This window comes from Nelumbo nucifera, chromosome 1, assembly GCF_055504915.1.
Source record: "Nelumbo nucifera cultivar China Antique chromosome 1, China Antique-T2T, whole genome shotgun sequence".
NCBI classification, from domain to species: domain Eukaryota; kingdom Viridiplantae; phylum Streptophyta; class Magnoliopsida; order Proteales; family Nelumbonaceae; genus Nelumbo; species Nelumbo nucifera.
The window spans coordinates 158,323,463-158,452,683 of NC_142649.1; the positions used below are offsets into that span (position 1 = coordinate 158,323,463).

The 129,221-nt window shown below is 39.6% G+C and overlaps 4 protein-coding genes and 1 long non-coding RNA gene across 14 annotated transcripts; 1 reads left to right on the forward strand and 4 right to left on the reverse strand.

Moving 5' to 3' along the window:
• Window positions 1-11,405: 11,405 nt before the first annotated feature.
• On the reverse strand, window positions 11,406-20,791 carry PHO1 (phosphate 1). The gene is made up of 15 exons (XM_010266684.2): window positions 20,509-20,791; window positions 19,513-19,593; window positions 19,115-19,349; window positions 18,680-19,022; window positions 18,175-18,223; window positions 17,526-17,597; window positions 16,152-16,281; window positions 14,752-14,872; window positions 13,924-14,173; window positions 13,198-13,302; window positions 13,038-13,082; window positions 12,691-12,843; window positions 12,248-12,526; window positions 12,017-12,153; window positions 11,406-11,785 (listed from the first exon to the last, which is right to left on the reverse strand). The coding sequence occupies exons 1-15, from the start codon at window positions 20,746-20,748 to the stop codon at window positions 11,695-11,697; spliced, it is 2,331 nt and encodes a 776-aa protein (XP_010264986.1). The 5' UTR covers window positions 20,749-20,791; the 3' UTR covers window positions 11,406-11,694.
• Window positions 20,792-52,947: 32,156 nt separating this feature from the next.
• Window positions 52,948-78,234, reverse strand: LOC148804044 (uncharacterized). Of its 5 annotated transcripts, XR_016080489.1 has the most exons (6): window positions 78,018-78,234; window positions 77,086-77,733; window positions 76,917-76,975; window positions 53,858-53,907; window positions 53,588-53,669; window positions 52,948-53,474 (listed from the first exon to the last, which is right to left on the reverse strand). It is a non-coding gene; the product is annotated as an uncharacterized LOC148804044 (long non-coding RNA). The 5 variants fall into 5 exon arrangements; XR_016080490.1 differs by lacking the exon at window positions 53,858-53,907 and having other exon boundaries at window positions 77,091-77,733; window positions 78,018-78,233; XR_016080487.1 differs by having other exon boundaries at window positions 53,588-53,907; window positions 77,091-77,733; window positions 78,018-78,232.
• Window positions 78,235-78,581: 347 nt separating this feature from the next.
• LOC104602838 (Translation initiation factor 2, small GTP-binding protein) lies at window positions 78,582-88,438 on the forward strand. Of its 3 annotated transcripts, none has more exons than XM_010266686.3 (8): window positions 78,582-78,855; window positions 79,099-79,155; window positions 79,598-79,688; window positions 80,204-80,273; window positions 84,105-84,435; window positions 85,605-86,642; window positions 87,151-87,300; window positions 87,512-88,438. In XM_010266686.3, the coding sequence occupies exons 2-8, from the start codon at window positions 79,117-79,119 to the stop codon at window positions 87,944-87,946; spliced, it is 2,154 nt and encodes a 717-aa protein (XP_010264988.1). In that variant the 5' UTR covers window positions 78,582-78,855; window positions 79,099-79,116; the 3' UTR covers window positions 87,947-88,438. The 3 variants fall into 3 exon arrangements, with proteins under 3 accessions (XP_010264988.1, XP_010264989.1, XP_088751067.1); XM_010266687.3 differs by having other exon boundaries at window positions 78,585-78,855; window positions 79,099-79,143; XM_088894941.1 differs by lacking the exons at window positions 78,582-78,855; window positions 79,099-79,155 and adding an exon at window positions 79,379-79,442.
• Window positions 88,439-88,703: 265 nt separating this feature from the next.
• Window positions 88,704-110,797, reverse strand: LOC104602839 (uncharacterized). 4 transcript variants are annotated; one of them, XM_010266688.3, is made up of 9 exons: window positions 110,658-110,797; window positions 109,593-110,170; window positions 108,036-108,412; window positions 99,849-100,098; window positions 99,264-99,429; window positions 99,060-99,162; window positions 98,417-98,545; window positions 89,330-89,545; window positions 88,704-89,229 (listed from the first exon to the last, which is right to left on the reverse strand). In XM_010266688.3, the coding sequence occupies exons 2-9, from the start codon at window positions 109,816-109,818 to the stop codon at window positions 88,951-88,953; spliced, it is 1,746 nt and encodes a 581-aa protein (XP_010264990.1). In that variant the 5' UTR covers window positions 109,819-110,170; window positions 110,658-110,797; the 3' UTR covers window positions 88,704-88,950. The 4 variants fall into 4 exon arrangements, with proteins under 4 accessions (XP_010264990.1, XP_010264991.1, XP_019054226.1 ...); XM_010266689.3 differs by lacking the exon at window positions 110,658-110,797 and adding an exon at window positions 110,290-110,514; XM_019198681.2 differs by lacking the exon at window positions 110,658-110,797 and adding an exon at window positions 110,280-110,507.
• Window positions 110,798-126,117: 15,320 nt separating this feature from the next.
• Window positions 126,118-127,083, reverse strand: LOC104602892 (uncharacterized). Its single transcript, XM_010266749.1, has 2 exons — window positions 126,745-127,083; window positions 126,118-126,192 (listed from the first exon to the last, which is right to left on the reverse strand). Exons 1-2 carry the CDS (start codon window positions 127,081-127,083, stop codon window positions 126,118-126,120), a joined length of 414 nt encoding a protein of 137 aa, XP_010265051.1.
• Between the last annotated feature and the right edge of the window lie 2,138 nt (window positions 127,084-129,221).

A 129,221-nucleotide genomic window follows, 5' to 3' on the forward strand; every position in this document is an offset into this window, starting at 1 on the left:
CTTTGATAAATATTTTTAATAAATAAAATTTATAAAAATATTATAATTTTATGATATTTTTAAAATATACAAATAATATAAAAGCCGATGGTTCAAAGTATCGTTATGTTATTCCTAAGAAGGTGTATCTATAAATAAATTAAACCTTCAATCAAATCTTAATTCATTAGGCTCAGTTTGGAAGGAGTACAAATATAAATCTATAGAATACAAAACCTTGTATTTTGTATGTATTTGCACCGTACTGAGCCCTAAGCTTATTTAAAATGAATACAAATACAAATATGCATAGAAAATAATACAAAATACAAGGTTTTTTATTCTACATATTTGTATTTGTACTCCTTCCAAACTGAACCTAACTTAATTTGGAAGGAATACAAATACAAATATGTAAGAGTGCAAATCCTAATATTATGTATTATTTTATACATATTTGTATTATACATGTTGTGTACTCCTTCCAAACTGAGCCTAAGGAATTAATGATTTTCTCTGTCAACCTAGCCAATTTGATTATAACTTGATTTACCCATGACCCTGATGAGTTAAGCCATTGTTTCATTTTCAAACTAACCCATACTCATCATGTCCTTAATGTTGTGTTTGGTTGCAGTGCAATTTTATTTGTACTAATACAAATGCATGGGAGTGCAGATGAAAAAGAAAATGTAAAATTTGGTTTTTACTTTATTCTACTATAAGTCTTATTTTGCTTCATTTTTAGTACAACCAAACAAAGTAAGATAAATTTTGAAATAAAAATAAATCAAAACTTGCAGCCAAATCAGTTGCACTACCATAGTCTTGCATTGGTGCAAATGAATTTGCAGTGCAACCAAACATAGCCTAAACTTTGAATTCGTGTTGTAGTCTATTAAGCTGTTAAAAATAATTGAAAAAGGCTATTTTAATGTATAAATGATTCAAAGCTTCATTTGATGTTTCTCGATTTTCAATTTTTTTGATCTTTCTGCATGTTCAGCTTTTAGTCTTTCGATTTATGTGATATCAAATAGAAAAGGACCATTTTTGGTCTTTTGAACATCTTACAAACCAAATACACACTTAAAAGATGCACCAAACACCACCTTAATCAGTGCCCATTGCAAAAGTTGTTGATCGAGTTAAATGGGTCAAGCTTTTCATGGTTATCTTGCCAATGTTGTAATTTTCATTGGCATATTGTCTGGTTGTTGGTCTGTGGCAGATTCAACCACTTGCACGGTTAACAGTTGTTGACTAACTGTAGCGCCTACCTGTTCATGGGCCGGGCCCCCTAAACATGAACATTTTACATTTTACACTACTTCATGCTTTGGACTTTTGGGCTAGGCCCATTCAAATTTTGACAAAAAAAAAAAAAACCTAAACCTGAGCTCCGCCCAAGAATATGTCTATCACTATGTGTTTCCTATCAAATGCTTTATCTAAAATGTCAATAGAGGACTTTAGAGAGGTTAAAGCTTTATTTTCAAAACACGCAAGATAGGTTTAAGTAATTTACCCTTTAAAAATGACAACCTAAGATTAGCCATCATTGAAAAGGGAGAATGAAAGGTTGAAGTTCACATCTGTGCCCCATAAACGCCCCACATGCATATCTCGGTGTGCATTAGAAATATCCCCCAATGATAAGTATGGGAGATATTCCTAATACACGGTTGGGATGTGTTGTGGGGCACAAATGTGAATTCAAAGGTTGCATATACATGGGGCTTACGTGGGACCTAGACATTATATGCAGGAAACATTTGGCATTGTTCACTCTATGTTAAATTGCCCAATTGGCTATGCATGATTTTGTCTCTAGTCAATCACAATTAGAATGAAAGGTAGCTGTATGTTTGAAATTCTACAATTTACATAAAATTCACAAAGTCCAATTATCACTTTGCTTGGTGTGAGCATCGGAAAAACAGCTCACTTGAGTTGACCACCCACCAGTTAAGGAAATGGAAGTGATGGGATTTTCGAGAATTGCATCAAAACTCTTTTTTGTTTAATAGTGGCTCCAGAGCCCAATGCACCAAATAGTTAGTGATATCAAACATGCAAAAAAGTAAAGCGGATAAAATCATAGCTGAATAGCATCGTCATGTACAATGTAAATAACATGATTAACAAAACCAAACATCAAGTAAAAGAACATACTTACTAAAAACAAGTTACATAAGAGAAAATTTCACATACACTTAACTTTCAATCTAGGAGAGTATACTTATTTGGAATGTGAAATTATTAAATGCAGCCCCCTTTCTTGTTTCCTACCATAAATATTAGCATTTGTTCTTTCTTCATTTTATTTATATTTATTTATTTATTCTTTTCTTTTCTTTTTTTGGTCCTTTGTCTTGAATTTTGAACACATTTAAGCTTAGGAAACCTTTTATTCAACTTCCAACAAGGCCTTAATTATTTAATCTAAGTGAACTTCCAAGGCTTCTTCAGGGTTTGTAAGATTACTTTTCGTGAATGATTTTAAAGCCTCTCTCTATTTTCAGCATTTGATCATGTTTATCCTCAAAGAATAATGTTGTAAATTCTCCCAAACATCTCCACAATAAGAAGATCAATAATTCAATCAAGATCAAGAGAAGCAAACCTACCCAAGAAGCTAGAAACTCACTCTCATTTCAGCATTCCAAGTCAATAAAACATCAAATTAAAAGAATAATGCCGAAACCTCTTCCAATGTCTCCAAAATAGATGAGTTCAAGAATCAAGGATTTTAATGAAACCATTCTCTAAAACTAAAATTAGACTAAGTCTTTATTTTATTGCCCACAAATGAAAAAACAAGAATTAAACTATGAATCCTAAAGCTAATTTATTCTACCTCACCACACATGATACCCAATTTGCTTGCATTTTATTCATGCTTATCCTAGAAACAACCAATTACATCATTTACCCACTAACCTAGAACCAAAATATTTCAAAGCTCTCACCATACCCCTAATTTACATACTTCATTTGAGTTTCAATATTTAAATCTTGGATTTTTCCACTATGTGGCATGTTTCCTATTAGCCTAAATGATCAACATGACTTTTTTATTTCAACTCGACTTAACCTCTTTGATTGTGTTATTCTTGGACAAAACATGTATAGTTTATTTCATCTTTAAACCCCATCCCAAAGACCTATTTCATTGAAGCATTAATTCCAAAAAAGCATATGAGAATCCGCATTTCAGCATAATTGAAATTCATAAGACAAATCTTCTGTCATTTATCATCATGAACATTAATATTTCATTGCAAGCGTTTAATCAAAAGCCGTCATGCTTATCATAACATCAATCTTCTAAAGCTCCACATAAAGCATACAACATTTCAGCATCACATTTAGAACAAGTCTTTAGACCACAAAATATTTATCACAAATGAATTCAAGAAAAGCCACATAGAACTTTCCTACTCCAGCATAGATATGTTTCCAAAAACTTGTATCTTTCAAACACTAGTCAAAGAGGACCCCCAACCCAGAAATTTCAGCAATGAACATGCTTTTAAATCAAACCTCCTTCACACATTTGGATAAAAAAGAACCCAAAAACCCAGAAATTTCACTAATAAAAGGTTTTTAAAATCATCACCCTTCACACTCTTGGAACAAAAAGAAACTAAAACCCAAAATTTTTATCAATGAACATAATCACAAAACTTGCATTTTTCACACATTGGGGTTAAAGAGGACCCAAAACCTAGAAATTTCAGCAATAGCAAAGCTTTTAAAATCAACATTTTTCACATGTTGGGGACCAAAGAAGTCCCAAATTCAGCAATGAGAATGCTTCAAAAGACAACCTTTTTCACATGTTAAGGACCAAAGAAATCCCAAAACCTAAGAATTTTAGAACTAAGGCCCTGTTCGCTTTTCGGTAAGTTATTTACCCGGGTAAATGCAGTTACCTGGGTAAGTTCTTCTTGGGAAACACTTACCCAGGTAAGTGCATTTATCCATGTTCTTTTATTTCTCATATAAATAAGGCAATCACCATTTTAGTCATAAAAGTCCATTATTAAAAAGGGCATTTTTGTCCCATTCAAGTATTGACAATTTTCCCCCTAGGTGAGAAAGTTATTTACCCACCTAGGAGGTGGGGTAAGTGATACTCAGGAAAATAAACTTTCCCTGGTCCCCACATAAATCTAAAAAAAGAACATGGGATTCTTGGTCAATGGGAACCAAAATCCCATTGACCAACTTTCCCCCTCTCAAAACCCAAAAAAAGAATGCCCCCTAAGAATGTTTTTGGAATCAACATTTTTCACATGTTAAGGACTAAAGAAATCCCAAAACCTAAGAATTTCAGCAATAAGAATGTTTTTATAATCGACCTTTTTCACATGTTGAGGACCAAAGAAAATCTAAATTCAAAAATTTCAGCAATGATGTTCTTACAAAAAAGATCAAATTCATCATGTTGAGTTGACAACCACACAAAACAAGTGACATTTCAGCATGAATCATGTTATATAACCATTCAAACTCATTCAATATTAGATTCAAAAACAATAAACAACTTGAAATTTAAGCATGTAAACAAGTATCCCATTATCATTCTATCATGTCATGCGTTCAAGAATGTGAATTCACCCAAAATCTTACACCAACTCATGCCAAATCAAAATTTGGGAGAATCTCGACATGTTATCATTTTGTAGCATTCAAAGAAACGAAATGTGATGAAGAAACGTACCTCTTTGATAGTCCCAACAAGCATTACATAATGAACTCCAAGAATATCCAGCTGAAATAGAGTCCTCAAGATGTATTTTATCACTTTCTAGCACATTCACATTTCAACTTTCCATGATAACCTAAGAATATGTGCATAGAAGCCCCCTTGGATGGGTTACAAGATTTCATCCACATAACAGAAATGCTTGAATTAGAAATGTGTCAATCCTTTATTTTGCTCTTACAACTTATTCTACTAAGATCCCCTCCAAGAAACCATTATTAGAAATAAAGAGGCAAATACATCTTATTGGCAAAGGAGAAAGGAAAAAAAACTAAAATAACAACTATTGAATAAAAGAAATAAACATAAATCCATTATAGCAATACTCTTAAAAATCCACAACTCTAAACAAACCATTGGATGCAAATGAGGAAACAACATGCTCAAATTGAAAAAAAGGCAAGCAAATTTTCTAAACTAAATAGCAACCCAATAGACCTAATCAAAAGCCATGCATACTAGCAAAATAGAGAAAAAGCAATAAAAAAGCTACCTTATTCTCAACTAGACAAAAATAAAAGCAATCGGAATGCAATATCCAAACAAAGTACTAGAAAAACAAGGATAATTTTATTCAAAAAGAAATAATCAACATGGGCACCCCATGTGGGCCCCACCTATGGTCCAATAACTTTCCAATGGAGTCGCTAGTCTGTAAGCATTGGAAAAATGACTCACTCGGCCTGAAAATAGAATCGCCACACATTAGTTAAGGAAATAGAAGTGATGGGACCTCCAGGAATTGCATCAAAACTCATTTTTGTTCAATAGTGACTCCAGAGCCCAAGGCACCAACTAAACCAGCCTGGGTAAGACTGGGATAGGAGAGGGAAGGGGTTAGACACCCCTCTCTTGGGTCCTATAGGTGGGGCCTACATGGGATTCCAATGAGTGCAATACACAAATAAAATAATCTCCAACTAACTAAGAGCATACTCAATAAGCAAATCAACATGAGATAATTCCCAAAATGATTTTTATTATTAATTTTATTTTATTAATATTTTATGCATTTTTTATTTTTGTTTTTTTATGTAGTTTTATCAATTATTTCCGTTGTTTCCTCATGGTCCTATTTTCTAACTTTTTGAATCTTTTACTTTTTTATGTTTATCTTTTTGTTTTTTTATTTTGTTATATATATATATATATATATATATATATATATATATATATATATATATATATATATGTGTGTGTGTGTGTGTGTGTGTGTGTGTGTGTGTGTGTGTGTATTTCATTTTTGTTACTATTTCTTCTCAGTGGCTTATTTTCTTCCTTCATTCCCTATCTAACCAATACATCCTACTTCTTGAGCTAACCTCACAAATTTATGGACCAAACTCACTGTTATTCACATCTACTTTCCTATTTTCCTTTTTTTCAATTATCTTTATTACTATTATTTTATTTACTTATTTATTTAATCCTTTTACTTTCATCCTACCCCGCTCCCTTTGGCTAGCACTTATCCTAACTTACAGACCGATAAAACACCCTTCTTCTGCCATCTCCTCCCCTCCCCCCGATTTCTGTTGATTCCATTTTACATATAAGCATTTTGTTAATGACAGAATGAGATCTTGCAATAAGAGGCTCTCACCAACGTCTTTCTCCAGCTATATGTCATTGTTGCTAAACTGCAAACCATCTCAATTCCCGAATCAGTCCCAATAGGAGTTACAGACGGTGGTTATTAAATCCATTACCTAGAAAAATAACAATGTAATCAAAACGAACACAAACAGAGGGTATATTGTGCTCATACAGCCACTAAGTGAGACAAAAAAGTAATGCACAACCAGTTGATAATGGGTACGGAGCATTGGAACATATACCGAGATTCAAAGCCAAAAAGCAATTAACCATTTCATCTAAAATATTCTTAGACTTTAATAAAAAAGAAAGGAAAGAAAACAAAGCAGATATGGACGAGAACCAACACACTTATCATCATTATCATTTGTTTCTAGAAACAAAGCAAATCGAAAAGCCAAGAAATGATCGATTCAAGGTTCACAACGATAAGGATGTGATGAACAGAGGGGGGTAACAGAGTTGAGCTATTGCTAGTTACTCTATCGGAGCTGGTTTGACATGAGCTTCATCACCAACTTCGGTAATTTCACCCTTCCTTTTAGATCTTAGTCATTTCACAACAACAAAATGAAAATAAATCGATAAACCAAACAATAACGAAAGAAAGGAAAAGCAAATTAACAAAGAGTTGTGTGAGGGCTATACCTTCTATGTCATGGTCTAAACTCAATCGACGTGCAAAGGGAGTCCAAACTTGTTACAGTTTCAACTAACAGTATTCTTCATACAAAAATGACGAGATGAATCTTGTCTAAGAGGATTTTCTGGAATAAAACAATCTCCTTAGCTTTGGTTTCATTGAGAAGGGATGTCACACTTAAACTAGAATCAATGGTGGAGTTGCGCGTCATTGTCATTGTATCTCGGTCTCACAGGTAGGGATAAAGTAAGGAAATCGGAGAAGTAACCAGAGAGGGGAAGGAGAAGAAAACGCCGACGCCTGTATTATGTGTCTAAGGAAAACGAAGATGAATAGTAGATTCCCTTAACAATGATCTCTCGAGCTTAGGGCGAAATGAATCAACCAACCCCTTTTAAAGAGTGCCATGGGTATTTTTGTAAAGTTTTACGAAATTTAAGGACATTTTTTGGAATTTTGTAAACATTGGTCAAAACTGGTCCATGAGGTTAAACCAAGGGTTCTAGTTCAAAGGTGGGGATTTTTAGGTAAAAAAATGGAGGGTTAAGATGGGTTTAAGTGCAAAGAAAGGTTTTGTGTATGCGAGCCAATAAGATTGGTTGAAAAGGAATTTTTCCAGATGGGTGGGTAAACGGGGATATTTTTGACTGAAATTTCACAGGGCGGTTTTTCTAGACATTTTGAGTTGATCGGTAGGGTTGAATTGGCCCAACTGGGCCCGGATGGGGCAGATTTGGAAAGGGCTCGATTTGGTTAATATAGAGTCTTGAAACTGAATCTGTGTGGTTAAGGGGAAAAGAAGGGTGTTTTGAGCTGAAATTTTACAGGTGTATATTTGGAGGTGTCTGGGATCTGATGATGATGTCATATTAGTTTTGGAGGGTCAAGATCATAGGAATTTGGGTCAACAAAAAGATTCGAAATGGAATCTTGGTTTAATGAAAGGGTGAATGGGGGAATCTTGGGTTAAAACTTTATAGGCAGGTGTTTTGGTATGTCCAGAGTTTAATGGTGTGGTAAGAATGGTTTGGATGTGTTAAAATTGAGGGAATCTGGGTTGTGGGTGTTCTAGGCTTAACGAGGGGGGTCGAAATGGAATCTTCATTTGATGAGAGGGTAAGTGAAGGGATTTTGAATTCAAATTTGCTAGGTAGGTATTATAGGTCGTCTAGGGTTTAATGGTAGTGTCTAGTCTAAGGATTGAGGTGCGGATGGGGGTTGATCAGGGCCATCGGATTGGTAACGAGAAGATTTAACGATGGATTTAAGGGCTCTTAGGGTAAAATTCGGGTTTCTTGAGTTTTTAGGTATTTTGAAAGGATTGGAAGGGTCTGATTGGGAATTTAGGGTGAATTGGGGGGGGGGAGGTTCATGTGGCAGACTGAGCAAAAGTCGGGTGTTGACACTTGGCTAATCAGAGGAAACAAATGAAGCAAAGGGAAATAGAACTAGAGCAACCCAAATTTATGGAAGATCAGTTGGTAACTAGGGAGGTGTTTGGTACAGTGGCATTGTGTTGCCATTGCATTTTGGGTTGATCAATACAAATTTGTGTGAGAGAGATTTTTTTTTTGTTTTTTTTTTCTAAAACATTTTGAGTTGATCAATACAAAATGTTATTTTTACCTAAAATGTCAAATTTAATGTTTCTCAGGCACATGCATTTTCTGGTTGAAATGACACATTTGATTCGACCACACATATTTCTCACTAATTCGTGTTAATCAACCCAAAATGCAACGGCAGTGCAATGCCACTGTACCAAACAACACCTAAGGTACTACCCAAGATAAAATTCTTTGGAAGGTGTATGTGAAACTAAAAACTAATGCTAGGAAATAGACCTTCATTATTCAGGGTGTATCCTCTCTACTCCTATGTGTCCAGTCTGTGGTTTGGATAATGAATATAGTATCCACCTCTTGTTCAAGCGTAATGTGGCATGAGCAGCTTGGCTATCCAGATTGTGTGACCTAAGGTTGAAGGAGATCTTGGTTAACAAAATTTAGGAGTTGATTCTCACTTGACACCAAATAATCAATGAAAGACCCGTCTAGGAATTTCAAGATAGATTATTATCTTTGATGTTTGATTTTTAACCTTTTTATTGGGGCTTATTATTGAGTTTGATTTAGCATCTACTTTGTATTACCATTTTGATAGCTCCTGATCTTCCAATCTATGACAATATTTCTTGATTTTATGAACTTGAAGTGATAGACTATTCTTTCTAATCACATTTTGTGAGAGGGCTTTCCCCTTGTCCTAGTGCAGGTGAAGTAGTCAAAAATACAGAAGCCAATTAGTGGGGCCTGGCTGGATAACACCTACATTAACTATCTTAAGATGAATGAACTATTGGGCCTATGGACAAGAAGGAACTATTGAAGGATATGACATGATATTCTAAAGGTGTTAACTGAGCTTAAATTGCTTGTATCATGACAAAATAACCCTTCCAATTGTAGACTACCATAAATGCCATGCCTGTATGAATTTGTTGATAGCTCAGTTCATTTTCTTGTCACAACCAAGCCACCAAGAATAAGAAGTCAATGGCCATGGGAAGGGGTAAGTATGCACAATGTCCTCCTTCCTGCCTTCTTAGTTATCAGCGGGTTGAGCTACATAGATGTTGGCACAAGAGCACATAAAAGAAGATACAAACCATGCTTTGATGAATCATAATTCTGATGATCTAGGAGCATCTAATAAAAGCTACAAAATGGTGAAACATTAAACCAATACTTTAATGTGGCTAAAGGAAGCTCCAAAAGTTACATCTCTATTGCAAATAGTGTTCAGTTGTTTGGACTTGAGAGCTGCTTAACAATAAATTGCTTGTGTTTTTATGGTTCTCTATTTATTGCATGCATTAGAATTGTTGCTTTTGTTTCACCAAAAGAAAAATAAGAAATAATAATTTCCACCTCAAAGTTGGAAATGGATCTTATAGTATGACAGATGATAAAAGTATGATAATAACAATTGAATGCATTGAATGATGGGGTTGAACCATTAAGGGGGCATTCTTTTTTTAGAGTTTGAGAGGGGGGAAAGTTGGTCAATGGGATTTTGATTCCCACTGACCAAGAAACCCATGTTCTTTTTCCAGTTTTATGTGGCGACCAGGGAAAGTTTATTTTCTTGGGTATCACTTACCTTTGCAAATGATACCCATCTCCTAAGTGGATAAATAACTTTCCCACCTGGGGGAAAGTCATTAAACCTTGAATGGGACAAAAATGCCTCTTTTAATAATGAATTTGTATGGCTAAAATGGCCATTGCCTTATTTACCTAGGAAATAAAAGAACATGGGTAAATGCACTTACATGGGTGAGTAAACACTTACCCCAAGTAAGTGCAAAGTAACTTACCGAAAAGCGAACGAGGCCTCAAGGTCCGTTCAATACTATTGCACCAAAGAAACAGGTTAGCGAGGTCCATTAAATAAACTTCATGGACATATTATAACCAGGATTGGAAGAAGAGAGTAAAAAATATGAGTTTTTTTGGTCATTTTTAGCCTTTTTGTTCTTGTTGACTTGTGTGTAGAATTAGGAAGATGATGTTATATAACCTCAATGTTTTCTTCCTTATAGGAAACCCGATTATATTTACTTATGATGTTATGGGTCCTCGCTCTGCTAACATGGCAATAACTTATTCTCAGAAACTTGCGGGGCGTTCTACAATGTGAATTGTTTTTCTTGTTGCTGGATCCGAAAACAAATCAAAACCATCTTGTTTGCAAGCATATTGTTTCTTAAAACAAAAACACAAGAAACATGCTCTTGGTTGTTTATGCATTTTTTGTTTTCAAAACTGAAACCAAAAACGTGTTATTGAATCTGATTTCAAAATCATGTTTTCATTTGATTATTCAACATCATGTTCCACAAATCATATAATTTCTATACTAAAAATTTTGTTTTTGTTTTAAAAACCAATACATTGTTGGTTCTAAAAACATATGTATTTATTTTTAAAACAAAACCAACTTGTTTTTCCCTTTGAAAACAACAACAGAATTCAAGAACATGCTTTTGTTTTTGTTTGTTTGTTTGTATTTTTTGCTGATGTAGCGATTCCAAAAACAAATGAAAACAAAAACATTCATGTTGTAGAACGCCCCCCTTAATATCTAAATAGAAACACTAAAACAATATTACTGTCATAACATATTCTTAATTGAGCCTTGTATAGGACCTAACCAGCTTTCATATTTTATTTTATTTTCTTCTTACCCATGAATATTTCCTTAAGCTTTTCTACTTGTTCATCAGTAATGGCATTATTAGGTTCACTGATTCCTAATAAGGATACTTCCCATAGATTCGCTTACTTCCTTTTTTACCTTTTCCTTGAGGATATTCAGTTTTGAATTCGTACCATGGAAGTTCTGCTGTTCTTTTATGTAAAACACTTCCATCAAACTTTTCTGAACACAAAATAATACACTCACTGAATCCAATTTGGCACCAAATCCCAAATAACGAAATGTACAAAAGAGATACAACTTCATCTGGATTGTCCCTTCTTCACTGCATTAAGAAACCTTGCATTTCAGACTAAGTTAGTCTCTTGATAAAAGATGAGTCAGAACTCATGCAGTTTTGGAGCAAAACATGCACTCCGATCCACCATAGTTAATTGCTTCTTGTCCCAGATTTACTGTACAAGTTCCCCCAGAAACAATTTCAGCAATCTGTGTCCATCTCGCAAAATGGTAATGGTACTGCCTTCACCGCCCTGAATTTGCCAGCATTGTTCAAGTGCTCATTCTCCAGCCTGTTTAGTCGAAGTAAATTGATGTATTAGATAGGCTATTTTTCCTTAAAGGGTGAAATGATAACCAAACTTGTAAACCTTATGTTTTTGAATGTATTTGATTTGGTTCAATTGTCAGTCATTCAAACACAGTTTATGCTATATATTCCAAAAGAAAATGCTAACAGTGGAAAATGATGTTTCCCATATCTTCTCTTCTTATCAACAGTCAAAAGGAGTGAGTTAAAGTACCTGTAAAAATTCCAGTGTCCACGTCGAATTACTTCTAGGGAAGCCAAGAAAAAGTCTAGCAGTCGAGACTCAACTGTCTTCAAGTTGAAGCGCATTACAGTCTCCACCCAGACAAGTCTTAGCACCAAATTTATGGCCTACAGTTGAAGAGAAATTGCTCTGTTCAGAAATTATATATTTGCAATTTGGGAAGACAGAAAATAAAGCATCAATGTATGAAGAAAAACTCACAATTGAGACATAGTAGATGCACTTGTTCTTTAAGATCAGGTCATCCCTAAGCCATGGATTTTTGGATTTTGGGTTGAGAAGCCCCCAGTCCTTAACAAAATCCCAATACAGTTGATAAACAGTTGCTATGGAAGATGTGATTATGACCATGACCAGCCATAGTTGAGTAGGCTGCATTGCAAATGTTAGCCTGGCACCAGCAGCCAGCATGGCAGAAACGTACTTCCCCAAGTTAGCCAAATGGTTGACATCACCTTCATCAAACCATCTTCTTGCACACTTGTATTTACAAGTTACGACAGTGTACCAAAATGTTAGCCAACATTTCAATAATCATAAAGTTCCAATAGAATTTAGAGCCAAGATTTCTCTTTGGTGGAAGAACAAGATTGCAAATTTTCAGACATTTATTGAACCTTTCATAAAGAACTTGGATCATATACCTGCATGGCACGCCAATAGTATGGTGAAAATGAGATAACATAAGCAAGCTCCTTGTATAGCTTGCTAGAATTGCAGGTCTCATATTGGTGAGTTTTGAAGCTTCCGGCAATAATGTAGCAGGCTGTAGACTCCATGTGCCTTAGCAATGGAATCTGAGAATGAAAATTGAAGAAGCATTTACTGTTAGAGAAGCACTAGATATGGCACTGGACAGAATGGAATGGCTTAGGTGAAGGTGATGATTATAATTTCTGTTGATACTGTCCTAAATTTTTGATTTGTTAGGTTAAATAAGTGATAAATATGCTTGTTCAAATTAGCTGAGCTTATAGTAGAGGGACATTACCTGGCTAGTTAATTGGTCAGCCATGAAGAAATCTACCATCAAAACCTGAAAATTGTCACATGCCAGATCACAAGATTCTTTCAGTACCATATTTGAGCATTTATGCAGATACCAGGCCATGATAAACAATGAAATTTTTTGAAAAATAGAAGCAGCATACCTTATAAAATGGAGAAAATATAATGTTCCGCATAACTCGAAGAAAACTGTAACGAGTTGAGCGGTAGAAAATATTGAATGGGCATATAAGCAAGCCTGTATAAAGCTGAAAATGGAACACTGAAGAGTTAGCCACAAGTTCAAACACTGATTAATACACCAATGCATTACAAAAGATGTAGTTTTTAATAGGTATCTCTGTATCCAATGTGTCCCAGGTCATGAGTCCATGTCTCCTTAAATATCTTACTGCATTAATTTAACATACAATCAAAAAGTTCTGCATTAAAGCAAGTAAGAAGGGTGTCTAGAGAACTCTGTTTTCTCAGTGAAACTGGTTGTTGGGCTAGAGTATACCTGATTTCAACCGTGTCTTAATGGGGTGGCACCAAAAAGAAATGACTGGGGGAAGATGTGATTGGGTCAGTAAAGAGACAACTTTTCCAGTGTTCAGAAAAAGAATGCAACCTCAAATTTCACCTTGTGGCTTCAAAGTTTGCAACAAAAGAGAATTGAGTTTCTTGGGTCGAGACATCACATACCAAAACAAATCCTCTGGCTAGCTACAATTTAGTTGCAGACTTTTCTTCTCTACCAAATTAAGTGAAATTTCTTCTGTGATTCAAAGTCTGTCTGTAATCTATGACAATCAAAGTATCTGGAGAACTAACACTTGATGGTGAAAACTAAAGCAAGCATTAATAAAAGTGGAGTAGTAACATCTCACCAGAAGGAGAACCCCAGGGATGGTATCCACTTGGCTTGGTGAGAAACCGTTGGATCTTAAGAGGAGGTGGATGACCATGGCCCCCACCACCGTTGTCATAAAGGAGGTGCAGATCAAGAAGGCATCTCTATACTTGAGAGCTGTGCTTGGATTGAATTCAAATATGAAGTTGTAGTTGATCCGGGTGCTCTTCCACATGAAAAGGTTGCACCCATACATGAACAGGTGCAAGCTGAGCAAAGCAATCATGCTGCACAAAAAATAACTTCTCTGTATCAACAATATACAACAGGAACACTGTGAGAGTCCAAGTGGGCCCTCACACAATGGGGTGGGTCAGTTTGCTATCCCATGTTTGGCCCATTTGGGTTGGAGTGGCTTCAGGTCGGACTGAGCCCAACCATCAGTCATGGGCCTTGGGCCTAAAGCTTAAGCCCGGACTGAGCTTGATGTCAAGCCCGATTTGTGTCCAACCTAGGCCCTGCCCAGAGTAAAATTTTGTACTCTTGGGTTCGTGCGACAATAAATAAACGCCCAATGTCCTAAACCTATTTATTATTTATTAGCACAAGCAGTAATTGGGTTAAAGACGGTTTGGGCTCGGACTATCTAAGGACCAGGCCTGGGCCCAGCCTGAAAAGCAAAAAGCCCAGGGATTTAGGCCCAGGCCCGGCCCAGCAAAAATCCAAGCCCAATTTGGGCTGAGCCAGCCGGGTTTGGATTGTTCGATAAACCCCACGATCAAGTTAGGTAAAAAAAAAGGATGATATTTGTGAAATTATAATAAAACAAAAGTATAAATAGAAGATTTGGAATCAATCCCGATACCTGAAAACGGGGTAGACGGTTTCTATATATCCAACTTCCGATGTAGCAGAGAACATACCAGACAAGTGAGCCAAGATTGCATACACACCGAACAGCGTTACAAAACAACCCGTAAACAGCCCTGCAACCAACGGTGCAGATAAGAAGCTTCAGCAATCAACGTGAATTCCCTCATTCTTTTCTTACTTGATTTTCGTTGGGCCCCCACCCAGATACCCATCCATGCATCAAAACCATTTCACATGTTGACCACTGGATCATAGATTTGGATTTCTCTAATTGGTAAGGAAGGGCCCCTCAGATGAAGGGCAGCATTTAACCAGTGGATTGGTGTCAGGTAGGAATAGACCTGGCAAAAAGTTGATCCAACCCAATCCGACAAAATAGGTTAGGGTTTCATATATAACTATCTGAATTTAAGAATGACCCGATCTGACCCAGCCCGGGAAAAAACTGGGTTGAATTGGATTGGATCATGGGTCAATCTGCTAACCCGATTGTTAAGTCTAATTGAGACTTTATATATTATTAGAAAATTTCACTCTTTAATTATTACTATTTATCATTTATTCTTTATTGTTTATTTTTCGAATTGTTAAATATTCAAGTTTTATATTTTATTTTTGGTTTTTTAAGATTAATTCTTTTAATTTTAGCATTTTATTATATTTTTTTCTTTATTTTATAAAATTTCACTTTTTTTTGAATGATCCAAATTGACCCGTGGGTCAATCTTAACCCAAACATTTAGAGTTAGAGTTTAGTATTTGCCGACCCAACCCGAAATCAACCCTAAGTGTATTCAGTCTTCACCCAAACCGAACTCAACCCAATTGCGAGGTCTAGGTAGGAATCAATTCCCAAATCCCAAAGTGACGACAGAAATTCACCCTCCTATTAAGCAAATGGCAATCCTATACCCAGTGGTGGCCCACTGAAATTGAATGGCAAGGATTCAGCTAGTGCATGTACGGATAATGAATTCCCATACCGTCATAGTCAGGGGTGATTAGGCCCGCATGATCAGAGTGGATGTGAGCCCTTTTAATCAAGCTGACGCGGACTATGACCTATGGTCATAATTCCTAAAGCAGTAAGTGATTTCCCAACTGCCAACTCACCAAGCCCATTTCCACTCTGTGATGGCGATTGGTGAAAAGCAAATATGAACCCAATAACCCGCCTGGTTGTGCGCTTATTCGGGTCCGGGTATCTACCCATAGCTCGATACCTAAAAGGGGCATCATCATCGGCTTCACCGAGACAAAATGAATGGAAGAGAGTATGCGAGTGAGGGCAGTTGCTGTGAATAAGCGTTGGAAGGATCTAATTCGGAATATTGAAGTTGTTTGTTTGTTTAGTGCAGAGAGAGAGTAGCTAGTTAAAATAGTGGGAGTTACCGACAAAAAAGGTAATCATGTGAGATTCTTTCTGCTGTTGGGGCCTCAGAAACTTCATTGCTTTTTTCCTGTCGTTGTTGGCGAAGTGCTTTGTGAATATGGACTCCACTTCATCCGCCAGTCTTACCACCTTCACCCATACACATCAATATATAATTCAGTCAGAATAAGACTAATTATCCTATAAATTATTATTATTATGCACATTTATTATAATTCAAGTGTTTTTTTATGAGACTATAAAATGGACGTGGCCTACTACCCACCCCCATACCTATACCCAAGTCTCCGCTACAACCAGTGAGAGGTCTTATCAACCAACTTGGCATGAGTTGGTCATAAATTTGAGAATTGGGCTTCCAGTTGACTGCGGGTAACCCAATAGTTCAATTGATCACTTAGCAAGGCTTCTTTCATGAAAACGTGCATGGATTTAAACCCTTTAAAGTGTATGTTCTTCGTTTAGTGAGTGCCAATGGGCCTGCAGGCTGCAGGTGCAGCACATGTATCCTGATACCATTAACCCACTAATTAGGTCTAATGTAGATTTGGAATCTGCTAGCTCCTTAAATAGGTCACTTCATACTAACTTTACATTAGGAATATCTCTCATATTTGTACATTTATTCATAGAAGATATTCCCATGGTGAGATGTGCCTGTGAGATCGGTATAAAAATTTTAAAAAAAGAAAAAATAATTTTGCATGGAATAGAAGATGGGTGCTTTTATATATACAGACATGACAGGGATCATGGCTATCTTATCTAAAAGAATATAAACAGGGAAGATAAAAGAAATAGATAGATATATAAGATACTTTCAGAATATTAGAAATATTATTTACATGATAAATTTTAGCTCAAAGTATGTTTATCTTTTAATTTTTCTTTTTCTGTCAAAGACAAAAAGCTATAACATATATATATATATATATATATATATATATATATATATATATATATATATAAATAATAAAAGTTGGAAGAAGCACCCCCAGGGCATAAGATGGTTATTAAGATTGATGGGGATGATTGGATGATCCAGAATTAATTAATGGATGGTTCAGATTGATGGACATTGTCGTCGAATCTATGCCGATGACAAGGACACAGATTACGATTATAATCCGTCCTTCATTCCTTCTCCTTGCTTATGGGGATATATTTATTTTTTTATTTATGTATTTTGGTATGGTGTACAATGCGCATCTTTAATTGCTTTTTGGAAGCACTGGTCTGAGTTGGAGCTCGTGAAATGAATTCCATATTCCTGTGAAGGAAATCGGAGACATGTGGCATGTGGTGCGTGTCTACTCACCACGCGTACGTTAGAATATGCGTATGAGATGAAGGCATCTAATGCTACACCATACCTTGTCGGAGCTGATGAAATGTGATCTCTTCACTGCTCTCAAATAGCTCCCTGAAGCTTGTTGGTTGGCCACCTGTTAAAAGTAATTCCGTTACAAAATTGTCTTTCTCAATTCATCAAATAATTCATTTCTGAAAGAAACGAAACTCTTCCTTAATTACTTCTGCATCAAACTATATATAGATAGTGATGCTTGTTAGAATTTCATACTCTTCATGTGAAAGCTTATAGATGTTTTCCTTAAGGAAAATAGATTTTCCCGGCTTAATTATTCTTCTAGATGAAAAGAAAGCCAGAAAAGTAACTGACCCCAAATGGTAGTAGTCCTAATTCCTTTTTTGGTTTAACCAGTTCAACCAACCGGTTCATTTTTTCTAAAGCCGGTTTTCATCTGTGATCCTGGGTCAATCAGTCGAATTTGGTCTGGTTTAATTTTTTACAACCTATGATAATATTCAAATCATATTATTATTATTATTATTATTATTATTATTATTATTATTATTATTATTATTATTATTGTTATTGTTGCTATTATTATTGAAATTGAGCAGTATAAGTAAGATCATATCATCCTTTCAATGACCAAACTGCCCTTTGATATTCTTGGTTTAATTTGTGTTTGGTTGGGTGTTAATGGATGACCTTACCTTGTCGAACTTCTTAAGTATCTTTGTGAAAGCCACCATATTCAGTGAGCTGCCAAATACAGCAAAAGTGTAATAAGTCAGTCTCTCATTAATTTAGATGGAATATAAAAAAAAGTGCACAAGAAGTCACAAACACAACTTAATTAAAAACTTCAACTAATTCCCAAAAATTTCCGTCTTACAACTCGTTTAACCAATGTGTGATGGGAACTTATAACGAAGGCCAACTTCCCTGATATTGACCCTATTTCACGGGCAAGAAAGTCATTTACCAGATGAGAATTGCAAAATGGCAGATTTAACCTTCTAATAGACCCGTGACTCTGTGGCAGCTGGTAAACTTCCGTTCACCCATTTAGGCAATTAGTAAGAATGGAGAGCTTTACGTGGTTACGTGAAACAGTCATGATTTTTTATGACCATTTTACCCTTAACGTGAAACTTCACCAGTTCTCATGGTGCCAAATTATCAGTTATTACCCACAGAGGTCAGAGTGGTCTTCACCTGTAAGTTTTCAGTAGACCCAGCCCTCTGTAGAGCTCCACAAAAGCTCCTCTGATCATCTTTTCTGCACACTGGATCTTCTTTCTGTTAAAGAAGTCTCCTACGCCTTCTTTCTTAGGATTGTTCACTAGATCCTCCCAAATCATCGACGTAACTGCTGTGATTGCGCGTGTTGGAGTTGTTGCCGGAATATCGATCCTCATTGACATCTTCGGTTTCCCTTTCTTTGTCTTTGTTCTAGCCGGCGACCCTATAAAGTTAACGCCGTTCCTCTCCAGTGCCGCAATTATCTCGTCCGGTGCAGGGGTCTCCGGCGGCGTCTCATCGGATTCAGTATAGAACTCTGCGTAAGAAGGATTCAGTATCATTCTCTTTCCTCGGGTTAGCTCTTGAAAACTAGATTTAAAACGTGAAGAGAAAGAAAAGAAAATTGACCTGAATGGTTGGAGCTCCGAACCGATGAGGAGTTGGAGCGAGGAAGCGTTCCGCCTTCCAATCTCGACTGAAGATTCTTCCGGCGACGGTCATTAAGAATTTGCTTCAGTTCAAGGAGAATACGTAGCTGTTTGTTGAGGAGTTCTCCTCTCTCTATGAATTCACTTTCTTTGGTTCTGTAGAACTGGTTCACTTTGTTTAGTTCTTCATCCAAACAGCTAAAGAACTCCTTCACCTATTCAACCCCATAAGAGAAAACAAAAACAAACACTCAGATAGCCAGAAGATAAATCCAGATAAAACCATTTATTTCCATTGAGAACTATTTTATGGGTTTGCTTAAATTCAAATGCAAAGCTCAAGAAATCATACAAATTTCAATAAAGCAAAGAGTTTACCTCATCTTCCTCTGAGAATAACTGAACAAGTTCCGTTTGGTAGATATCCTCTTCATCTCCTCCTCTATTTTTATTTCTCACCTATAGTAAAAAAATAGAAGAATTAAAAAACTACTATGTTTTAATTAGTTTATTAGTTCCCTAATATTTGTGAAAAACTTGATTTTAAATGGGTCTCATTTCTTCTTCTCACTCACGATGATTTCGTGATTATCAACGGTTTTTCTATGCATGTCCGTTTTGACGCAAAGAGAGAGAGAGAGAGAGAGAGAGAGAACAAGGCTGAAAAGTGACAACTTTGCCGGGGCTCGACGACGTTTATGACTTTCCGGGCGACTTTTGGGCTTGAACATTTTGGGAGTAGATTCTAAACTAATGAATCTCGCCGAAAGTGACCGGAGATTCTCCTTTTCCGGCGAAAAGGACCGGAAGAATCGTTACATGTAATCGGTTAACTGACAAACGTTCTGGTCTCTAAGCATGTCCCACGCGTAAGATAAAGCGAGATAACCGAAACAGAAGAGAAAAACCAGACAGAAAGGAGAAAGCGAAAAACCTAACTCAAACGTGGAAAATATGGAAAAGAGGACGAACGAAGGGGAGCTACGATTTGTCTCTCAACATGATATATGTGGTTGCTTTTTTCTTACGGAAAAGCTGGAAAGGAAGAAGAAAACAGACAAATGAAAAATCTAATTAAGCTCGAAAGCTTCAGATATTTCTCTGTTTTCAACTTGCCGGAAAACCTGACCCCATTACAAGAAAACCAACAAAACAGTCGAAACACACTGAAATCTGATGAAACCTATCGACCCTTCAGGGAAATTACTTAAAACACGTTATTGGAAACCGAACAAAGCACTAAAAGGAATCTGACGAAATATCCGTGAGATGTAATTAAAGGAGAAAAATATCGAAAACTGAAATACGAATAGAAAAGCTCCTTGTAAAATCCAAGATCCATCTGTCTAATACTATATTCACGTAGTTTTCTACCTGAATTATCTCGGTTTGGACACCGCTGCTAGGAAATCTTGTAGAGATTTTCTTCGCAATGCTTAGAATGGGATCCAAGACGGAGAACCCATACTCATGTTTCTCTTGGATTTCCTCTGCTTTTCTGGAAAGCTTAAGCTTAATCTTCTTCACGTTTTTCTTCAGTTGCCAGTAATTCACGAAGGCATCCTTCCATTCGGGAATCAGCTGAGCTTCAAGCTCCTTGGAGAACTTCACCATTTTCTTCTTCTGAAAAAAACGAGAAGAAGGGCATTGAAGCTTGGAGGGTTTAACGAGGTTTATATATAGAACATTGAAGAGAGAAAAGACAGAGAAGAGAGAGATTTCTCTCTCAATTTTTTTTTTCTGATAAAATTATTTTTCTTTTTTCTTTTTTCTTTTTTAATTTTTATCTTTCGGTTCATGGAGAGATTACTGAGCATGAGAAGTAAGCGCGTGTAATGAACTCGCGTGACACAATGTGTGAGCATGTGGGGGGACGTGTATGCCATATATGGAGAAAAGGGAAGGATGATGTAGACGGAAACATGAAATTGCTTAGTCTTGGATTCATGGATATTTACCTAAGAAGCCAAAAAGAAAAAAACAATTGAAGAACGGTGCCTGCACTGTTTCATTGGACACGAAAGCCATCAATGATTGTGATAAATACCGGTAGATACACAATCTTTGTCGTTGTTAACGTGATAATGTGTCCAGTTTAAAACTCAAAAGGGACTAAAGAGGAAGAAGAGTTGGTTACATTGAATGAGACCATCTGATCCCATCATTTGTGGAGGCATTGTTGTGGTGCACATGATAAAGCCCACCGCGAAAGCACACTACATGGACCACTGTGGATTCTACGGTTCTACCATGAAGATGGACTCAGGTCAAACCAATCCGGGTCGGGTTCGACCCGTATAATGCATGGACACCCTAAGTTCATAACCTGAATCCATTACGGATGTACTAGGGAGTATGGTTTTGAAAACTGGACCGGTTGACTCGAGAATCGGTCAATTCGCTGATCCAAGTGGTTTAATCGTCACCCTATCGACTTGAACAATGTTTTTTTGACCGCTTTTTTTTTTATTTTAATTATTTTTACTTTTTAAATCAGAATGGACTATCTGTTTCGGACCGTTCAATCCAAGAATTGGTCCAAAGTAGTTTCATGTCTACTCCGGTTTTTAGAACCGTGCTGGGAGAGCAACTTGAACAGGATTGGGTTGGGCTTTTTTTGTCACAATTTGAATGAGCTTATCAGTGTAAATTGTAAAATGCTTATTCGGGTCAACCCGGATTGCACCCCTAGGAAATACCTATCCATGCATATTTATATTTGGATCCAACAAAGCAGGTTTCCTGACCCCAATGGCTAACAATCTGAACTACTTTATACCGAGGTTCAGAGTATTAAAAGCATTAACATTTACAGGTGATGATCACCATCTGTTCACCATTATTTCACACCTGCTACTACTATTTAAACTCGATAGAAGTTCCTAATTCTTAGAATTTAAAGAATTTGAAGGTTTTAAAACTTACGAGGAGTTCTACAATATGAATGTTTTTTTTTTCATTTGTTTTTGGAATCGTCATATCATCAAAAAAAAAAAACTATGTTCTTAAATTCTGTTATTGTTTTCAAAGTAAAAAAAAAAGTTGGTTTTGTTTTAAAAAATAATACATGTTTTTGAAACCAATAAAATAGTGGTTTTCAAAATAAAAACAAATTTTCTAATATAGAAAATTCAATGTTTTCTCAGAAAACAGTCCATTGTTGTCAGCAGTGCAATGATATGGTATCAATGTGGCATCATCTTAGATGTTGGATAATATGACCAATGCTGAAAACGATTCTTTAGCACTGGTGCCAAGCAAAACCAATGCTGTTTTCCCAGAAAACAATCTATGCGATAGCACCACTTCCAAACAAAAAATAAGCACCCTTTTACAACCCAGGCATGTCCAACATGATGTTGTGTTCCTAGCACCGATGCCAAACACCTACTTGAAAAGCACCAAAAAGGAAATGAGAATTAATTATAGCATTCTGTTTGATTAGTCACTCTTCAAATCTCAATTGTAGGAGGGGCAACTATCTCCTCTTCTTGCCTTTCCCCCTATTTCAACATACAACCTTTTTTTTTTCTTTTTGGGTCCCGTTCGCTTTTTGGTAAGTTATTTACCCCTAGGTAAATGCAATTACCTGGACATTTTGGCCAAAAGTAATTAAATAGATACCTTGGACATTTTCATGCTTCTTTTTAGAAGATTCTAAATTTTAGAAGATGTGATTGCAATTACCAAACTTTAGAAGAAGTTTCAGCAACAGGCAGAAAGCTTCAAGGGAAGTTTCAACAATTTACCCTTTAAATTATACAACAATGTTCAATGGGCCATAGGGGCCCAATTCTCTTTTTAATTTCCCATATTGAATTGGCTGATACTAAAGATTGGACTTGGGTCGAGGGCCCGCTCCCAAGTCCCAACACCCTATAAAGAAGGCTCAATTCAGCACTCCCATTGGAAGCAGAAATTGGGCAGGGGCCGAAAACCTAAAAACTGTGCATTATGCCTTTTGATATGCTTCTACTTGTTATATTTTGAAAGAATGATGGTTCAGCCCAGGTCAGAATTTTTAGGGCCAAAGTGCAGTTGGGGAAGTTGCCAAAACGGAATTGATGCCAATTCACGGGCGAACATTGATGTATAAAACGGGAGTTTTTATCATTTTTGATGAAGGGGAATTTGGCCCGACCTCGTAATCACCCGACACGTGGCAAAAACAAGCAACTCAGGACAATAGAGCGCCCAAAGCGAACACCGAAAGCAAGTTCAAGCTCACTACTGAGCCCAAACTCCAGACCGCCCTACTAGGAGCCCGAGCTCCCTACTGGGAGTCCGAGCTCCCTATTAAGAGTCTGAGCTCCCTATTAAGAGCGAGCTCCCTATTAAGAGTCCGAGCTCCCTATTAAGAACCCGAGCTCCCTATTGAGAACCCGAGCTCCCTGCAAGGAGCACAAACTATATTGGGCCCCAAGCCTCGCAAAGCTGTGACCCGAGCTGGCCCATGGCAGCTCGGAACACTCCCCAAACCGAACTCAAGACATCTCGCTCACTCCAACACTTCGCTTCCGAAACACCAGGCTGACCAAACGTACCTGACGCCAAGGACGTCCGTATCCAAGGGCGACACACCTGACCGATTTGGGATCTGACGCCTGACAGCCGCACTTCAAACGGCCTCCTGCTACCGCCACCTGCCACCGTCGTTACTAGCCGCAGAGACGGCTCCGACAAAAGGAGAAGTGGCGGTTCTGTCCGGCCAGAGGAAATGACATCCGAACAGGCAGGAGTTCAGAAGTAATCATGCCCGATCTGACGGAAGCCTGGAAGTGAGTGCACGAGGTGGTTATAAAAAGCTCCTACCCCCTAGAAACGAGGTAGGCTAACTTTTGCGCTATCTGGTCTATCTTGCCTTCGAAAGACTCTAACTTAAGCTTCGGAGCCCTTACGTCGGGTTCTCCCCGGAGCCTCTCTTCTCCCTCCGTTTCAGGTCCTTGCCACCCGGTTTAGAGGCAAGATCGTTGACAGCTAAGATCAGCCGGATTGTGCATCATCAATTGGCGCCGTCTGTGGGAACGCTTCAAAAGGCCTCCCTCCAAAACTCTCGTACCCCGTTCTTCTTCTTTGAAAAACTCAATACTCATGGCCTTTTCCAGCAACGCCGGACGCGGCACAAAGACAAACACCACCGGGGAACAGCCTCAAGTTCCCGTGGTGTGTGTTGGGCAGTTCACCATCCCCCTCTCGGTGGACAGAATTCCCAATCTGAATACGCCACAAGCAGTGGTGCCTGTAAACCTACCTGCCGCAAACATCCCCTTTCCTCTCCCCATCGAGACTACCTTCACTGAACCAACCGCCGTCCCCCTGGCAGCTAGCCAAAATCGGTTGGACGACCTAATGCAGTGCATGCGGGCAATGCAAGCCCAGATGCAACAATTCCAGCAACACCAGCTTCACCAGCACCAAGTGTTGCACAACCTCTCCCAGTACCACTATCAACAGCAGTTCCCCCAACTACCACCGAACCAACCACTACTTCCACCTCGCCACCCTGCTCCAAAGCCGGTAAAGGCCTCTCCGCAGGATGGGCGCCTCCACCAAGGAAAGGCCTCCAGGCCCCAGAACCCCCCAAACAGTCAGGCCTCGTCCCCAGGCCGGAGAGAAAGAAAAGTCATCCCCGCCTCGCAGCTCGCAGGCAGATCGGGAACCTCGCTCGCGAGATCGGCACCTCGGGGCTCCAAACCGGAGTCCCCACTGGTGGAAAACCGATTCGGCGCACTGGCAGCAGCGGACTACCAGCACTCCTAGCCCATCGAGCTCGGCAACACGGAGGCCAGCAGCGCCAGTACAAGGCCCACTCAGCAGTGAAGGCGCCGTTGAGGTCGACGAACCGCCACCCGCGTCCTGTCAGAGCTCAGAGGCAAAGGCGAGACGAGCTCGGACGAGGTAGGAGTTGCCCCGATTCTTTCAGTTCCTTCCCCCCTCGCATCAGAACTCCTGGTAGTCCCCTTGCCCAGAGATTTCAAGCTCCCGCCTCTAGACAAGTATGACGGGTCCTTCGACCCCAACGACCACGTGGACGCTTTCCAGTCCCAAATGCACCTCGCCAGAGCCAGCGAATCATGCATGTGCGTGGCTTTCACCACCACCCTTAAGGGGGTAGCCCGCACTTGGTACAGGAACCTGGCCCCCGGGTCGATAAAGTGTTGGGCTCAGTTCGTGCAGGTCTTCACTGCACACTTTGTCACCAGCAAACGGTGCCCTAGAGCAGAGGAAAGCATCTTCGGGGTAGTCCAAAGGGAAGGAGAATCCATACGGGGCTACATCAAACGATTCAATGAAGCATGCTTACAGATACCGCGGTTAGACCCCGCGGTGCAGCTCGCCGTAGCAAAAAGAGGGGTGACGCACAAGGAGTTCAAATGGCACATGGTAGCGAACCAGCCCGCGACCGTGGCCGAGTTCCTCAAGCTCGCGGACAAGTTCATGAGAACTGAGGAGGAAATCAACCAATGAACCGAGGGCGGAAACGAGAAAAGAAAGAGGGATGGCGAGCCCTCTAACTTAGCCAACCGAAAAAACCCGGCCCGGGACCCAAAACCGAACCAGTCGTTCCGAGCTCCCCTGCCAGTTTGGACGGATTACACGCCACTGAACACGAGGCGGACCGAGATCCTAATGACGATTAAGGATGCCCCGTACGTGAAATGGCCACCTCGCCTAAAGGGAAATCCGAACGAAAGAAACAAGAATTTGTATTGTAGTTTCCATAGGGACCATGGTCACAGTACTGAGCAGTGCAATAACCTCCGAGACGAAATAGAGGGGCTCATCCGTCGCGGATACTTAAGAAACTTTGTACAGCACAACAATAATAGCAATAAAGCGGATCGGCCAGGCGAGCACGAAAAAGACGCCCACGAAACTAGCAGCAGGCTTGCCGAACTGATGCAGCGATAGCCTCCGGCAGAGAGGCCAATTCGGGGAACCATCCATGTAATTGTGGGAGGTTCGGTGGTAGCGGGGTGTACATCGGCGGCAGCCCGGACTTCAGTTCGCGAAGCGGTCCTCGAGGAGCGGAACCCTCCGAAAAGGCCAAAGACCGAGGAGCCAATCCTCTTCACAGAAGACGATGCGCGAGGAGTTCGCTATCCTCACGATGACGCGATTGTCATTAAACTAAGGATCAGCGACTTCGAGGTTAGGCGCGTACTCGTAGATTCGGGCAGCTCGACGGACATCCTCTTCAAATCGGCATTTGATCGGCTACAGCTACCGAGGAGCGAACTAAGGCCCGCAAGCACTCCCCTAGTGGGCTTCAGCGGAGAGGAAGTCAGGCCCCTTGGAAAAATAACGGTGCTTGTGGAAGTCGGCACGTGGCCTTGTGCGGTCAGACTCAACCACGACTTCCTGGTGGTCGCGACCCCCTCCCCATACAATGCCATAATAGGGCGGCCAATCACGCATATCCTGCGGGCGGTGGTCTCCACCTACTATTTGGCCATGAAGTTACCTACGGACTTCGGTGTGGGGGTAGCGCGGTGCGACCAGCTCGAGTCCCGCAAGTGCTACGTTGCCACCCTAAAGGGAAAGACCAAGGCGGCCTGCGACCTCGATCTGGAGCGGCCCGCGGAACAAGGCGAAGAACGAGCCTCACCCACAGAAGAAACAGTCGCGATCCCGACCTCGCCTACGGACCCAGCTCGCGCACTCCAGATTGGTGCTTCCGTCAAAGAACCCCTACGGACCGAACTGGTAAGTTTTTTACTCCAAAATTTAGATATTTTTGCATGGTCCGCGGCCGATATGCCCGGTATTGACCCTGGTCTTATAACTCACAAACTTAACACTGACCCTTTAGTCAGACCCGTTAGACAGAAGAAACGAAACTTAGCCCCAGAGCGCTGGAAGGCGGTCGACGAGGAAGTCGAGAAGCTCCTCGCGGCAGACTTCATAAGGGAAGTCCATTACCCGAGCTGGTTGGCCAACCCTGTGCTGGTGAAAAAGGCAAACGGCAAGTGGCGCATGTGCGTCGACTACATCGACCTGAACCGGGCTTGCCCGAAAGACTGCTTTCCCCTTCCTAGGATCGACCGCTAGTGGACACGACCTCGGGACATGAATTGCTAAGCTTCTTGGATGCCTACTCAGGCTACAACCAAATCCGGATGGACCAGTCCGACGAGGAAAAAACCAGCTTCATAACCGAGTTTGGTCTATACTGTTACAAGGTCATGCCCTTCGGGTTAAAAAATGCCGGGGCGCCCTTCCAAAGACTTGTAAATAGGCTGTTTCGGCCCCTGATCGGCACAAAGATAGAGTGCTATGTAGACGACATGGTCGTCAAGACACGGTTTTCACGAGAAATAATAAAAGACTTGGACTCTATCTTCCAAATCCTGCGTCAGTTTAGCATGAAGTTGAACCCCAACAAATGTGTCTTTGGCGTCACCTCGAGCAAATTCCTAGGCTACGTTGTCAATCGGCGCGGTATCGAGGCCAACCCGGACAAGATAAAAGCCATCCTAGATATGAGACCGCCTCGGAAAGTAAAAGAAGTTCAGAGGCTAAACGGCCGCATAGCCGCTCTAAGCCACTTCATGTCCAAGTCGGCAGATCACTGCCTACCCTTCTTCAAAGCAATCAAAGGCAAAGGGTTCGAATGGACCCAAGACTGCCAGCTCGCATTTGACGAGCTAAAAGGTTACCTCGCCAGTGTGCCAACCTTAGCTCGGCCCGAGGAAGGCGAAGTCTTAGAACTGTACCTCTCGGCTAGCGACGAGGTGGTCAGTTCGGTACTAGTAAAGGAGGCAGACCGGGTCCAACGACCCATATATTATGTTAGTAAAATCTTGCAGGGAGCAGAGACAAGGTACCCGCAGATAGAAAAGCTAGCGTACGCTTTGGTGATAGCAGCACGGAAACTCCGCTCGTACTTCCAAGCTCACACCGTCATCGTCCTGACCGACAAACCTCTGAGACAAGTTTTACTCAAACCCGAGGTTTCCGGCCGACTGACGAAGTGGGCCATCGAACTCAGCGAGTACGATCTCCAGTACAAGCCAAGAACTGCCATTAAGGCCCAAGCCTTGGTAGATTTTATCGCAGAGTGCACGTTTAGCCTCGAAGCCCGTGAGTCGGTTGAGCCCGAGATCCCCAGTTCGGGCGAACTCGGAGCTCCCAAACCAAACGAGTCTGAACCCCGTGAAGTAGCAGCCAGTGTGGCATCCCTCCTGGTTAGACCAAGTGCGAACTGGGAGGAGGAGCCCTGGATCCTTCACGTAGATGGCTCCTCGAACCAACAAGGCAGCGGGGCTGGAATAGTGCTACGCGGCCCGAGCGGAACAAAACTGGAATACGCACTACGCTTTGAGTTCGCGGCATCCAACAATGAGGCGGAGTACGAGGCGCTGATAGCCGGACTAAACCTGGCGTACAAGGTTGGAGCAAAGCACATGGTTATCTGCAGTGATTCCCAGCTCGTAGTCAACCATGTTACAGGCGAATACGAAGCACGCGAGCTCACAATGATTGCATATTTGGCAAAAGTAAAGGAGACTCTGCTCAACTTCCAGTCACACTTCATCAAGCAAATCCCGAGGTCAGAGAACGCTGAGGCTGACGCCCTGTCCCGACTAGCTAGCACGAGCCACAACGCTAGGAGAACCGTGTACGTAGAGGACTTACCTCGGCCCAGCATTCTCAGTGGGGTAGAAGAGGTCGCTCCCGTCACTGAAGCAGAGCCGAGCTGGATTGACCCACTCGCGAGCTTCCTGCTAGACGGAACCCTCCCCACGGACTGCAACGCAGCCAAGAGGGTGTAGCGCCAGGCAGCCAAATACGTCATGATAGACGAACGGTTGTACCGACGATCCTACATGCTCCCCTACCTGCGATGCTTGCGCCCAGCCGAAGCCGAGTTGGTACTCCGCGACACCCATGAAGGCATGTACGGCGGACACTTGGGGGGCAGAGCCCTCGCCCAAAAAGCACTTCGACAAGGATACTACTGGCCAACGATGAAGACAGAGGCAATCGAGCTCGTCAGAAATGGCGACAAGTGTCAGAAGCATGCCAGCATCCACCATCAGCCCGCTGTCGACCTCAAATACCTCACCAGCCCATGGCCCTTCGCCCAATGGGGCATCGACCTCCTGGGGCCATTCCCACCAGCGACAGACGGGAGAAAATTCCTAGTGGTGGCAGTAGATTACTTCACAAAGTGGATAGAAGTTGAACCCCTGGCAATAGTTACAGCCCGAAACATACAGAACTTCTTTTGGAAGAACATTGTATGTCGCTTCGGGCTACCTTGGGTACTGATCTCCGACAACGGCAAACAATTCGAAGATATCAAGTTCCAAGAATGGTGCCAAAGTATGGGAATTAGTCAGAACTTCACGTCGGTCGCACACCCGCAGGCAAATGGCCAAACAGAAGTAATGAACAGAGCCATCCTCTGCGGACTGAAAGCACGATTGGACCGAGCCAAAGGTTTGTGGGCAGATGAACTACCAAGTGTTCTATGGGCTCACCGAACCACGGAAAAAACCGCCACAAGAGAGACCCCCTTTAACCTCACCTACGGCACCGAGGCGGTGATCCCGACGGAAATCGAAGTGCCTACGTTGCGACTAGAAGCGTACGACGAACAGACAAACGAGGGCGAGTTACGCACCAACCTCGACCTACTGGACGAAGTGAGAGACCTCGCGCACATCCGAACTGCGGCCTACCAACAAAAGGTAGCTCGGTATTATAATGCGCGAGTAAAGAAGAGGAACTTCCGCGTCGGCGACCTAGTTCTCCGTAAGGTCATGGTGCCCGAACCCGGCGTAGGGAAACTTGGACCAAACTGGGAAGGACCCTACAGAGTAAAGAAAGCACTCGGTGGGGGAGCATACGAGCTCGGAACCCTAGAAGGAAAACAAGTACCCCGAGCATGGAACGTCGTCAACTTAAGAAGATACTACCTATAGACCACCAAGGCAAGTACCCCGAAGCCTAGGTAGAAAATGAACTGAAGGACCGAAATGGTCAGTTCGGCAAAAAACGCAGCTCGAAGACAAGACAACCAGCACTTGAACAAAAAGCCATTTCATTTAAGATAGATGTGTACATTCAAAAAAAAAAAAATCTATTTCAGATAGATGTGTACATTTCATTTTACAAGCCAGGGGCTACTTCATCATTATCAGAAGCCACTTCGACAACACCCGAAGGACCTGCCTCCCCCTCGGAGTCCGGTTCGGCATCCGCAGCATTAGCCATCTCTTGAGTAATGCGCGAAGTGGATATGGCGCTGGTATCGAGCTCGGGGTATGTATTCCGGATCATCCACCGGCTTAGCTTGAAACCCCTCCTGTAGGAGTCCACCATCAGATCATCGAAATCCGGCGAAGCAATATAATCACTGACAGCTTTCTTCTTCGCGTCTTCGATGCCTTGAGAGAAGATCTGAGTCCTCTCCCTGATATCCTCCTGAAGATACTCGACCTGGTGCTGCAGGTCTAGCTTCAATTCTTCCATATGCTTCACTACCACTCCTATGGCCTCGGTATCTCTCTGAGACCTCGCCTGCCTAGACCGCGCGAGGTGAGCAGCAGCCTCGGCAGCACGAGCAGCCTCCTTGGCAGCTCGCGCCTGCCTCGAGCACCTCTTCACCTGGTTCGCTAAGGCGTGAATAGAAGAGTTCACCTATCAAAGGAAAACGGGATTAAAGGAACGAATAGAAGAATAAAAGCCGAAGAACTCTAAAGAAGGGAGCACTTACCACCATAGCATGAGTGACGGCGCGGCAGGCCACTTGGTGCAGAGGGAGCTCGGTCCACGCCGCAACTTCCTCGGGGAACATCACCTCCTTACTCCGTTGAAGAGCATGAACAGGCGACAGCACGCTCCTGAAGCCCCCCGGGGCCTCCGAGCCCGACGGCCTAGCTCGCGTATGGGCAGACTCAGAGTAAGCGGGAGCCCCCTGTGTGTGTGGTTTCAGCATAAGGAGCCCCCGCCGGCTCCTGCATAGGAGGAACCATCTCGGGCTCCTCCGCCGGATAATCCGGCACCTCGGGCTGTAGGCTTAACCCCTTCCTCAGGACCTACATCGGGCTCACTTGAACTACCGGGGGACGCAAATTGGTTCGTAGAACCTACATCAGACCCGCTTGAACAGTCTGAACCCTCCGAACTAGACATTAGAAAATGGAATGGGATTCCAAAAGCACTCACCCGGGAAGAAGACTGAAGTAGACCACGAAAGCTCGAACAAGCAAGGAACCTGGGACGCGAGATGAAGAGCCTGGACGCGAACTGAAACTTAGGCACGAGCTCAAGGGGTACAACAGTAGCAAGGATGCCCCCCCCCCCGCGCGCTATTTATATCCACAGCGGCCGGAAAGCGACGGCCCAGATCGAAGCCAATCCAACGGCCCACAGCCGCGCTAAACCGCACGTCTTCCAAGGCCAATCAGTGCACGCCTTTTCGAAACTGACGAGGCATCGCGCATGTCCTGTTAGAGGACGGGTGTCAGCACGCACCTTCTCAAAACTGACGGGGTGTCGGCGCACGTCTCCTCGCAATAAAACCATCCGCAGCCCAACTCTCGAACGACTGCCGTCACATCTCCCAAACGCGCGCCCTTTTTTGAAAATCAAATTAAAGCGAGCGCCCTCAGCACGGACCAAAACCCTTCTGCTACCTTACGAACTCCCCGCGCCAAGATAGGACCCTTGTCACAGGGAGTGGGGGGCAATTGATGAAGGGGAATTTGGCCCGACCTCGCAATCACCCGACACGTGGCAAAAACAAGCAACTCGGGACAGTAGAGCGCCCGAAGCGAACACCGAAAGCAAGTCCATGCTCACTACTGAGCCTGAACTCCAGACCGCCCTACTAGGAGCCCGAGCTCCCTACTGGGAGTCCGAGCTCCCTATTAAGAGTCCGAGCTCCCTATTGAGAGTCCGAGCTCCCTATTAAGAGTTCGAGCTCCCTATTAAGAGCGAGCTCCCTATTAAGAGTCCGAGCTCCCTATTAAGAACCCGTGCTCCCTACTGAGAACCCGAGCTCCCTGCAAGGAGCACAAACTATATTGGGCCCCAAGCCTCACAAAGTTGTGACCCCAGCTGGCCCATGGCAACTCGAAACACTCCCCAAACCGAACTCAAGATATCTCGCTCACTCCAACACTTCGCTTCCGAAACACCAGGCTGACCAAACGTACCTGACGCCAAGGACGTCCGTATCCAAGGGCGACGCACCTGACCGATTTGGGATCTGACGCCTGACAGCCACACTTCAAACGGCCTCCTGCTACCGCCACCTGCCACCGTCGTTACTAGCCGCAGAGACGGCTCCGACAAAAGGAGAAGTGGCGGTTCTGTCCGACCAGAGGAAATGACATCCGAACTGGCAGGAGTTCAGAAGTAATCATGCCCGATCTGACGGAAGCCTGGAAGTAAGTGCACGAGGTGGTTATAAAAAGCTCCTACCCCCCAGAAACGAGGTAGGCTAACTTTTGCGCTATCTGGTCTATCTTGCCTTCGAAAGACTATAACTTGAGCTTCGGAGCCCTTACGCCGGGTTCTCCTCAGAGACTCTCCTCTCCCTCCGTTTTAGGTCCCTGCCACCCGGTTCAGAGGCAAGATCGTTGACAGCTAAGATCGGCCGGATTGTGCATCATCAATTTTGAATGTTTATAAATCTGCAGTGAAATTCAGAAACCTACATTGTACCTGTCCATACTTTTCCATTATATTTTTATATTCCATTATTTTTCTTTTGTATCTTATAAAAAATTTAAGAGAAAAATAAAAAGAAAAGTTATAATTTTTCCCGACGTTGTTTTTTTTCAAGGATTTAAGGATGCATATGTATGACGAACGGCTTGGGTGTTTCAAGGTTTAAGGTTGTATATGTATGACTCTTCAGAACCTAAGAGATTGTTTTTTTCACCGTGCTTTGTTATTATTATAACTTACAACTATTCATGGATTTAACACAAAAAAGAATAAAAAACACTTGGAAAAACATCAACCAAGCAGGATGATTTAATTGAAGAATAGGGTTAGCAATTTATAGGTCTGGGTTTAGCGTATGGTACAAGGGACAAAATCTTCATCATGGTTGCAGGTGAGACCCACAATTGAAGGCTTAGATCCTGTCTTTTCCAAAGTCTTAATTGGCACCAACCATGAAAGCTTGATTTTTTCACACGTCATTTTATAATAAACAAAACTATCAAATACTTTCCCTTGATCTATGATTTTTTTCACAATGAAAGACTTGTATATATTATCTGTAATTTACCCTTTAAAATATTTAAAATTAATATTACAAATAAAATATGACATGAAATAAATTTTCTTTACCATGGGGACAAATATAAATTAATATTACAAATCAAATATGATAATCATGATCATCCCATAATAACATTATTTTCAAACATACTTGTATTAATTCGTTTATCATATACAATTGACTTGTGCGACCTTGCATGGATGGGGGCTATGACTATCACTTATCATGCATGGATTACCACATAGTACACAGCTTGTCTAGCCTTTTGAAGGCATTGGAACGTGGAAATTAAATTCGTGGATTTGGACATATTTGTCATTTTCTTTCATAACGTGAGAAATGGATCTATCTCCTAGCTATCATGTTTTTTCCTGTACTAATATTTGAATACAATAGGGACAGCCAGATAGCTCTAGCCTGTACGAGAGCAGCGATAAAGGCTGATATTTTAATATGATAACCTTTAATTTTTGGTAATTTATTGGGCAATGGAATCACTCCCAGTTGAATCCAAGGTAAATTCTGATCAAATATTAGATCAGATTCTAATGCATAATTTTATTAATCAAATCGAATTCAGATTTTAATCCGATCTGAATTCAATCCAATTATATCCCTAATTTTGAATCGATATCTATCAAATATGCATGTACAAATTTAAACTCCACTGCCCATGAAGTAGCATATAAAACATGTAATATATATTAGTAGATGCCAATGGTGGCAACCGAAATGTATTAAATGCTTTGAGCACCAATTATTGGATTGGAGAATTATAACCAATGTTCAAAAGCACCAATTATTGGGTTACTTCATCTAAGCATTGAATAAATGCTAGATTTTCTTTTGGCAACAGAAAAGCTTAAACAGAAACTTACTGGTTCATACGTGTATCTTTAATTTACGAGTTGTTTTAAAGAAATAATTTACAAGCAAAAAAAAAAAAAATACTAAGTTGTGGGCTTCTGAATTTTGTATTCAGAGCATGGTTTTCAAAACCGGATCAGATCGGATGATCGGACTGGAAAAACCGGAACTGATCACCTGACCGGTTCCGTTTTCCTCCAAAACTGATTTTTCCCCCAAAACAGTTGATTGTGGTCAGCAAACTGCTGAACCAGCCGGTTAACCATTCGAACGGTTCGAATGGTTTTGACTGTTTTCTAATTTTTTAATTTTTTTTGTTAGAACAGACCGACCATTTAGGTCGAATGGTCAGACCATTCGAACCGATAATCGGACCCCTAACCGGTTCAATCACCAGTTTGCTTTTAAAAACCATGATTCAGAGTTTTTCATAACCGGTGTTCAAATCACTGGGTTTTGTATGGGCATTGTGGTCAAAGAATTAGGAGATGGATGACATGTCACGTCTTTGGAGTAGATGGGGGTTGCGGTGGTGTTATGGTTTTAGTTCTGGGTTTCAGTGGTTGGATATTCTACATATAGGTGTTAGGAGGTTTTGTTTTTGTGAAAGGAGAAGGTTGTAGGAATTAATTGGGGAATGAGGTAAGATGATACATTTCTATTTGCCTAGAGGAGATATTTTAGGATGTTAATGATGGAAAATCTGAATCACATAAGTTGTTGATGTATCAATTGGGGTAAGTGATGTGAATGAAGCCACCTCAAGCAATAAAGAACCATACATGCATGAAGGAATTTTCTATCAATTAATGTTGGCATTAATTAATGGTCTTTGAAGCTGATAGAGTATAAGTTTTGCTATCCCCACACTTATATCTCATGAGCTCAGTTCTACTAAATACTAGCTAGTAGAAGACATAATTGACCTGGTCAATGGTGACAAAAGACTATCACATTGAGACTTGTACTATATGTAGACCCTTTCCTTCAATTGTGACTTTTCAATGGATGCATGCAACTGCTCACAACCACAACCAATTGACGGAAACGTCAAACTTACTTGTCTATATGTATCGTATGTTTTATTAATTAAGGACGCTTGCATTCAATTTTTATATGAGTTTTTTACAGTTGGATGCCTTAAAACGACGTTTACGAGGAGCCAAGTCAATGGGAATAGTGATTTGCCAATGACTTGACTTGATTATTAAGACCAACTCTTTCTTATTTTATCTTAACCCACATCTAATTGAAGACATACAAGTAGTGATGGTGCATCTTCATCTTACTTGTCCATATCTGTTGGGTAATTTTAACATTTAACATGCCATGGCCCATGCTTTGGGCCTCTCCCTCTCCCTCCCTCGCTACTTCTATTTTTCAGATTAAATTGCTTCATACTGGCCGGACAAAGACTATCACATCGATAACAGGGGGGTTGGAAATTGAAATGCCAATCAGTAGCTGTCTTTTGGCAAACAAAATTCACCAAATGACACAATGCAGAACCACCCCTCGATAGAAAGCACCATGTCAAAAGAGAGGGGGGCTGAACACATCTGTACAATTAACGTAAGTTACAAGGAAATCAAAGTGATGCACGGATAATTTGATACAACCCCACCTTGAATGAGATAAGGTGACATCATGGTGGGGACATATTAATAAATCCAAGGCCATGTTTCTACATCTCAATTCCAAGAATGAAGGAAGCCAAGGGATATTTAAGTCTTTTACCTCAAGTTGACTCCGTTTGTTTTCACTTACTTAGGTAAGTTCAATTCCAATGTTCTTGTGTGATATAAGCTACTTATCCAAATAAAAAGAGAGGTAGGTGGGAGGAGCATCATCTGTGCACGACTAAGTTGCTCACCCACCCTCCAAGAGGGTATTAGTTGTTGAGATAATAGGTACTCTCCGTTATCTTGACTTACCGTGGGACCCAATACAGTAACATGTGAATGTAGAGATGTATGGTCAATTGCCTATTTAACCAATTTACCCCTTGCTAAATACCAACAAATGAATAAGGCATAATTAAAATAGGAAGTTTATGATGATGGGCATAGAGACTTGGGAAATTAAAGTAAAATAAATAGATTTTAAAGGTGATGTAAACTCTTGGTTTGAGGGATATCATTTAACTCCCTAAACTACACAATCTAACTAAAGTGTATTTGAAAATGTTTACTTGCATGTTACATCAAAATTTAAACATATCACATTAAAGGCGTTATATGGTTTACTTACTTTTTATTAATTCACATTTTAAAAATATACTTATCATGCATTAGATACTATGACATCATTAAAGATACCATCATATTATATTGTTGTATCACTGGTTTGTTCATAGTAAACCTGATAAGTGATTTTGACTCTTTTACACAGAAGGAAAAAGTGGTCTCACACACTCACCCCACCCCATAGGTGAGAAGCCTCCATGGCGATACCATATTTCTTCTATTTCTACAAGAATGACTACTAAAGTAACAAGCCTTACAGTACCTAAAGTCTTAAACCAACTTTCATTTCAAAAATGGAATTACGGAGGTAACATCATATTTGTTGACGTGGCCAAATATGATCTTAGAAAGAAGCTATGAGGAAAACAAATGAAAAAGAAGTCATGTAGAAACTATTGAGGAATCTGGACAATCGGTAGAAGCTAAAAAAATCTTCTACGATATGATCCTAAACAATGTTTCTCCCTCTCCAACTACATATAACACCATAGTTGATGGCCTATGTAAAGCAGGTTTTACCCTTAATGTCCTTCGGTTCGGTTATTTAGGAACTTACAACGGCGTGGATTTTTTCCCAAATATCCGCACTAGTAAATCAGGAACTTACAATGGTTATTCAGGAACCAACAATGGGACGTTAGTAAGGTAATGACCATTTTAGTCATAAAAATCCATTATTAAAAGGGGTATTTTTGTCTCATTCAAGTGTTAGTAACTCTTCCTAAATGGGAAAGTTATTTACCCACCTAGGAGATATCACCTTCCCAGGAAATTAAACTTTCCCTGGTCCCCACATTAATCAGAAAAATGAACATGGGATTCTTGATCAATGAAAACCAAAATCCCATTGACCAACTTTCCCCCCTCTCAAAGTTCAAAAAAAGAACACCCCCCTTAATCTCTTTTTAGTTCAGCTGTATCAATACAAGGTGCCAAGTAGATGCAATTGATAATGCTACTGAAGAATGAATTTGCAATTGACCACCATTTAAAGGGTAGCATCTCATGATCACTGGTTGCACCTTTCACCATTATCCTAACTCAAACCAAGTGATCCATGAATCTCTTTTTCAGTGATCCAAACACTCATGCCACCAAGGCTTGTCTCCCTCCCCTCCCCCAACTAAAAGAAAAGGGGTCTGTACTTGGTTCCCTATCCATGGTCATGGTGGTGACCCCCACAATATGTAGGAGTCACAAAACAATCAAGTAGTTGTATTCAAGTGAATCTTTCACAGCATTGAAGTTATTACATTTCAATGTCATTCACTTCAAGTAATTAACTCTTTCACACCATTGAACTTATTGTCTTCTCTTATGTTTAATTAAACATTCCATACATATTTGCCACATAAATGAATGCCATATGGAACAAATTAGCTATAGATATGGTTTACTGTTTAATTTTTTTTATTGTAATTGATATTTTAAATATATTTTGAATATATACAATAAATATATATGTTTTATAGTTTGAAAGATATATATTAGAAACAAAAAATTTCATTATTTTGACCCATATTTTTGAAAATATGTATCAATGCAAATGTTTTGCCAATATTTTCAGTTTTCCATGCTTAAATCGTTTTCAGTTTGCCCATATTTTTAAATCATGATTTATGAAAAAAATCTTGCATTGTCTTGCAATATAGTCTAGAAAACTGGGCCTATTATTTATTCATGCGAATGTTGTAAGAATTGGGCCTTGGGGAGGGGGGTAACTTTCTATTAATTATCAAGTTTAAGAATATTACCACTAATACCTTTGATAATAGATTGTATCCACCAATCTATTATCACTTTGTTCATGAAAATGTGGTACTAAAGATTATATATTCTTAGTGTTGATCAAGTGGCTGACATCTTCATAAAGGATCAAATATCTAGATAGTTTCTTTTATTTTTTTATTTTTGGAAATTCGACCGCTTTGGAGATAATATTAGAGGAATATAATTAATTAATTTCTATTTTAATTATAATTTTATGTTATAAGAAAAACTCATATTTAATAAGTATATTATTTTCTAGTTACATTTGATTCATACCAAACAAAAGGCATTTATCCAATATTAGGCCTAGATATCTGGGGTCTTGGGAAGAATAGACTATGTAGAGTGTATATGGACCTAACATTTGGCATTTTTTTACACAAAGTGGCTGCTCTCAGAGGAACCATTGCTCTCATGCTTATTAGCATTAGACCAAGCAATTGCCCCTACACCTAATTCAAATGATGTGTTCTTAGAAAGGAAGAAAGAGAAATATATTGAGAACAAACATTTAAAAAATCAAGAAAAGACTTATCAGATGTTATGCCCTACAATTTTAATTTTATTACACGATCTGGCTATTCCCTATTGGAGAACAATTCGAATGCCGAGCTGGCTAGTTGTTCAGGTCAACCTGCAGAAATACAATGTTAGAGTGCCCAGGTTGTTTTACCCGGGGTGGGCACTTCGATGCTTATGTCAACGGGCTAGAGATTTTGGAGAGCTAAAGAGCGAGAGCTGAATCATACATACTTTCTTTGAGAGAGGGGATGCCTTTATATAGGCGTAAGAAATTGGGAGCTTCCTGTAATGCATCCAAGATTCCCAGGAAACTGCACCCGCCATATTCGGAGGAGAGGGATAGAATTTGTTCAATCAACTCCGATGTGGACAATACGGAAAGACGAGTGTAACGGTCGAGCGTTGTGATCTTGGAGAAGTCAGAAATAATAACTTGCTTAAGGAAGAGGTCAGCGAGCACGTTTCGCAAGTCGCCACCTGGACCTCAGTCAGGTTGGCAAGTCCTTAAGGAGGCCGCTCCTCACGCTGAGGTCCCTTGGACTGGTAACGACAAGGTACTACAAGTCGGCCCTGGACAAGGTGCTGCTAGCTACTCTGCCGAGGTGCCTGAGCGGCGAAGGTGGATGCAATGTGTCACTAGGTCAACAGAGGGCCAAATATGCTCTTATCAATTGCCCCCCATACTCGAGCCGAGGCTAGTTTAGCAAAAGGTGTAGCTTGTTTAAAGATAAGGCACGAGGTGACCTGTTTTGGACGTCGGTCAAGTCAATCCGCACTACTTGGCCAACCTGTCAGGCTATTTGTTGGCATGAAGGCATGCACTTGAAATTGAGTGCCATTATTCAAAATTTGAAACAGGGCACCTTTTAAATGGTGCATGCGTCCTGCAAAATTTCGCTTGCAAGCTCGGTAAAACTTGAATTTGTTGCGACCTGTTCTCTATTTCACTGGTTGTATGAAATACTCTCTTGAATAGGATTTCAGAAGTCTTCATTTCCTTTGTTTCTCTTTTTTTCTTATCGGGTCGACAGTGAGATACTGACGTCCTTTGAGATCGATTTAAGTGTAGTAGTGGCAAAGTCAAAATGCTTCTAAGCTAGATAGATGGGGACCAACCTGCACCTATTGCCAACGCGTTTCGAGGTTGGCTTAGGGGGCCTCAATGTTGAAAGTGGTTTATTTTCCCCTTAGAATTTGGTTTAACCAGGTCGCCAAAGTGATTGTTCATAATGTCAATCGTCCAAACGATGCCAAGCTATCGAACTGCCAATGTATCCCAAGGTCAGCGTAGGGGCCTTAGTTAAAAGCGGTTTGACTTTCTCTTAGAATTCGGTTTGACTAGGTTGCCAAAGCAGATGGTCATTATGTAGTATCTTTAAATGCGGCTGCATCTATGCCATCATGTGGGATTGAATCTCTTGGGTCTGCGTTCGCAGGTCAATGCCACACATGTATTGCACATGCTCCTGGAACTGGGCCCGCTCCTACTAGAGCCATGGGGGGCTCACCTTGAGGGGGTGGCTCTACTATTTGTGGATCGCCTATTCTCACGGGAACCATGAAAGGTTCGACCTGTGAGGCCAGCTCCACCTTCAGCTAGCTGCCAACTCTCATGGGAGCCATGGAGGATTCGATCAATAGTGAGGCTTTGTAGTTGGGATGGGAGATAATCTGGGTCAGACCGTTGAAGCTTGCCCAGACTGGACATTTAGTTTCTACCCCCCTTGTGACAGCATCGTTGATACGTGCGTTGTTGTTTGCATTTGAATGGCAGGTCGGTGTCACAACCACACTGCGTCAGCCCTTAGAAACACTGATTGTTTACTCCTTTGATAAGCCACAAGGAGCTCAACTTATAGGGGCGGCTCTACTAACCATAGGTCGCCAACTCGCACGGGAGCCTTGAAAGGCTCGACCCGCAAGGGAGACTACACGGTTCATTGACCGCCGACTCCCACGGGAGCTGTAAAGGGCTTGACTTGTAGAGGCGACCTTGCGAACAGAGCTGACGAGGTTCACCCAGGCTGATAATAGTTGAGTGCGAATTTAAAATGAGTTGAGAACCTAGATTTTAAGTAGTGGTTCCCACAGACAACGCCAATTGATGATGCACGATCTGGTTGCTCCTTGCTGGAAGACAACTCGGATGCCGAGCTGGCTAGTTGGTCGGATCGACCTATAGAAATAAAGTGTCAGAGTGCTTAGACTGCTTTACCCGGGGTGGGCACTTGATGCTTAAGTCAGCGAGCTGGAGATTTTAGAGAGCTAAAGAGCGAAGTTGAATCACGCATACCTTCTCTGAGGGAGGGGATGCCTTTATATAGGCATAAGAAACTGGGAGCTTTCTATAACGTGTCCAAGATTCCTAGGAAACCGCGCTTGCCATGTTTAGAGGAGAGGAATAGAGTCTGTTCAATCAACTCCAATGCGAACAGTATGGAAAGACGGGTGTAACGGTTGAGCATCGTGATCCCGAAGAATTCGAAAATAATAACCTTCTTAAGGAAGAGGTCGACGAGCACATTTTGTAGGTCACCACCTGGACCTTGGTCAGGTCAGAAAGTCCTTGAGGAGGCCGCCGCCCACACCAAGGTCACTTCGACCGGTACCAACTAAGTATCATAGGTTGGCAAGTCCTTAAGGAGGTCTCTCCTCACGTCGAGGTCCCTTGGATGGGTAACGATGAGGTACTATAGGTTGGCCCTGGACGAGGTGTTGCTAGCCGCCATGCTAAGGTGCCTGAGGTGCCTTGGACTGATTTCGGGGTGCATCCCCTTGGCTGGGAAACATACACGTTTATCTGCGTGACACTGAGGTGTCAAGCGACGAAGGTGGATTTCCATGTCTCACTTGGTCAGCAAAGGGCCAAACCTGTCCTCATCAATTATTATTAATACTAACGTTGTATTTGGTACCATTGCCACTTCTATTTATAATATTTTCAGTTGGTTAATACAAATTTTTTATGATAATATATTTTCTCTACCACAAAAACTTTGAGTTATCAATACAACATTTCTTACAATTGTTGTTTACGTCAAATTTAGTTTTTCTACTATAAATACCAACACCCACTCCAATACCTTCTATTTTTTTAATGGAAGTGATTATCTAGTGTGCTATTTTTTTTAATGGAAGTGGTTATATAGTGTGGTGTGACAAGATAATTTCTCAAGAATTTATATTGAATAACCTAAAATGTTACAAATAGAAGTGACAATATTAATAAACACAACCTAAGTAGAGAGATGGAGATTTTGCATGCCATTTGAAAAGAATATATAGTGGGGTCCAGAATGAGTGTCACATGATCAATTAATTTCCTCCCTCCATAATGGTGATTGAGACTTATCATGAATAATACATTTTATTAACATGTATGAAATGATTTTTTGAGTAGAAATATTACATGAACTTGATATTGAGAAATAAGGCCTGCAGCCTTTTGGAAGACTTTAACCTATATGAACAAGACTAAGATACCAGAAAGAAAGAATATCATTCTTGACTTATTGGATAAACAAATTGATCTGTTTACACCCACGCACATAAGCATGAAATTAAAGAATTGCAACATAACTTCAGTGCTGTTTAATTTTTGGTCTCACATTCTGCTCGATCCAATAAAAAACACGTTTTAAGACCCATTTAATTAACTGTTTTTGAGGTCATCAGTCACCATATAAACCATTATTAATTGATGTTCATGCACATAAGAGTAAGACATATCTTCTAGTAGACTAAGAAAAGAAAAGAGAAAAACAAAGCAACTCCACTACTACATTACCCAGATATGTCACTGAATACCATGTACTAATTGCTTGAATTTATTAACAACTTGGATATATATATATATATATATATATATATATATATATATATATATATATATATATAGATAGATAGATAGATAGATAGATAGATAGATAGATAGATAGAGATAGAGATAGAGATAGATAGATAGATAGATAGATAGAGAGAGAGAGAGAGAGAGAGAGAGAGAGAGAGAGAATCCTCTCCTAGGTCACCCGGTGACTTGATGCATTGAACCCCAACCCTAACCCTAGTCCTAATCCAGCCCGACCTTGAACCAAATCCAATTTTTCCTGGTTGGGTTTGGGTTGGTCTAGTTTCTTTAGTTCTATTAGCAGACCACATGCATGGTTGATTGTTCCTAATTTTTTGAACTCTATCAGATGATCACTATTAGTATCTGACTTATTACCAAGACAGTGGAATGGGATTGTCTTCGGGCATTGCACTCCTGCTGTATACAATGGATGTATACATAATATCCAATTTTATATTGGGAATATCTTCCATATCTATATAAATATATTAAGCTGAAATGTGCACTGTTTTTTATTAGAAATTACAAGAATGCCACTCTCTATCAATTCTCTCTCTTTTGCTTTTTTATTTTCAAATTACAAGAATGCCATTCTCATACCAACTCTCTCTTGCTTTTTTTTCTTACAAATTACACGAATGCCACTCTCTCTCTCTCTTTCTTACAAATTACAAGAATGCCATCTATCTCTCTCCTTATAAATTACAAGAATGCCACTCTCTCTCTAACTAAGGGAGACCTCAGCTCGGCATCTCAACTGCTAGGGGACCTACAATCAAAGGTAGTTGAGTTCGAGCCGAGCTCGAATTTAGCTCAAGTTCAAGTCTCTAATTCGAATCGAGCCCGAGCTAGATGACACCTCAACCACTGAGGGAGACCTCGGCTCGATACCTCGATCACTGAGGGAGATCTTGGCTCGACACTTCGACAATTGAGGGAGACCTCAACTCGACACCTTGTCAACTAAGAGAGACCTTAGCTTGACACCTCGCCTGGTAGGGAAACCTCAGCTCGACACTTCAGCAACTGAGGGAGACCTTGGTTTGGCACCTCAAAAATTGAGGGAGACCTCGGATCGGAACCTTGACTACTTGAGAGACCTGCAATCAAAGGTAGCCAAACTCGAATATCCAAGCTTTTGACTCGAACCGAGCTCGAGCTCGAGTTCAAGTCTTTAATTTGAATCGAGCTCGAGCCTAATAGTTTATGAACAAGCCCCTTGAATGCAGGGCCCCCTCCGCTAGTGTATATATATTAAATTTAGAAGGAAATGTTCTCAATGTGCGATTAAATGCCCATGCTTCAAAGTGTGTGCAGAGTTTTTGGTTGTAGGAGATTTCATTGCCGTTGCAGGACCATTGAATGTGCATGCACAAGATCACCAACATGACACCTTACATAGCTTACGTCAACCTCTTTGCTCTCTCTGTGTATCTTAATTAATATTCTCTTTTCACTGAGAATTCAAAGATCGAATGAAGCATACCATGGCCTACTATGGCGTGTGAATGATGGAGGTATATAATATCGAAGACTGGAGAATGAAGAAAATATGACGTTTAATTTGATCTTAAATTATCATAATGTGTGTTCTTGCAATAAGTCCCACCACAAAGTTTTTGTATTATCACACATTATCTTTATTGGGAATATTCTCTATATTGATACTTTATTCACAGTTTATTATGCTGAAGTCTGAAGACACCATCCCCCCTCCTCATGCACACTCCAATTCTGAGTCGACCATGGCCTATTTTAATTGAAATATAGGTATGGCCCATTCTTGTCAATTCTATCCTCATTAGGGCATAGATCTTTGCCCTGAGCGACCCATTTGCCCGGTTCTCATCCGAGTTATGCCCATGGTTCAAAGTTTCAACTGTTTTTTTTTTTCTTTTTTTTTTCATGTATTGAGGCAAAAAAAAAAAGAAAAAAAACATCGATGTTTTGTATTTGGCATGCTAAGAGGCAAAAATGGACCCGGCTCAATCCGACCCGACGACCCATTTCCACCATAGCATTTATTTACAAGTTGGTGGCTGATGTTACATCCAAATCGCCATTGATGAGGAGTGGTATAGTACTTTCCGTGGGACAGACACATGGATGGAGTCCTTGGCTAACTATAAATAGAATTGTCAACAAGGAGGAAATGGGGATTGGAGGATCTACAACTGTTGGGTGGTTGGTGCAAACAGTGGATAGGACAAAAATACCTGGTCTTAGTGGGATCTGCTGATGGTGGCTCTGGAAGCTAGTAGCCCATTTCTTGGGTGTTTGTGTGATGTCTACATCACCCTCTTACTGGTGTGCCTCCACTAAAGAACCCACAACACAAAAATATAATTGAACTCTAATAGGACTCTTTTGGGGCACCATGTTTAAGGGATATAGCTTATTAGGGCATGAGGGTGCCCTTCTCTGGATCTGAACTTGGTCTATGACCCTCCCCACCAAAGTTGTAGGTCACTATGAATTAAGTAATGACCTAACAATGCCCACTTTATATACATAAAGAGTGAGGATTTAAAATAAAACCTGTTTGTCTAACAATGGAAGCCTTTTTAGGTCACCCTCCATTTAATTATCTGCCTTTTAAACAAATAAAGGGTTTAATGCATGTTCCACTGAAACTTTTTTTCTCAAATTGGAGGGAAGTAGTAGTATTTTTGTTCTCTCCAACTTACTTTTTTAGGGTTTATTTTAATCCTCAGTGTTTGATTCTTTCAGAAATAAAAAAATATGAGTTAGTGGTAAGTAGTCCATTGTTGTTGATCCTTTTAAGTACTGCAATAGCATTGGATATTGGATTATAGTGGATTTCATCAGTTTCCCCTTTCTCTCTCTCTCTCTCTCGTACTCATACTCATACACACTGATTGATCAGAGACATCCTGCACGTGACGTCGGAAGGCACGAGATAAGACCATAGGTGGTCAATTAATTGTTGCACTTGGAGATATTTCTCAGATACAAGAAGGCCACTTTGTTAATAACTTAACAGAGAAAATAAAACAAAATAAACATAAAAAAGTTCTTGGTTCATTTCTTGGGGTTTCAATGGATCAAAAGTCTTATAATCCCTTTTATCCAAATGACTGTATTCTGAATGTAATGATAGTATTTAACTTAAACACGACAATTAAGGAGTATATACATGTAATCTCATCTGCCAAAAATGAAACCAGTTATGCTTTGGATCTCTACTTTACAGCTCTCTTTGAGGTGTGTTCTTACTGATTTTTTACTTAATTAATTAACCCACCTGAATATTATCGAGTATGGGCTTCTTTGTGCTGATGGTCTTCCATTGATTCTTTAGTGCATATGATCAAGACTCTCGTAGGCATGCACTAACGATTGCATAATGCACATGCCAAGCCCAATCAGGAGACAGGACAGTCTCCACTAGAACTAGAAGAACCTGCTTTCTGATGAAACAACCAACAACCCACAATCCCTTAAGAGGGAGAAGAGTTAATCCCTTAAGGGATCGATGGATTGTTCTAATTCAAGCAAATTACACCTGTTTAAACAACTCAAAAAATGGGTCAATTCTCCTGCAACTCATTCTGGACCTTAATGTCTTATTTGATGCCCAGAAGAGAGAAGACCCGTGTTGAAACTCAAGATAAACAATGTTATCAACATGCACTTTGGTTGGGAGGTAGGTGAGCACTGAGCAGCCATTCTTGACTCAACCGGCCATCGCTCTGAGCCAGGTTTTGGGTTGGCAAACCTCAAACCCCGTTTGAACTTTGGACCGGGTTCTAGTTGATTTTCTTTCCAAAATATTGCCAATTAATCCACCACACATATCCTCAATAGATCCATCAACCTGGCCCCGGATATGTCAGTAAGGGTGCTGATCAAATATAAAATGACTCTGTAAGGGTGGCAGTGGGTGCTTATCACATATCCGGGTGTCCATATACTTGCCTCTTGATTAGCAGTGTCTGGGTCCACAAACCTTGGACCCACCATAAATAGGTTCATTTTGGGTTCACATATTTAAGACCCCATAAGAATTATGCCCATGTCTGGACGACCTACCATACCCGGTCCCCAACTCAATAAGACCCCTGGAACCGATCCCTGAACCAAACCAAACCCATTGACACCCCCTAGCCCCTTTTACAGGTTCAGTTTTGACTCCCCCGGTACCGATTACCTGATTGGTCCATTCAAGTGGAATGGGTCAGTCTGGCTGGCTGGTCGAGCTGGCTACCCATCATCAGCACCTCTGTTTGGGTTCAGGTTGGGCTTATACTAGACCATCCGGTCCAACCCATTCCACTTCTAGTCCAAGGAGAAAGGTGCATGCATGTAGGGGTGCCAATTGGACTGGATTTGGTCGAATCCGATCCAGTGCAATGTGGGTCCATTATCAATGGACCAGGTCCAATCCAATCCAATGAATGTTTTGGACCGGTTTAATTCAATGTTCGGACCATCCAATCTGTTCAAATTCATTTTGATTTAGATTGGTTAACCCAAATCCAATCCATTGACACATATATTCTTATCTCATATCAATGAATTAGATATATATTAGCTTAATCCAATCCAATCCAATATAAATTTGTTATGAACTGACCAGGTCCAATTCAATCTAATAAATATTTTGGACCAGATAGGTCCAATCCAATATACCTTGTTGGTCCATGACACATGGGGCTGAGGGGCAGGCAGAGGCACATTTGAAACCCAAAGCATGAGCAAGCGGTTATAAATATAAAAACAAGATAACTAAATTTAATTAGATGGAAGTAAATGGGCTCTCACAGACTAACTAGATCTTAGAACTTAGTGGAGAACTTCTTTCGCCACAATGATGCCTGAACCTGAATGTTAACAAATCACCAGACGTTACGTGTTGGAAACATGAAAAGCAAGCTAGCAAGCCGTTAATATAATAATTTGGTGCTCAATCCTCTTTTCTCTCACATATAACATATTCTTGCTATTATCAGGGCGCCGTTTGGGTTGTGCTTTTTGGCTTTTGTCTATCACTTTTATTTAGTAGAAAAAGCTTTGGATTCAAATGCGTTTATATAGACGTTTATCATGCGATAGTTAGTTCTGCAGATTTTTCGCTCAAAAGCCAGATGGGTGCTGCTTTTTATTCTTTTTTTCACGCGTTGACATGATTTCTAAAGGGTTTCCTTTGACTTCTTTTTAAGAAATTTACTCAGAATCTGGTTTAAATCATTGATTTACGTAATTAGGTAGGCATAATAGATTGCGTTTACCACAGAATCAATACCGTTCATATTCCAATATCTGTGACATAGAGTGTAGAAAGAGAAAGAATTGTTTGTTTAACATTTATATGGACACAACGTTGTACCACTCAGGTTGAATGATCATAAAGTTGAAAATGAAAACAAGGAAATAAAGTATAGTTGGATAAGTATTTGGAACCATGGTAAGTTAAAATTGAGACCATCAAGACAAGCTGTGATCCATTAACATCTGGATGGATGTGGAGAGAGAGAGAGAGAGAGTATAGAAAGTTTGCTACCCAAGACCAATTTCAAGTAGTGGGGGGTTATTGAGGTTACACATAAGCATCCACTAGAAAGGAAGAAAATACATCAGTTTATATTCAGATTCGAGACTTTCCATCTTTTTCAGATTACGCCATAAATTAAGTTCCCAACGTACCCATAAAAAGAGAAGGTTACCAACGTAAATCCTTGAAGGTATCAAACCCAATAATCATCTTCAAGTAGATCTGCAAGAATGATTTTTTTTTTAATGCTTAAAGATAAGCTCATTCATAAATGCTCGGGTTATAAAGTAGAAAAATTAACAGTAACGAAAAATGCAACTAAAAAAGCATGTTAACTATGATGAGACAAAAATAGGTAATCACAAGCATCGGAAAAAAACAATTTGAGAAATCTCTGCAACTGATGCAAATTTAAGAAATGCCAAAAAGGTCGGCTAAATGCCTTTAACATAGTTGAAGCCAACAAGTGTGTCTCCCTACCAAATGAGTCAGAATCAACTATGCAAAACCCTCAAGGGATATAAAGAAAATAGGTATCATGGCACCCAATCCATGGCAATATTGAAAATGTGAAAATGGGAGAGGCCCAAGATCGCCTCCTGTTACAAAATTCTCCCTAATGCTCCACCATCCAAACATTCAAGGAATGGGCCCGACAAAAAGCCAAAAGTGCACAAAAAGAAGTTGCAACTTGTAACTATAGGGATGTAAAATGTGCAAAAAAACACCCATCCATGTCATTTTATAGAAACCGAAACAGTTGGAGCATGAACGTCGCTAGAGAGAACTCGAAGATTGTTGGAAAAAGGCTTGCTAGGAACGATAACATCGTTACAAAACAAATGAATACCCATGGTAGACCCCAAAGGCAAACCACGCACAAATTCGACCAAGGTCTAACAAAAATAAGAAAAAGAGCAGAGGGAAAACAAAGATTAGAATAAATAGAACCAAAGATCCCAAGTTTGCTCCATAGGCCTGAATCAAAACCATCGTCTCTCAAATCTGTCCAAAGAACCTCTCCAACAAACACCGATATGAAGAGAAATAAATGAAAACTCACATCCATAGTTGTAGACCTGCCAAAAAGTTGACCCAACCCGCGAACCCTACTCAACCCAACCCAAAAAAACAAGGTTAGGGTCTCATATTTAGCTATCTGAATGTGTGAATGACCCGACCCAACCCAACCCAGAAAAAACTGGGTTGGTTCATGAGTCAACCCGCTGACCCAATTGTCAAGTCTAATTGGGACTATTTATGCATTGTTAGAAGTTTCCACTCTTTAATTTTTTCTATTTAGTCTTTACTCTTTAAATTATTAAATGTTCAAGTTTTTTTATTTTAAGATTAATTCCTTTAATTTTGACATTTTTCATGTATTTTTTTTATTTATTTTTTAAATTTCAGTTATTGTTTGGGATGACAACCCTAACCCAAACATTTAGGGTTAGGGTCTAGCATTTGATAACCCAACCTGAAATCAACCAGAAGTGCTTTGACCCAACCCGAACCTGATCCACCCAACCCAATTGGTAGGTCTACATAAATGTGAGAGAGAAACTCTCACAGAGTGTGAGAGCGAAAAAAACTCACATTCATAGATGTGAAAGAAAAACCCTCCCGCCAAGAGAAACCCTCACGCAGAGAGAAACCTTGCTGTTGAGTAGTCGCTTAAACTGACTTTAAAGTTCTTCAAGTTGCATGTTATCGATCCCCTCTATATCTTGCTTCATTAATAAACCAAACCAAGTATAAATTAGATAGAATTCTAGAGGTCTGTCAATAAGAGTCCCAAAGTCCAATATCCAATTTGACTCTGAACCTGATCCTGAATTTGGATGTTAAAAATTGCCTCCGATTGATAATTAGATGGGATGCGAATTTAAACCCCATCTGATCGGATTAGAATTTGAGTCTAATAAAAAAAATTATTATTTTATATATATAATATAATTATATATGTGGAAATATTATATATATATATAATTTTTTTCTTTTTTTTTTTCCTTTTTAAGCCTGGGGCTACCATCAAAACCTAATGACAGGCATAGTTCACAATTTCGCTGAAACATAATGAGAATTTTCTGAAATTCACTAACAATGAACAGGCCCTCTTAAAAATGTTTTTGTATGATGAAAACATATTCATGGATAGCATGTCCAAAGTTCTGTACATGGAAATAGACACTTTCAAGCAGTTCTACGCATTTTCCGAGTGGTTCATGCCAATACAAACTCAGGTATGGGTTTTAAGCTCCTTGATATCCGAAGGCTCTGCAGGACTTAAGACTAGTAGATGTAGATATTCTGAAGGTAAGGAGGCCACTTGAATCCCAAACCCAGCAATTTTACTAGTGCATTGCCTCATGGTTCCAGAACTATTAGGTTAATTGAACAGCACTCTGATATATGAGAGTGATTTCTTCTGCAAAAGTGGTTGTTGAGGACAAGGGTTTAGGACTAAATGATCATTTGAATATCACAATGGGGAAAATAACACAAAAGTACTTCTATAAAGTACTGCTACAGTACTTTCATAACAAGCAGAAAAAAAAACTGCTATAGTACTATCTAATTTCTACGAAGTATTTTTTTTTGGTGTGCTATGTAATATGTATATACCAAACCCAAAATCCAAAAACCTATGTACTCTCATACATCTGAAACTCCACAGAGACCACTGGTTATCAAATTAAAATTGTCTGATTTATTAAAGCAACATCTTGTGGAGGAGAATTCATGGAAATGCAAGGAGAAGAATTGATATTTGAATCACTGTTGCTCCCTATTCTTTCTTTTTTCCCCTTTTCATTTTCCTTCACAATCTGTTATTGGGAGGAAATCAAACATAAACAAACATCTTAACAAAAACCCAGAAACCTTTTAAACATCTTTTTCTTACCAAAAAAAAAGGGACGCATCAGTATGTCTAGTTTCTAGACTCTCTACACTGTTCTGTCAGCTCTCTGAGCTCAAGAAGCACCAAGGCCCCCCTTCCCCCACACCCTTGCATAAGAAGACAAGCCACTTACATATTAAATTTGCCTGAAATTTTCCTTCCTTCAATGGTGCTTGATGGGCACATTGGACATGGGCTACTATTACAATGAGTGTCCTCAAATACTGTATGGAAAGAAAATAACAAGTTTGATGAGCTAAGCCGCCTGGCCCATTTGAAAAAGTCCTAGTCTTATCTTCAGCAGACATTGATAATGTTCCTCAGAATTCTCCCCATTGGGATCTTTGATCCATTTCATAAGCAGACTTATTGTATAGTTCCATCATTTAGTCAAGTTCTGAGTATCTCAGAAGCAATTTTTGCTCAACCTAATCCTTGTCTGGAACCCATGCAACCTTGACACTTCATTCATTTACAACAATAATTTAGATGCGCAAGTATGTGTTCCTTAGAATATTTCGACGAGTCAAAAGTTCTAGCAGGCACCATCCACAGTGACCCAGTGTCAACATCCAGCACAAAGACTACCAAAGCATCTGATACTAGTATATTACTGGGTCAAATCACGAATGCCCAATTTTCTTCTAACTGTTTTCTAGTGTCTGAAGGCCATTTAACAGGCAATACCTTGGAGACCCAATGTCAACATCCAGATATAAAGACCGTGCTCAATAAAAGTCAGAGAGATATAAGGTACGGGGTGACTGGACCAGATGGAGAATGAGGATTTGGCCCTCATTTCTGGTGAATGAAGGCTCTTATCACGCTGACAAGTGTGAGACCTTAGGTTTGAATCTGAGTGGCCATTTCGTGTGTATCAAGAGAGAGAGAGAGAGAGACCACATCTTTGAATGAGGAACATATTTGAAATGAACAGTCTTTTAGGACTAATAATATAAAGCAAAGCCAATGACCATCACAGATGGGGACACACCACTGACCCAACACATAGAACTATTTGAAACCTTTTTTGGTGGGTCTATCGGCAAACCTACCTCCAACACCAATGCCTCAACCTCAACAAAAAAACACAACACTCAAAATAGTATTAACACTCAGCTTTGTCTTTTCAAGTTTCAGATTGTAAGAGAACATATGATATCATCATTGGGCCCTGTGCTTGACCTATACAATATTTAGCTGATACTGCCTTCACTGACATCATTAAAATTATATCAGTTTTTTAGCAGTCATCTTCTGTCATCCTTTGCTTAATATGTGTAGTGGAATGAATCTCATTAAAGTGCTCACAGTGTTGGCACTAAGGTAAAGATCTTATAAACTGCATCCTGTACACATGTTTGGAATGGATTTCTCCCAATAATGATCGTCAATGTATTGAATAAGCTCAAGAAACCAGAAGAAAAAAAAAAGGAGAAAACAATGGACTGTAAATCTGTAATGCATATGCAAGATAACATGATAGAAGATGCACATACAACAGAAATATAAAACAATACCCTTCCAAATGCAGTGCATTGGAATCCATGTCCAGGATTCAACCAATGATCAGTCATCAAAATGTCTTATTGCTAAATTGCTCCAGGTGGGGCCTGTTGAAGCATTCTCTTCACATGATAAATCTTAATGCGTCTTCAAGAGAAAAGAACCAATGACATTCTTTGGTACATAGAAGCTCCAAAGGGACGCAAGCTGGTTTTGTCCTTTGAAGTACTGAAGGATCATTTAAATACGAAGAACATTCAAGACTATTCTTTAATATGGGGAGAGCAACTAAGAAGTACAGAAAATTTCAAAGGGCCCAGAAGATTCCCATAAATTAAATGGGTACACCTGATTTCACTGTGGAATCTCGTTATGCAGTGGAGAAAATTGATCCCAAAAGATTAATGTTCTGTGCTTTGTATTCCATGATAAATTAGTAGCATTACAAAAGTTGTATGATATAGGTTGTCTCTAAACAAAACCAAAGAAATGTGATAAAATATGAATGGTAAAGGAAAAAATTCACAATACATTTCATGCATCCTAATTTACATAGCTAGCTGCCGACCAGCTTTTGGTGCCTCTCAACCAGAAACAAGCCCCTTTCACATTTACTAATCCAGTAAGCACTTTCCCATTGGTCATCTCATCCATGAGAAAGCACAACATGAACCTGCAACTCTGATGAAGTCAGATTTGGTGGCTATCATTGAATAAACAAATAAATAATTTATGATTATCTTAGAACCACTGCTTGCATCTCAAGGGGTCATCATCATGTTCCCAACTTGTAGTGTTATGTTCATGTCATAAAAATTCTAATGACACACAACCTCAACATAATGATCACTTCCGGAATATGATTTATGCCACTAACAATACAGTGAAGCAGGCCTTCAACCATTGCAACTAGTCTGCAAATAGAGGGAAAGAAAGCATAAACAAACCATGAACCTGGACCTTTATGGAAAGATATGCTGACAAGATCTGGAAGAATTTCCAAAAGCAGTCACTAATATGCACTTACTCCTTGATTGAACCACCTTCACCATACATGCCTTGTTGCCCATGCTTACTGGCATGCTTGAAGTGGCCTACAGATCCAAGTTCTTCATGGGAACATAAAATTATTATATATCAGATAAGGCTTTGGTCCAATGATATGTAGAACAAAAACTCTCTAGGGGTTCAATAATTCATGCCATTATTGCGCATTTTAAAAGAGCTTCAACTTCGACACAATGACATAAGCTGAATTAAAATTGTTTCGAGGAAAATGGATTCATGCAAAGGATACAAGAAATACATTGATGATTGTTCACAAGTGGTAAGGGATAAAACTCCTTCCTGACAAAAATAAATAATGATTACAGCTGTAAATATCAATAAAAATATATAAAAATAAGATTCTACAAATAAAAAAGTAAAAATGAAAATATGGAAAAATAAATACAAAATATGATACACCCAGGGAATAAGGGGCCATTGTTTAGTGTGATGGTAAAACGCCATGCTGTCAAGTGGGTTTGAGCATGGGAGAGGCCACTTCATGCTAAAATGCTAAAATTTAGGTTTGTATACAGTCCACTCCCCCCATGATCCCAGATACCACAATGACTTTTATACATAACATTCAGTAGGTCCTGTTTTGTAAACTGTGGTCCACTGAACTGTCCTGAAAATGAAATCAAGGCCACATACTCATGATATCCAGCTATGGAAGGGACATGGCTGGATACTGCATTGGATATGAAATTTACACTATAATTCTATAAATTGAAGCATCTGACACAACACAGCACCCTTGTACAGGTATCTGGATCACTGGGTATCGTGGCTACATACCCAAATACTCATGAGTTCTTAATATATGTTAGCATAATAGACATTGAAATCAATACTGGATCACACATCAGCCAATTTAGAAAGTCATTAAATAAAAGCTTGACTTCCAAGTTAGAGGCCATTTAGTGACAGCTCAAATGGTTGGACTGAATATCTTATTGTTTTGTCTTTCAGTGGACAAAACAATTAAATAATAAAATATTTGAGGGTATAATAATAAGCCCGACTTCAACCGACCCCATATAGTGGGGATAAGGCTTGGATGATGATGATGAATAGTAGGCCCAACTCCAAATTCAGCCATTAAGGAACCTTCAATCTCCAATGACTTGTTCACTAAAAGACAAAGCAATAAGTCACTCCTGAGTTTCAGGGGTTATTGCATTAATTTAAATGAGAATAGAATATAGAAGTTGCAAACTGACAGGGTTAAACTAGTGATATATGGCAGGTAGGGTTACCTAAAACTTTTAGGTCTTGTGGTGGGATTTTTCATAGGGTGAAAGAGGGTGATTTGGGTGACTAATGATGAAGAACATAGATAGAGAGTAAACAGTTTGTTATCCACCAAAAAGAAAGTTAGAGAGATTAGAAAGAAAGAGAACTCTTGCTGTTAGAGTAATCACTTAAAAGAAGAAAAAAAAACTTGGCAACAACTAGAATTCACTAAACCAGAGTTTGTTCATCAAATCAGCTCTTCTTTTCAATTACAATGGCTATATTTATAGACTCAACATGAGAACTTGAACCTCCCTCCATAGACTCCAATTTGGGGTTGAAAATTGACCCAAAACTATTTCTATTTACTTTATAGCTAAACCCATAAGTAGGGGTGGCCACAAGCCGAGCATCTCACGAGCTATTCGAGCTCAACTCGTGAAAATCTCAACTCAGCTCGGTTAAACTGAGCTCAAGCCTGATATATAGGTTCATTTGCGAATCGAGCTGAGCTCGAGCCCAGTGAAGCTTAGCTTGTGAGGCTCGCGAGCCTAGTTGAGCCTAGTATAATAAATAAATAATTTTTTATTATATACATACATACATATACATATATAAATATATATATATATATAATAAATAATTTTTATATAATATTTTTATTTTTTATGTATAATAGTAAATAACTTTTATAATTCTTATTTTTTGTATGTAAAATAAAAACATTTTTATATGTATATTTTTTATTTTTTATATGTATAAATAATAAATAACTTTTATAATTCTTAATTTTTAGTATATAAAATAAAAAATATATTTTTATATGTATGATTTTTATTTTTTAGAAAAAACTTGGCTTGCAATCGAGCTCGAGCTGAGTCGAGCTTGAACTTGCGAGCTTTGAACTGAGTCGCTAGCTCAAATCGAGCTCGAGCCTAACATAGTTTCAGCGAGCTGAGCTCGAATAGACAAGTATTTGGCTCGGCTCAACTTGGCTCAAATCCACCCCTACCCATAAGGACACTCAATTAACATTTATAATTCCTAAACAACTCTAAGACTCATTACTACTGCTAAAACTAACTTAATGTGAAGAAACAAAAAAGTATTAGAGCTAGTAAATTGAAAATTTACAATAAATAGTAATTATAGTCTTACTATAAATACCATGTCCAAAAGGTACCATAAATAATAATTTTGTTTTTACTAAGAAAAGTAAATTTATAGTTGGGATAACGCTTGGTGAGGCGTATGATGGAAAGATGTATAGGTTGAAAATTCGTCTCTTAAGGGCACTTTTCCTTCTTTCTACTCCATTTCTCTATTTGAAAAGGAGACCATCTCAAAATTACTTCAACCTCCTTTGTTTCCTATGGGTATAGATTAGGATTTTGGATTCAAAAGGAGAAGAAAAATAGCCTTTTGAGAAGAAAGGACTGTTTAGAAAGTTGCAAAAATTCAAAAGAAAGTAGCAAAAATCAGAGTTCAAGAGGAGAGAAGAAGAAGAAGAAGGTGGTGGCAACTTGGGTTCAGAGAGAGAGATTTTCGAACATAATCTCTTCTCTTACTCCCTTAATTCTATTTCATTAAGTTAAACTTTGGTACTTTACAGAGAAGCCCTTAGTTGGGCAGAAAATTAAAAAGACATAACATAAGAAAGAATAAAGCCCAGATTAAGGCCCATTACAGCAAAGAACATAAAAGATGTCAATCATGCCGAGCTTGCTAGTATCATGCTGAAGTTTAGCCTTGGGAATGCCCTTGGTGAGGAAATCAGCTAACTGTCCTTCAGAGGTGATGAAAGGTAGACACACTTCTCCAGAAGCAACTCTTTCTCGAATGAAGTGTCTGTCAACTTCAATATGCTTAGTTCTGTCATGTTGCACTGGGTTGTGAGCAATGTTGATGGCGGCCTAATTATCACAGTATAACATCATTGGCTTATCATGCTCAATACCTAGTTCCTCCATCAAGGATCTAAGCCATAATAGTTCAGAAACTCCATGAGCCATGGCTCTGTATTCTGCTTCGACTGAAGATCGAGCAACAAATGATTGTTTCTTGCTTCTCCAAGAGACAATATTACTTGCCACCAAGCTACAGTACCCAGAGGTAGATCTTCTGTCATCAATGTTTCCGGCCCAGTCAACATCTGTGTAGGCTTCAAATTTCATATGGCCATGCTTAGCAAATAGAATTCCTCACCAAGGGCATTCCAAGTAGTCTCTGGAATGCAATGTCTCTGGAATGCAATGAACTGACTGATGCAACTGACAGCGTATGCAATGTCTGGCCGAGTCATGCATAGATAAAGAAGTTTTCCAAGTAGTCTCTAGAAGACTCCCTTATCTTCTAACAATATTTCATCTGAAGCAGAGAGTTTATGGCTCATATCGATAGGAGTAGCAACTGGTCTGGCACCCATCTTCCCTGTTTCAAAGAGCAAATCAAGAACATACTTCCTCTGAGAGATAAGGATCCCATCCTTGGATCTAGCAACTTCTATGCCAAGAAAGTATCTCAATTCCCCTAGATCTTTGATCTCAAACTCTATATGAAGGAAAGATTTGAGATCATTGATTCCTGAGACATCATTACCAGTCACAACAACATCATAAACATACACAATCAAGTAAACGGCCAAGGATCATCTCCTCTTCACAAAGAGGGTATGATCAGACTATGTTTGTACATAGTCAAAGCTAACAAGGACAGCCCTAAACCTTTCAAACCATGCTCTAAGGGACTGTTTGAGTCCATAAAGAGATTTCTTCAGCCTGCAGACCTTTCCTATCATATCTGTTTCATACATCCCTGGAGGAAGAGACATATAGACCTCCTCATGTAATTCTCCATTTAAAAATGCATTCTTTACATCCAATTGATAAAATGGCCAATCTGAGTGTGCTGCCAAAGATAGCAGAACTCTCATAGAAGTCATCTTGGCAACAGGGGCAAAGGTCTCCAGATAATCAATCCCATATGTCTGTGTATAGCCTTTTGCAACCAGCCTAGCCTTGTACCTTTCAATGGTGCCATCAGCATGATATTTGATAGTAAAAACCCACTTACAGCCTACTGGATCCTTCCCTTCGAGCAAATCAACCACTTCCCAAGTGTCATTCTTGTGCAGGGCACCAATTTCTGTTCTCATAGTATCCTTCAATTCAGGAATATTAAGAGCTTCTGACACAGACCTGGGAATTGGGTTAGAGGCAACAAAAGAAATGTTGTCAGTTGTTTATGTATTCAGATTTAGTACCATAAGGGTACTGTTGTAATTTCTCCTTTGTTTATATTGTTCGACTGTACTAGTATAAATAATAAAATCATTCTTTCGCCTCCTAAGTTCTGGAGGGCTTTCAGTCACTTGACTCATCTCTCTTCTCTCTTCTCCTCTCCTCTCTTCACTTGCTCTTGCTCAACATGGTATCAGAGCAAGTCGTCCAGGCTTGAAGGGTGGTGTCAAGCTAACTACTGTTGCATCCAGTGCTGTCTCCAATCGAACTCCTGATCTGGTGAAGTCAGTTCGACCCAGAAGTTACAGAGTCTTTTCGTCTTCCATCCCAGAAAGTGCTCCTCCTGTCTGCTCGACTGTAGAGAGACTATTGTTTGCAGTTCGTAGAGGGTGTTCTGTCTTCAGAAATTGCTCATCTTCTGTTCGGCTGCCTATTGTTTGAGGATTCGTAGAAGGAGCTTTGGTTTACAGTCAAGGAGTTCTAGTTTACCACAAGGGAGACTATCATCTGAAACTAAAAGAGGTACTATCATCCTTGTCTGTTCGGATGCCTATTGTTTGCTGAACTGTTTGATGACTGTTCGGCTACCCTACTGTTGTCTGTTCGACTGATGAACTGATGAACTGTTTGATGCCTACTGTTTGATGCCTATTGTTTGTGGACTATCATCATTGTCTGCTCGGATGCCTATTGTTTGCTGAACTGTTTGATGACTGTTCGGCTACCCTACTGTTGTCTGTTCGACTGATGAACTGTTCGGCTGCCCTACTGTTAAGCGACTGTATTGCTTAACACAGTAACTGTATTCAAACTTTTTTGTTGTTGGTATTGTGGACTGTTGATGGTCTGTTTTAGCCGACTGATTGTCTACTCAACATCAATCTTATTAAGCCCTACTAAGTAGGTCATTCAGACCTGTTCTTGTACTGCAACAGCAGTGTGCAGATTTGTTTCAGTGAAACTGTAGGTCAGAAGGACCTGTTTCAGTACTACAACAGTAGTGTTCGGTTTGTTATTTGTTCTCAGTGAAGCTGTAGGTCAGAAGGACCTGTTCTTGTATTGCAACAACAGTGCTCTTTCTTTTGTTCTCAGTGAAACCGGTGGTCAGAAGGACCTATCTCTGAAATAGTCTTGTACGGCTGTGCCTTTTTTGGTTGTTGTTTCAACTTTTTATTCAGATATCATGGGCAGTGAAGATTTAGCCACATCTGGAGTTTCCTCAATGCTGAATGGAATGGGTGGGGGTGACCTATCCTTTCCCATGGCTGTTGTCCCTCTTGATGGTTTAAATTACCTGGAGTGGTCAAGAGAATCAAATTATACATCACTGCAAGGGGGAAGATAGGCTATATTAATGGGAGGATAAAAGAACCATCCTCCGGGAGTGCTGAATATGATAGATGGAATCAGGAGAACAGTATTGTTATGTCCTGGCTCTTGATGTCCATGCAACCTCAAATCAGGAAGAATTTCATGTGGGCTGAAACAGCGAATGAAATCTGGGAACAAGCAAAGTCTACATATTCAGAATTGCGACACTATGCCAAAATTTATCAACTGCAGGTAGCATCTTCTACTTGTAGACAGGGGGAGAGGTGTTTATCGGTCTATTACTCTGACTTAACATCTGTTTGGAAGGAGTTGGATCACTACCAGAGTGTGGATTGGAAGTGTGATGAGGATGCTAAGAAGTACAAACAGCTTGTCTCCCAGCAAAGGGTGTTTGCATTCTTACATGGTCTGAATCCTATGTATGAATCTATCAGGGTTCAGATCCTCAGCTCTAAGGATCTCCCTTCTGTTCAAGAAGTCTATGCTCTTGTACAATCTGAAGAAAGCAGGAGAAATTTGATGAACAGCCCTGGTGGGGATGCTGTTGTGTTAGTTGCAAAAGGAGGTGTATCTACTGGTGTGGGATCTTCTTCCCGGAAAGGAGATCTCCAGAAAAAAACAGAAGATAAGGAAAAATTGTGGTGCACTCATTGCTAGAAACCCCGACACACCAAAGATACCTGTTGGGATCTTCATGGGAAACCAAAATGGGCTCAAGATCTGACTAAGAAGCAAGGTTCAGAGGTGAATAAGAAGTACGGACAGCAAAGTACAAAGAAACATCATATGGCCAACATGGCTACTCGGGAGAATCAGCCCCCCATTTCTATTGTGACTCAGACACATCTCACTGGACCTGACCCGAGGGAGGACATTATGAATTCCTTCCGTGACCATTTAGAGCTCTATGGTAGAGCAATTCGTCAGATGGATACTCCTCCCTCAACCTCATTTGCATCTACCTCAGGTAACCCTGCCACTGCTTTCCATGTTGCTTCTCACACCCCTGATTCTCCATGGATCATTGATTCTGGAGCATCAAAACATATGACTGGTACGTCCTCTTACTTTCAAACCTATCACCCTCTTTCTGGAAGAGACAAGGTGAGACTAGCCGACGGATCATACTCTTCCATAGCTAGTCAAGGAACTCTCTCTCTTCCTCTTGGCCTTACCCTTTCTGATGTTCTTCATGTTACAAATTTTCCCATTAATTTGTTCTCTGTTAGTAGTGTTACTAATTCATTGAATTGCTCAGTGACCTTTTTCCCTTCTCATTGTGTGATTCAGGATCTGGCCTCAGGGAGGACGATTGGTAGGGGTCGTATGGCTGATGGACTTTACATGCTGGAGAATAAGGCTGGTCTTCATGTTACAGAGTCTATGAGTCAGTCCTGTAAGAAAAAAGTCTATTTATGGCATTGTCGTCTTGGTCATTTGTCTTTTGAGTCTTTGAAAGTTGTATTCCCAGAACTGTTTAAGTCAATGTCTGTTTCTGATTTTTCTTGTCAAACGTGTCAGTTGAGTAAGCATTGTAGAACTCATTTTCTTCAAAGAAATAGTAAATCTGAATCTCCGTTTCACATTGTTCATTCTGATGTGTGGGGCCCTGTTACTTTACCATCTGAGAGTGGCTACAAGTATTTCATTACCCTCATTGATGATTATTCTAGATATACTTGGGTATACCCGATGCGAACCAGAGAAGAAGTACAAAAAATCATTCAAGATTTCCAGCGGATGGTCTTCACTCAATTTCAAACTGAAATCCAAATTTTCCAATCAGACAATGCAAAAGAATTTTTTCATAATGACCTCACGGAATTTTTTGCTTCGCATGGTTCCCTTCACCGTAGCTCTTGTGCCCGCACACCACAACAAAATGGTGTGGCCGAACGGAAGAACCGACATCCCCTTGAAGTGGCTCGAGGTTTACTACTTCATATGAATGTTCCCAAACGATTTTGGCTTGAAGCTGTTATTTGTTCCACTTACCTTATAAACCGTATGCCCTCTCGTCGGTTAAAGTACAAAGCCCCACATCAACTTCTCTTTCCTAAGGCTCCCCTTCTTTCTATTCCTTCTCGTGTCTTTGGTTGCTGGTGTTTTGTCCAAAATCTGTCTCCCACCCGTGGGAAATTGGATTCTCGTGCTATCCCTTGCATATTTCTTGGTTACTCCTTCACTCAAAAGGGATACCGTTGTTTTGATCCTGTTTCTCGTAAATTCTATGTCTCCATGGATGTTTCTTTCTTTGAAGATGAGCCTTTCTATCCTGTTTCTCCTCAGGGGGAGTGTAGGCATGAGGAGAAACTGGTTCAGCTTCCCTCTCTCCCTGACCCTCCACCTTTTCGTGTTTTTTCTCGTCGTCGCAAAGGCCAACCAAATTCAAGAGTTGTAGAGAATCCGGAAGCTGTACCTCCAGTGCCACCAGACTCCTTGGGGGAGGATCATACTCACTCAGGTGTTTTGGCTCTCAATGATGTCCTTGAATCTAGTGAAAATGATTCCTCTACTGCTAATGATCTTGACCGTCCTATTGCTCACAGGAAGGGTGTTAGATTGTGCACCACTAAACATCCCATTTCCAACTTTGTCTCCTATGAGAACATTTCATCCTCATTCCGTGCCTTCCTTACCTCTATTGACAGTGTCCCTATCCCTAAGAATGTGGCAGAAGCTCTTTCAGTTCCTGAATGGACAAATGCCATGAGGGAAGAAATTAATGCCCTTCACAAAAATGGCACATGGGAACTTGTTGATCTTCCTAAGGGAAAGGTTCTGGTTGGATGTAAATGGGTGTTTACAGTCAAGCATAGGGCTGATGGAACAATGGAAAGGTATAAAGCTCGCATAGTGGCAAAGGGATTTACTCAAGTGTATGGAGTTGATTATGCAGAAATTTTTTCCCCCGTTGCCAAGATGAATTCCATTAGAGTCATTTTTTCTCTTGCGGCTAATCTGGATTGGGTTTTACACCAGCTGGACATCAAGAATGCATTCTTGAATGGTGACCTTGAAGAGGAAGTGTACATGATTCAACCTCCTGGTTTTCTAGCCCAAGGCAATGAACAGAAAGTGTGCAAGTTGAAGAAGTCCTTATACGGGCTGAAACAATCACCAAGAGCTTTGTTCAGCAGATTCCATGTGGCAGTTCAGCAGAAAGGATACAGGCAATGTCAATCAGATCACACACTGTTTGTGAAAAAAGGAGAAGGTAAAATTGCTGCTCTAATTGTATATGTGGATGACATAAATGTTACTGGTGATTGGGAGGATGAAATTCAGAAATTGAAGCTTTTTCTTGCCACTCAGTTTGAAGTGAAGGATCTAGGACCTGCCAGATACTTCCTTGGAATTGAAGTTGCCCGATCAAAGAAGGGTATCTTCATTTCTCAAAGGAAATACGTCCTAGATTTACTTCAGGACACTGGAAAGATGGGGGTGAAGCCAATTGACTCTCCCATTGACCCCAACCATAAATTAGGTGACAACTGTGGTGAATCGCTTAAGGATGTGAAACAGTTTCAGAGGCTTGTAGGGAGATTGTTATACCTTTCTATGACTCACCCAGACATTGCATATGTTGTTGGTGTCCTCAGTCAGTTCATGCATGCTCCTAGGTCTTCTCATCTTGAAGCAACAGAGAGAATCCTCCGATATCTAAAGAAGTATCCGGGTACTGGTTTGTTGTTTCAAAAGCACGGACATTTGAAAGTTGAAGTTTATACAGATGCAGATTGGGCTGGATCCCAAAGTGACAGAAAGTCTACCAGTGGCTACTGCACCTTTATAGGAGGGAACCTTGTTACATGGAGGAGTAAAAAGCAAAATGTGGTAGCTAGATCCAATGCTGAAGCTGAATATCGTGCTATGGCCCACGGGGTTGCTGAAGGCATGTGGATAAAGAATTTGTTGGGGGAGTTGGGTTTCCTAGTGACCAAACCTATAACTCTATTTTGTGATAACAAAGCAGCTATAAGCATTGCTGCCAATCCGGTGCTACATGATAGAACAAAGCACATCGAAGTTGACAAGCATTTTATCAGAGAGAAAGTTATCACAGGCGAAGTTTGTACCCCCTATGTCACTTCTGAGAACCAGCTTGCAGACATCTTTACAAAGGGTTTAAACCTTTCCAGACATCATGATCTTTGTGACAAGTTGGGCATGATTGATATCTATGCTCCAACTTGCGGGGGAGTGTTGTCAGTTGTTTATGTATTCAGATTTAGTACCATAAGGGTACTGTTGTAATTTCTCCTCTGTTTATATTGTTCGACTGTACTAGTATAAATAATAAAATCATTCTTTCGCCCCCTAAGTTCTGAAGGGCTTTTAGTCACTCGACTCATCTCTCTTCTCTCTTCTCCTCTCTTCTCTTCACTTGCTCTTGCTCAACAAGAAAGGTAGGCAAAATATGAAGGAGAGAGCAAACTATAAGAAAGGTGTTTGGAAATGCAATGTGTAGTACACTTCCTTTTTCCTTTCCTAATAGCAATGGGGATATCAAGGTCTGGGAAGGATGGCTCCAAAGGGGCTGTAACAGTACTTGTTGTCTCATCTGTAACTAGAAGTGCATGAGACTCATGTATTGTAGGGGAAACAACCTGCTCATTTCTGGTTCTTTGTCGTTGATACAACCTAAGATTAAAATGATGGCGAGTAGGTAAAGGAGGAGGAATAGGAACACTGGAATGAGAGTGAAGTGACTGATCCTCCCTTGATTCATTTGAAGGAGGAAGAAACTCAGCAAAAGATTCAACTGGGACAAGAAGAGGAAGAGCAAACACCTGTGACAAATCCTCCCCCTTTGGACAATGTCTCTCTAGAGAAGAACCATAAAAGGAAGAAAGCTCATCAAAGGTGACATCCATTGAGACATACCGAGTGACAGTCTTCGGATCAAAACAACAACCCTTTTGTGTGGGGGAATAACCAAGGAATATACACTTGTGGGCTTTTGGTTCAAATTTATGCCTTTGGACACTTGGGATATGTACATAACAGGTGCAACCAAAGACATAAAGAGGAATAGGAAAAAGATCCTTGTTCGGATGAAGAAGACTGAAGGGAGACTTAAACCCTAAAACCCTGGATGGCATACGGTTTATAAGGTAGGTAGCAGTGAGAACATCACCCCAAAATTTTGTAGGGACATGTGAGGCAAATAGAATACTTCTTGCAACTTCAACAATATGTCTATTTTTTCTTTCAGCAATTCCATTCTGTTCTGGGGTCCTAACACAGAAGCTTTGATGAATAACCCCTAAATCAGAGAGATAGCAGGTCAGGTTTTCCTCAAAATATTCTTTTGCATTGTCGGATCTGAAAATTTTAATTCTGGTATCAAACTGGGTTATGACAAATTCATGGAATTGCCTCACAAGTCTGTGAACTTCATCACGGGACTTCATAAAAAAAGTGAACCGAGAAAAGTCATCAATGAACAAGATAAAATATTTGTAGCCACCCATAGAAGGTAAGTGGTAAGGCCCCCACACATCAGAGTGCACAATATTAAAAGGAGAAGAAGATCTTTTATTACTCAGAGGATAACTGTTTCTACAATGTTTTGACAGTTCACAAGACTCACAATGAAGACTAGACAAACTAATTCCCTTAAACAGTTCTGGGAATAAATGACTTAATGCAAAAAAAGAAAGATGACTCAAACGAAAATGACATAACATGACTCGACTGATGGACTCTATAGATGTAGACCCAAAAGCAGCTTTTCCAGGTTGTTCATGGCACTGTCCAGGAGTATCTAGCAGATATATTCCATTCGCCTCACGACCACTCCCAATCACCTTCTGAGACTCTAGATCCTGAAAAACACAGTAGGAAGGGAAGAAGGTTACACAACAGTTTAATGACTTAGTTAGGCTACTTACAGATAACAAGTTTGTATTTAGTCTGGGTACATGAACAGCAGAAGGAAGAACCAAGGAGTCTATAGCCTTGATGGTTCCCTTGCCGGAGATGGGGGCAAGAGAGCCATCGGCTAGGGTGATTTTGTCACGTCCAGGAAGTAAATCATATGAAACAAACAAAGTAGAAAGGCTAGTCATATAATCATAAGCACCAGAATCAATAATCCAAGGGATCCTACGATTACCTGAAATGGTTGCATGGTTGGCAGAAGCCCGTATACCTGAATGAGCAAATGCAGAAGAGGTGACACCCTCTAGGTGACTGATCATCCTCCCAAACTTCTCATATTCTGCCTTCATAGCTGCTAACTGCTCACTAGCCGTCATCTCTTTAGTTTGGTATCTATCACTATCTGGACCAGCAGCAACATTAGCACTCCCTGCCTTTATATTATCAAACTTCTTCTGAAACCGAAGTGGTAGGAGCTCAGGATGCAATTTCCAACACTTGTCTTTAGTGTGTTTTGGCTTTTTATAGTACTCACAGATAATCTCTTTCTTCCTTGAGCTACTTGGAGTCCCTGCAACCCCCTTAGGTTTCACTCCCATATTAGCAAAGTGATCATTTAGACCAGCCCCTTGGACCTGGACAAGTCTTCTGCTTTCCTCACTACTTACCAAGGCATATGCTTGAGACAGTGAGACACTATCCTTGGATAAAATATTTTGCTTTGTAATGTCGTACTCTGGATTTAGCCCTGTCAAGAACTCAAACACCCTGTTTCTCTCAACCAGTTTTCTGTAGGTTTCAGCATCATTAGTGGTGTCCCAGGCTACAACTTCTATCAAATCTATTTCTTGCCATAAAGACTTCAGTGCTGAGAAGTATACAACTAATGGTTTCTCCCCCTGTCTCAAATTCTTCACATCACTTCTCAACTTGTAAACCCTGGCCACATTTAATTTTTGGGAATAGGTTTCAACAACACTATCCCAAATTTCCTTTGCTGAATTCACCCACAAATAGTGCTAACTAATCTGTGGTTGCATTGAGTTCACAAGCCATCCAATAACAATATAATTTTCTTGCATCCACTTTTCATATGATGGATCATCTTCCGGAGGAGCCTTTTTGCTCTCGGAGATAAAACCCCACTTGCCTCTACTACAAATATGAATCTTTACTGATTGTGACCAAGCCAGATAATTAGTTCCATCCAGCTTGACTGTGGTCACAGCCAGTAGAGAGTTTACAGAGGCTCCCGGAACCTGTTCGGATTCAGTAACATGCTTGTTTTCAAAGTCTGAGGAGTTCATTTTCTTAAATACTTCAAAAGTGACTTCAAACAACTTTGAATAACAACAAATGAAGATAGAACAAAAACTGTGTTGTAAGCCAACCTCTATGCAGCCGTACCAGTAACTTGCGCCACACCCGGAAGTTGGGAGAAATGGAGAAAATTCAGCCGCTCCTTGTAGACTTCACAGAACACCAATCCACTTGATTTGATCTTCAAGAAGGAGAATGAGAAAGCCTTCAGTCATTGAGCGCCCAGGTCAAACTCCCTGTGGGGCCCGCAATCAGATTTCTCCCAAAAATTAGGGTTTCAGGCAACACACTTGAATCTGTCAAGAGGATGACAAAGCCAGTCCCCTTCTCTTCAGAAACCATTAACAACTGGGCTGAAATAGGTTTCTTTAACTATTCATATGATTCAGTTCTCCATATACACTGTGTATGGGAAAAAAAGGGAAAAAACGAGTCTGCTTTGATACCAAGAAGAAAAACAGCCATTTGAGAAGAAATGACTGTTTAGAAAGTTGCAGAAATTCAAAAGAAAGTCGCAAAAATCAGAGTTCAAGAGGAGAGAAGAAGAAGAAGAAGGTGGCGACAACTTGGGTTCGGAGAGAGAGATTTTCGAACATAATCTCTTCTCTTACTCCCTTAATTCTATTTCATTAAGTTAAACTTTTGTAATTTACAGAGAAGCCCCTAGTTGGGCAAAAAATTAAAAAGACATAACATAAGAAAGAATAAAGCCCAGATTAAGGCCCATTACAACAAAGAACATAAAAGATAAAAAAGGATAAATAGCTTATGGGCCATTTGGCCCATCTTCTCTACAGGATTCAAGGGAAAATGGATTTGCTAAGGTTTCTGATTTGTAGCTCATTCTGGATAAGGTTTGTCTTGATTTCTCTAAGCCCGATACACGTTTGATTTCTCCATCCTAATTTGTCTGCATCCTTAACTCCCTATTCTCCCTCCCCCCCCACCAAGTTCAACCATTTCCGTTAAAAGAAGTTTGCTGCAGGCCTGTCCCCCCTAAAATTAATGCCTTTGTTGGGAAATCTTTATTTCTTTTATGGGAAAATTAGTACTTTGGACAATCTACAAAAAAGAAGACCTTTTGTTTGTATTTCCCCTAACCGGTGCATTCTATGTAAGTCCAATGGTGAGAACTGTTACCGCCTACTAATCTCTTGTCCATTTGTTGCAAGTATTTAGAATTGGTTATTTTCTTTGTTTGGGTGCAGGTGCAACTTGCCATTGGAGGTGAATAGTTTGTTTGATCGTTCTACTTTTCCTTGACCAAAGAGAAGGGGAAGAAGGCCTTGTGAAGATGCACAAGGCCAACAATCTTATGGACCATTTGGGAAGAGAGAAATGGTAGATTTTATTTATTATTATTATTTTTTGAGAAGGAAAGGAGTGAAGAAGTAATGCTGAGTGTATTATGACTAGGATGATACTGGGCTAGAACTTTAAATATCTTTTCACATCTCTCCTTTGATAATATTTGTAGAAATTGGGGTAAGGTGGCTAATAGTTCTTCAAGAAAGGAGCAAACTCCTTGGTTCCCCCACCCACACACAAGTGAAGATTTCATTAAACTTAATTTTGTTAGAAGGAATCAAGGCAATCTGGGACCATCTAGAGTAGGGGATATTCTTAGAGATCATGAGGGACATTTTGTTGCTTTATTCTCGGGAACAATGGGAGTGGAAAATTCAACCAGGACTGGATTTCTTGCAGTTATTCAAGGGTGCAGATATCTTAAAAAATGGATTTGGACAAACTGATCGTTGAGGGGGACTGCAAGCTAGTGGTGGGATAGCTAAAGAAGCCTGAAGATTGTTATTTGGGAATTCAAGGATGAGACTAAGAAGTTTAATTGACTAACAATATGACCTTGGTAATTCAATGGGTGAGAAGATCAGAAAATGGGAATGGCTGATACATTAGCCAAGCATGGGGTTAATAGGGATCATTTATATTGGGCTAGTTCTAATATGCTTCTTTATGATTTATTGATGCTTGTTATTATGAGAGGTGTATCTCATACACATTCCTTGGGTTGATTGTAATGCTGTATATTTTGACTAGAAAATAAATTTCAAAACTTGGAAAACATAAAACAGAATCCCAGTCACTGAAAAATTCTGAAATAGATATAGTAATTAGAAAAGTGACAATTTTCTCCATGGATTCTTTCCTTGCTTCTATTTCTGCATTAACTAGTCTACTAAAAACTGAACTGAATCAAGTTTCCTTGGCTAAGTTCTAGGTTTACCATACAAGTTCTAAAGCAAATGTGTTGACTGGACATGATTGTAGAGAAACTGATGTGGGCCCCACAGCTTGGGGCCACTCTGTCCGTAGGGTAGAATATACCTAGTCTATCTGTTATGTTATTCTGTTATTCTAGTTCTGTTATTTACATTTCAGTTTTTTATATTGTTAAGTGTTATGATATAAACACCAAGGGCAGATATGTCCTTTCATGTAACTAGCATAACATATAAATATTAAATTGAAGTGGCGGCAGCAAATCATTCAGAATCTGTCCTTTCTTTCAAACCTGTGTTCTACTGCTCTCTCACTAATCTTTCTCCTCTTTCTTCTTCACTTTCTCTTCTGTTCGAACCTGAAATTCCTTAGTGCCCAAGACTGATAGCAGTCTTGATCATCTTCATGGTATCAGAGCCAAGTTAGGGTTTCTTATGTGAGTCTAATACCAGCCGACCACATGAGAATCTCCTAGGACTAGAAGCTGAAAAGGTAGAGTTCGCAGACTGATTCTTGGAGATCGCCAGAAGTGCTAGCAGCTGTTGGAAGTTTTGTCATGGTTGCAGAGTATTGGTGGTCAGGAAGGATCAGAGAAGACTAGGGTTCAGGTAACCCTAGAAGGCAGCGAACAATTCTTTTCTTGTAAGTCATCTACTTTTCTAAGAAAAGATAGGTTGGACCTATCTGGAGAGGAAGGCTGAACCGTTCTAGGTTTTCATCTCTTCGATTCACTAGGGTTTTACAGCAAACCCTATTGTTCTGCTGTGATTAAAACCTTACTGTTTTACACCGAACTGTCTCAGCCTTGTTTCTTTCTGCACTAGAGTTTGAAAGTGATCTTGCGGCAAGCCCTAGTGCTGGACTGAATCTTGTGATCTATCTAGAGCTGTCCTCAAGTTTATTGTTAGCAATGATTAGATTCTAGGGTTTCATATTAACCCTACTGCAAGTCTATCTATACAGTACTGATTAGATTGTGCAACTGAATTGATCACTTCAAGGACTGATTAAAACCCTAATTCTGCAAAGGCAAATCAGACCTCCTTCTAAGCTGTTGTTCAGAGTTTTTTGGGGTTTTCAAACTCTCTTAAAGGGGTTAGAGCTCTACGGACAGCCACTGTTGTGTTTGTTAGTTGATTTCAGATCAGAGTTATCCCAGTTTTGTGCACATACACTGTGAATACAGATCAGGCCTATACTGTTTTTGATTGTGATTGGTATTCCAAGTGCTGTTTTAAGACTTGACCGAGATGGAGTTTAAAAATCAGGCAGAAGGCAGCTTTGGGAGCATCAGTTATGGCAGTGTTTCTGAGATGGGTGGTCAGATTACAACCGTAAATTCAGGTACTCTAGCTTCAGCCTACCATGCCTCAGCTCCAGGTACTACTGAACCTTGTTGGGTAATAGATTCAGGTGCATCCGACCACATGACTAGCTTGCCTTCACTGTTTACCTCTTACCATTTGTCATCTGGTAGGGATAAAGTATCTATTGCTGATGGCTCCCTGGTTCCTATTTCTGGGAAGGGGGACATTAAGTTACCAGATATGATCTCCTTGTCTTCTGTCTTACATGTTCCTAAGCTTGATACTAACCTCCTTTCAGTCAGTAGTATTACCAAACACATGAACTGCTTAGTAACTTTCTTTTCTGACCGGTGTGTTTTTCAGGACCTGGAGACGAAGAAGGTGATTGGGACTGGCCGTGAAACGAATGGGATCTATCTGCTCGGGGAGAGTTCTCGTCGGGAAGAGTCAATGGGTAAGAGGTCACTTGTTTCCCAGAGTGTGAGTTTGGTTATGCTTTGGCATAACCGATTGGGTCATTTGTCTTTTCGGTCCTTAAAGAGTCTGTTTCCTACTTTGTTTGAGTCTGTTGAGTTGTCCCAGTTGCAATGTGAAAGCTGTGAGTTTGCTAAACATTGTAGAAACTCTTATTCATTGAGTAATAAAAGGAGTAATCGTCCTTTTGATCTTGTGCATACGGATGTTTGGGGGCCATATCACATTCCTTCTATGGGTGGGTACAGATATTCTTTGTTATTTGTTGATGACCATACCCGGTTTTCTTGGGTTTATCTTATGCGTTCACGAGATGAGGTTCCTGCCCTGACCCAAAACTTTCACCAAATGATCCTAACCCAGTTTGATGTCAAGATTAAAGTTCTTAGATCTGATAATGCAAAGGAATACTTTGCTAAGTCATTGGCATCTTACCTTCTTACTCATGGGGTTATCAATCAGAGCTCTTGCCCTCATACACCTCAGCAGAATGGGGTTGCAGAAAGGAAGAATAGGCACATCTTGGAGGTGGCTAGAAGTCTTATGTTTACCTCCAATGTCCCTATTCGCTTCTGGGGTGATGCTATCCTCACAGCGGTATATCTTATTAATCAGATTCCTTCCCGGGTTCTTGATTTGCGATCTCCTTTTTCCCTTCTATACCCACATGAGGAGTTGTTTTATATTCCCCTTAAAACATTCGGTTGTACCTATTTTGTTCAGCTTCTCAGACCCCATCACTCCAAGTTTGAACCCAAGGCCTCCAAATGCATTTTCCTTGGTTATGCACAAACTCAAAAGGGGTATTGCTACTATGATCCTGTCACAAGAAGGAAGTTCGTCTCCATGGATGTCACTTTCTTTGAGGAGACACCCTATTATCCTCGGGTTTCTCCTCAGGGGGAGAGCAGTGAGAGTAGGGGTTTAAGTCCTTGTCTTCAGGGGGAGAGCAGTGAGAGTGGGGTAGTTCCTTTACCTATTCCATTGGGTGATGGGAGCTACAATGGTGAGGGTGGTTAGAGGGATCAGGAGTTGAGGGGGAGCTGCAATGGTGAGGGTGGTCAGAGGGATCAGGAGTTGAGGGTCTATCACAGGCGGTGCAAGCAGGTTGATCCCGATCATCAGTAGTCTAGGCCAGCTCCAATCTCATCTACGGCCCCAGGTCTAGACATTACAGTCCCAGGACCCACAAAGACTTCTATTGTTGCCATTTCACCTCCTACAGATGACCTTGATCTTCCGATTGTAGTCCGTAAAGGGAAACGACATTGTACCACATCTACAACCCACTGTATTTCCCATTTTTTATCCTATGATCGCCTATCTCCTACTTACAGGTCCTACCTTAATTCCATTTCCAATGTCCCTATTCCAAGAACAGTACAAGAGGCCCTATCAATCCCGGAGTGGAGAGGTGCAATGCAAGTTGAAATGGATGCCCTGTTGAAAAATAATACCTGGGAGCTAATTGACTTGCCCAAAGGAAAGAAACCAGTTGGATGTAGATGGGTATTTACTGTGAAGCACAATGCGGATGGATCCATTGAGAGGTACAAAGCTCGGCTAGTTGCAAAAGGGTTCACTCAGACTTATGGTATAGATTACTTGGAGACATTTGCCCCAGTAGCCAAGATGACCACCATTCGGGTTCTATTATCTCTTGCAGCAAGCCACACTTGGCCTTTGTACCAAATGGATGTTAAAAATGCCTTCTTGAATGGGGACTTGCAGGAAGAGGTTTACATGCAGTTGCCTCCTAGATACTATGATACAGAGACAAGTAAGAAGGTCTGCCGGCTCAATAAGGCATTGTATGGTTTGAAGCAGTCACCTAGAGCTTGGTTCGACAGATTCAGACTAGCTCTTGGAAAGTTCGGTTATGTACAGGCCCAGTCAGATCATACACTGTTCATCAAGAGGGTGGAGTCTTCACTAACACTACTTGTAGTATATGTTGATGATATTGTGGTGACAGGAAATGACAACCATGAGATTGAGTCCCTCAAACAGCTCCTTCATCAAGAGTTTGAGGTGAAAGATCTGGGTACACTACGGTATTTTTTGGGCATTGAGGTTGCTAGATCTAAATAGGGGATCTCTGTCTCTCAGAGGAAATATGTTTTAGATCTGTTGGCTGAAACTGGAAAGCTGGGTGTCAAACCTGCAGATACACCCATTGAACAGAACCACAAGATTAGTGTAGAGAGTGGGGAGTTGCTTGAAGACAAAGTTATGTTCCAGCGGTTGGTAGGAAAGCTCCTATATCTCTGCCTCACTCGGCCGGATATTACTTATGCTGTTAGTGTTGTCAGCCAGTACATGCATTCTCCTAGAACCACACATTTTCTTGCGGCAGAAAGAATTCTAGCCTACTTGAAGAGATGCCCGGGTAGGGGTATACTGTTCAAGAATAATAACCACATGAAGGTGGAGGTCTATACAGATGCCGATTGGGCTGGGAGTGTTGATGACAGACGATCTACCTCAGGATATTGTGCCCTTGTGGGAGGAAACATTGTCTCCTAGTCTAAGATCTCTACTTGAGGAGTTGGGTATTGAGTATGAGAAGCCTCTGATGCTGTATTGTGATAATCAAGCAGCCATTAATATAGCACATAATCCAGTGCAGCATGACAAAACCAAACACATTGAAGTTGACCGACATTTTGTACGAGAGAGGGGGTCTCATCTCAAGAAATATGCCTCCCTTACATCACATCCAGTATGCAACTAGCAAATATCCTCACTAAAGCTGTATCAAGAAAGAAGCTAGAAGCGGATCTATCCAAGTTGGGAATGATAAACATTTACTCCCAACTTGAGGGGGAGTGTAGAGAAACTGATGTGGGCCCCACAGCTGTGGGGCCACTCTGTCCGTAGGGTAGAATATACCTAGTCTATCTGTTATTCTAGTTCTGTTATTTACGTTTCAGTTTTTTATATTGTTAAGTGTTATGATGTAAACACCAAGGGCAGATATGTCCTTTCATGTAACTAGCATAACATATAAATATTAAATTGAAGTGGCGGCAGCAGATCATTCAGAATCTGTCCTTTCTTTCAAACCTGTGTTCTACTGCTCTCTCACTAATCTTTCTCCTCTTTCTTCTTCACTTTCTCTTCTGTTCGAACCTGAAATTCCTTAGTGCCCAAGACTGATAGCAGTCTTGATCATCTTCAATGATTATAACACAAAAGGCAAAGTAGTCAGGTAGCTGGTCTTGCATCAAATTCGTACCAGAGAAGGTTAATTGAGAAGTCATTAATCTGAAAGCCAAAAATCATAGTTTTCATAAAGATCAACAGCTTCTGCTTTCTCTGTCACTGTCATCTCTTTCATCAATAGCTGCTTTTAAAAGTTAGAGTTGTGTTGGTCATCCTCGTCATAAGACTTAGTTGTTAGAGATAAGTTTAAGATCATTTTTAGTGATACACCTGTCTATGCATGTGTTCAAACTGTAAACCGATTAAAACCTGTGATCATATTCTGTCAATGAAAATAATACGACGAATGATTGTGAGAACTACTAGCATAGAACTCCGTCATGTGGATGGTAAAAGGAATAGACTTCTGATTGTCAATCTTTTTTTTTATCAGTAAAAATGTATTTTATTAAATTCAGATTATAAGCAGTTTATACAACTTGGTGATGGGACTGTTTGTCCCCTTTAATCATTCTATTTTACCCCTCATTACAGTGCAGCCCAAAATAATTGTTGTCTCAATGCCCCCTGTTTTGCTAATCCATCAGCTAGCCCATTTGCACTTTTTCGGACCCATTTGAATTCAGCATCAACCTCCTTTGCTATCTTCTCCACTTCCCTAATCACATGTTTAAACGTCCATGGGGTATGGCTGCTATTTGTTGCCCATGATATTGCTACTTTTGAGTCCCCTTCCACTTCAACGTGTCTGCATCCTAGTTGTTTGGCTAGCTTTAACCCTTGTAGTAATGCCAATAGTTCAGCCTTCAACGAGTTTCCGTTGCCAATCGGTCCTAAGAACATACCCAATATCCTCCTGTTAGAGTTTCTTAATACTCCTCCAATTCTTGAGATGCCTAGATTTCCAAAGGAGCATCCATCAAAATTCAGTTTTACTTTATTGCTTTCTGGTGGTTTCCACTCCAGCCTTACTTTATCTCTTACTCTCGAAGATTGTGCTACTTAGGACCATGTTTTTAGAATGTCTGTGACTGAGAAGACTTGAAAGCTATCCAAGGATTTTACCCAATGGGCTACTTTCACCTTGATACTATCAATCACTTCCTCTATTGTTCTACTTTTTTTCAAGAAAATTCTGTTCCTCTCTTCCCAGGTTACCCAGCAAATTGCTGCCTTTGTTGCTTTTCACATTACCATCCCTCTTTTCCTTCGTTGTCTCACTTAAGCTTTCCTCAGTGTGAGCTTGTCTTACACTGCCGGTCCCAAACCTAAATAAAAGAGGAGGGTTGTGTAAGGTTGGAAGCTGGCATTAAAACTTTTGAGAAACTCTTCTGGTCATAGATCCTGAATTGTCTTTTTTGTGTTAGCACTAAACAAAACAGGATTCATGTAGCCAACCCCATATAATAACGCTTTAGATGATAATAATGATGAGTTAATCCTTCCTCACTTTAGACATCTTGTCTTCACCTATACTCACTAGTCTGATAAAAATTCCTTGGACATGATTTGATGAGTTTAACTTGCACTATTGGCTTTTTGGTAATGACAACCCCTGGTAAGCCTATCTTGTCTTCACCTATATTCACTAGTCTGATAAAAATTCCTTGGACAAGATTTGATGAGTTTAACTTGCAGTATTGGCCTTTTGGTAAGGACAACCCCTGGTAAGCCTATGCTTCAGCATGCTCAATTATGCATATCACATAACATGATACTAATTTTATCACTAGATATTCTATGGATACCTCTGCAATCTGGATACTTTATTGGTACTTCTCCAACTTATTCATGCCCAAAAACCTGTTCGGACTTGGCAGGATGAAAGATATTGGAGATGGTCCAAAGAAGGAAACTTTTCTGTCAAATCCTTCTATGAGAATATGGTAGACTTACCCCCTCCGAATTTTCCTTGGAAGGAGATATGGGTCTCTCACATTCCTTCCAAGATAAGTTTCTTCATGTGGGCAGCTGTGAATGGCAAATGCCTTTCAAAGACTCAGCTTTCAAGAAGGGGACCTCCTTTGAATTCCTTGGATTGCGTGACATGTGGTCAGGGAGCAGAGTCCTTTGACCATCTATTCCTGCACTGCCATGTAGCAAGCTTCTTATTCAATCATGTCTGTAGGTTGCTGAATGTAAGGGGGTGCCAACCAAGGTGTTTGTTTGAACTCCTGCAGTCCTGGAAGCTGCTGGGGTTAAATCAGAAGGGGAAGCTCTTTTGGAGTACAGTTCCCCATGTCATTTGCTGGGGATTGTGGAAGGAGAGAAATAGAAGGATCTTTGAAAGGGAGAGCTGGGCTCTGGACAAGGTGGTACAACAGGTTGTGGCTTCAATTCATTCCTGGTTGTCTGCCACAGATCTCTTCAGAAGAATTCCTCATGACCACTATTTTGATAGCAGCACCCTTTTCAGCTAGTCAGACATGTTAATCAGAATCATGAGACCTGCTTTTGTTGTTGGCTTTGAGGTGACTGTTTTTGGGATCTTCTTTTTTGTGAATTCTGATGTATAGTTCCTGGCTGTACATGTAGATATTTCCATCTTCTGATATACTTGTAATCTGTGCTTACAGTATGCCTATAATATAATTCATTACATTACCTTCTCTCAAAAAATGGGTACTTCTGCAGTACAATTTTATAACTTTCTTTCTTTTGGTTGAGGGATGGGTGATAAGGAAGATCCCAAATGGATTTTCTACATGAAAATAGAAAAGTAATGGTAGTCATTATCTGCATCCTCTAGCCTTATCACATTTTGGATCTGCCTCATTACCCATGGAGAATCTTGTGAGCATACACAATTAATTCATATATCGCATTCACCATGTTAAAAAGAAGACAGAAGTAAGTTACTTTCCTGTCATCTAATCTTTATATTCTACATCTCAAATCTTTGCAAAAAAAGGAAGCTATCTTCAATGCTATTCCCTTTGCTCTCCACAGGTTTGTGTAGGACTGAATACCCATCTGGGAGGGCTTTCATGTTTTGCTTTTAGCTTTGTGAGATGTGGCCCACCTGGAAAGCCTATATGTAATATTTGGTAAAAAATCAAGAGAGCCAAATTTGGTCATTATATAGCATTAGATAGTTTTCCATTCAAACCTGTTTGAGTAGCTTCTTCAAAGCAGCTGAACCAAAGTTAAGCTCTCCAAAAATGAGCTCTGAAAAGAACAAGCTACTGCAGCTTCAGAGTCGGAATGTATGTTAAGATTTTGAGATACCATTTTTGTAGAAAATACAAAAGAATCCATTTCAGACAGAAGAATATTACCTTACCTCCTTTTTTGCACCATATGCCATCATCCATATTACCTAGACACAGAAAGGACATGACTGGATATGGTATTGGATCAAATCATTGAACTTCTCAGGATCCCCTCCCTTTCTCACAGGTTAAACTATGGTATCAGCATCTTAAGTGGAATACTTATTATCACATCTATGTATTGCCTATGAGGAAATGAAGAGAAATGAAGAGTCATATCCTAGTTTTCAACGTATTCAATGATGTCCAAATTTGTACTTTTTTGCATTTTGAAGAAGAGCATTGGTGTTTACTGCTGACCTAGTAGATCTGTCCCTATGCTGGCTCATATGAAGTACTGGGCGATGAATATCATTAATGATTCTTGAGCATTCCTTTTCCATCTTATGAACTCCAACATTGCTTTAAGATGAACGAACTAGGGCCCTTCCACCTCTCCATAACGTGCTGATGCATTATACCCAAGTGAAAGTATGCATGAGGGGGGAGGTGGAAAAGAAACGGTGTTTTCTGGTATCTTTTGCTAAGCACCTTAGCAATTCCACAGAGGCAGTTAATCTCTCTTACCATATGATTTGGAATACTCCATCTCCCTCCAAAATGGCCTTTATGACCTAGACTGCTGCTCTTAGAATGTCCCTTACTCGATACAACCTTCAAAAAGAAGAGGATTGACATTGCAAGATACAAAATGAGTTGTGTTGAACTTCACTCAAAACAGAAACTTGCTTAGATATATTCAAAATCACATGCGTGCATTCTGAGATGCAGATATAATGAACGGATTGACATGTACCATTTTATTTCTTACAGTGTACGATTCAGATATGCAAAGTAGAAGCGTTTCAAACAGGCTAAAGTAGCAGCAATAAGAAAGGCCACATGAACACATGATCAGATAAACAACAGATATCTGGATATTGAGGGAGAACAAGCACCTTTCACCTTAAACTTGTTACTCAGAAAACCCAGATTGTTTATCAGCTGAAAATCTTTGATGGGCAAGGTTTTTCTTTACCTATCTCTTCCCACTTGAGCAAGCTTTCTGCTTTCATTCCTTCTGTGTCTGTGAATTCTTCTCTGCTTCTTTCTGTTAATTGCAATTTGCAATCCCCAGAAGAGGAAGGCAATTAAGATCTGTTCACGGGCCGGGCTTCCGGTTCGGCCCATGAACATTTTACACTGCATCAGGCTAGGGCTTCGAGAAGGGGCATTCCAATTCTGGCAAAAGCTAAGCCCGAACCCGGCCCATGAATAGGTTTCCTCATTAAAACGTGATTCGTTAATTTATCGGATCGAATTGGACTAGATCCGTTGGATCAAACAATTCTTTTAGGCTACGTATCGTACAATAATTTTCGAAGACAATTTTACCCCTATTTAGATATACCATATATGTAAATTTTTTAAATATCTCATATTGGTTTCGGGTGAATCGGGAGGCTAGAATAGTAAAAAGGGATTTGAAGTTAAGATTTAAGAAACCTAACAGGTTCGATTCAGACAGACCCGTGGGAAGGATTGAAGGAAAGAGAAGTACAGAACCGGAGAAGCCGGAGGCACCGCAGCGAGTCTAGGCGTCGGCTCGCAACTCAATCAACTCTATCCTATCAATCATTCACCTCAAGCGGTTTCGCCGGTCACCGTTTTCCGGCAAGTAGTGCATTAGAAGGAGCTTCTCTACTCTGAAATCGACAAGTCCCTTCGAAAAACATTATCTTTGAGTCCTACTGATTCTTAACTCTGGAATTGACAATCTTTCATGACGGGATTTAGGTAAAATATGTAGCAACCTCCACCCAATGTTGTAAGTTCAAGCGTATAAACGAGATGGAGGGAACCCGGATTTTTTTTTTCTTTTGTGTGTGTGAAATCACCAATTTTGAAACTCAAGTGACCAATTGCAGAGAGCAAGTTCAGAAAGTCTTATTAAAAGATTGTGGTCTTTATTACTCCTATATTTATTTATTTTTTATCACAATATGCAATTGAATCTTTGCCCATTGTTTGTTCTGTTAGATGCTAGCACACTTATGAATGGCGTGGAGAGAGATAAGGAAAAAGGTGGGCTGTAAGGTATCAATTAACCCATTTGAATGTGATATCTATTTTTTGCTTATGAATGTGACTTGCACGCGCTGAACTGTCCCTAAATTATACAGCCTTGTTAGTACTAGAATTTAGAAAACATGGAGGATACAAGTTTTAGAAACTTGCTTACATGGATGCAATGAATTTCTATTCCAAATGATTTCCCTCAACCTGTTCTTTATAGGAATATGCATTTTCAGTTTGGTTGTGTTTGTAATAATTGGAGATAACAAGATGGAGGAAAAGATAAAATGAGAAAGAACACTCTTGAGGTAGCATGCTATATTGTATGGTCTGTTAATTTGGGCTTATGTACTCAAATAAGAATTTTAGAATAAAAAAATTTATTTAATGAATAACACAATAGTTAACATTTGCTCCATTGATAGTGCTTAATAGGTTTTACATGAATTTTCCTTTTTCCCAGGGTATCTATGTTAATATTCTAAGAGCTTTGAACTCAACTGGCATAGGAGATGGAGTACGGTTAATTTCTACATCTGTCTGGGGCTTACCAGGTAAATCTTATTTCATGTTACTTTCTTATATTTTCTATTTTTGGCATGTGGTGTTGGGGGTGGGTGGGGAGGGGGGGGGTGCGTGGGTGCAAATATGGGCTTTAGCACTAATGGAGTTAAGAAATTTCAGGGGACATATGCTGGGGGACTATGGTTATAATGCTGGTTTAGAAGAGTAATTTGGCAAAAATCTATATGCTGAAGCTGAAATTCATGTTTACCTGCTGATTTTATTTCTATCTTGTTTAATAGCTTGTTAGTTCAATCAGACTGCAAAATATTCTGTATGTTAGGTCCGTAACTGGTCTAACCTTCCCAACAACCTGGGTATCTGGAACCAGCATTGGGTAATGTTTTTTTTTTTTTTTCTTGACATCTATAACAACTGTGAAGTTGTTAATTAAATCGCAAATTACCCATCAGAAATGGAAAAGAATGAAAGTAAGACAAGCACAAGTCAGATCAAGTTTGATTTTATATTCAGATCTATGATCACTATGAATTTTCTAATGCAGAACATTATGTTAGTGCAACCTTCCAAGGTCCTGAAAGCTGCATTGTTTCTAACAAACCATGCTCTATTCGGTAAGTTGATTCTTTGGTCTTTTCTTTATCTCCTTTCCTTTATCCTTCTTTTACCTTTTATTATTGAGTGCTCTGGCATCTAGCCAACCTTTATCAACATATTTCAAAACTTTCTGTTGTGTCAATACTTTTTGTTTATGAAAATGAACAGTTTACTAGTCTTTTCCTTAACTAGGGACTTCCGACATTTATATGGAAAAAGGTTTCATTATCAGGTCTAATAGGGAGATTCCCTACATGACCCTGCCATATTTCTTCCAAGTTGGTGAATCATGTCCTTGAACCAGATTGTCCATTGAGTAGGGGATCCTCTGGATTTGCCACACTATGGATTCCATTATTTCTTTGGTTCCATGGAAATCAACAATAAAATATGACTTTGTTCACAGAAGCCCTTTAATATTACTTTTGGGCAAGTGAGGATATATTGCCAGTTATCGCTTATCAATTGTCAGCTCCCAAAAGTTTTGGTATAATATAACCATATTCCATATTAGCCTTATGTTAGCAATGAAGCAAAAGGGTGAGAAACCAATTCTAGCAAATATCTTAGCAAATAAACCTTCCATATAAAGAAGCAAATCTTGGTTGGAATTTAGGTCCTCATATCCAACGCCTAGGATAGGGGTGCTCATGTAGGAATGGCAACGGGGAGGTTCGGGGCGGGGATCATATTCCTGTCCCCGATCCCCGCCAGGCATAAAATTTGTCCTCCATCCCCGACCCCCAATGGGGATGGGTTCCCCGTGGGGACCCGAATCCCCAAAATTTTTTAGATAACAGTTTTTAAAAAAACTACTTAAAATAAATAAAAATTTTAAATTATAATATATATATATAAAATCAGGGTCGGGGCGGGGCGGGGCGGGGACCTCAATCCCCAAAACCGAACCAATATCTTTGTTTTTTTAAAAATACTGAACCAACCAGTTCAGTTAACTGGATTTTTGTTTCGATTTTGGTCGGTTTTTCAGTTTTTTTTTGGGGTTTTTCTTGCTCACCCCTACCTAGGAAATGATCTGATGCAAGCTGATGGTTCTATTTGATGCCATGATGTCTAGAAAGGAATAGACTAAAGTACTGAGGAGAGATCTGAAGGCTAACAATATTACAGTAGATATGACTTGTTATCAAGTGGATTGACCGAACAGGATTCATATTGCTGGCCCAATGTAGTTGGAACTTGGGATGAGTTAAATATATTGAATACTAAGGAAAGGAACACTTGTATCATCCCTTTCTAGGGAAACTTTGAATTTTTTGAGATGGGCAAAACAGACAAGTACTTGGCAAACCGGCCTATTTGGTGTCTAAGATAGGGGTTTGGACTACTAAGTTTTCTACCAGCTCATTAGGGGTGAGCATTTGGTATGTTCAGTTAAAACCGAAACCAAATTAACCAAATGCCTAAGAGGGAAAACTGAACGAAACTGAATTAAGGCATTGTCAAAATGACCGAACCGAATTTTTTATCGGTTATTTTGCTTTAATGAAATTTGGTTAATTTGTTTTTTTGGTTAACTGAATTTTCAAATCTGAAAACTGAAATCGAAACTGAATTAGCCCAAAACCTGAAATAACTGAACCAAAAAAGCTGAAACTGAAAATTCCAGTTAACCGAAATATGCTCACCCCTACAGCTTGTAATAACCCCATATGAGTAGAATACACTCTTCTCCACAGCCATGGGGTATACAGAAGGAACCCAGGAAGCTCCCCACCAAACAATCTATCCTCCTTTGGCATCTGGTATGGTCAACCCCCCTCCCAAACTTAAAGTTAAAATGGTATTACAATTATTACTGTTGAGTGGGCCGACTTGTGTTTAGTTTATTTCCTTTTAAATTAAGATGTTGTTGGGCCTTGGGCCCATTAGTCTTTATTTTTTAAAGAGTTGTAATTACTTAGGTTGAGTTGCCGCCCTACTTAGGGCATCTTTGTAATATCTCATACTTAAGTTAATTATAAATAGAATGAGGGGCTGGCGGCTAGGGTTAAGTTAATCTATCCTAGTCGACCTTTTTCTCTTTTCTTCCCTTTCCTTTGTCTCTTGCTGAAATCCCCAACTTTCTACTCTTCCTTTCACAAGAAGCTTGGCCGAAATCAGCACATAAGGTTTTCTACTATTACTTTGGAGAGTTTTTTTTCTAATCAATAACAAAAGCTCACATTTGTTCAAAAAAATCTCTGCTACCCAAATAACCAAGTAGAGAGAGGGATAAAAGGCAACCCGTGTACCTTGTCACCTACAAGAATTTAGAAGTAGAAACAGAGCAATTTACACATCTGATCATGGCCCAGGTTTTCCCAATTGAAGACTTTTCCTAGTTGTCCCGCTTTAGCAAATGTATCAGCAACAACATTAGCAGACTGCAGACTGTGGCACCCACTTGAACATATAGACAGTTTTGACATTTAATCATTTAAAATATACAGGTTTCTGATAAAAAATTATTTAGAATATGCAGCTTTCCATCTAACAAATTAGTGCTTCATGTGCAAGAGATGTGGTTCATACGTTTATTCAATGTGAGGTTGTTGATTTTTTTGGAGGTCCTTTTCTTTTCTTTTCTTTTCTTTTCTTTTTTTTTTTTTTTTTTGATCAGCAACACAGAAAAAAATTGATTAATTATGAGAGAAACATGATTACAACAAGAAGTTGTGAAAGGAACCAGCTACAGAAGCTGCCCCAAACTACATTTGAGCCCAAAACATATGTGTTCTATGTACCCCTTGCTTGGCTAAGCTATCTGCCAAGCTATTAGCAGTCCTCACCCATTTCACTCGGATTAACATGTCCTGTGACAGCCATTTGAATTTTCTGAATTCATTCCTCAAATTCCATGCCACCCCTCCCCTTTAACTCCTTTTCTTTTGTTTATTCAGGAGAGGCCATTACTTGGTGTAATGGTAAAATCTCAGGCTGTCAAGTGTGAGAACACTTCGAATCTGAGAGCAGTCACTTTGTGCAAAAAAAAAAAAGCCAAAGGTTAGGACTGTATCCAGTTCAGCTCTCCCTAGGTCACAGATAGCTGGGGGCCTGGATCCAATATTGGGTAATGGCCTTTTTCTTTTTCTTTTTTTTTTTAATTTAGAAGATAGCAGTTTAGGCCAACATAATTACACAAGATCTTCTCTTGGCCTATTACTACTGGTAAGAAATAAATATTGTTTGGAGTGTAATTATGCTGAGGCATATGGAGGAAGAGGAACATAAGAATATTTGATGGGAAACAACATAACAACAGTAGTGTTTAAGTGTTCATCACTTGGTGCTAATTTTATGTTTAAGATTTCAGTTATAAATATTGTATAGTTGTACTGTTTTCTTTCTTTGGGGTGAAAACCTCTTCATTTTCCTTGTGATCCTCTCTTTATAATAAATTTAAAAAGAGAAGATTACAACGACTTTGGAAGAAATTTTGAATTTAAACTGTTCAAGCTGACCTTTCGGAATCTAGGTTCCAAGCATACTTCTGATTAATGACTTTGGATGAATTTTGTCAAAGTGCTCCATGTGTTAAGTTGATGACTATAAGCAATATATAACTAGAACAAAAATTGTTTGCCTTTTGGGGCCATCAGCTTGGGGTGCATTAATCCTATAGTCCTATTCTTTTAGTATGCATCAGTAAAGTTACAATATTTACCAATAAAAAATATGTTTATCTTTTTGGTAATAAATTGTAAGTAATAGATGTCATAGTTATCATTAGACCTTCAAATCTACCCTATATTGCTTGCTATGCTGGAGGAAAAATCAATTTATCTAATTGAGTGGTTCAACCTAAAATGTCTCTATGTGGTTCCAATGTGTTCAACTTTTTGCAGGTATTTTCATGCAAGTTCAGAGCTATTTTATAAGAGAAAAAGTGATGAAGCATTTGGTTTAAAAGCTCCCAAGAAAGAGAAGTATGTGAAAAGGGACAATAGGACCCAACCACCTGTTGAAGCTCCATATGTAGCTCCTAAACCAAAAAGAACGACAAAATCATTGCCTGATAGAACAATCGACATCTTTGAAGGCATGACTATTTCTGAACTTGCCAAGCGCACGGGTGAATCAATAACTTCACTGCAAGATATCCTTATAAATGTTGGGGAGAAAGTTGAATCAGAGTTTGACCCTATCAGCATTGACATTGCAGAGCTGGTTACCATGGTATTTTCCTTCTCTGCTTGTCAAGTTTTGTTTTTTAAACTAATCAAGTCAAGATGCACAATTGTCTAAGTGTTGTCTGGGCACCTTTGGCTGGGTAACGTGCCTAAATGCCTTGACTGGGTGCCTGCCTTGGCATAAAAAATGACAAGGCAAGCACCTTATTATAACATCTTCATATTCCTTTTTCTTATCAATATTTGTGTTTAAACATTCTATCATATAATAGATATATCATTTTCACTTTTTTTGAAGTATTATTATTGAAATTTAAAAGATCAAAGTGTTTTGAAAAGAGAAAAAGAAAGGAACAATAGAAATTTAAAGATATTTCTTTTTTCCATTCTCTTTGTCTCTCTCTGACATTAAATAAAACGGCAGTTCCATCCTTGTTTTTTTTTTCTTTTTTACTTTCTATCTTTAATTTTTTATGATATAAAATTATAGCCTTCTTTAGTTGCTAATTGATATAAATTGCTTTATTAAATACTTATCATATTTAGTAATTATTTTTGAAAATATTGAATTTAATATATTTAAAATATCTTTATCTATTAGATATGATAATTTGCCATGTTGTGAGAGGAAATTTAATTAATGTTCTTAATAAAGAGAATGCTATTTTTTCAATTAATATGCATGCTGAATGGTATGTAAAACTAGAGAACTAAAAATTAACAGATCTTATCTGTTAGATTTGAATTGGGATCTGCTCCTCACACCGACCTCACAGGCACATCCCACCGTGTATTGGGCACATCCCACCGGACTCGTTAGATTTGGATATTGTATACCATTAATAACTGAAACTAAAAATTATTAGAATATTAAAATGAACTAGAAATGGCTTTGATATTGTATTATAATAAATAAAATGACTAAAGTCTTGAACCTATGACCCTTTGGTTAACATGCAACATACCAACTTTACTAAAAGATACATTTTCATTTTATGTTAATATATGTACAAACACAAACAAATATATATGTATGTAAATATATGTATAATACATACATGTATACATCCATCAAATATAATCCGATTGGGGTGGATCAATATTTGATGTGGATCACCTCAATTGGATCAGATTTGAATTCAGATTCTGAAAAATAGATACCATTTGCAGCCCTAAGTTTATGGGCTAGTAACTTTGGTTTTCAATCTTTGACAGGAAGTTGGAGTAAATGTTAGAAGGTTACACTCAAATGAAGGTGTAGAACTACTACCACGTCCAGCAGTAGTTACAGTTATGGGTCATGTTGATCATGGGAAAACCTCTCTCTTAGATGCCCTGCGTCAAACATCTGTGGCTGCTAAGGAAGCTGGAGGCATCACCCAACACCTTGGTGCATTTGTTGTGGACATGCCATCGGGAGCATCCATCACATTCCTTGACACACCAGGCCATGCAGCATTTAGCGCAATGCGAGCAAGAGGTGCAGCAGTCACAGACATAGTGGTGCTTGTGGTAGCAGCTGATGATGGTGTGATGCCTCAAACTCTAGAGGCCATGTCACATGCAAAAGCAGCTAATGTCCCAATTGTTGTTGCAATCAATAAATGTGATAAACCAGCTGCAGACCCAGAAAGGGTGAGAATCCAGCTTGGTTCTGAAGGCTTGGCATTAGAGGAAATGGGTGGAGATGTTCAGGTGGTTGAAGTTTCAGCAGCAAATAAGACTGGTCTGGATAAATTGGAGGAAGCTCTTCTTCTCCAGGCTGAGATGATGGATCTAAAGGCACGTGTGGAGGGACCTGCTCAAGCTTACGTGGTAGAAGCAAGACTTGACCGTGGAAGGGGCCCTTTGGCTACTGCAATTATAAAGGCAGGTACCTTGGTCCCTGGGCAACATGTGGTGGTCGGTGCAGAGTGGGGACGAATAAGAGCTATCAAGGATATGGTCGGGAGGGTGACAGATATGGCACGACCTACCATGCCTGTAGAGATTGAAGGGCTAAGGGGACTCCCAATGGCTGGTGATGATGTCATAGTTGTAGAATCAGAAGAGAGAGCAAGAATGCTTAGTGCAGGCAGGAAAAAGAAGCTGGAGAAAGATAGGCTTCAGAAGATTGATGAAGGGAGGATAGAAACTCCTGATTTATCAGAAGAGGTGCCTGATAGGGTTGAGATGCCAATAGTAATTAAAGCAGATGTGCAGGGTACTGTTCAAGCGGTCACAGATGCACTGAAAAGTCTAAACAGCCCCCAGGTATTACTCCGTCTGTGTATATGCTAATTATGACTGGATTATCTTTTCTTTTTTCCTCCCTCAGGGCGGAGGCCTATTTGTTGGTCGTTTGGAAATGTTGCAGCCCACCATTGATGGTGGTGCTTTGACTTCAGGCCACAATTGGTTGATAGTTTATCATTTGGGTTTTCCAACCATTCTAGAACCCATTCGTCACTAGAGCTTACCTTACTTGGATGTCCCAACAGTTCCACTAGTTACTACCTTTGTATGTGCATGAAATTTCAGAGTTACAAATTTTGGGTTAGAACCATCAACCATCCGGCAGTTGCATATCCTTCTGATGATCCATGAAATAAGCACACATAGTGCGGGGTTCAGTTTATTTGGTGTAGAAGTGGTTTTGCCCTTCTGGAAAATCGAATACAGTTCCAACGTGAGAAATGGTGAAATTTTACTGAGAACTTGCATATTCTGACTTCTGTTATCTACTTTATGCTAATTCTTCCTTTTTAAATCCCACTGCCAGGTTTTTGTGAACATAGTACATGTTGGAGTTGGCCCAATATCTCAATCAGATGTGGACTTAGCACAAGCTTGTGGTGCATGCATAGTTGGATTCAATATACGAAACCCACCCAATTCTGTTAGCTTAGCAGCAAATCGAGCCAATATAAAGGTATTGATGCTTCATTATGTTGTTCAAAGTCATCTCTTGTGTCATCCATGTTGCATGTTGTTCAACTTATTTAGTGTAAAAATGGAAATTATATTGAAGATACATGGAAAGAAAGTATTTGGTATTAAGGTTTTTCTCTGGGGGATGAGGAAGTCTGAAGTGTTTGTAGTTAGACAGGAACTTATGTTACTACCTAATTCTCTGACCACAGATAATGCTGCATCGTGTGATCTACCACCTTTTGGAAGATGTGGGCAATTTTATTGTAGAGAAGGCTCCTGGAACTCAAGAGACACAGATTGCTGGAGAAGCCCAGGTTCTGAACATCTTCGAGCTTAAGGGAAGGAGCAAATCAAAAGGAGAGGATGTGAAGATTGCAGGTTGTCGGGTTCTTGATGGTTGTGTCGCCAAGTCATCAACCATGAGGCTGTTAAGGAGTGGGGAAGTTGTTTTTGAGGGATGTTGTGTGTCACTGAAGCGGGAGAAGCAGGACGTGGAGACTGTTGGAAAGGGGAATGAATGTGGCCTTGTGATCCGCGATTTTGATGATTTCCAGATCGGAGATATCATCCAGTGCTTGGAGCTAGTGAAAAGGAAGCCAAAGTTTGTCTCATCAGAAAGTGGGGCTGTTCGGATAGAGTGCTGATAATTCATGGGAAAGACGCAAGTCATTGTTTATTTTGGTAGTATAGGATAGAAATTTTGTTTTCTTTTTTAACAACTTAATTTTATTTGCTTTGGTCTTTCTAATAATCATAGGAAAAGACGTGGGAAATTTTGATATTTAAGGGTCCCCTCCTAGTCACCACAATCACCAGTATTATTGATTGTCACTGTATCTCACCATCAAGGACAAGGAGTATGTTTGCGAGTAGGTTGGCAAGGAGAAGAGGAGGTTGTTCAAGAAATGGGTGTTGGGCATATTGATGACAAGAAGGGGCCGTCGGATATTTTATCTTGTATACGAGCATTAAGAAATCACAGAGGGGGTTAGATTATATGTCAAAACCGTTGTCTTATAAATTTTCCTTGCTTCTTAACAGGGTTTATTTCATGCCAGTCAGTTGAACGCACAGAAAAAAATGTTGTGGCTTTTTTTTTATTGCATTCTGCAATTCATGACATTTAAAGAGCATAATTTTCATTGTAGACTTGTATTAACAACATTTCTTATATAGTTCGCTAGTACCCTTCCATGATTTCTTCAGCTTGCCACCAGTGAAAATGAATATTAAATGTCACCAATGGGTTACATCTAAACGAATACTGCAGTGCAAATGTGCAATGGAGTGGAGCCCCATTCCAATTCCAGAAGGAAAGGGATTTCTTCAGCTTGTTCGTATTATAAATTTTTGTCACAATTATTAATTGAGCTTCCAAGGGTAAAAAAGAAGGCAAAATGAGAGGGCACGACTGAAATTGCTATACATTTTACCTCAATACAGAAATCTGTCTCCTGATTTCAGGTAAAAAATTTCAACCTTTATATGATAATGTTTCTGACTTTATGTACAGAAACCATGCCGGTATATCAAAAAAAGAAGAGTGATATTTATACATACAAAATACAATAGGGGGTAATGAAGTCAAAAGGGAACAAAAAGATAGAAGATGAACAAATGGACTTAAGCGCCAGCTAACAATGGCTCTCTACCAGAATCGATCTTTGTTAACACTCAAGTACCCAGCCATTACTTTCCCCCCTGTATTCCTCATGCCATCTATGAGAAAGCACCACGTAGAACCCAGAGCCCCGATAAAGAAGTCTGCGTCCACAGCCATCAAGAAATTGACTAGGGGATAATTTGTACTGGTCTTTCTACCCAGGCTTGCCTCGTATGAAGCCATTGTTGTGTTTCCCACTTGCCGTGTCACATTTGTGTAATAGAAATTCCAATGGGGATATGATCTTGATTTATCTATGACTTCCTGAACATGTCCCATGTCATTAACAATGTAAGGAGACATCTTCAAACAAAATAATTGTTTCAAAAAATGAAAGGAAATCAAGCATGAAAGAATCTTGAACCTGCATTTCAGTGGAAAGCCAGATGTTGTTGAGGTGTGGGAAGCGTTTCCTGATGCGGTCAGCTAGACGCATGTACTCTTCAAATTCTACCACCTTCATTTCACATGCCTTGTCTCCCATTCTTACATGTATGCTTAAGAGTGGCCTAGGGATCCAAGGTTTATGATTGGACCATACAAATTGTTCTATATCAGATTGAGACCTGTTTCCAACACCCTGTGGAAGAAAAAAACAACACATTCAGATGTCCAAAACCAATTTTGAATATTGCGTAGAGGATAAAAGAACTTTCTGGGAGCTGTTTGGTAGTTGTAATGGGCAGCAAACATGGTGTCATTTCATGCATACTTCATATTTGTGGTATTTAGAGATTTAGAACCCCAAAACTTCAGCAAAATTAAGTTTACTCTGCCATTGACCCAAGAGTAAATGTTAAAGCAATAATAAGTTATAACTATTGGAAAAGATAAGAACTAATAAGAGACAACTTGATAAGAGTGGACAGTTTTTTTGTCAAATCTTTCTACAATGCCTTGGCTGAACCAGAAGAGGGGCAAGAAATACCTTTTAATAGGATCTGGTGCAAAGGGGTGCCTTTTTTTTCAGGACAGCCCATCTGAATAGAATTTTAACAAGAGACAACTTGATAAGAGGGATGGCCTTGGAAGACATATTATGTGAAGATCCTATGGAGTCAACAGATCGTCTGCTTCTTCATTGTACTTTCTCCTCGTCAGTCACAAATAGTGAAAGTAATTTTGAATGGAATCTCTTAACATTATCGGAAGCAAGTAAGGCCACTAACAGATCATATTTGTGGCTGATTTTTTTTTGTGGACTTCCCAGAAAAGAAAAGGTTGGATTGACGTATATTAACAAAGTAATCAAGGGATCTTCTTCCTCACACACATTCTATAAATTGTGGTTGAGGCTTCTCAATGGGTTACTTGTGGAAGGTTGAAGGTTGGTTTGCTTGAGGGCTTTATTTATCACATGGAGGATCTTGTAGTTCAAATATTTAGATTGTCTGATCCCATAGCTAACAGTGGGACTCCTAGCTAGATACAACCTGAGGACAGAAAATATTTAGATTGTTGTTGTTGTTGTTCACCATTTGATTAAAGCCACCTATTCAAGTCTTATCTATAGCATCCAGTTGACCTCATAGATCATAATTTGCAATTTGTTTATTGTTGGCCCTGTTTCCTACCAAGATGTTTTTATCATGGAACAAACTAAGTAAACCAACTTCTACTGAAAGGATCCTAAATCACTCTTTTACCAATTAGAGTGGTTAAGATAAACCTTTAATACTATCATACCAATACCAATTTATTCAAAAGGAAGAAAGGTTCTGTACAACATCAATAATAATGATAGGCAGATGGGCTTATATGTGCCCGAGTTTCTCAAAGAAAATGGAACCTAAAAGCAGTTTTATAAACATACTATACTATTACTATAAAAATCTCAGGCACTAGGTATTGTCAAGTGTCAAACCATATATTCTATAAATCCTGGTTGCACTGCATAACTCAATGTGCTCATTTGCACCTTGCTTGTAATAGTCTATATGGTCTCAAATGCAGGCACACTGCTGTGATGTGTGATGGATAAATAGATCATTAAATATAATCAAAATAATTGAATTGTCCGCGGCACCATGACAAAATAGTTCCATGATCACATATGGCAACATTATGGGTTTATGAAGAAAATCAACACTTGGGACTTGGGAGAGTAAAAAGTTTGAAGTAAGCAGGGTGTATGCTTCAAAGACATGTTTTTACCCTCCACATTGCGAACCAAAATGACAGTTTGGAGTCACAGGAAAAGAGTTAAATCCACTAGGTTTGGTTATTCTTTTGAACCAGAAAAGTTCTAGTTAACCAGGGCCCATCCTGCTCTGATAGGCAATATCCTCATCAGTCTTTCTCTTGTTATGAATTAACAAACCAAAGTACTGGAAAAGGCCACATTAATTAGAAATGGAGTTCGTGCAGGCAGGTCAGTGGAGGAGATCCTTGAAGAAGAAGCAAAAAATCTCCTGTTCAAAGAGATGAGAATCAAGGGGAAGGTAAGCCTGAAGGTAAGGGAAGCGAAAAAGGGTACAATATTGCTGGAAGGATTAGAAGTGATCAAGTGGCTAAGAAAGTTCATAGTTGGAGCCTGTTCAAAAGGTAAGCAGATAAACTGGCAGGATTTTAGTACACTAGAAGGGAGAAGATATGTTGTTGAATGTAAGAGGAATAGAAACGGGTTCTTCATAGCTTTGGCTGAATTTTTTGGTAAGGGACAAAGGCAACTGGTGTGTCTACCAGCAGGAAAACAGAACCAAGGCTGGGGGAAAGTTGACTGGTTGCTCAAAGAGTAGCAAATGAGAAAAAAGCTTCCATAAGGGAGGAGAAGGCTTATCTCAGTAACAGCAGGGTACAACAAGGGCCAGTTGACAAAAACAAAAGGCCATTGCAGAATGGTGGGAGGTCTAGAGAGAGAGGAGTGGGATAGTAAGTTTGTGATACAAGCCAAGGAAAAGGTTAATGATTGGAGGAGGGTAGCTGACTTACTGGCAACCAGGTTGAAGTTGAAGAGTGTTTTCATAGTAACCCCCTTCGATAACTGTAAAGCCATCCTAGATCCATTAGAGAATGATTTGGAAATATTAGCTATCAATGTTCAGGCTGAGTTCGGATCATTCACAGTCTTCAAATGGAATCCAACATCCAACTCCAAGGATTTTTTTGTTGAAGATGGTGTGGTGGTGCGTGTAATAGGCTTGCCATTCCATCTATGGAAACAAGAAATAGCAGAGTCTATAGCTGTGTTGTGTGGAGGAATCTTGAAAGGTGCTTTCTGGGGCGATCTCTATTCAGTAGCAATCCTGCTAAGTGGTGTGAAGCCAGAAGAAAATCCATGAAAGGTAGAGGTACGAACAGAGGGGAGCTTTGTCTATGTGTGGTTAGCTTCCTCCATTGAAGCAGGGCTGTGGAAGGAGGCTCGTTTGGTAGGAGGGGAGAAGGAGGAAGAAGAAGCACTACGTGGACTTGTGAGATTGGGTAATTCAAATGGGAAGGGATTTTTCACTAAAAAGGGCCAATAAATTCTGGGAAGCCAAAAAGTTTTGGGGTAGTTGGAAGGTCAAACCTGGAGAAAGCAAGAAGAGGTTATGACAAATGGCAGATCCTTTGCGCAGGTGGTGTCAGGGGAAAAAGACAAAAGCTTATAGTGTCGAAAGGGAGAAGGCTGAACCAGCAATTTAAGACAGGGAAGGTTGCTGGTTCGACCATTAAAACAGGGGGGCGTGACTCTTTAAGTGGTCACATGGGACGAAAAGAAGGGCCCAATCGAGTGGATCCCTTTTATGGTGGGCCGGAGAAGGCTTCTCAAGTAAAGGAGTTGGGCTCCTATAGTCTTGAGCCCAAGGCCCATTATAAGACAGATGGGCCGAGGTACACGTTAAGTAAGCACGTGACTGGGAGGAGGGATGAGTTGATAGACGAGATAAAGCGTCTATCTTCTTCAACCCCGAACCCTTCCTCTCGACCGAACAGATCAGGCGCAAAAAAGTCTCAAGACTCGCAGTCTCGAGGCTCTCTACAGTGGGTCCCTTCCAACCTGGCGAACCGTCTCTCACCAGATAGGCGCAACCCGAGATACCTGAAGCCTAGTGATGAGAACAGAACAGGGCTTGAAGATTGGTTGAGTGAACAAAACAGCAATGACGATTCTGATAGAGATGAAACTTTAAGTCTGGGAAGTTTGTCTCCGAAAAGCAACAATGATCTTCTTGAAACAGAAAGTTTGTATACAGAGTTGTGTTTTTAGAGGAAGAGACTGAAGAGGCAGGTGGCAGGAAGACTAGGAATGGTGAAGAAATTGGTTCTAAAGCTGTGAAAACTCCTCCTCCCTTCGTCGAGGGAGCTAACCCTGAGTCTAATGAATTACAGGATGTTGGTGGAGAGGGACAAGAATTGGCCGTGAGGATGGATGCGGGTATTCCAGTGTCGGAAACACAGAGAAAGGTTTTCCAAGTGGGTAGGTCGTCAGGAAGTGATTCTTTCACCATGTCTACTTCACAACCTTGTCCAAAAAGGGGAAAGGCTTTAAAACCATTTGCCGACTGTCAGCAAGTCATTTCCAATGATTCTAGTCCTACCCCCGTTCTTTCAGGTATGGGTGTCAATTCTGTTTTAGGTACTGACTTGTTTGTTATGCCTGTAACAGATATCCCAGCTTCCCATCCAGGAGTTTCTGATGCAAGAGAGAGGGTGATAGTGGAAGGAGGAGAGAGGGTGTTGGAAGGAAGTAGTAAGGGAGAGGCAGATAGAATTTGGGAGTTGATCTATACAATGATGGAGGAACAAAATAAAAAGGAAGGACTCGTAGAAAGATGTTGTAGCCAAAATAAGTGTGAGAAGGGTAAAATTCTCTCTCAAACATTGGCTGGAAAGGATGGAGAAATTGGGAAGGGGGGGAAAAGAGGAACAAATAAGAAAAAAAGATCTGAAGTGGAAAGGCTAATTTCAAACATTGAGGGGGATTTAGAATTCAGTGGTAGAGGGGATAGGAGGAAGGGCCTAAAATGAGGAGAATATGGCCTCTTATTGGGTTCCTTTGCTATTTTGTATCGATGAAAATTATTAGCTAGAATGTAAGAGGGTTAGGGAGTGCAAGGAAGAGAAGGGCGATCAAAGACCTACTCCGAAGGGAAAAACCTGATATTGTGCTGTTACAAGAATCCAAACTGATGGAATTAGATGGGAGATGGGTTAGGAGTTTTTAGAGGTCTAGAGGTTTAGGTTGGAGCTCATCTCCTTCTTGGGGAGCCTCGGGGGGGATTGTAACACTGTGGAGGGAGGATGTGGTGGAAGTAGTGGAAGAATTGATAGGCAGATTCTCAGTTTCTATTAAGTGCAAGAATGTAGAAAATGGGTGTGTATGGGTCTTAACCAATGTTTATGGCCCTAATTCATATAGAGAGAGGAATGAGATGTGGGAGGAACTATATGCAATCAAGGGGCTATGGGATGGTCCTTGGTGCCTGGGCGGGGATTTTAACGTCATTAGATTCTCTGATGAAACTAGTAATCCCCAACAGGTAATCTCAACAAGCATGAGGAAATTTAATGGTTTTATTGAAGACTGTGAACTGAAGGAAATACCTCTGTTGCAAGCCAGTTACACTTGGTCCAACCTTCAGGAAACCCCTTTGTGCTCGAAGTTGGATAGATCCTTTTTAACCTTGCCTGGGAGAATAGTTTGGAAAACTTGGTTGCTAGGGCATTACCCAGGGTCACCTCCAATCACTGTCCTATCCAAATAGGAACTGAGTCTTTTCCTATAGGACCCAAACCTTTTAGATTCGAAAATATGTGGCTTACCCATCCAGATTTTGTGAAAAAAGTGAAGGAGTGGTGGGGTGAGAAGGAGAGGGGGGTAAGATGGAAGGGGATCAAGTTCCATAAGAAATTAAAAAGGTTGAGAGCCAGAATAAAAGAGTGGAATAGAGATCAGTTTGGTAGAATTGAGGAGCAAAAATTGGGCCTAATCTCTCGAATAGAGAATTTGGATGTAAAGGAATCTCGCAATGGGCTGACCGAGGAGGACAGAGTGTTAAGGAGACAATTAAAAAAGGAGTTGGAAGAAGTGTTATTGAGGGAAGAAATCAGTTGGAGACAAAAATCTAGACACAAGTGGATTAAGGAAGGCAATGGGAACACTAGATTCTTCCATGATTTGGCAAATGGGAGACGAAGAAAGAATTTTGTGACCAAGCTAGAGATAGGAGAGGAGGTGATTACCAACCAGGATGACATAGCCAGAAATTTTTTGGACCACTTCAAATCGATTTATAGAAGGCCTTTGAGTGAGAGAACAGTCATGGAAAGGGTGGATTGGCCAAGAATTGATGAAGGAGTGGCAAGGTGGCTGGAAAGGGATTTCAAGGAAGAAGAGATTAAGAAAGTTGTCTTTCTAATGGATAGATCCAAGGCTCCGGGTCCAGATGGCTTTACAATGGGTTTTTATCAAGACTGTTGGGAGGTGTTGAAAGAGGATCTAGCTGAAATCTTTAAGGAATTTGCAGACAATCACACTATAAGCCCTGGAATTAATGCCACCTTTTTGGCCTTGATACCTAAGAAGAATGATGCCAACCACCCAAAAGATTTTAGGCCTATTAGTCTGGTGACAAGCATCTATAAAATTCTGGCTAAAGTGCTCTCATTGAGGATCAAAACAGTCCTCCCTACCATCATTAGTGAAACTCAGGGGGCTTTCATTCAAGGGCAACAAATAACAGATCAGATCTTAATTGCGAATGAGTGTGTGGAGGAAATGAAAAGGTCTAGTAGGAAAGGATTCATTTGTAAATTGGATCTTGAAAAGGCCTATGATTTGGTGGATTGGGAGTTTCTATTAGAGGTTATGCGAAATGGTGGATTTGGGAACAAGTGATGTAGTTGGATCTTTGGGTGTATCAGTACTTGTCACTACTCTATTCTGGTAAATGGTACGGTGAGGGATTTTTTTCCAGCTTGCAGGGGTGTCAGGCAAGGGGATCCACTTTCACCCTTCCTTTTTACCTTAGTAGCTGATGTGATTAGTAGGATCATTACTAAGGCTGACAGCGAAGATGCCATTAAGGGTTGGAGAATAGGGAGACACCAAGTCCCCGTCACCCACCTTCAGTTTGTAGACGACCTAATGATTTTTTGTGAAGGAGGTCTTAGTGAAAAGGTAGCAAACCTAAAGGAGCTAATAAAAGGATTTGAAAGTGTCTCTAATTTGAGAATAAATCTGGAAAAGAGTTACGTAGCAGGTATAAATTTGGAGGTAGGGGAGGTCGAGGCTATTGCGGAGTGTCTTGAGTGTTCCACCTCTGCTTGACCTATGTCATATTTAGGGCTTCCTTTAGGGGCAAATCCTAGGGAGAGTAGATTTTGGACCCTAGTATTAGAAAAGTTTGAGAAGAGATTAGTCTCATGGAAGAGGAACTATATCTCTTTAGGAGGAAGAATTACCCTAATAAGAGCTACCTTGGCTAACTTACCTACCTATTATTTGTCTGTCTTTAGGATACCAGTTAGGGAAGCTAGGAAGCTGGAGAAGTTGATGAGAGACTTCTTATGGGATCCGGGACAAGAGAGAAAGGATCACTTGGTTAATTGGGAAATTGTCTGCAGAAGTAAAGAAGAGGGGGGTTTGGGAATTGGGAGGGTAACTAGAAAGAATCAAGCTCTGTTAGGGAAATGGTTGTGGAGATGGCCTTTGGAAAGAGAGAGATTGTGGCATGAGGTGGTGGGAAGCATTCATGGGAGGTCAGAGAATGGATGGAATGCTGGTGTATCGAGGCAAGCTAACCTAGCAGCACCTTGGAAGGCTATTCACAACACCCTTCCTCAATTCCTCAATTTTATCAGGTATGAAGTTTGTTCTAGCAACTCTATCCTTTTTTGGGAGGATATTTGGGTAGGAGACTCACCGTTAAAGGATTTGTTCCCTTCGCTTTTTTCTATTTCTTTGTACAAAAAAGAGGTGGTCTCAAAATTTGTCTCACCTTTGGGAACACCCTTAGATCCTACTTGGGATTTTGGGTTTCGTAGAGGACTTAGGGATGCTGAAATTGAGTCTCTTTCTTTGTTGCTTGGGTGTCTTAATCAGGTTTGTTTGGATCCCTCTAAGCCAGATAAGAGGGTTTGGACTCCTAGACCCAATGGAACCTTCACTTGTGCTTCTTTTTTCAAGTCCATCTCTCAACTTCCTACTCACCAACCCTTTCCGTCAAAAGAAATTTGGTGTAAGCCAGTTCCCCCAAAAATTATGGCTTTTTGTTGGGAAGTTTTCCATGGGAAAGTAAACACTTTAGACAACCTACAAAAGAGAAGACATTTTCTATGTATTTCTCCTAATTGGTGTATCCTCTGTAGAGCTCACGGTGAGGATTGTTACCATCTATTAGTATCTTGTCCCTTTTCTGCAGACCTTTGGGCTTGGCTACTTTCGTTGTTTGGGGGTAGTTGGAGTCTACCAGCAGAAGTTCACATACTCTTCAACCATTCTACCTTTTATTGGCCTACAAAAATAGGGAGAATTATGTGGAGATGTGCTCGTGCTGACTTGGACTCTTTGGGAAGAAAGGAATCTCAGAATTTTTCAAGACAAGGAAAGGAACAGCCAAGATTTGAAGGACTGTGTGTTAAACAGGGCAATACATTGGCTGAAGACCTTGGAAATCTTTCATCAATTCTCCTTTAATGACATTTGAAGAAATTGGTCAGCAGTAGCAAGGTGATCATCTTTAAAGGCCAAATCAATTACAAGCTGGTCTCCTCCACCCGAAGGCTCAATTAAGTTGAACTTTGACAGAAGCAGCATGGGTAATCCAGGATTATCCGGAGTGGAGGGTGCTTTGCGAAATGATAAGGGAGAGATTTTGTTGCTCTACTCAAGTCCTTTGGGAATTGGGAATTCCATCAGGGCTGAACTTTTAGCTGCTGTACAAGGGGTCCAATTTGCAAACCAGCTGGGGGTACAACACCTAATAATCGAGGGGGATTCCAAAGTGGTGGTGGGTTGGTTGAAAATTTCTGAAGAGGCTATGTGGTGATACAAGAATGAAATGAAGAAATTTAGTTGGTTGACAAGGAATATGTTGGTCACTGTACAGTGGGTGGGGAGATCAGCAAATACCTTGTCAGATGTGTTAGCTAAGCAATGGGTAAATAGGGAAGAATTATTTTGGGCTCAGTTGTGATTCTTGTTTTTCTTTCCTAGTTTACTTGTAAGTTTCAAGGAGGGGCTGCAGCTCGCGCCTCTCGTTGGGATGATGTATGAACTCACTCTAATTTGCTTCTGAATCAATAAACTTATTATTATTCATCAAAAAAAGTTCTAGTTAACCAGTCTAGCATATGTATCAATTAATATAAATAATAACCGAACATTTATGTGTATTCTCATGCATGTTATATTGTATCTGCAAAAGGCTAAAAGGAAAGCTGATAGTACCAGTAGTTTCATCCTTGATTTATATATCTACAATATAACAAAAAGGAAAAATAAAACAAGGGAATATAATTGACAGACCTGGGGCCAATTCCCAAGACGACTACCAAGGACCAATTTTGCAGCCTGCAGTCCGAATGCCTCATGTCGGGCAATATTTAACAAATGGCAAGTATACTCACTATGAAACCTCATTAGATAACGAACAGCCTGTAAAATAACAATGTGGACCAATTACTAGATGTTAACTCAAAGCAAGATGTCAGAGATTTGGTAATAAGGAACATAACTCAGAAGTAACAATGTAAACACAATTAGGACTTATAATACATAAAGATTAAAAAAAAAGGATATAATGCCTAAAAAAATTATGACCCTATATCACTAATGGTTTCTGAATACATACTGAGAGGCTAGACTTGGTACAGCAATATTACAAGAGTAGAATAATTATGAGCTATGATACCCAGATACCCATACAAGGGTGTCATATCATGTTGGATACCTCAATTTTCTGTGTAAATATTTGTAGCTGAATACCATATCCAGCCATGTCCTTGTCACATCCAGGTAGCATAGAATAGGTTATGAGAAGATAAATAAAATGCCTGCCTACAGGGGAGATCTTAGATTTATTATTCAACTGCACACATTAGGAATATTACTACAGCTCATAGAAAAGAGGGAATCTTTCTTATATTTCTATACAAACTGCTGCTCATACCTGTGCTCGCCACCACCTACGATCCATTTTGCGATGATAAGTAATCAAACTTCCATTTATCTCAGTTGTTGGTTGCAAGTAATTCCAAGGCTCACCCCAGATTCTGAATTGAGGGAGAAAAAATTATAATAAAATTAAAAGAATATATATCTACTTGACTCTGTGCAGTTTGTCAAAAGATGGTTAGACAATGCAATAACTTACCTGGGAATCCGTCCAGCCCATATTTCCTTTGAAGTGTAATTGTCTTTCCCTGTTACAATTCCTTTCTCCCAAGCTTCTTTCCTTGCCATAAGTTCAAATGCACGGTTCTTGCACTCTATAGATGTTTCAGGAAAGAAGTAGCAAGACCACTGAGAGCGTGATGAACCTACAAAGGCATGTTCAAGTTATATTTTGTTTTTATAATCATAAAAGTATGGTATTCAAGGTTCTAAATATTGATACAGGCCGATATGCCAGATGGGGCGTATCAGCCTGTATGTTTGGCTGCTTTTTTAGTTTTGTTTTTTTCAAACCTGTTCGGGGGGGGGGGGGCTCTCTACCCCCTGAAACACTTACTGTAGGGGCATACTGGAGGGTCACTGATACGATATGTATCAGCCGATATGCTCCGATACATTGTGAAATTTTAACCCTTGGGAATTCTGAAAAAAGTTTCGGCAATTCTAAACTGTAACATTATTCAAACATATGGTAACCATAGGTTTTTAAGCCAATGTGAAAATGAATTGTCCAATAGAATGCAAGTCTTCTTTACTACCATAATGTTCATAACTATGATGATACCTTTGCAACCATCATGGTCAGCCCGGTTATAGTAGTTGGTAACAAGAACTCGCTTTTCATTAATTGCAATAGCAAGAAGCCCACACATTCCAGCAAATTGGGCTCCAATACCAAATCCAGGCAGTGTCTCCCAGTCTGCAACAAGAAACCTCACATGAGGATCACTACAGCTTGAGGGATGTTGATGGAGCCATATGTCATGTTGCACTTTCCTAGTGGCAGGAAAGTTATCTTCATCCGATCCCATAATCTGCAGCATTTCACATTATTGATTAAATTCTGAGATAAACTTATCAAAAAATTAAATGATGTCATAAAAAGTAATTTACCAACTCATGGAATAAGGTGCAACATTGAGAAAAAAGGAAAATCTGGAAACATTTATAACTTCCAAGCCTTATTTGTCAATATAGCATGTAGTTGGTTATAACACAAGGACTCCGTGCTAGGCTAACTGCACCACCCTGTTATATTATTTTCCAACATGGTGCACCATCAGCTCATGAACTTAGCAGTGCATCTAAAAGCATTACACAAGACCAAAATATGGTTATCTGTTTTGCTTTGCTGATTTGCTCAATATTTGACTAAAGAATGCTAGGTAATTAACTTCGAGCATATTTACAGTCTGGAATTTCCACAAAACAGGTAATATGTTCTTTATATATGGCACGTTTTCTTTTAAATACCCCGATTTAGGTATTAATCTTTCACTTTCCAAACATGGCTTGCTGACTCCCAAGTTGATTGAGTTAATTCCAAAACTTCCCATAGTTGACTCCACTCCCAAGCATGGGGACCAAGTCACTGTGGTGGTTCCTTTTGTCTGAATCAAGTGATAGATCCAACTGATTCCTTTGACTCCCTGCTGAGTTCATTCTTTAGCCATTCCTACTTTCAACCTGTGTCATTATTTATGTGCTATTTTAAAATGCAAAAAAAAATTGGTAAATTGATACTGCTATTTCCTCTCGAACCATAGTAATATTATTTGATCAGATCATTGAATCATTTATTTCTACACACGTCTTTTTTTAGGAGGTCTACATCCATTATGTGGCATAAGGGTTACGTCCCGTACAAAACTTAATTGTAGACCACTTCTACGAATGGCTCGTAATGCTGCATCTCTTCCGAGACCAGAACCTTTTATCATGACTTCTGCTCGTTGCATACCCTGATCCACTACTGTACGAGTATTTAAAGGCTAATAGTAGATTTATTTCATTTTGCATTGAAATAAATTAATAAGAAGATTTTCTTAATTGGGAAATAACTAGTGGATCTATCATTTTTTATAAGGGGGCATGCCCCTAATCATTAGTTAAAAACGCAAATTATAAGACAAAAATTCAATGGTGGTTCCTTTGTCTTTTCACTAGGGATCTGCTCACAGCTCAGTTTATCAAAAATGGGAGGTGGCCAACCCAAACCACTCCCCTTAATTTAGTCTGTTATCTTGAGAGTTGTACTTGAATTAGAGAAGAGGAGAAGAACACCACTAATATGCTGTGAATGTAGAACTGAACTACTCAGACGACAGTACTATTATTTATATTATGATGTAGTACAATGATACAGGAAGTTACTGGAATGCCCCTGATTAGTGATGGGACACCCAGACAACTTAAAACATTAAACAGGATTAGGCCCATTAACATAGGCCCAGTACAGGACAACTTAAACTTAAGTATAGGCTAATAAGAACTCTTTATCAGCCGAATACTCATACATACAAAGACTTCAATCCAACACTCCCCCTCAAGCTAAGCATGGATATCAATCATGTTTAGCTTGCCAAGCATGTCCCTAAACTTTGCTGCGGCCAGCCCTTTAGTCAGTACATCTGCAATTTGCATCTCAGATGGAGTATAAGGCACACAGAGTTCACCCGAGACAATTCTTTCTCTAACAAAGTGTCGATCAATCTCAATATGTTTTGTCCTGTCATGCTGCACGGGATTGTTGGCATTGTTGATGGCAGCTTTATTGTCACAATACAGCCTGAGAGGACCTTCAGCCTTAATGTCAAGTTCATTAAGAAGAGTTTTGAGCCATAAGAGTTCAGCAACCCCGTGGGCCATAGCTCGATATTCTGCTTCTGCACTTGATCTAACCACTACATTCTGCTTCTTACTGCGCCATGTGACCAGGTTTCCTCCCACAAATGTACAGTAACCCGAGGTTGACTTCCTGTCTCCAACAGACCCAGCCTAATCTGCATCAGTGTAGGCTTCAGTTTCAATTCTATTGTTTTTCCTGAAGAGAATTCCCTTCCCTGGGCAAGTCTTCAAGTACTTGAGAATCCTTTCAACTGCTTTCATATGAGAGATCTTTGGAGAGTACATAAATTGACTGACAACATGCACAGCATAAGCAATATCTGGCCGAGTGAGGGATAAGTATATCAGCTTCCCTACCAATTTTTGGTATCTCTCTCTATCACAGTAGTCCTCCCCTACTGATTCCTGCAGGCCATGATTCTGTTCTATTGGAGTATCTGCTAGCATGCACCCCATCATGCCTGTTTCCTCAAGGAGGTCAAGAACATACTTCCGCTGACATATGTAGATTCCCTATCTTGACCTAACAACTTCAATCCCAAGAAAATATCTCAAATGACCCAAGTCTTTGATCTCAAATTCCGAAACTAGAAACTCCTTCAGTCTTTTTATCTCTTCCAAGTCATTCCCGATAATTACCATATCATCCACATAAACAATGAGTGCAGTAAGTTTGCTATCCTGTCTCCTTATGAACAAGGTATAGTTTGCACCACTCTGAGTGTACCCCACAAAGCCTCTCAAACCATGCACGGGGAGATTGCTTCAACCCATATAATGCTTTCCTCAGTTTGCACACCTTTCTACCAAAATCATAGCTTGGTGGAGGTTCCATAAATACCTCTTCATGAAGGTCACCATTTAAGAAGGCATTCTTCACATCCAGCTGATGAAGTTCCCATGAAAAATTTGCTGCTAGTGACAAAAGAACCCGAATTGTGTTGAGCTTTGCTATTGGGGCAAAGGTTTCTTTGTAGTCAATCCATTTTTTTTTAGTAAACCCCTTTGCCACAAGTCTAGCCTTGTACCTTTCAATAAACCCGGCCTCCCTATGCTTTATAGTAAACACCCACTTGCACCCAACAGTGCTCTTCCCCTCTGGCAGATCCACTAATTCGCAAGTTCTTGCTTTCATTAGGGCTTTCATCTCTTCATTCATAGCTTCTTTCCACCTTGGATCAGACACAACCTCTGAGTACCTAGAAGGAACACGCACAGAGGAAAGAGCAGACACAAAGGAGTGATAGGCAGGAGATAAATGTGAGTAAGAAACAAAATCAGCAATGGGGTGTCGGGTGGTGCAAGAGCGAATAGGCTTACGGAGAGCAATAGGAATATCCAAATCAGAAGTATGTGATTTGGAATTACCTTGGATTGTGGAGACAAACTGATCCGAGTCCAACTGGTTGCTGTCATGAGATTGAGGGCCCCTTTTCCTTCTGTTGTATGTAAGTATCTCTTTCTGTTGCCTACTAGAGCCTTCAGGAACATCTGTAGCATCAGGAGAGGTAACCGGCACAGTGGGAGCCTCACTGGGTTAACCTGGAATGCCACAACAAGGAGTAGGAGGAGAGGATGGAAGACCCGAGGTAGATAGGAGAACAAAAAAGGAGGGAGAATGAGAATCCTCTTCCATCCCACTAGTCTCCCCCTGAAGAGGATTCTGAGAAGATTGAAAATAGGGGTGAGACTCAAAGAAGACCACATCTCTGGTGACATACTTTCTCTTGGAGACAGGGTCATAACACTTGTAACCCTTTTGTGTAGGAGAGTACCCCAGGAATATTCCCTTTGTAGCCTTAGGATCCAGCTTGGTCTTCTTTGGATCCTTCACATGTATGAAACATATACAGCCAAAGACCCGAGGAGGAAGGGAAAAATCTGGAAGAGTGGGACACAAAACAGAGAAAGGGGTTTTCATACCCAACACCTTAGATGGCATCCGATTTATCAGATATGATGCAGTAAGAACCGCTTGAGACCAGTATTGCTTGGGGACTTTGTGCTGGAATAGTAAGGCTCGAGCTGTCTCCAATAGATGTCTATTCTTGCGCTCAGCAACCCCATTCTGCTGAGGGGTATAAGCACAGGATGACTGATGTAGTATGCCAGCATCTTCCATGAATAAGTTCAAGGATTTTTCAAAGTATTCAGCAGCATTGTCTGACCTGAATTGCTTTATCTTCTTATTAAACTGAGTTTCAACCATCTTGCAAAATGCCATAGTTATCCGTGGTACTTCATCCCGTCCTTTTAACAGGTAAATCCATGTGCATCGAGAGTAGTGGTCAATAAAACTGATAAAGTACCGGAAGCCATCAAAAGAAACAATGGGTGAAGGGCCCCAGACATCAAAATGAACCAAATCAAAAGGAGCACAAATATCATTACTAGAAATTGGATACACAGTTCTACATTGTTTTGACACTTGACATACTTCACAGGTTAAACTCTGACTTGAAATGCCCTTAAACAGTTCGGGAAACAACATTTCTAATGAGGAGAAAGACACATGACCTAGCCTAGCATGCCAAAGATGCAACTTAGCTTTTGACTCCACACTCTCCGGACTACTACCAGCAGATGCTTGTAAAGCTGAACCGATGTCTGCATCAAGATAGTAGAGTCCTCCATACTCATGACCGCACCCAATCGTTCTCCTTGTCAATCTGTCCTGGAAGACACAATGAATAGGAAAAAAAGTTATACTACAGTTCAAACTTTTGGTAAGTTTTGAAACAGACAAAAGATTTGAGGTGAAACTGGGAACATGTAAAACTGATTTAAGAGAGAGGTCCTTGTTTAGGTCAACCATTCTCTTTCCAGAAATAGTGGAGAAAGGCCCGTCAGCAACTCTCATCTTATCCTGACCAGACAACAAATGATATGAAGAGAATAGGAAAGACATATGTGTCATGTGGTCAGTTGCACCAGAATCAATAACCCAAGAAGTAGAGTCAATAGATCCAGTGGCACTGAAGGCAGAGGCTGTACCTGATCTGGCAAGAGATGTAGAAGCAAAATAATTATTCCTTAGACGGGTCAATGCCCTGCTAAGGCTCTCTACCTCACTGGCAGTGAAGCCAAAGCACAAGTTCCAGAATCAGCAACCTGTCCCATAGGAGAAGAAGACCCTATTGGAGTATTCTGTGAGTTGTCACCGTTGTTGCTGGTGACAAGGTTCCCACTTGCCGCAGGCCTGTTATCCCTAGAAGAAACTTCTCTGGATATTGGAGACATCTTGACTACAGCCACTGTGAAGGTGACACTGACTAAGACTAGCTAAAGCAGTTCTGGAGCAGGTTCTGATTAGCCGAAATGATCACAGCAGGTTCTGACAGCACTCGACACAATTTCAGACTTGCTGAGACTGTCACAGTTCTGAAGCAGTTCAGTTACAGCAGCAAACAAGGAGTTATGGGCTGGTAACCGACCTGAAACTAAGGGTTCTCAACTATTGTGCTATGCAGACTCCACTTGAACTTAGAGTACTGCAACTGTAAGGAGAGTATCCCTCCTTCCAGCCAATACTAGGACTGCTGACATCAGTCCTCAACTAGGGTTCACAATGCTGGACAATCTGGAGCTGGCAGCTCCCTAGGTAATCTTCACTTGAGCTGAAGCAGTTCGGGTACAGCAGTGGTGAGAGGTTCCGGACTGATAACCAACCTGAACATGGAGCTGTTTACCACTGTGCTATGCTGGTTTTGCTGGGGCTTCGAAGCTGCAGTGAAGCTGATAACATGTAATCTTTGGAGCTGATAACCAACTACTGTTCTGTGCAGGTCTTGCTGGAGCACCGAAGCTGCAACTGTAGAGGAAGCTCTCCCCCTTTTGGCTAGTGCTAGGACTGCGAAATCAGTCCTCAACTAGGTCTGTCCTATACAGACCTCTCTTAGTAGCCGAATAGCTACTATTTGCTGGAAATAACCTAGTAGGACATCTACTTCTGGGTCTTACTTCCCTTGAGTCCTACAACCAAGAGAAACCCTAGGTTCGAACTTGCTTTACTCTCTTACACCCCTAGGTCTTTACTGTAGCAACCCAGAAAAGGAAGAGAGAAGATGAAAAGACAGCAAGAGAAGAGAGAGTGCACCGGCTAAAACCAGGAAGAAGCTAATGCTCTGATACCATGTTATCTTGAGAGCTGTACTTGAAGTAGAGAAGAGGAGAAGCACATCACTGATATGCTGTGAATGTAGAACTGAACTGCTCAGTCGACAGTACTATTATTTATATTATCATGTAGTACAATAATACAGGAAGTTACTAGAATGCCCCTGATTAGTGACGGGAACCCAGACAACTTAAAACATTAAACAGGATTAGGCCCATTAACATAGGCCCAGTACAGGACAACTTAAACTTAAGTATAGGCTAATAAGAACTCTTATCAGTCGAATACTCATACATACAAAGACTTCAATCCAACATAGTCAATTGTGAAAGCTCCCTAAACAACCTCACCTGTTTTTGTAGTACAGAATATCCAAACTTAAAAATTTATAATTTGTGGTTGTGTGAAGTAAAATATATTAAGAATATAAAACATAATGCCACATTACCATAATTTATACAATTCTAAATTGTAACATGACTCTCCAAGTGAACTCCATGACTCTCTAGTTAACTCCACTTGAGATCTTGCTGAGCCAAGTCAAAAGCCTGAAACAGCAAGCTATTTTTGCAAACCATAAGGTAAAGTAATTTTTACCAATATGAAAAGGTCTAGTAATGGGTTTAAATATATGATTGGTGCTTGGAATATGAACATTTACCTAAAAGAATGTTATTAATTTCACTGAATCTCCTCCATTGCAGCATTCATAAATTTATGGTTTAAACATTTGATCAAATATTTTATCTTTATGTATTCAAGCTAAGTGATTGTTGATCAACAGGTACTCTTTGCTACCAAGTTCAGAATGTCCTGTTGGGTGGGTAAAGTGGGAAAGTTATAAGGTAAATCATAAAGTATAAATAAGCAGAAGTTGCATTTAAAATTTAATGGTATAAATGATCACATTTATCAGGAAATATGCATATAAGAAAGGATGTGATGGATAAGGCACGGACGATGATGACGATGATGATGTGATGCATAGCTCTATTCGATCCCCTTGTCATCGTTGCGTTAAAAGAAAGGCATGTGCAAAAAGGAAAGCTAATTCATGGTATTCTAAATTTGGTCCAAAAAGAATGCTATTAAAATTACTCTTGTATCTGTTATAGTTGAATAACAACATTCAGGAGTAGTCATATCACATAGCAAAGTGAAATGTCACATTAAAAATAAGCTTATTGAAAACAGAATATACAATCACACTGATAAGTACCTTTGCATAAGAACGCATCATTACAAAACCTATATAATATAGAGAAATTTATAAGGACTTGCTGTAACTCTAGCAGTTTAATGGATATGCCAGATTAACAACACATTAACATCTGAAATGAATTATACATAGCAACAGAAACTCCAAAGCATTCATGATGCAAGTAACAGAATAGTTTCCATGTAAGGCACCCAAAAAGAAACAGTCCCCACATAAAAGATATGTAACACAAGTCAGAACTTGAAACTTAAAGATTGAAAAGATAGATTTTTTCCAGTACTAAGCTTAGAGTACTGATTTCACGTATCCTTTGAATGTCATACTGAAATCTACTAGTCATTGAGGTTGTCACAAGAATCCTACTTGGGCAGCATAGACACTTATACCTATAGTTAACAACATAATGTGCAATTCACATGCAGATATGCAAAATTTACATGAACACAATCGTGCCACCTATACATACATTATGAAGAGATTTTTATGGGCAATATTTTAGCCTGGCAATTAATATAAAAAGAGAGAAAAAGGTAATATGCTTGGTCATGTGTACTTTGCCACTACAAACAGGTATACGTTACACATAGATGAATACGGTGGAAGTGCGCAACAATACAAATAAACATCAAAGAATGGGTGCATGCATACAACAAAGGCCCAGACAGACACTAACAAGTTGCACAGTGCTTGCACGAGTACATGTACAGATAAATACAGAACACTTGGTTAACAATAACAGAAAAATAAATTGGTAGTGGTAGATTAGCAGGTGCCAACATGTTACATACCCAGGGAGGATAAGATCCTTGCAGTTTAGCTTGACGATCAAAATTTCCCTGTTGTTTATCCATTGCAAAAGAAGAGTGGGGTAAATCTATGCCTAGCAATCCTTTCCAAATCGTCCAGGGAGGAAAGCTTCCATTCTCTCCATGGCTGTCAAGGTGTTTGCTGACTTTTGCACTCAATTTACAGTTCTCCAGATGAGGAGCTTCAGGTATACTTGATCTGCTCAGTCCTACCCTGATGAAAACATCATGTTCACCACCTATTGATTCATTCAGCATTGCACTCCAAGCTGAATATAATAAAAGGACTTTCTCATCATTGCTTTGTTCACTTCTTTTTGTTTCTTTTAGGTTGGAAAAGTCCAAGCTTTTTCTCATATCTGAATTTTCCAACAAAAAAAAAATGTCAACTACGAAATTATTTAAAGACACGATTAGATCCAAACAGCCTTTAAATGCAAGTTTCAGATCAGGCTAGTACAGCAAATTGTGCTACCAAGAATTAAAGGAGAATTAAAGGAGTGCACATTGTTGCACTTAGGAAACTTAATAACAGTACTGAGTTGAATTCCTATAGAACACATGGAGCTACACAATAGGTTAATAGTCAACAACAATGACAAAAGAAACCAGGTTCAGTAAGTAACCCCACTGAATTTTCCGACAAAAAATGTCAACTACGAAATTATTTAAAGACACGATTAGATCCAAACAGCCTTTAAATGCAAGTTTCAGATCAGGCTAGTACAGCAAATTGTGCTACCAAGAATTAAAAGAGAATTAAAGGAGTGCACATTGTTGCACTTAGGAAACTTAATAACAGTACTGAGTTGAATTCCTATAGAACACATGGAGCTACACAATAGGTTAATAGTCAACAACAATGACAAAAGAAACCAGGTTCAGTAAGTAACCCCACTCTATGTAAAATGAGGTTCAGGCTTCAAACAGAAACATGGGATCTCAAAAATATCATCTACAAGCATTGCATTTTCTCAACCATGATTTAAAATACACAAAAAGAGCTTTCCAATTATTCTTTATCAGTAACTATTCCAATTTTAATTTGCAAGAAATAATTGGTGTGGAAATAACACCTGGAAAAGGAGAAGACACTCTGATCTGCAAACCAGATAAAATCAAATAATATAAAATAGCAAACGCAATGGACCCAAGAGAGTAGTCTTTACAAAAGTATTCATTCAAATTAGGAGTTAGCTAGAAACAAGGATTTAGAAAACATATTGGTCCAATGCCTGAATGAATATTGTATGACCAGGCAGTATGCTCACGTTTGATAAAGAGTTAATGGATTCAATGTACCATAAAAGAAAAGCAAGCAATTAATTGAATTACCAAAACAGAGTAATACTTACTAACCAATAAGTCTCAAAGACAAAGCAATTAATAGATACAACTATTACCAAACTTCCTTTTTTTTTTCTTTTGTTTTCCCTACGTCTATAAAAATTCTGAAAGACCATAAAATGAATTCGAACCATAATCTATCTTTAAAGAAAGCAAGCAAGAAAAAAAGCAGAAAGAGTAATTCTTGCTTACCAATAACCCCTGAACTCAAATTCCTTGAAGCAAGTCCTGCCGAGGGAAATGAAAAGGCAACCTCCCCGAACTCCACCAAGGAACTGAGAGCGGCGAGAAAGAAATAGGTAAGACAGACACCACAAAGAAAACCCACGACACAAATTTGACATGGAAATGAACTACCCATCTGCAGAGCTTTTTGCGAAACAACTCTCTCAAGAGTCTTCTGAGCTGTTGGCTCCATTCTGTGCCCAAAAGTTCAAAATCCAAAGAAACAACTACCTTTCAACAAGCCTTACAAATCCTTTAATTTTCACGGTTCCTAAACAGACCTCTCAAATGTAACCACGTGATATCATCTCAACTTTCCTCCTCTTCACCAAAAGGAAACCCATTCAGAGAGAGAAAAAGAAAAAAAGAGAACCCATCAACAGAAACATCTCAATATCAAGCTTTAGCCTTAAAGATAAAATCTTTTCTCGCTCACACAAAACAGAGCAAATGTCACGTACACTACAACTTCAACCTCCGCTTAACCTGAAACTACAATTTTAGATTCGAAGCAGTCTACAAAACGAGCACCACCTTCCCTTCAGCTGCAAACAAACAATGAAAAGTATACATTAAAATTATAGAAAACTTAACAAGATATCGGAAATCATAAACAACTATGCAAAAATCTAAATGAAAGAATATGAGAATAACTAGTTCTCACTACTCAGAATGGGGTATACCAAAACCCAAATCCTTTTCAGACTTCCTGCATCCCATTTCAAACTTCCATGCAGAAAATAAAGAAACACAATCCCATTTTTTCAAAACCATGATAATAGTAGATTTGATAAAAATAAAAGCAGAGAAGATCTCTTGGTCTAACAGAGCGCCTAATGACGTAAAAGGATAGAACATGCAGAGGGACACATGTAGCGACCCTTTACCAACAGATATTCAAATTCACTACATAAATGCATCTACGCAGCCAGAAGCGAATTCAGTAGAAACCCAGAAAGATAAACGGGGTTAGAGAGTTAAAATAAGACGATAAACAAAGTGCCATTATTAAAGGGAGAAACAGACAGAAACCTTCGGAAGCAGAAGGGTTAGGAACATCCCCAGTTTGTTGTTCCTGCAGTGGTATTGTTTATGGGTGTTTCAGGAATGAACTACAGACAGAATGGATACCCAAAAAAAATTACAGGAGCAAACAAAAACAGAGATAATTTGCAGGAACATATTCCCCACCAGTGGGACCAATTAGATCGGCCTGTCAGTGGGTTTTAAAAATCTATGGCGATCATCATCATGAGAATTACTTAAAGTAGACGATTAACCGAAACTTTTCGTCATTGGAATAAGTTAAGACTAAACAGTAGATAAGGTGAATTAATGATTCTTTAGTGAGTAAAGGTCCTAAAGGAGGACGCGACTTAAGTGATGAAGAAGTCTGGTCTGGACGTTCAGTTGCAACAGCTTGCAACTGGCTGGCTCCAGTGGCTTTCCTCATTTTCTCGTCTCACGAGAACTCGAACGCTTCGAAACCGAAAGAAAGCTGAAAGTCAGATTTATCTGATGGTTGTTAAGGTAAACTGATCGAGTGGTCAGGATCAAGTGTCCATCCATTTTACTGGAATGGAGCGATGGTGGGTTTGGTGGGTGATATATAGTTTTATTGTATACAAAAATTACACACGTGAGGTGAGACCACTTTAACGCTGTGTACCCGACTTCGAAATCTGTGAATCCCACTTACACCGATCCGACGGTCGGAAGTGAACTGATATCAGACATTTTCATTTTTGCATGCAAACAAACCAAAAGAAGACAGAAGGGTAACAGCCTTTCACGGATTTTTTCACGTAAAGAGAGAGAGAGAGAGAGAGTGGAGTGTGAAGTAGAATCGGTCGTGAATGGTGGTGATGGTCGATGGAATGAACCCAGAGAGTCCGAAACCCATCAACTGCATAAAACAGTAAAGTATGAAGGCTGTAGGCCGTAAATGGACTTATCTCTGAGAGACACTGAAGAGTCTAGTCTGAGGCCAGCACTCAGCAGCTTTAATTCAAAAGGAGCCACCACAGGGATCCATGTTAGAAAATGGAAGCGGGTATGGATCGGGTCTACTTGTAGCTGATGTATTTCATTTTCATGTCATATGGATATGGGTGATACTGATATGTAAACGCTGAAAGCTACTAATAATATAACTCACACCATGTGAGGCTGCATCCTCCCATTCAGCCTGGGCTGTGCCTGGGCGCCTTGCTTCCCTGATTTGCCATGCACTAGCCATATGGTGTGTGGTTCGTGTTTCACTAACTAGTTCCAAGTGGCCCCACAAAAAAAAAAAAAAAAGAAAAAAAAAAATGGTGAAACTCCTATCACATGATTTACCTAATTTCTATTTTGACACACAAATTATTTATTTATTTTATCATTTTTCGTTTAGAAATGGAAACGGGTTTGGTCCAATTGTCTATGTTCAACCCGACCCGAATCAGCAACCCAATAAAGAGAATACTGAACCGGTGAACCCAACTCACCCATCCATCCCCATAACATGGTATTTGTACACTCAACTAAGCTTATATCTACTAATATTTCAATGCAACAATGTCAAACTGGTCGGGTCAGTGGGAATTTAACCACTTAACTCGATCCATTGACATCCCTATTCTCGCTGTTTTTTAATATGTCAGTGATCTGCCCGGTTGGGCCATCGATAGTGAACCGATCACAATTTCATTATGGGTAAAACCCCTAACCCATTCATTGTGTTGCAAAGCCCATTGGCGCGATCAATGTTCTGTTGATCGTGATGGTTAAACCATTTAGCTGGTTTTTTTTTTTTTGTCGAAAATTTTTTACATGAACACTATGGGTTGAATTTGATCCATTTAATTTGAACAGTTGAACCATTGACCCATTAACAGAACAGTTCAATCTCCCAATTCAATTTTTAAAAACACTTTGTTAGTATTTGTACGAGTCGCATCTTATGCTTGATAGTGTTCCAAATTATTATGCCCATATTGACCCACCTCGTTGCATATTATGAATTTCGGATATGCTGACCACAATAAATTGTATTGTGATGTGACTCAATCTGCACGGTCCCTTGTGGAGTGAGTCGAATGAGGAGTAGGTCGAATTTGCAAAGAAGGTAAACGTCAGAAATCCCGAGTGGTGGACCCAGGCGAGGGAGCTTTGATGATCAAATTAGTACTGAGCTGAGAGAGAACTACAGAGAGGAGCAGAATGAGAGCTAGTACCCGTTAGATCACATAGGTTGGCCTTCACGAGGTTGGATAACTTGCCAAATATCTGGCTTGCATAAACGTTCCAAGGTGACAACGAGTGACTAGTGTGCCACTTTCACCAATAATCACATTGTTAACCATATTCATCCAGTCCTACATCGGAAATATCTGGTGTACTTTATTAGCCCACCTTCCCAATATGTGGTTTGATGAATGTGACCAGCAGATTTGAATTCTATATGGTATATCTATACTCAACTGAACTTATAATATATTCCAATGTATTAATGTCAAAAAGAGTTGGATCCAATACAGGTACATCTCAATCCGAACCTAATCCAAAAGGAGACAAGGTTAAGGGTACACCAAGCCAAATTTAAATGAATATGTGGCTATTCAAGTTCGATTCAACTTGAATTGGACTGTGAGTCAAGCTTTTTATAAAAAATAAAAATAAAAAATTATATATATAACATTTTATAATATTATTTATATAAACTCAATTAAACTCGCAAGCGGAATTTTATTAGGCTCGAACTAAATTCAATTACTAAATGAATCTACCCAATAGGATCGTGTCAGTTCAGATTTAACACTTAACCCCGATGCACTAACATCCCTATGCCCATAAAATTTAAAACATTTAGAGTCAACATCATCATCACTACAACATCTGTTATTATTCCAATCCGATGGTTTTTCTAAGACGTATGCCATCAAGAGTCGATTGCTTTTATTGTTGGTCTCTATCACATCTTTTGCTCAGTCACTACAGAGAAGCTGCACGGATTCGGGATTCCTACACCGCACAATCAGACGGTGGCCTTGGAACCATGAACCATCCCATCTTTCGGTATCACCTTATCACCTTCCTTGTACGTTGACAAATTTCAGGAAGCTGTGTGTGAATGGGACTGATCTACAGAATCGACCCATTTGGATTGGTCCCGTAGAAATCGACCCATCATGTGGATTCTGTGGCATCGGAGATTGCTTTTGTGGGGACCAGTTAATGCCTTGACGATCAATGCGGGCCCATGTCGGGGACCACGTGATAACCATGATATATATGTACCCTATCACCGTATTCCGCATACATAATCTAAGACTCGTATGAGTACTTGGTTCCAATCGTACGAACCATGATATAAATCAGGGGAAGTACGAAGAGTGGAGCTAGTGCGATGATTGGATCATTTGCTTGACGTCATGAAGATGTTCTGTCCACGTCATGGAACACGGGAGTATTATGGAGTATATCTACAGTATCACTCGTAGATTTATGGGTAAGGCCCACTTTTTGATGGAATTTCTAGTTTTTACAGGATTGATTGATTAATCCCACGGCCTTTTAAAAAAGTGATATACATGGCTGCATACAGCTCAGAAGCACCAAACAAGGAAGAGGAGACAACACGTGCATCAATAGATGTCAAGAGATGCATAAAGGATAAGGAGAGAAGGTATCTCAATCATGAAACCAAACAAAAAAATGGCGGTAAAGCAAAAAAGCAAGGTTTATAAAATACTCGAGACCAAGGAAACTGTTATGCTGTGTGTTCTGGTGTTTTCCTCTCAGCTTTCTGATTCTCTCTTATTTTATATCAAATCAAACATTAAGGTCTGTTTGTTTGTAGTTGAAATTAGAATTAGAATCAGAATCAAATTTTTTTAGAATCGAAATCAGAATGGTTCATTCCTATAGTTTGTTTGGTTCAGATAGGAATAGAAATGAGAATTAAAATCAGCAGAAATGGAATTTCATTCCCAAAAAAGGGATAAGGAATGACCATTCCCTCAAATGGGAGAATGCCATTCCAACAGAAATAGGAATGAAATTTCGATTTCATCCAATCAAACAGTTGGAATCTGAATAACCCATTCCAATTCCGATTCCAGACCCCTATTCTTGCAAACCAAATGGTTCCTAGGTTCAAGTTATTAATTTAAAAAAAAAAAAAAAAAAACAGGTATAAGTTATTAATTTTTCAAAAAACAGGTCCATGTTATTATTTCTTCGAAGAATAATTTCAAATTATTGATATTTTAAAGAAGTTCATGTTATTAATTTTTTAGAAAAAAAAAGGAAAAAAACAAGTTGAAGAAATTCACATGGTGGTGTCAATTATTGACCCCACCTGGGTAAATTCACCCTCCCCTTTTTTCGTCTAGTGGAGTGGTGAAGGTACTGTTTGGATTCACTTTAGTGCTGAGACCATTTGGGATGCCTGGTTCTAAATCGTTGATTTGATCAAAGTTATTTCAGATACAGTAAGTTTTATAGTTTATATATTATTTTAATAAAAATAAATTAAAAATAATTTAGAGTTATTTAATTATTTTTTTATTTAAAAATGGTTTTATGTCTGATCTGAGTCTGACAAAAATGGTTGGCTATTGGTTAAAATGAACTTGATTCAAACTCTTAGCTTTTCTTTGTTTCAACTGAGCAAAGCATTAAACCTTTGAATCTGGACTGGCTCTGTCTCCCCGAAACTAAAATCATTAGGGGCCAGAATGGTTTTATGTCTGGTCCAAGTCTGACATCACTGGTTGCATTGGTTAAAATTAATGAACTTGATTCAAACTCAGCCTACTGAGCAAAGCATTCATGCATGAATTGAATGAACCTCAAGTCTGGACTGACTCTGTCTCTCCTGAGATTAAAATCATTTGGGGCATTGTAGATATTGGACCCCAACATGCCCCCAGACCAGGTCTTGTGCAGTGCCTTAGGTTTCTAGGGATTCTTTAACAAAATATCATCTACTGTGGTAATTTCTTTCTTACCAACTTTACATCTAGGAACTTGAGGAATTGGCTTGGATGGTCAGTATGATCTTTTGGTCTGTGACTCAATCAAGTCGGGATCTGTTTCTAACAAAAGCATATTAACACATTTTTAGCACGGCAATCTTTTCCATGAATGATAATATATAAGTATGGGAGATATTCCTAATGTGTAACTGTATTAATTATCGTGTTAAAAGCATATTAACAAACTTTTGCTAGAAACAGATAGTCCATGCCAAAGGTGGAGTTAGAAATAGGTTGAATTACATAAATACTTGAGGCAGCTGTGGACCAAATGTAAAATGGGGTTCTAGGTTATCATGCCAACCATAGAAGAGAAGAGAATAATTGTTCACAGGCTCACTCAATGTTTGACCTGCCCTTTTGTTTACTTTGATTGGAATTATATATAGATAAAGAAGAGGAAGAGGAAGCTATAGTCTTACAGATTGGAGATTGGAATCTCTTATATCCGAATTCAATCTCAACGTCTGTTGGAAATATCTCCCAATAACAAGTACAGAAAATATTTTCAATGCATTACATATGGGGTGTTTTAGGACACATTTTGTGGGGGCATATATGAACTTTCTCGCCATATCTAGCCATCCTCTCTCTCTCTCAAATATTAGGTATCAAGAAACGCATATATAGGCTGTCCGTATAGATATCCCGAGCCCTTTCACATCAAACAGACATCGTGGGGCAACATTCTGAAGAGGGAGGAGCAGAGGACAAATGCCGAGACAAAGACAGGTAATCAAGTGTACATAGCTTTACTTACACTTCCCTTGGGGCTCTGGCAAGGGTTAGAAACTTAGGATATTGATACGGGTAAATCGTATCCATAGTGATGCATCTAGATGGGTAAATGGATACAAAGGTCCTTTAAAATATTTTGAAATATAGATATGGGTGGGATCCTCAAATACTTGTAAAATTTAAAAAAAAATAAAAAAAAAACAAGGGATATATATATATATATATATATATATATATATATTATGTAAATATTTTAATTCTTATATTTTGGTTAAATATCTATACCACCCTTCAAATTTATTAAATTTCATTATACCCATTTGACCAACAAACTATAGGGGAACGTTAATGGAAGAGATAGAACTGAGATGGAAAAAGATATTTTTCTAAAATTTCCTTGATAGCAAAATACTAGTTTTGCCTTTATAAAATGTATTTACTGATAATAGTTATGGATTTATAGTTTTACTATCTTAATTTTATTTTATTTTATTTTTTCTGAGCTTATTTTCAACCTGTCATTCCCACCCAATTTTAATTTGTGGTAAAAAGAAAATAATCTGTCCCTTCAACTGGTTGGGACATTATTGCCGAGTAGGGATTTGCTACTAACGAAATGCTATCAACATTGTCCAACAGGCCAGTAGCTGCATATTGGGATCATCTCCCTTGTCATTCATGAAGAGGTATTTTCGGTGTACAAAAGCAATAACTGGTTGAGACATTATTGACACCGTGTCTTGATAGTTGATCAAACTCTTTTTGCCCATAAAAAGTACAAAAAGATAGAAAAAGAGTAAAATTGGCTTTCGAAAAGTTTTAATTGACAGGTAAAAACTTTTATCATTAAAATTGGTGATATGTTAGTGGAGAGGTGGTCATTTGGTATGGTTCAAACTTCTGCAAGAAATAATAATGATGATGATGATGATCACGACGGCAACAATAATACGTTTAAATCTTCAAAGCACAAAACCACAGGGTATGTATTTTTTTGGTAATATAATAGATGCCCTTAAACTACAGAAATTAACCGTATTGCTCTGCTTATACTTGGGGTCTCATTGTGCTTTATACTTTTATGGACAATGGGCTATTTCCAAGTTAGAGCTGGACAAGCCCAATAATTTGCTCAGTTAAACCAGGCATTATCTGATTCAATTAAAATTCTATTAATCCCGGCCCCTTGCCACACTTCTCTCTGTTAAGGAATTTCTATCAACTTCATCCTTGTATATTGAGAAAAAATAAATAATATTTGTCTATTTGTAATAAAAAAATACCCATGAAACAAGATCCCAAATATTTCAAGGTGCATTTTCGGAAAAAAAAAATATTTCAAGGTGGACTACTTCCAGTACCAGGAAACAGTGTTCTTGCACCATAGATTTTTCACATCTTTAATTGTTTTAGCATGTGCCAAGTATATATACATCTAAATTTTTATTTTTTTGGTTCAGGTTGAACTGTCAACATATATAATCTGTTGGCCATGAACAATCCAACAAGTGCTTAATTACCAGATAAATGATTCATATTTTAGCTAGTCAAGTATATATTCAAATATATATATGGTAAATTTTATTTTTTAGAAATTTTTACATATTTCCCAATCTGTAAACAATTAGTTAGATACACAAAAACAAGGTGGGTGGAGAAAAGAATTCAATAATCAAGTATATGGAACAAAGATGAACAAAGAGGAAACAGACAGACTAGTTTGATGAACCTTTTTTTCTCTAAAGTTAAGAGGATTTGGATGGTTCAATGAGTGCACTGACATGGGTTGTCTCATTTCTCAACAGTGGAAAGGGGAATACAAGTTGAGTATGGATTTTCTCAAGTGGGTTCCAATGTAGCCTTGAAAAGAGGATTTTGATTCACATCATGAGATGCTTTTCCATTGTCAGAATCCTATCTACTTCAACACTTAAAAGCTAACAGAACAAAATTGGCTACCCAATTGCCAAACATATTAGTTAGGAAAGCATTTTCCAAGTCCTTATCTTCCCACCAGCCGGTCCCCTCTTATTCTGGTATACCTGAAGGACATTCACCGGCTGCCCGGCCGGTCACCTTCTACAATAAGGCACATAAGTACTCCGACGGATACAAAGTACAGGTCAATCACTTGCCAACCCATTGCTTCTAAGCATCGCCTGCATTTCAAAATACCGCTCAAGGTTGGTCAAGGCTGGTGAAGATATCTTCAGAAGGAAAGCTGAAGGTATACTTTCAAGGCTAAATTAGAAATGCTATATGGTGTTTTTTGTATATAAAAGTCTATCCAAACAGGACCTAAGTTGTTGGTTACATAGTGGTGTTTATTCGGTTGGTTCAGTTAGGCCATTTTCATGAACCAAACCAAATTTAACTCGGTTTGATTTGGTTTTGAATTGGTTAATGTAGTAAATTCAACTATAAATGTATGCTATAATTGTCTAAAACTCACCATGAGTTTTCAATATTTCTCTTAAATTCACCACAACTTTTCAAAATGTCTAAAACTCATCATGTCAGTAAATTTTTATTTTCCAAAACTCACCTTCTGTTAGTGCACCGTTAATGCTTCTTAATAGAGGTGTCAATGTCAGCATAAATAACAATTTTCATGACCAAATTACCCTTGAATGGTGAGTTAGAGGAAAAATGGTCTTTTTCAGTTTTCAATTTTCTTTTTTTTTTTCATTTTTAGTGTTTTGTTATAATTTCCAATACTTTTTATAATTTTTTCCTATTTTCTACAATCTATAAATTTTCTGTATTTTTGTTATTTATTTACAATTTCTATGTTTTTCTATAATTTTTGGTGTTTTTCTACAATTTTTATTTTCTAGTTTTGTTTGTCAATTTCTATAGTTTCTATTATTTGAAAATAATTTTTTATTTTGTTTGCAATTTCTATAATTTTTTATATTTTATGTAATTTCTATGTTTTTATATATTTTATATTTGAAAATATTTTTTTGAACTTTTTCCTTTTTTGCATGTCTAAATATTAAAATGGTAATATATTAACACCCTCGTTAATTTATTTTGTATATAGTTTATATTTTTCTATGAAGGTTAAAATGGTAATATATTAACACCCATTAGTCTGATTAACGTCAAGTTGGTGACATGGTGAGTTTTAGATATTTTGAAAAGTTGTGGTGAGTTTAAGAGAAATTTTGAAAAGACATTTTGGTAATCAATTTTGAACACCCTTACTGTTGGATTTTTGGGTATTGAATGTACACCTGAACCCCTATAAGGGTCATAATTCTTTTTTTTTCTCTTTTGGACGAAGTACAGCTAATCAGAAACACGTAACTCTTCAAAATCGGTGGAAACCATACCATTAGTAGGATTCGAATCCACATCTCCGCTGGGACAACCCAATTAATATACCAACTAAGCAACCACTCAGCTGGTAGCTAATTCAATGTTTGATTTAGATAAATGAAAATACAATTTCATTTTTATGAGAATGTTGTGTTGGACTATGGCCTTGGACTATTTTGTATAAGAATCTGATGGAGGATGATTTGACCCAACCCCTTGAGACAATGACACGTGGACCTGACTCGGCACGAGCAACAGCTCAGCACCACAGCCTGACTGCGACTAAGTAACGAGCCTACAGGACAACTCGCTACATCATAGCTCGCTATAGGGGGAGCTCGCTACAACGCGAGCTCGAGGTCCCCCGAGCTATTGAAAGGGAATACTCCAAGACTATCCCAACTCGCGAGCTAGGGTAACCAGCTTGCTCCAACACTTAGGCAGAAAGACTGCCCCAAAGACAATCTCGATGAGGATCACCTCGAAGTACCCCTGGGAGCTTGCTACGAAGTAGCTCGCGACAAGATAGCTCGCTGCACGACAGGGTAGCTCGCGACTAAGCAACGCGATGCTCTCAGGAAGCTTCTATCTGACAAGACCGTACCCGTTAGACTACACCATGTCTCTTGACTGACGGCGCAGTCCCTGCCCATTCGACAGACTGTACCCATGTCTCTCGACAGATGGTGGCGTGCCTGTCCTCCCAGGACGTGTCACCCATCCAATTGGGCAATACCCTGCAACGGTCACCTGCGCAGCCCTGGCAGGTAACGGCTGCGACAGAAGCCCAGTGGTGGTTACGCCCGATTTGACAAGAACGCCCCTATAAAAGCCCCTTAGTCAAAGGGGAGAAGGATCTCTGATCTAATCCGATTTTGAATCATCTTACTTACTCTCGAACTAATCTTGAGAACTCAGTGATCTAGTGCGACCTACACTCTTAGCCTCTTTACACTCTTTACTTTCTCCCCCAGCGTTCTAACTTAAGTTTCGGAGTATTCCCGCTGGGCAAATCCCCCAGGAATCCTTCACCTTCTTCCTCTCAGGTATCGTCCGTTGCCAGATAGGAGCCAGTCAGTAGCCAGTTAAGAGTGCCTGAATCATGCAGCATCAGAATCCAATCTGTATCTTCAGCACATGAGCCTGTAATACAGATCGTATTATTATTTGCGAGCAGGTGTTTGGGTGTATTAGCAGCCAAGGTTTGATGGAAGTTGTATACACAGAAAACTACTTTTTATCTATAATGGATTTCTTCTCCTCTGTCACTGGTGGATGTATGCTATAAGTCAAATCACATAAATCTCTATGTATAATCTAAGTTGATTTATTTTATATTTTCCTTTTTATTTTCACAATTTATCCATTGATTTTAGATCTTGAATTTGTCCTTCGGCAACAGAAAACAACTGAGATATAAGATCAAAAGATAAAACAACAGAAGAGAAGAGTATTGATCACTCTTATATGACCAATGAGCATCCACAATTGGTTGTTATAGTAGTATTGCTTATGGATAAATTTTAGAACAACTCAGAGGCAATATTCCCCGTTGGTGGGATCAAACTGATCACGAGTATTACTTAGACTGGATGATCGATTAAATTAACATCTCATGAAACAAATAAAATGTATCGAGTAGCTAAGGCAATTCACTGATAATTAAAAAAATATCAGTTGGGGTTTAAGTAGCTAGGGAAGAAGCAAAGTAAAAAGGAACTGTGAAGTCTTTTGACTCCGAGACTCGAGATTCGGAGAAAAAGCATAATAAACTCCACCTAGTACACCTAGTCCACCTAATTCTAGGGGTGTCAATTGGACCGGATTTGGTCCAATCCAATCTAGTCCAATGTGAGTTTATTATAAATGGACCAGGTCCAATTCAATCCAATGAATATTTTGGATCGGTCTAATTGAATGTCTAGACTGTCCAATCTGTTCAAATTCGTTTTGATTTAGATTGATTTCAACCCAAACCCGGATCATTAACATCTATATTCTTATCTTTTATCAATGGACCAGATATTAGCTTAATCCAACCCAATCCAATATAAATTTATTATGGATGGACCAGGTCTAATCCAATCTAATAAATATTTTGAACTGGATAGGTCCAATCCAATATGTCTTGTTGATCTGTCCAATCTATCCACATTAATTTTGAATTGGATGGGGTCCAACCCAAAACCGGTCCATTGACACACTTACCTACTTCTCAGGTGTTCGATAGACCAGTTGTGAGTTGTGACCTATGACTCACCTTCACCCACACAATTTCTTTCCAATTTCTCGTCTTCTCACGAGAACTGAAAGTACTTTAAAGACCAAAGATGAAGTCCAACAGTCAATATATATATATATATATATACACATGATCATGACCTAGGTACCTGTGGTGGTAATGAGGGTTAGTCGTGAAATAGTGATCTGGGCACACCTCAATTTTGACACCCATATGAGTTAGCCTAAGAAAAATAAAAAATAAAAAAATCATGTGATAATAGATAATTTCTTTTAAGGGACTGTTTGATAGCAACTGAAATTGAAATGACTGAATTAAATGACTTATTTAATTTATTTTTTATGAATAAATTTGTTCTCAACATGACATAGCAGTTATGATGGCATATGAAATATATATGCCATCATATTCTCCCAATAATGTCTTGATGACCATACAATTAAAAGCGAATAGTAAAATACAGATACATATCAATTACAAAGTCAATGCTCACATGTCATGGTTTTAAAAATGAACCACGAATATAATAATCACTTTTTGCATTGTCTGGTAAAAAAAGCACTATAATTTTCATAAAAATAAAAGTTATGGTTCTAGAAATCTAGAGCCATGCCACCCTTTGATGATTATATTAAAAACTTCTAAGAGCATAATAATGATTTTAACTATTTAAATATAATATACATCATTACCATTATGAAATTAATTTAAAAAAAAATGGGTTCCAAAGGGCCGGGCTTTGGGCTCAGCCCATGAATATGGGAGAGAGAAAGGCAGTTAGCTACTAGACTGAGATGAATGGCAAACATTATAGCTTTCAATTCTTGGTCCAACCTGTAACCAAAATTTGAATCTAAGTCATCAGCCTTCCATCTGAATTTACTAGCTCTATTTCAACATAGAAGGAGAGATGATGGCAATAGAGGAACCCATCTTGTCTATATGAAACAATAAAAAACAGAAAAACTATTGAACAAGAACCCAGGTCTTAGACGATGGATTCCTCCCTATTTTCTACACAAACACAATACCTTTTTTAGTCATCCACAAATATAATACTTGATTATATTATATCTTACCAAAATGTCAGTATGCCCTGTGTGTAACTTCCTTGTGCCAATTGGTTTTAAGATGGACAAATTTATTAAACTATCTTCATCGTCGTTAAATCATAATGGAAAGGATGAAATGTTCCTTTTACCCTTGGTCTCTCCTTCTCCCTCTAACCTTTTCATTTTCTCTCATCCCCTACGAAATTCATCCGAAAACACTGTTATCGCCCCCAACCTCATTTCTTCTCACAACCTTCAATGCTGTCAATAACTTCTCACATCAGCCCAACTAGAATCAGACACTCTTTTGAAGCCCTTCTCTTTTCCCTCTTTCTCCCCTCTCTCTTCTCTACTGTAGCAAGGCGTTGAAGACTAGGTTGAAACCCACTGTAGTTCAGCATATGCTTTCCGATTCCCTCTCTCCTTTTCAATTAAAAAGGAAGAAAACTTGGACATTAAAATAGCAATTGCTCCAGTAATACAAAGCAGCATCAGCAATAATTCGAGATAGACATCTTCTTTGCAATTCCCCCTCTCCCTTTTCTTTCTTCTTTGTGACTACATCGAGTGGAGAATATGAACAGAGAACAAGGCCGGTGGTCAAAGGTGGAAGAAGAAAAAGAAAAGGACGAAGGAGAAAGATAGAGGGGAATGAGAGAAAGAGAGAGAAAAAGAGTTTGGAAGGGAGAAGGGAGTGTCGTTGCTCTGCCGTTGCATCGATTGTTCTCTGTTTTGTTGACCATTGTCACCATCTATGTCATCTGTGTCTACCTCATTCAAGGTTTTTACATCGTCTATCTCGTATGCGCTAGGTATCTACATCCTCAATCTATTCATCACCTTCCTCTCCCTACGTGTTGGCTTGAAGATTCAAGAGCTCGTAGAGGGGCCACCCTTCCCACCAGGGGTTCTGAATCTTGTGATGATTTTCGTCTGTTTGTTCATCGACTCCCTGAGTTCAAATGCTTGGTGGTAAGGTTAAATTGCTTCCATTTAACAATTAGAGAGAGAAAGAGCACCAAATTGTTCAGAGATCTGAGGAAGGAAGAAGAGGGGTTTCGTTGGGGGCTTTTTCAGTTAAGGAAATGGTTTCTCGTCAGCACCACCGGTCTCTTTTCACCCATCATGGCATTGTCCGTCAAATCTCTCGACATCATCAACACTGAAGTTATCTCCAGTTCCCGGTCTCAACAGATATTCGTGGCCGTGGTGGACGACGCCAGGAAATTGTCATGAGTTATCAATTGAGATTTTTTTTTTTGACATTCCAATTGACTGATACTAGTACTTGGAACCCTTGCAACAGGACAGAGCATCGGCACCAGTGCAACAATTTTCGCTCATAGGCGTTGATTCTTACCCGGCTTATACACGAGAGGAGAAGGGTAATATTGGGTTTTAACTAAAAATATACATCACATAGTATCATGTATGTACAAATATTAACAGAATAGAGTTAGTCAATTATTAGAAATAATAAGAATGATTTAAGACAATAATTAAATAATAAAAATACAACTTATCAATTAACTAAATAATAAGAATAGTTTAAGATATTTGCCCAAGTTGTATTACACCTAGAAATAATTGAGAGATCGGCCTGAATCATCAAAGCATGATATTTCCACCCTTTTTTTATCGAATAACCAAAATGTGACAACTGGGTTGAACCTTGCATATAGATGTTTGAGTTGATTGGTGGGCACATTGAACAGTGTTGGAGCTGCTCATCATGCCAAGCTGCCATCCTTTTTGAAGAGAATTATTACAAACATGCAAATGCATACCATCTTATCCTTATCTTTTCAATCTTTTCACCTACTACCGAACCATTACAATTAATTTGCTTATAAAGCATCAACATAACCACGGCATATGAGTAGATTTCCACGGTTATCAAAAAAAAAAAAAACAAAATTGAAACAGCAGTCCATCACAGATCGAATGGTTCAGTTTGGAAGGAGTATAAATGAAAATATGTAGAGCAAAAAATCTTGTATTTTGTATTATTTTGTTTGTATTTATAATGTACATGTTTACGTTTGTACTCCTTCCAAATGCCAAACGCTTTTACACTAACCCATGAAAATAAATCAAAATTCATGAGTGTTTCAATTGGTCAAACTCTGGAATGTAAGATCTTCCGGTATCAAAGCCACTACCATGAATTTTTTATTGATTAATGTACACCTTAGTATACTAAGGTATGTATTAAGATCTCGTTTCGTTTGTGGGAATAGGGGTTTAGAATCGGAATTGGAATGGGTCATTCTTATTCTAATCATTTGGTTGGATAGAATTGGAATCACATTATCTGATGCAACGTAGAAGCAGTGAAAACCGGGCTGGCTATGCAGGCATCGGGCGAACGCAAGCTTCGTAGCGAAGCCGGACGTGAATTTCTTGAGGAGAGAGAAAAGTTGGTGAAAACTGAATGTGTTTATTAGCTTGGAATTAACAGTATTTATAATACATCTGGAAATTGTAGAGTAACTAGGAAAGAAAAATTGTGATAGATCTTAAACATCTAATCTTCTAACTAGGATCGAACTCTTCTTGGATGTTGCCTTGATCTCCACCGTCCGATCTCCCTGGGTCTATCTCCTTGGAATTACCTTGGATCTTGAACTTCCTTGAATTTTGGGCTTATCTTGAATCTGGAATTCTTGATTTATCTTGGATTCTTGATTTATCTTGAACTTATCTCATGAATTGCCGCCTATATGAGGGGATGGGCCTTGAGATGGGCCTCCATCATTCTCCCCCACTTGGAAAGAACTCGACCCCGAGTCGTGACTGGGATATGCAAGTGTTGTCTCAGGCAGGTACCAGTGAAGGTCAGCAACATTGAATGTATTAGAAATACCCATGTGATCTGACAAGTCCACGACATACGCATTGTTGTTGATTTTCTTCATGATCTTGTATGGACCATACTTCCGAGGCTGTAGCTTGTTATACTTCCCCATGGGAATCTGTTCTTTTCTCAAGAACACCATGATTTCATCACCGACGTCAGATTCTTGGTGTCGGCGATGTTTGTCTGCCGCCATCTTGTATTTTGCATTGGTTTGCTCCAGTTTCTGCCTTACGGCATCTTGGATGGTCTGGATCTACTCTGCCAGCTGTTCTGCCGAGACACTGGGTACTCTGGGTTGCTTCACTAAGTCCAGTGCATGATTATGAACCTTCATATAGACAATGGAGAATGAAGATCTACCTGTAGAGCTGTGGACTGCATTATTGTAGGCGAACTCGGCTTGTGCTATGGCGAAATCCCACTACTTCGGTCTCTCCCTACAGATACTGCGAATCAAATTACCAAGGGTCCGATTCACCACTTTTGTCTATCCGTCCGTCTGCGGGTGGGCTGTACTGCTGAAATTCAATGATGAGTCAAATATCCTCCACAGGGTCATCCAAAAATGACTTAGGAACCTTGTGTCTCGATCTAATGTGATGGTCTTAGGTACCCCATGTAAACGGACAATTTCTCTAAAAAATAACTTGGCTGTTGTTGTTGCATCTGCTGCCTTCTTGCATGGAAGGAAATGAGTCATCTTTGAGAACCGGTCAACCACTACGAAGACGGAGTCCATATTTTTGGGAGTTTTGGGCAACCCTAGCACGAAATCCATGGATAAGTCTTCCCAAATCGCGGTAGGAACAAGTAGAGGCATGTAGAGGCCAGTATTCTAGGTCTGTCCCTTGGCTGTCTGACAGATATAGCATCTACTCACAATAGTAGTCACATCCCTTCTTAATTTCGGCCAGTAGTAACGCCCCTTGACTGCTTCAATTGTTTTGTCTCTCCCAAGGTGGCCTACCAATCCTCCCCCATGCAAATCCTTGATGATCTTTTCGCGGAGGGAGGTGCAAGGGATGCATAGCTGTTCCCCTTTTATAAGGAGCCCATCATGAAGGTAAAAGTCACCTATTGGCTGTCGATTTATACATTTTTCCCATGCCTGTTGGAAGTCCTCATCTTGGGCGTAGAGGTCTTTCAAGCATTCAAAGCCCACAATTTCAACACTGAGAGTCTTGATGAGGGCGACACGTCTACTAAGAGCATCAGCCATTGTATTTTGCTACCCGGCCTTATACATAATTTTGTATGGGAATTTATCAAGGAAAGCAGACCATCTTGCATCTAGATCACTCCTCAACTGCTTCTGCTTACTGAGATACTTAAGAGCTTGGTGGTCGGTGTAAAGAACAAATTCTTTGGCAATTAAATAATGTTCCCATGTTTTTAAGGCTCTAACTACAGCATAGAATTCCTTGTCATAGGTGGACCACTTCTTCTTGTCTTCACATAACTTTTCACTAAAGAAGCCAATGGGTCTCTTCTCTTGGGACAATACAGCCCCTATGCCAACTCTACTGGCATCACATTCTACTTCAAACAGTTTATCAAAACTTGGCAAAGCAAGGACAGGAGCAGTACATAATTTTTCTTTTATGAGGGCAAAACTCTGCTCTTGTTCTTCTCCCCACTGAAACTTCCCCTTTTTCAAACACTTAGTGATGGGAGCTACAATACTACTAAAGTGTTTGATAAATCGCCTGTAGAAAGTTGCTAACCCATGGAAACGCCTTACATCCGTGACGTTTGATGGGGTTGGCCACTCCCTAATGGCTTTCACCTTCCCTTCATCCACCTTAATTCCATCATTGCTTATAATGAATCCTAGGAACAACAAATTATCGTTCATGAAAGTGCACTTCTTTAAATTAGCATATAATTTGTTTTCCCTTAATGCTTTTAATACCTCCCTGATATGTCCAATGTGCTCAGTGATAGATTTGCTGTAAATTAAAATATCATCAAAATATACTACAACAAGTTTACCAATAAAGGGACGTAGTACTTGATTGATTAGCCTCATGAAGGTGCTGGGTGCGTTGGTTAGTCCAAAGGGCATGACTAACCATTCGAGCAGTCCATCTCTAGTCTTGAAGGTTGTCTTCCACTCGTCTCCGGGACGGATTCTAATCTGATAGTATCCACTCCTGAGATCGATTTTAGAGAATACTACGGCTCCATCAAGCTGATCTAGCTGTCGTCCAGCTTGGGAATGGGGAATTTGTAGCCAATAGTAATTTTATTAATAGCCATGTTGTCGACACACATCCTCCAACTTCCATCCTTCTTTGGTGTTAACAATGCTGATACTGCGCAAGGGCTCATACTGACTTGAATATGCCCCTTTTTCAACAATTCTTCTACCTTCTCCCGTAACATTTCATTTTCTTTAGGACTCATCCTGTAATGTGGGAGGTTAAGGAGACTAGCACCAGGAACAAAATCAATGTGATGCTGTATATCTCGCATGGGCGGGAGTTCATTTGGTAACTCATCTGGAACTACATCATGAAACTCATCAAGTAGTCCCTACACTTCCACTGGAATTTTATTTTCCTCCAGTGTCTCATTCATACTTTCTCCTTTTACTACCAACAAGTGTACCTCGCGGGTATCCTTACATTCTTTTACAAATTCAGCATGGTGATGTGTAATAGTAAGGAAATTTTTCTCATCTGTTTTTGGGGCCTTTGGGGAATTCTTTTCAGCCATGGGTAATAAAGTGTACCGTATACCCTCTTTTTCAAGTTGATAGGTATTGATTCTACCCATGTGTTTTGCATTTGTATCAAACTGCCAAGGCCTCCCTAACAAAATATGGCAAGCATCCATGTCTACAATATCACAATACACCTCATCATTGTACTTACCAATGGAGAATGGGACCTTGCAGCGTTCCTCCACCCGTACGCTGCCACCCTCTTTTATCCACCCAATTGTGTATGAGTTTGGATGTTTTTCAAGGAGTAATTGTAATCTTTGTACCACATCCCTGCAAATAATATTTTCTTGACTGCCACTATCAATAATTAAATCAAACAATTTACCCTTTACAGTACATCTAGTGCGGAACAGTTAGTGTCGTTGAGAGGTATCTTTGTTTATTTGGGACAACATTAATTTTCTCACAGCACATGTATATTCTTCATGTTCGTATGGACCTTCTTCATCTTCCCCATCAGGTCCACAATATACTTCCTCTTCAACATTTTCTTCCTCCTCCCTCTCTATCATATTAACTGCATTCCTTCTGGGGCAGTCACTAGACCTATGCCCAACTTCATTGCACTTAAAGCATTTAAAAGGAGCAGGTTTTGCATAAGGATTACTGGGTTTAGGAGGGTTGGAAGG

What these genes read in the sequence shown, in the direction of transcription:
- PHO1 (XM_010266684.2), bottom strand. Translation starts at nt 20,748, where the DNA reads ATGGTGAAGTTCTCCAAGGAGCTTGAAGCTCAGCTGATTCCCGAATGG. An exon ending in TCGGAGCTCCAACCATTCAG is followed by an intron (nt 19,023 to 19,114) that starts GTCAATTTTCTT and finishes CTTCTTACGCAG; the next exon opens with AGTTCTATACTGAATCCGAT. An exon ending in TACTTAAGAAGTTCGACAAG is followed by an intron (nt 17,598 to 18,174) that starts GTAAGGTCATCC and finishes TACTTTTAACAG; the next exon opens with GTGGCCAACCAACAAGCTTC.
- LOC104602839 (XM_010266688.3), bottom strand. Translation starts at nt 109,818, where the DNA reads ATGGAGCCAACAGCTCAGAAGACTCTTGAGAGAGTTGTTTCGCAAAAA. An exon ending in AAGGATCTTATCCTCCCTGG is followed by an intron (nt 100,099 to 108,035) that starts GTATGTAACATG and finishes GAAATGCTGCAG; the next exon opens with ATTATGGGATCGGATGAAGA. An exon ending in TGGGCTGGACGGATTCCCAG is followed by an intron (nt 99,163 to 99,263) that starts GTAAGTTATTGC and finishes CCCTCAATTCAG; the next exon opens with AATCTGGGGTGAGCCTTGGA.
- LOC104602892 (XM_010266749.1), bottom strand. Translation starts at nt 127,083, where the DNA reads ATGGCTGATGCTCTTAGTAGACGTGTCGCCCTCATCAAGACTCTCAGT. An exon ending in GAAGGGATGTGACTACTATT is followed by an intron (nt 126,193 to 126,744) that starts GTGAGTAGATGC and finishes GTCTATATGAAG; the next exon opens with GTTCATAATCATGCACTGGA.
- LOC104602838 (XM_010266686.3), top strand. Translation starts at nt 79,117, where the DNA reads ATGGCGTGGAGAGAGATAAGGAAAAAGGTGGGCTGTAAG. An exon ending in GGAAAAAGGTGGGCTGTAAG is followed by an intron (nt 79,156 to 79,597) that starts GTATCAATTAAC and finishes CCTTTTTCCCAG; the next exon opens with GGTATCTATGTTAATATTCT. An exon ending in AACAAACCATGCTCTATTCG is followed by an intron (nt 80,274 to 84,104) that starts GTAAGTTGATTC and finishes AACTTTTTGCAG; the next exon opens with GTATTTTCATGCAAGTTCAG.